General features: G+C 50.6%; 3 protein-coding genes across 4 annotated transcripts; 1 reads left to right on the forward strand and 2 right to left on the reverse strand.

Annotated features, from left to right (window-relative positions):
* The first annotated feature begins 11,469 nt into the window (after positions 1–11,469).
* TRAM2 (translocation associated membrane protein 2) lies at positions 11,470–59,472 on the forward strand. Of its 2 annotated transcripts, XM_084622349.1 has the most exons (12): positions 17,894–17,993; positions 28,819–28,919; positions 36,622–36,685; positions 42,332–42,441; positions 42,720–42,836; positions 47,904–47,962; positions 49,523–49,607; positions 50,045–50,115; positions 50,930–51,034; positions 52,170–52,313; positions 53,109–53,272; positions 55,044–59,472. In XM_084622349.1, exons 1-12 carry the CDS (start codon positions 17,909–17,911, stop codon positions 55,115–55,117), a joined length of 1,179 nt encoding a protein of 392 aa, XP_084478475.1. In that variant the 5' UTR covers positions 17,894–17,908; the 3' UTR covers positions 55,118–59,472. The 2 variants fall into 2 exon arrangements, with proteins under 2 accessions (XP_084478476.1, XP_084478475.1); XM_084622350.1 differs by lacking the exons at positions 17,894–17,993; positions 28,819–28,919 and adding an exon at positions 11,470–11,700.
* Positions 59,473–60,744: 1,272 nt separating this feature from the next.
* Positions 60,745–79,021, reverse strand: EFHC1 (EF-hand domain containing 1). The gene is made up of 11 exons (XM_084622586.1): positions 78,875–79,021; positions 74,212–74,433; positions 72,555–72,842; positions 71,230–71,379; positions 69,669–69,861; positions 69,067–69,287; positions 66,996–67,136; positions 65,529–65,742; positions 64,459–64,606; positions 62,961–63,174; positions 60,745–61,067 (listed from the first exon to the last, which is right to left on the reverse strand). Exons 1-11 carry the CDS (start codon positions 78,935–78,937, stop codon positions 60,996–60,998), a joined length of 1,926 nt encoding a protein of 641 aa, XP_084478712.1. The 5' UTR covers positions 78,938–79,021; the 3' UTR covers positions 60,745–60,995.
* Positions 79,022–86,481: 7,460 nt separating this feature from the next.
* PAQR8 (progestin and adipoQ receptor family member 8) lies at positions 86,482–114,396 on the reverse strand. The gene is made up of 2 exons (XM_084622587.1): positions 114,318–114,396; positions 86,482–92,349 (listed from the first exon to the last, which is right to left on the reverse strand). Exon 2 carries the CDS (start codon positions 92,296–92,298, stop codon positions 91,237–91,239), a length of 1,062 nt encoding a protein of 353 aa, XP_084478713.1. The 5' UTR covers positions 92,299–92,349; positions 114,318–114,396; the 3' UTR covers positions 86,482–91,236.
* Between the last annotated feature and the right edge of the window lie 5,180 nt (positions 114,397–119,576).

The following is a 119,576-nucleotide window of genomic DNA, read 5'->3' on the forward strand; positions in this document are numbered from 1 at the left end:
GAGTCACACCTAGAATAGTCAATGAAGGGCCCCGCCTTGGTTCAGTGTGTCTTATTTCTGGTTAGAGCAGGCTGAAAAACCAGAAAACAATTTTGAGACAATCTCAGGTTTTAGATTCCATTTTATTTTTCTCTATTTTTGATATGTGCTTATTGGTTTGTTTTGTTTCGCAAAACAACGTTCTTTTGGTTGAGAAAGTCAGCCGTTCTCAAGCTGAAATTTTGCCCCAGAAAAGGAAATGCGAGCATGACCATATTGAACAGTTCAGCCAGAGTCTCTCTCAATGAGGAGAAAGGAGGTTTTGCAGGGAGCTCTCCTGCATCACAAAACTTCCCCCTGCCCAACAAGGCTAATGAAAAGGAGGGGTGATGGAAATGGGTGTGGCTGCATCTCCTGCAGCCTAGGGAAGCATGGCGAATCAGTCCCAATGGTTCGAGCACTTGCCTAGGGCTTCAGAGCTGGGTTTAATTCCCTTCTCTGCCCCAGCCTTTTTGTGTGACCTTAGGCAACTCACTTAGTCTCTCAGTGCCTGAGTTCCCCATCTGTAAATGGGGATAACCGTACAGCCCTACCTCACAGGGGTGTTGAGAAGTTAAATACCTGAGAGTTTAAAGCGCTCAGATTTAATAATTTTATTAAGATGCTGTTGAAGTAAAAAGAAAACGGTACAGAGTTTAAGCATAGAAGTTTCTGGTTGTCAGGGAATAAGGTACAGATTATCAAGGAGTGCGAAATTCGGTTTAGGAACGGGTGGCGGAAGGAATACATAATCTGCAATCTCCCCGATTGGGGGTAAAAGGTTAACGGGTCAAAGTACAGACATTGAGATATGGGGGTATGTTCATATGATGGCTATGTTCAGGTGTGGAGTATAATGAGTGGATACAATGATGAGGATGCATTTACCCTCATTTGGTGGGATTTAATGTACTACTAGAGTGATGGGGGCCAGATGAGTATCTTAAGTATAGCCAGAGGCCTGTGCTCCTCCCTGGGGGTCGGGGGGGGGGGAGCATTTTGCTCTAGTTGCAGGCAAAGCGGAGGTGGGTGCCTGCAGCCACTGTGAAGGGAGCTTGGAGGTCAGCAAGGGGTAGGAATGTGGGTGGGAACTTGGGAGAATCACTTAGCCCTTCTAGACTCCAGTTGATGTTGCTATAGTATCTACTTCACAGTGAGGATCCATAATGTGCTTAAAATCCCCCCTGCTGACATGTGCAATATAGTGAAAGTTCGACAAGACGCATGGAAGAGGTCTGCTGGATTCCAGGCACAGCTGGACCTTCAAACAAAAAGCCAACACACATATTGTGTTGCAACTTTAACCATCCTCAGCTGAACAAAAGCAAGGAGAGCTGGAGGTAAGCCAGATTCTAGCTTAGCTCCGCTGTATCTGAATAATGCAGCCGTTGATTGATTTTCTGTGCAACGACTGCTGGACACCCCCGAGGGAGTTAATGCATGTGAGCCAATTTCATCCCAGCCTGGTGACTCTGACCCAGTGTTTCTACCTTAGTTCAGAATGTCCTGGCTTTCCTAGATGAGTCGATGCAGTCTATTTCAGCTACTCATATAGTTCCCTTTACCATAATGTCTGCCTTACACTCTTAAGTATTTTTCAGGAAAGCACTGTATCCCAATTTACAGGTGGGGCACTGAGACACAGAGAGGCTAAGTGACTTGCCTAAGGTCTCACACAGTGACAGAGCAGGGACTTGAAAGCCCATGTCCCACGTACTAGACTCCTGCCCTAACTGCTGGACCAGCCGTCTTCTTCAGAGAACTGCCTTTATAATTCCCCCATGGGATTCATAGGAGGTTGGTGTCCACCTCCAGTTGGAGATCTGGCCCCCTTTACAGCATTGACATACTTTGTCATTGTTGCTTGTACAGTGTAAACAATTTTACCACGCAGGGGATTCTGCTTTATATTAGGCTGGTGTTCACTTCACCAGCGTCTTACTACTGGGGAGACTTTCAAAGGAACAGGTAGGAGCTAGGGACCCATCTCCCCCTGACTTGCAATAGGAGTTGGGCTGCTTTGACAATCACCCCCCACCCATTTATTATTTATGTATATTACAGTAACGTACTCCCCCCCCCCAGGATGTGCTGGGTGCTGTACAAACACTTATTTAAAAAACAGCCTCTGCCCCAAAGAACTTGCCATCTAGGTTACAAGCAGATGAAACCCAGGGCTGAGGGGAAGATGGGGGATGCTCATGAAGCTTCGTCTGCTTAGTATTAAAAGGGTGATGTGTGCAGAGTTAGGGGGAAGCAAAATACGCCCCCCCACCCGAGGCTGCAGCCCAATCAGTTCATAGGTTTGATCTGTGAACGCAGCCTCTGTCCCACTAGCGTGGGAGCTGTGGGGCTGCCGGATCCACTGAATATTATAGCGTGAGTACCTTGGGGCAGGGACTGGGTGGTGGTGGTGATGCTAAACAAAAAGCTGTTCCCCTGTATCCCACCAGGGCTGACATGGAGCCCACTCGAAAAGAGATCACCTGTCCAAATGCCCCATCCACTGCCTCCTTCCTGGTGGAGGCCAAAGTTGGGAGGTAAATGGCTTGTGAGGATCTTGCCTGAATCTCTCATCCCAGGGTAGACATCACCCTTAAATTGAATGAGAAATACGGATAGTGAGCTGGGAAAACAACTGGTCCAGGACCTGGCTTGTCTTCCCAGATGCACAAGGAACTCTCCCGCATGCGTGAGTGGGGACAAGTGATCTCCTATGGCTTAGTGTCTGCTGGGAGCCTGGCTGCATCACTGGGAGAGCTTTCTGTGGGATTTCATTTCTTCTCAGTGGAAATGTTTTCTGACCTTGCTCCAGCTGGCTTTGGCGTCTCGTTGAAATCCAGGCTGCAACACCAGGGCTTTTCTTTCTTTCTGCTTGGTTACTGTATATCAAAGGAAGTGTAAACACTTGGCGCTCCAGAGCCTGAGCAAAGCCATTTTACTGAGGAGTTTGGTTTTTGGACACTCGCTTTCTGGGTTGCCAGACTGAGGGATTTGCTGATGTCTCAGGGCGGCTTCATCCATGGGGGCTTGTGGCAGGGCCAGTTTTGCAAACTCGTTACTGAGCCTGTTAATGGGAAATTAATGGAAATCCTCATGATAGCATACACTAAAGCAGGGATTGGCAACCTTTGGCCCGCGGCCCGCCAGGGTAAGCCCCGTGGCGGGCCGGGACGGTTTGTTTACCTGCCGTGTCTGCAGGTTCGGCCGATCGCGGCTCCCACTGGCTGCGGTTCACTGTTCCAGGCCAATGGGGGCTGCGGGAAGCGGCAGCCAGCACATCCCACGACCTGCGCCACTTCCCGCAGCCCCCATTGACCTGGCATGGCGAACCGCAGCCAGTGGGAGCCGTGATCGGTCGAACCTGCAGACGCGGCAGGTACACAAACCGTCCCGGCCCGCCAGGGGGCTTACCCTGGCGGGCCACGGGCCAGAAGTTGCCGATCCCTGCACTAAGGGCTGATTCTGCCCCCTCTGCTCATGGTGAGTAGTGCCATACTCTGCCTAGAGCCAGCAGAATTCAGCCAGGGTGGGTTTGCACAATTACACCCTGTCAAGGTTCCTCCCCCACTCTGAACTCTAGGGTACAGATGTGGGGACCTGTATGAAAAACCTCCTAAGCTTATCTTTACCAGCTTAGGTCAAAACTTCCCCAAGGTACAAAATATTACACCCGTTATCCTTGGACTGGCCGCTACCACCACCAAACTAATACTGGTTACTGGGGAAGAGCTGTTTGGATGCGTCCTTCCCCCCAAAATACTTCCCAAAACCTTGCACCCCACTTCCTGGACAAGGTTTGGTAAAAAGCCTCACCAATTTGCCTAGGTGACTACAGACCCAGACCCTTGGATCTTAAGAACAATGAACAATCCTCCCAACACTTGCACCCCCCCTTTCCTGGGAAATGTTGGATAAAAAGCCTCACCAATTTGCATAGGTGACCACAGACCCAAACCCTTGGATTTGAGAGCAATGAAAAAGCATTCAGTGTTTTACAAGAAGACTTTTAATAAAAAATAGAAGATAGAAGTAAATAGAAATAAAGAAATCCCCCCGTAAAATCAGGATGGTAGATATCTTACAGGGTAATTAGATTCAAAAACATAGAGAACCCCTCTAGGCAAAACCTTAAGTTACAAAGAAGATACACAGACAGAAATAGTTATTTTATTCAGCACAATTCTTTTCTCAGCCATTTAAAGAAATCATAATCTAACACATACCTAGCTAGATTACTTACTAAAAGTTCTAAGACTCCATTCCTGTTCTGTCCCTGGCCAAGACGACTACAGACAGACACAGACCCTTTGTTTCTCTCCCTCCTCCCAGCTTTTGAAAGTATCTTGTCTCCTCATTGGTCATTTTGGTCAGGTGCCAGCGAGGTTACCTTTAGCTTCTTAACCCTTTACAGGTGAGAGGAGCTTTCCCCTGGCCAGGAGGGATTTCAAAGGGGTTTACCCTTCCCTTTATATTTATGACACACCCAAAGAAGGATCTCGTCATGCTTCAGCTGAGTAGTCACATGCACCTAGGGGACAGCATATCTGAAAGGGCACTGCCAGCCTTTTCGGCCCCGTCCCATTATGCAGCTTCATTAAAGGATGACATTGCGGTGATGCTACAGCCAAGGTGGGGGTAGCGACTGCATTCTACCCTGCAATCGCAGGGTGAGAGAGCAGCTGGAATAGACATGTCGCTAGACTATGGGAGTAGTGAAGCCGCGGCAACGTGAGCTGTACAAGCCTGCCAGGAATCCTGGCTAATTACTTGCAGGGCTAGCCTGTGCTGAAGCACATGCTGCCTGCCACAGCTTGGCTGCTCTGCTGCCTGCCACAGCTCGAATAAAGCTAGCTTGGGTGTGACCACTCAAACTGCAGTCGCATGGAGTGATTGTAATGTAGACATACCCTATGCACAGCTGGCTCTGGGTCAAGCTCTTGGAACCAAACTCCCCCATTTGAATTTAGAGCGATCTGGATTATATGTATTGTAGCACCTAAGAGCCCCTGTCGTGCAGCAGGACCCCATTGTGCTAGGTGTTGTACCAACACAAAGCAAAAAAGACAGGCCGTATATCTTGAGCTGATGTATATTTAGTTCATTCTAAATGCCTAGTTTTGGCTGGAAGATTTCCCAGCTGCATGTAACAAACTTGGAGGAGAGGGGGTTGGAATTACGGGTTGTGCACAAAATGTTTTGTCTGTTCCTGGCATTAATTGTTGTCAGTTGAAACCTATTAATCTAGAGGGGGTTATATCTTTGGTACATGCAGCTAGAGATCGCAATGGGCACATGTTATAAACTGGACAAATAAATAAGCTCCCTGCTGATCATCTTCCTATTTTGTCTCAGCATTGATTTTCTCCCACTGAAAATCTAAATGCAGCGTGCCTTCCAGCCTAACAAAAGGTACATTGGATCCCAAAATCACCAGGCCAGCCACTCTGACAGTTTCCACGGTATGCATCCGATGAAGTGAGCTGTAGCTCACGAAAGCTCATGCTCAAATAAATTGGTTAGTCTCTAAGGTGCCACAAGTCCTCCTTTCCTTTTTGCGAATACAGACTAACACGGCTGTTACTCTGAAACCTGTCATAAAGGGACATTGTCACACTACAAATCATGGGTCTGATTTTCATAGGTTGGCCCTACCCAACTTTAGTGGAGCTTGGAGGTGCTCATCACTTCTGAAACAGAGTTAGATATTCTCCTAAATTCCTTTTTTGTGATTGCTGCTACTGACTTTTATTATTCATAATAATGGCACCTGCCACCTTTGCATCCAATCACTTCTGTAAGGGAAGGGCCGGGAGTTCATAGCCAAGGCCTATAGCTCTTACCCTGGTGCTGATCCACACAAAAACACTTGCGCCACTGAGAGGTGATTGATTTCTCTTTGGCCATGAGAGGGCGCTGCCATTCAAAGTCACAAAGCAGATCTGTTACAAACGCAGCTCTCTAGAGAATAGCTTGGGATGCAGGAGGACGAGAGCTCGCAACATTGCTTGCACGGGTATTGATACCACCCCACTCCTGTGAACAGATGGGAGCTGAGGAAGACAGGCGGTAGCCAACACGTAACTTGTATGCAGGATGATATGCCTACCTAACACCTGCAGCCAGTGTATGTTGCACATTGTAGGGAGAATGGTCACTTTGGATAAGCTATTACCAGCAGGAGAGTGAGTTTGTGTGTGTATGTTTGGGGGGGGGGGGGAGAGAACCTGGATTTGTGCTGGAAATGGCCCACCTTGATTATCATACACATTGTAAAGAGAGGTTTCAGAGTAACAGCCGTGTTAGTCTGTATTCGCAAAAAGAAAAGGAGGACTTGTGGCACCTTAGAGACTGGCCAATTTGTTTGGGCATGGGCTTTCGTGAGCTGCAGCTCACTTCATCCGATGAGGTGAGCAGTGGCTCACGAGGGCTTGTGCTCGGGTGGATTGGTTGGTCTCTAGGGTGCCACAAGTCCTCCTTTTCCTGTAAAGAGAGTGGTCACTTTGGATGGGCTATTACCAGCAGGAGAGTGAGTTTGTGTGGGGAGCTGGCGGGGGTGAGAAAACCTGGATTTATGCTGGAAATGGCCCAACTTGACTATCATACACATTGTAAGGAGAGTGATCACTTTAGATAAGCTATTACCAGCAGGAGAGTGGGGTGGGAGGAGGTAGTGTTTCCTGGTCTCTGTGTATATAGTGTCTTCTGCAGTTTCCACAGTATGCATCCAATGAAGTGAGCTGTAGCTCATGAAAGCTTATGCTCTAATAAATTGGTTAGTCTCTAAGGTGCCACAAGTCCTCCTTTTCTTTTTGTGTGTTGTAACTTCACCTTTGGAACCCAGCACTGGTGTCATGGTTGTGATGAAGTTCTATGTACGAATTGGATTCTAGTGCTAGGATCCAACTCCTCCACGTGTGAGTGTCCCCAGGTGCCCTTAAGGAAGTGGATGTCTCCCATCTTACTGCCGTTTATTATGGATTTTTTGCCATTTTAAAAATCCTGGTGCTCCTACTGTTCGTAAATCCAAGTACTAGACTCTTGCCTAGGGATTTCGCCGTTGATGCGCATCTGTTTAGACTTATCCAATCATTGAGCGCTCTGCTGGGGCTTCCAACAAGGAGACAATACAGACCCAAAACTTACACACTGGCAAACAGTGCTATATAAATGACAAATCCTCAGCTGGTGCCAATCAGCATAACCCCAGCTGGCCTGTCGTTTTTTAAAAAAACAACTTCACTATAAGTAGCGGATTCCTAGAAACAGGATTTGCATTCCAGTTCAGTTAAACAATGCAGCACTTTCATTCTACACCAGTCTAACCAGTAAAGCAGGGGTTGGTGGGGCCCCTCACCCCAAAAAGGAAGGGGTGGGAGTGAGGAACTAGTTGATGTTTTTCTGTAGCCATGTAGCTTTGATGAAAAATGAATTTTTTCACAGAATTTTTTCAGTTTGCCAGTGAATGCTTTTACAGGTTTTGAAAAGCAGGTTTCAAAAATCAGCATGTTTTACAGGTTTGACTTTTATCAACCAAAAAATGTTCAATGTGAAAACAAAAAAGCTGCAATTTTTTTCAGTATTTCCCAGGAAAAAATAATTGGTGTTTTTCAGCTAGCTCTGTCGTTCCTGGTTTTCTGAATGCTCCCAAAGTCTGGGCAAGTTCAGAGCTGGGGTTTTGACCTGGGCCCACCTCTAGTTAGAACGGAGTGTCCCCATGTCCGAGTTCGCTCTAAGCAGCTTCCACTCCACCTCCAGGAGGTTACGTGTCCAAAGGACAGGCCTGGATTGTCTTGCATTTCTGAATATCTCTGAGTCTATGATTCATGCTCATTTGCCCCCTGCTATCCCTTCCCTGGCTCTGTAACAGAGAGCATAACTGAGCCCCCTGGTCTATCGGCGGCAGTTTCATTCCACTTTTTTTTTAAAAATGCCTAACGTTTTTGGCCGTTGGAAAGAAAACCAATTGGAACGGCTTTTCTTTTAAAAAGCAAACTCTGCCCAGTTCCATATAGGGTCTGGCTGACACGCCATAGCCCAGGAATGCTGACTCGAACACAGTGCAGCTGATTCGCCAGCTGACTCCCCTGTGAGCTCTTTCCGCCCACTCCAGTTCCCAGCTGGAGACTGAAAGCAAAACACCCCCAGCCACAGCCCCTGAATATAGACCTGATTCTGTGAAACAAGCCCAAGTGGAGGCATCTCCGCTCCAGTAAGGATCATGACCCTGGGTGTTGATCTTTCTCTCCCTTATTCATGGATTTAGATGGAGTCAATCTTGTTCTGAACTGGTGTCAGTGATTAGAAAATCAGTTCCTCCATCTAGGTGCCTCTGGCTTCCCTGTGGATCCTCTTCCACCTAACGATTAGGTGATCTGGTGGGTTTGACTGGCTGTTCTCAGATGGACAAGAGAAGAACATAAGAGCTGCATTATTGGGTCAGACTAATGGTCTATCTAGCCCAGGTCTATCTGTACCAAACAGAGCAATATTGGAAAGATCCACCTCGTCTTCCCCTCCTATCTTCTGGTAGTCAGAGGTTGAGGTTCAGCCCAAGCATGGGGTTACATCCCTGATTATCTTGGCTCATAGCCATTGATGGACCTGTCTTCCATGAACTTATCTAGTTCTTCTTTGAACCCATTTATACTTTTGGCTAGCACAACATCCCATGGCTATGAGTTCCACAGGTTAATTGTGTGTTGCGTGAAAAAGTATTCCCTCTTGTTTCCCCAGCTCCAGGTTTTGTACAGGTTTTCCTGATACTCAGTCTAAACACCCCACTTTGTTAGTTTCACCCCCATTACAATCCCTAGGTATTGACCCAGCAGTTCCTCCCCACCCTTGGTGGTGGCACCCTTCAAATTAGACTGTTCTCAAGCCCTTCCTTTAGCAGTCACTTAGACAAGCTATTTTATCTTTTAATCTTTCCTCCTACATTGGTCCCTCCAGCCCTGTGCTCATTTTTCTCGCTCTTTTCCAAGCAATGTCCAATTTCTCAGTATCTTTGGCAAAGGAACTGCATCTCCTTAGGTGTTTGGACAGCACCTAACACAGTGGGGACTGCAATCCTGAGTAGGGCTCCTGGGCACTAACACAGCACAGGCAATCCATAGTGACATGGAATAAAACAGGGGCTCAGGTGTGGCCATGTCAGAGCTGATCAGGGAGGGACCATCGTCTGCCTGCTCCAGGATGTGATGCTTGCCAGCGCATAACTGCAAATCCAGGGATCTTTTACTGTATGGCACATCTAGTTCACTGCTATTCAACTACGGTACCTATGTGGGCCTCACTACAATAGTATCTGAGCACCTCACAGTCTCTAATGTAGAACACCTCTGAGAAATAGGGAACTGCTATTTTCCCCATTTAACAGATGTGGAACTGAGGCTCACGGAGACTAAGTGACTTGCCCAGGATCACACAGGAAGTCTGTGGCAGAGAAGAGACTTGAATACAGATCACCCAAATCCTAGGCTAGTTCCCAGGACCACACCTCCTCACAATCTCCCTTTGTTTGGTCTCCCTCAACATCTGTGCTTCCCTAGTTTCTCCTTCCCACTGAGTCAAGGCTTATCACCCTTTTTTCTCCTGTCTGACCAGTGTTCCCGGAGCTCAGTCCTTTGTTACTAAGTTATATATCAGGGGTTAGCCCTTGATCCATTGACTTCAGTGGGCTTTGGATCCGACTCTTAGGATCAGGCTCTGAGCATTGTTTTAGCTATACTGCTGTGATGTAGACATGCACAGTGACAGAAGGGGTTTTTTCATCACAATCCACCCTCTCGAGAGACAGTAGCTAGGCTGACAGAAGAATTCTTCCGTCGACCTAGCTGAGTCTACACTAGGGGCTAGGTCGACCTAACAATGTTGTGTAGGACGTGAAATTTACACTGAGCAGTGTAGCTACATTGACCTAAATTTTAGGTGTAGAACCGGCCTTAGTGAAAGAAGCCTTGAGTTTCTCAGTTGCTTATTCTAAACAACATTGTGTGGGTTTTATGGAGAGAAAAGCACAGGCATTTGCACCAGTTAATCAGGACCTATCTAATAGGGATCTCTGCTTCCATAGAGCATGTAAGGCCAGGAATCTATTCCCTATGCTGTATTTGGCTGGAGGGGACACTCGGTGCTCTAAGTGTCCAGTTTGAAACAGCGCAGCCCCTTCAAACCAGCTGGAGCAGTCAGTCCTTCATGCTTCTTCTAACTCTCCCAGGACAGAATGGGCCAGATCCTTAGCTGGTGTCAATCAGCATTGTTCCACTGAAGCCAAGGGAGCTATGCTGGCTTACACCAGCTGAGGAGCTGACCCAGCGTGTTTACTGTGTAGGTCTTTGAGATGACATCTTAAAAACAAAGTGTCTGTTTCCAGTTTTTCTAAGCTACTTGCCGTCACCTCTGTCTTCTGTGGCCCTCTCCCATGCATGGCATGACCCCCAGCTCATCTGCAAAACCCTACCTGGTCCACACTTCAGTCCCTCTTAACGATCCACTTTTGCCTTGCCAGGCTATAGTGAACTGAGTTGACTTGTATGTAAATTGTCTATTGTTGATCCCTCTCCCCTTACCTTTGCTTGTCAGTCTGTCCTTAGGCTGTCAGCCCTTTAGACAGAGCCCACCCCTACTCCAGTGTTTGGAAAGTGCCTTGGACTTTGGGGTGCAGCCATCAATAAATAAGAATGGATATTAATGAGTCCAGGATACTCTGCGAAGTGTTCTGCTCTGGAGACCTTGGCCAACTTCTTCTTGTCCTCCAGATTATCCTCTTCCCGCCTGGCTGCTGCTCTCTACCCCAGAAGCAGCTGCATTCCAGTGCTGCTCTGTGTGTGTAACTTGTGAAGCACCTTGAATCCTGGAGTCTGAAAGGTGTTCAAAATGTGCTGCATTATTATTCAATAGGTGTCCCTGTGGATATTAAAAGGGGAGAAGCCTGGGATCAGATGATCGGGATGTGAACAGGAAGTCCGAGGCACCTGTGTGGGTTTAATGCCTCTGAAAATAAAGTCAGAGGGGCCCAGTCCTTACTCAGAGGCTTTAGGCAGGCTGCTCCCATGAATAATGCTCAGCGGGTAAAGGCTGTATGTTTCTAAGACTTCTGGAGTCCGAATAAAGTGGGTTTAGGAGGCAGCATCGCCTAGGGGCTAGCGCGCTGAGCGGCAACTCTGGCGACCTTGCGTCTGTTCCCAGCGCTACCCCTGGCCTGCTGGGGCGAGCCTGGGGAAGTCACCGTCCCGCTCCGTGCCTCAGTTTCCCCCTCTGACAATCGTGACACTGACCTACTAGGTCAGTGAAGGGTGGGGGGTTGGGCAGGGTGGAGGAAGGGGTGGGTTGAATGCCGGAGGGCAGGGAGCCGGGGGCGGAGCTGGGGGGCGGTGAGGAGCCGAGCCCGGCCGGCCGAGAGCCAGCCCCGCGGGCAGGGACGGGTTAAGCGGGCGGGGGCGGTCGGCGCAGGCGCGGGCCCGGCGCTGCCGAAGTTCTCCGGGCTCCGGGCCGGGCGAAGTTTGCGGCGCTGGGCGGAGGCAGCGGCGGGCGGCCGGGCTGCTCCGCTCCGCTCCGGCCATGGCCTTCCGCCGGCGGGCCAAGAGCTACCCGCTCTTCAGCCAGGAGTTCCTGATCCACAACCACGCGGACATCGGCTTCTGCCTGGTGCTCTGCGTGCTCATCGCGCTCATGTTCGAGGTGAGAGCGGGGGGCCCCCCTGCACCCCCGGGGACCCCCCTGCACCCCCGGGGACCCCCCTGATTGCTGACCCTGGGGACCCCCTGCACCTCCCCCACGGGACCCCCTGCCCACTGACCCCGGGGGCCCCCCCTGATTGCTGACCCCGGGGGCCCCCTGCACCTCTCCTGGGGGACCCTCCTGCACCACTGACCCCGAGCACTCCCCTGCGCCTCGCCCGTGCCCCCCCCGCACCCCTCTCCACTGACCCTGGGGACCCCCCCCGCACCCACCTTGAGAGACTCCTTGTGACCCTTCCCCAGGACTTTGCCCTGTGCACCCTGGGGGTGCTGCCCACTCCACTCTGGGACCCTGCTGTGCCCCTCCCTGCAGATCTGCCCCTTGCCCTCTCAGGATACTGCCTGCTGCACCCCCAAGGAACCCTACTGCACTCCTTTCTTGGGGGACCCCTCTGCAGCCCCCTACCATGGGACACTGTGGCCCTTCCTGGGGGTATTCTCTGTGCCTCTCCAAGGGACCCTGATGCAGTCCCTCCACCCAGGGCATCCTTCCTTGGGACCCCAATGCACTGCACACCCTGGGGGTGGATCCGAATGTAACTCCTTCCCAGGGGATCCTACTCCAGCAGATCCTCTCCTTGTCAGTAGAAGCAAATTCCAACCTCCCACGGTGCACCCCTGGAGAGTGCACCTTTGCAATGCACCCCTTTGACGTGTGGGGGAGAAGATGACCCCCCTGCACCCTGCCTGGGGAGGGAGCCCCAGTGAATCTGCCTTTCGGCACTACCCACATTGCGCCCATCAGGAGGAGCGCAATGCACTAAGCCCCCCAGTCCCACTAACCTCCTTTTCCCAGCCCCTTTGTGGGTTAGTTTCCCTCCCCTACACTGCACTTCCTTCCCCCTTTCGTTCGCCAGGGATCCTTCCCACTCTTCCTGTCCTTTCCCATCCCCATACGCCACCATCCACCCCCGGATAACTTCATTTCTCCTCTTCCATACCCCCAGCTGCTTCTCCACTCTGTCCACACCCACAACTTCGACCTCCCCAGCTTCCAGTCCCCCCAGTACATCCTTCCCCCTCCCCAGTGCCTCCTTCTCCTGCTCCAGTTTGCAGTCTCCCCTTCCCCCCCCCCAGCCCCTCTTAGGCCTGGACCAGTGCCCACCAGGAACAAGATTTCCCCCTGGCCTCTAGCTGCTGCCCTCCTTGAGTCTGGTTGAGTGTAGGTGGGGGTACTGGGGACACTGACTAGCTACTGCCAGGGATGGCCATGCTTGTGTGACCCCTGTCCATGGGGTCCATGAGATAGGCCGGGTAGCATCCTTCAGTCTCTGTGTTTGGGCATGGTGCAGGCGGCGTGTTGACCGTCTTGGGCCCCAACATTGTGGGGTGGAGGAAAAGGCTTTTGGGGTGAGGCTCTCCCTGTGCTAGAGCTCCGGGGATGGGGGACAGCTGGCTCTGGCCGGTGCTTTCCCCAGGGTTTGGGGATGAGCTGCCAGATGGCGTTGGTCTATGCCCCAGAAGTTGGGGGAGTTGATGAGTGAGGGGAAGTTGGGTGTGGCCTGAGTTGAAGTGGAGCAGCTTTAAGGCAGGGGATGTGTTGTGATGAGGTCACAACCTTTTGAGGTTTGGCGGGAACCCCTGCAGTGTGCTGTCATGCTGTGGTTAGCAGGAGAGGTGGCAGGGCCCACAGCCGGGCCACCAGATGCTGCCATCCTGACAGCTCTCTCGCTAAGCAGGGCAGGCTAGGTGAGGTCATTCCTTGGCTGGGAGACCTCTGAGCAGCCCGGAGGTGCTGCTGGGAGTGGGGATGGCAATTCAGTGGAAGGCTAATGCTCAGCCTGATGCAATGCCCCTGTGCTGCTGGATAGCCCCATCTTTCAGGTGCACTGTGGCCGTGGGTTTGGATTGTTGGGCTTTGTCAAAGGGGCGCTATCAGATTTTAAATCTTTTTTTTTTTTAATCCCTTGTCTAGGTTACTTACCACTGATACCTTTGATTACCAAAATCAAAAGAACTTTAAAAATCCAGCCCACTTTTCACCATTTCTGTAGCTTGCTCTGAGTTTCCCGCAGCTGTCGTTACTTCTTTGTGTTTGTTTATAACCCCTTTTTCGCGCTGGATTCTTATGTGCCAGCACCTGGTTGCAATGGTTGGGGTGCAAACTCTGCAGGGGAATATGCAAACCCAGATCAAACGGAAGATTTTTTTTTAAAGAAATGGAAACATTTCAGTAAATAGGGTTCATTTAAAGAAGAAAAATAGCTTTACCTGCGGAGGGGGAGAGGCAGTGTTGGTGGAGGACGTCTGCCCCTTCCCTTTCCCCGGGAGCAGCTGCCCCTTTCCTTTGCCCATAAGCTAGGGTTGCCATCTCTGAGCTACAAAAAACTGGGACATTCGGGATGATCCTGAGCGCGTTGCACACGACCAGCTGGCCAGTTTTTGGAGCACACTGACCGACGCCCAGGACAGCGATCTCAAACAGGGACAATCCTGGGAGAATCTGGCCAGGTGGCAACCCTACTATTGAGGTACTGGGGGTTAGGTGTCGGTGGGGGCAACTGGCCTACCATTTTCCACCACTTCCTTTTGTTCCCGCCTTCCCCAGCATTGCCCCTTCCCTGGAGGGAGTCGTGATCCTGACCTTAGAGAAATGTCCTTCTGGAGGAGTGCAGTGCCCCCTCCCAGGCCACACTGTCCCCAGTGCCCCTTTCCCCATGCTTGGGGCATCTTCCCCTCCACCAACCCCTGAGCTCGCCAGGAGCCTTGTTCTCCCTCTTTCCAGAGACATCCCACAAGCCAGAGGTGCTCTCCTGCCTCCCTTCAGCCAGCCCCCACCAGAGAGAACCCAATGAAACCTTTCCCCCTGTGGGAGGGGGAGTTATTTATCTGCCCCTCCCCAGTACATTTGATAGAAATGGAGCCCCTGGTAGGGGGAGAGGAGCAGACCCTTGGCCTCTCCCAAGCCTGGCATCAGGGCTCTTCCTCCCTGTCAGTCCATAGCCAGGAGAGCAGGCTCCTTGCAGCCCCAGTGCTTTGCACAGAAATGTCAGGAATGTGGAGCTTTCCCCCCCACCACCACCCCGCCCCTTCCCAGCTTTCTCCTCTCTTTCCTCTCCTCTTTCAGGGGAGGAGACAGGATAGGGAGGGGGCTGAGGATTCCTGCTGAACAACTCAGCCCTTCAGGCTTGCTCCATACGCGGAGTCTGGCCAGCCTGGCACCTCAGGGGCGTGCGTGCTTCTGCGGTCAGCATCTGAACCATGTATGTCTGCTAGGACCGTGTCTCTCCCAGCCCCCCAGCCGAGTGCCACGTTTCAGGGCAAAGGGAGACGAGATGGAAGAGGGGTGGGGGAGAACGCATCAGAGAAGGGGGAAACCCATTTCCTTAATTAAAAAAACAAAACAAAAAAAAAAGACAGTTTTTCCCTCCCTTTCATTGCAATGCACTGAATGAACAAGTAGTTTTCAGTACCTAGAAATCTTAATGTCTTTAAAGGAAACATCTAAATTAGAGCCAGAAAGGCCAGCTGGCTGGGGTATAAATTCCCAAACCGCATGCAAATGCCACAGAGTTGGACACACCGGCTGCAAGTTTCATAGTTGTACTTTGAAAACAAAACAAAACAAGCAGCGACTTTGAGCTGGAGGGGGTTTTGTCTCCCACTAACTCAGCAGGCCGAGGGTTTCCCCTTGGTTGTTGCTGGTGGTCACTTTACCAAACTTTCCTTCTCTAAGGCTGTGTCTACGCTGGCACTTTTGTCCGTATAACTTTGCCAGTGTGGACAGTGCTATGTCTGCGGGAGACCGTCTCCTGACGACATGGCTACTGCTGCTCGTTGGGGGTGGTTTAATTATGTCCACAGGAGAACTCTCCCCCGTCAGCATAGAGAGGCTACACAGGAGATCTTACAGCTGCATCGGTACATCTGTGTCGCTGTAAGCTGTCTAGTGTAGACGTGGCCTTAGCCTCAGGGCTGCGTGCGGAATAAGCTCGTCTGGGCTCTCTTTAGAAAAAGCTGATTGTGTTTTTGCACAGTTGGAAGATGTCGGCTTGACAGTCCTGGAGACAGGACTTGTCTGCATTGGTATTTTCATTAATCTCCCACCGTTGCAGCTGCACTAGTCAGAATCCTGGTGTAAACAGGGCATTGTTACCATCCAGACTTCAGAGGAAAATTGTTAGAAGAACCTAAATGATGCTTTTGAGAGAGAAGGGGGATGAGGTAATATCGGTCGTTGGACCAACTTCTGTTGGTGAGAGAGACAAGCTTTTGCACTACACACAGCTCTTCTCCAGGTCTGGGAAAGGCCCTCTGAGCATCGCAGCTAAATACAAGACGGAGCAGATTGTTTAGCATCAGTGGTTAGTGCACGTTCTGAGGAATCACTGTAGGTGAAGTAGCCCATTAATACATCTTCAGTCATAGGACAAAAAGCGGGGCTAGTGGGCTACAGAGTGTTATAATAAGCCCTAAATCCAGTGTCTCTGTCAGATCCATGATTTTCAGTGGCTAGCAGCGTTATGAATTTAAGCTCCCAGGCTTGTCTTTGGAAAGTGTTGTGCAGGTTTTGTTCAAGGATGCGGCCTGATAGGGCAGCTGTAGCGTGATCGCGCTGTGAAAAGTATTCACCACAGCTGCTGGCGTGTTTGTCTTTTCTCGTTTTCCTGTGTGAATTCATTCAACGTAGGTGCCTTTTGTAATTTTACTCCCTCATCTGGACCTGCACTGAGACAACACAGTAATAAAAACACCCGTGTCCTCTCTTCGGTGGAACTTCAACGGAGGAGAATGTTAGTGTAGGGACAGCCAAGGCAGAGTCAGTATTAGCCTAAATACTGTCCCTGCGAAGGGACAAAAATGTGTTTTGCTTTATTTTTTTTTTTCTTTTTGATGTACAGAGAGAATTTGAAGTGTGGTTTGTGCTGGAAATGCTGGTCTTGTGTCCCCTGCTTTCTCCCCCATCCCCTAGAAGGCTCTGTGGATGTCTGGCAAACTCGTAAGATTAGGACATGTGCCATATCGTGCAAATGAAACCTGCTTAAGTGGGAAGGGAAGAGAGGGTCACGACGCGCCTACTCTCCACCTTCGCCTGTCCCAGCGGCCTCACACCCTCCTGATCTCCTTTCACTTCTTCTCTTCAGCTTCTCCCCTCTTACTGCTGCCTTTCATAGTACAAATATACGGTGGTCCCCACGCCCTTGGGCTATGTCTATGCGTGTAGTATACAGGCACTACTTGTGTATCTACGTGTCGCAATGAAAGGCTCCAGCAACAGGGAGCTGCTGGGGCCTTTTCCCACAGCGGGAAAAGGCTCTGGCAGTGGGGCACGATCCTGAAAAGTAGCCGTGTAGACATGGGAGGCACTGCTTGGGCGTGTAGGTAGATACGCTGGAAGTTCAAACGTATAGGGCATGCTGCTTGCCTAAGCCGTGTCTCGCCCGCTACGCTGCTATTTATAGCCCTTCTAGCTGGGGGTGCAGCATCTGTACTCCACACGCCCCCGGAAGTGTAGACGTACTTTTAGAAAGTCATTTCTTGGCCCCAGCGGCCTCTTACTCTCACGTCCTCACCTTTGTAGCCTTTGCGCCTGAACCCACTGAGTGCGCCATGTACGGGCAGCACCTCGAGTTCCTGTCTTTCATTCTGGATCCCCTGGCTCGCCATGTCCCCCTGCAGCTGCTGTCACAGAGGTTTCTAACGGCCTCTTCCTGGCCAGGGGGTCCTCAGACTTGGTCCATCCTCCTAAACTGCTGCTTTTGGCTGCGTCAGTCATACTCCCCCCTCTTGATGTCTTTTCCTCCCTTGGCTTTTGTTGTGGCTCTGTCCTCTCTTGGTTCTCCTCCGACCGCTGGGTGCTTCTCCCCCCTTTCCACTCTGGTGAGATGCCTCAGGGCTCTGCCCTGGCCTCCCGCTCACTTTACAGCCTCTCCTTGTGAGATCTGATCCATGATCTTTGCTGGAATGACCTCTCTCTCCACTCCTGCCCTGCCTCCCTCACTCCTGCCCTGTGTCTCTGCCTATCTCTGACAATTCCAGCATGTTTTACCATCACTGTGCACTTAACGTGGCTAAAGCTGAGCTGCTGATCTCTTTCCAAAACGTTCTTTATCCCTCCTCTCCTCCCCCTAGTCTTGATCATCATTGCTTGGACCCACATCCCAGGTATCCCCTTTTACTCCTTGTTTCCTTCCTCACCCCGCGCAGGCATGCTGTTTCCATGTCCTGCCACTTGCTGTTCCACGACACTTCTAAGATCCGCCCTGCGTCTGCTAGAGTTGGAGACTTTGCATGGTGGGTGAATCTTCACCAGGGATGGGTGAATGCAGTCCACAGGGGCTTTGAGCAGCCCGTTAGGCCTTCCTCAGGCTGGTGTGGCCTGTGGTGGAGATCAGAGAGCATCATCTGCAGAGCCCTTCTAGAGTGTAGTGGCCAGAGCTCAGATCAAAGCGGAGAGTCTCAAGCTCTCTCCTAGGCTGCAGCTCCCTCCTAACGTGGATAGACGCGAGACGCTGCCCTCAGCTGGTGAAAGGTTTGGCACTCCCGCTGACTGGCCATACAGACGTGGAGAGACTGAAGGAAATGGCAGAACCTGTCTCACAATAGACCATTTCCTGTAGGGAAGGATTTCTCTGGGCTCACAGGCACTCTCCCGCAGGCTGTGAATGTGTGACTGTGACTTAACCATTTCCTTCCAAATCTGCAGCTGGCACACTTCTGACCTAGACAGTCGCCATCGTGTGTTTGCGAGGGCCTGTGGCGTTGTCTGCTCACAGGTGGTGAGCTACTATCCAGCCACAGTCCTTGCTGCCCTAAAGCTTGCTGTGTAGCTCTGTGCTGCTTAGGCCTTAGCTGGAGTATTGTGTCCAGTCGTGGGCACCACATTCCAGGAAAGATGTGGACAAATTGAAGAAATGCCAGAGAACAGCAGCAAAAATTATTAAAGGTCTAGAAACTATGACCTATGATGGAAGATTGAAAACATTTAGTATGTTTAGCATGGAGAAGAGAAGACTGGGGGGGGGGTTACATAACAGGTTTCAAGTATGTAAAATGTGGTTACAAGGAGGAGGGAGAAAAATTGTTCTCCTTAACCTCTGAGAATAGGACTTGAAGCAAGGGAGGTTTAGGTTGGACATTAGGGAAAAACTGCCTAACCGTCCGGGTGACTAAGCACTGGAACAAATTGCCAACGGAGGTTGTGGAATCTCCATCATTGGCAGTTTTTAAGAGCAGGTTAGACCAGTGGTTCTCAACCCATTTACCATTGTGGGCCGCATATGCAGCTCTCTGTGTTACGTGGGCCACATCCACACAATATATATATATATATATATATATATATATACTACCTGTGTGGCCCTGAGGATATCACATGGGCCACTGCTGCGTACTGATTGGGCCACAAGCGGCCCACGCCTCAGGTTGAGAACCACTGGGTTAGACAAACATCTGTCAGGAATGGCCGAGTTAAAACGTCGTCCTGCCTTGAGTGCAGGGGACTGGACTAGATGGCCTCTAGTCTCGCCTTCCAGTCCTACACTACTATGATTCTGTGAACATGGTGGCTAGTACAAGTCTGAACAGCTGTACAGCATTTCACACCCAAAGTACTGTGAGTATCAACTTCTTAGGGCCTGACCCTGCAACCCCTCTTCATACACACAGCTTCTATTGACTTCAGTGGGAAATCCCTGTGCAGAGAGCGCTTTGTAACCAAGGCCTTGCCTTGGCCAGTCAGACTTGTGCCCTTTGTAGCCTGGTATCCTGTCATGGGCAGTGGGCAGTTGCCAAATGGCGAAGAAGGACAGTGCAGCGGTTAGAGCCCTAGCCCTAGGAGTCGGGAGACCTGAGTTCAAGTCAACGAGGTTTGTGTAACTCACTTAGCCTCTCTGTGCCTCTCATCCCCATTTTAGGTGTGAACCAAAGCACTTTCCCACCTCAAAGCGGTGTCGTGAGGATAAACACATTAAAGATTGAGGCACTCTGTGACAGGAGCCTTGTAAGTCCATGACTAGGTAGATGCCTTTGAAAGTGGCCTGGACACAGTGCTATACAATGTACTGTGGGTAGAGCCTTCCCAAATTCGCAGTCCACTTTGGTAAATTTCGTGTCATAGCATTTTAAAAATCTTGAATTTCATGGTTTCAGATATTTAAATCTTAAATTTCAGTGTTGTCACAAAGCATGAATATGTATTTAAAAATATAACCGCGTCAAGCCCTTAAGTCAGCATTTCTAAAACTGGGGGTCCCGACCCAAAAGGGGGCTCCGAGGCCATTGTGGCAGGGCTGCGGTATGGCCACCTTTACTTCTGCGGTACCTTCCGAGCTGGGCGGGCAGAGAGTGGCGGCTGCTGGCCGGGTGCCCAGCTCGGAAGGCAGAGCTGACCCAGCGGTGGTATAGAAGTAAGAATGCCATGGTGTGGTATTGCCACCCTTACTTCTGCGCTGTAGCCTGCAGCGATGTGGCCTTCTGAGGGGGGCGCCTGGCTAGCAGCTGCCACTTTCTGGCCGCCCAGTTGTGAAGGCGGCGCAGAAGTATGGGTTGGCAAGTATGAGTTGCCATATGGGCGGCGCAGAAGTATGGGTTGCCTGCCCCCCCTCCCAAAATCCGTATTACGTGGGAGAGACCAGTTTCATGGTCTGTGTCATGTTTTTCATGGCTGTGAATTCAGTAGGACCCTAACTATAGGGAACAGTCTTGTGTTGGCAGTGAGATGGCGCGTGTGATCTACTATAGGCTTCTCCATCTGTAGCTTCTAGGATGAAGGCTGATGTGATGAAAATATTTTTTTTGGATTGAACCCAGTTTCAGTCCCCTCTTAATTCAAGTTGGATCTGGTTCCTCTCCAGATCGATTGTGTGAAAGGTGTAGTTGGTGTGAGAGTGAGAAAGCAGTGCTGGATTTTCTACAGCTCCTGGCCTCTTTGGCAAGCAGTCTAAATAAGTTTCTACTCCTGACCTGTCCAGGGTCAGTGCAGGAAGCTACAGGATGGACCACGCTTTGAAAAGACATGCTTGCTCATTCTAAAAGTAAATCTAAGTGATGGCAAAGAATCACTTCCACTATTTTACTGATTAAAATTACCCCATATTTAAATTAAAATAAGTTCTTTTCACCCAAGCCCCAAATTGCTTTTACTTCACTGGCATATTTTAAACCATGTTCTAGCAACAAATGAAACTTGAAAAGGATTTGTAATGCCAGCGCTATGACATGGATGATGGCACCACCAGTTGCCCTTACCTAGCTGGTCAAGCTTTGACTAGGTTAACCTTAATACAAAATGCTTACGCAGTGTTTTTCATCCCTCAATCAACAAAGCACTTTACTAAGGAGGTCAGTATCATTATCCACATTTTACAGAAGGGGAAACTGAGGCACCGGAGATGATGTGACTTGCCCAAGGTCACCCAGCAGGCCAGTGGCAGAGCTGGGAATCAAACCCCAATCTCCCAAGTCCCAGTCCAGGGCCCTCTCTTCTGGCTTGCAGAGCTGTAGACATTTATGGTAATAAAATCTTGCTGACTCGTGTTAAATTCCTATTTGTCTCAAACAGTTCAGATAAGCTTGTTGCTAAAGCACACTTGTGACATGCAGCAATGCTCCTTTGTATAACGTGAACTCACTAAACTTGGAAACTTCCCCCCCTCCCCGTGCCTTGAAAGTAGGTGGTTTTAGTTAGTCAAAACCAAAAGCACATCTGGATTCTAGAGTCACCACACAGCTTGGTGGGAGGAAAAATTAATCTATTTTAGCTGGAGCCAATGAAGCTCAAGTTGTGATGCTTTCTCCTGTATTCTTGTTCCAAACAAGGATGGGAACATTCACTGCCATCATAGTCCTGAATCATGGTCTTCCAAATATGACCCTGCCAAAGGGAGGAGGCTCACAAATGAGCTCCTGTTTCCAAACTAATACTAAATATACTCTGTCCTATTATAGCACCCTTCACGAAAAGCTCTTAAAACACAGTACGAGCAGTAACGAACGAAGCCTCACAATAGCCCTTTGTGGTAGGGTAATGTCATCTGTGTCTGATGGACAGGGAAACCGGAGAACCCAGAGGTGAAGTGACCTGGCCAAGATTGCAGAGTTTGTGGCGGAGCTGGGATTAGAACCTAGATCTCCTAGTGCGGTGGGAATAAATAAAAGGGAAATGCATGGTAGACGAACTGTTGTATGTTAAAATAGACAGGTATATTTGGACAGTGTGTTGTGAATCAGATGCTAAAAAAAAACCCTCCTTTTTATCCTTGAGCCTCAGAGTCAAATTTGGGAGTCCAATTTACGTGCAGGTCCTATTCTGATGCATCTGGAATGTACTTTGGATTAACAGGTTTTTATTTGTGTTTCAATGGGCACTCGAGCCCTCAGAGCACAACAGTAGGAAGCAACGTATATTTTTTTAATTGTTTGACAAACCTGTAATATGAACAGAAATATTTTAAGGAGGCTGTGGAATCTCTGTCATTGGAGGTGTTTAAGAATGGGTTAGACAAACACCGGTCACAGACGGTCTAGACCAGTGGTCTCCAAAGTGGGGTGCATGCACTGCAGGGGGTGCGCCAGAGGATCCCAGGGGGTGCCCTGCAGGAGGAGCACTCTGCCGGTTTTTTTTTATTCGGCGGCAGCTCGGCATGCCTGTGGCAGGTCTTCCCGTCTTCTTTCTTCTGCGGCACCGTGCAGGTTCGCGATCCAAAAACTTTGGAGACCACTGGTCTAGACAATACTTAGTCCTGTTTCAGTGCAGGGGACTGGACTAGATGACATCTGAAGGTTCCCTTACAGTCTTACATTTCAATGATTTATTTCTAATGACACTTCCCGGGCAGGGCGGGGCCAGGTTTATGCATTTAAAGGTGCTGTAAACCAAACCCAATAGCCTCCTTGTAGCTGCGGACAAGCCCTGGGCACACCTGAAAGTGAAACTAACCAGGATTTGACTAGAAACGTTTGTCAGTTTCACTTTTGATTTTGCTGCATGACCTGCAAAATGCCAACAGCTTGAACAATGAAGTAAATGGGGTCAGGATGTTAAGATGTCCATTTAAGACCTATTAGAGGGACCTGGTTTTCTGAGGGGGAGGGGATGCCCTTTAATAGGTCTGTTTGGGATGCTATCACCAGCAGGAGAGTGAATTTGTGTGGGGGGGTGGAGGGTGAGAAAACCTGGATTTGTGCTGGAAATGGCCCACCTGATGATCACTTTAGATAAGCTATTACCAGCAGGACAGTGGGGTGGGAGGAGGTATTTTTTCATATTCTCTGTGTATAAATAAAGTCTGCTGCAGTTTCCACGGCATGCATCTGATGAAGTGAGCTGTAGCTCACGAAAGCTCATGCTCAAATAAATTGGTTAGTCTCTAAGGTGCCACAAGTACTCCTCTTCTTTTTGCGAATACAGACTAACACGGCTGTTACTCTGAAACCTGTCTAAAAATCTTGACATTTTAAAATTCCAGCTTTAATAATCCAAGGTACATCAGTAACGGGGCCATGAATTATTGGTACATGGTGATGCATGTGCTCTAGGTTCTCTTCTAAAGGGGGGAAAGGGCACCCCAGCATTTATATGGGATAAGCAGCTCCCACACTAAGAATTATTTTGACTTCATTCACTCTCCAGTTATAAGTAAATAGGTGGGCTGTGGAGTGTGATTATGCGTCTTCAAATACTTCTCATAATAATTGAGTTGTGTTCCTTTGATTTTTGGTCCCCGCTATCCCATTCACTTTCCTGTGGCAAGCTGAGTGGCTCCCAATGTCATGCTACAGGGCTAAAAGTAGCAGTGTAGACGTTCCCGCTCAGGCTCTTAGATCCACCCACTCGCTAGGTTTCCATGCCTCAGCTCCAGTCTGAGCGGGAACATTATACTGCTATTTTTAGCCCCGTAGCACAAGCCCCATGAGTCTGAGTGTGTAGACCTAGGTTCTGAGGCTTACTGCTGCAGGCCTTTTTTGCAGTGTAGACATACTGAGTGGCTGTTGGATGTCAGCCTAGTGCCAGGATTGGGGTTTTAATGTCACCAGTTTAGGCTGTTATTGGATCAGGTGTCAGTATCGTATTCAGTGGAGCAGATTCCCTTCTGAGTGATGGGGAGATTAAAACCCATCTGGCTGGTAGCTGGAGTAGGGCAGAGGGCTGTAATTTGCACAGCATTCGGGAAGCTTAGTTTTGGCTAATGCCGTCCCTGACCCTTGCAAACAGTTCTGTGCAAACAGTAGCTCCTCTCCCACCCGCTTGCTCATTACTCATTCCCCTAATCTGACTGTTCTCCACGTCACCAGCTGGCATTGCACTCGATGGATTCCAAACTCCAGCTGGTGCCAGCGTGTTTACTTACGCAGGCAGCAGGAGAGCCTGGCAAACGGCCCATGGCCAAGTTGCTGCACAGCTTTGCAAAGAGAGTGCAAGGTAAAGGCATCTTGGAGATGAGACACCGGTTTATGTTCTCGCCCATAGTGCCTGTGAGGGAGGTGGGGCTGAGCTGCTGTTCCTGTACTAAAGGGAAGGTGGCTTGGCGTCTCTTTCTCAAGAAGAACGGGAGTACTTGTGGCACCTCTAAGATGCCAGAAGTACTCCTGTTCTTTTTGCGGATACAGACTAACACGGCTGCTACTCTGAAACCTATTTCTCAAGATGGTCCCAGGCTGAGGGTGGTGGTAACGGTTTAAGATCCTGGAGGCCAACCAGCTATGGTGGTCGGTGCTGCACGGACATACAGCACATGACAGACGCTGTCCTAAAGAGCTGACCACCAACGGGGGAGGTTTCCAAAGGAGTGTAAGCGACTTGGGGTACGTCCACACGGCAGCCAGGAGTGTCCTTTCCAGCTCAGGTAGATATGCTTGTGCTAGCTTTCGTCAGGCTGGTGCACTCCAAATAGTAGTGTGGCCAATGGCTCCATGGGCAGTGACACGGGGTAGCTGCCTGAGTACACGCTCTGTCGGGGAGGGGGGTGCAGCTCGCTTGTCCCATCACCCATGTAGCTGCAGCACCACTGCTATTTTTGGCTCATTTTATCTGGATCAAAGCTAGTGTGTGTACGTCTACCCAGGCCAGAAGGGACAGCCCCCCTGACTGCAGTGTCAGTGTACCCTTAGGAGCACAAGTTCCTGGGAGGGCTGTAACTTCCCCAAGTCCCTGGGGCTGAGGCTCCTAAATGACTTAGGGTGGTTTGATGAGCCCATTCCAAACCCTGTTGATATTCAGTGAGATGTACGTATCTCACTCCCTTAGTCTCTGAAAGTCTCAGTCTACAAGATGAGACATAACCGGTAAATGAGACAAGCAGGCTGAGGTGAGGGACTCTGGGTATAACACAAATCCTGGGATGTGCCTAGTTCTTGGCCAGCTGTGAGCTGTGGTTGCAACTTGCCACCTGCAGTCTGAACTTTCCCGCTCTGGTGCAGTCTTCCTCTTTGGATCCACCGGTACCTCCCAAGTGACTTACAAAGGGTTCTGGTTCTTTCTTTAATACTTCAAGAACTTAGAAAAAGTTGTCACCGGGGTCTCCAGGTTTTGCATGCCCGTCTTTGGACCAAATAGTTTTACAGTTGCTGTTTCTATTTTATAGATAGATCTTTTATTGGACACTAAATGCAGTTCATCCTAATGCTTTGCAAACACCAGTGCTTGCCATGCCCCTGTGAGTTTGGGAAGTCTTATCGCCATTTTACTGATGGGGGAAACTGGGGCACGGAGCAGTTATGTGACTTGCCCAGAGGCACAAAGCCAGGGCTAGAGCTCCTGAGTTCTTGTTTCACTGTCCTGTGTGTGAGCCAATAGATCGTGCCCCTCTGTCTGCACAATACCCTGGATTATGTTAAACAGCATATGGCCGTACGTTGGGTGTTTTAAATACTTGTTGCCAGTCCTGCTCCAAATGAAGTTATCCAGCCGCATCAGATCATACACAGTGGGTCTCCTGCTTTGAGCAGGGGGTTGGACTAGATGACCTCCTGAGGTCCCTTCCAACCCTGATATTCTATGATTCTATAAAATACTGGGATGACCTCACTGTGATGGGGAAACACTGGTATGACTGAGCAGAATTTGACACTCTAATTTACATGTGGCCAGCAAGGACATTACAGGTGTCCTGTTAAATGCCCCTCTTACCTGCCAATGGTGCATGTAGCCTGTCCACACAGCCATGTATTCATCTTGCTGGAGTCCTGATGGTCCCTCTGCTTGTTTGTTACGTGCATCTTGTTTCAGTTTAAATTGCAAGCACTTTGGGATCTGAGTGTGTTTGCACAACCCCCAAAATGATGGGGCTCTAATCTCAGGGCTTCTCTACGCTTAAGATGCTACAGTGAGGCAGCTTCTCTAGTGTTTCAGTGTAGACGCTAGCTATGCTGACAGGAGGGGTTCTTCCATCGACGCTGGTAATCCACCTCCCTGAGAGGTGGTAGCTAGGTCAATGGAGGAATCTTTCTGCCGACCTAGCGCTGTCTACCTAGGACATAGGTTGGCTTAACGCTGCTGCTCAGGGGTGTGGATTATTCACACCACTGACCAACATAGTTAAACCGAGCTAACTTTGTGGTGTAGACTAGGTCTCAGTCTTTAGATCAAGACTGGATTCTAGAGAGAAATGCCCTAGTTCAGCCACACCATTTGGGGCTCTGGGCAGGAATCAGTGGGTGAAATTATGATGGCCTGTGTTCTGCAGGATGTCAGTCAAGATCAGGGATCGGCAACCTTTGGCACGTGGCCCACCAGGGAAAGCCGCTGGCAGGCAGGGACAGTTTGTTTACCTGCAGCGTCTTCAGGTTCGGCCAATCACAGCTCCCACTGGCCATGGTTCATCGTCCCAGGCCAATGGGGGCTGCAGGAAGGGCGGCCAGCACATCCCTTGGCCTGTGCCGCTTCCCGCAGCCCCCACTGGCCTGGAACGGCGAACCGTGCCCAGTGGGAGCTGCGATTGGCCGAACCTGCAGGTGCTGCAGGTAAACAAACGGGCCCGGCCCACAAGCAGATTTCCCTGGCGGGCCATGTGCCAAAGGTTGCCAGTCCCTTGTCTAGATGATCCGAGTGGGTTCTTCTGGCCTTAAAATTTTATCTGCCCTGAGAGGGCAAAGCTAATCTTGCCAACTAGGTTAAACAGTGGTTCCAATTGTCTTATTCTAGTGACTTCATTGTTATTAATCTGGGCGCTTCCGGGTGAGTGAGAGCAGAGTTTAGTTTTCATTCGTAACCACATCTGGAATGGTTTGAAGCCTTCGTGTGAAGTTAGTGCCAGTGGTGGTATCAGAATGAAAGCCCCAGAGGCTTCGGTCCTCTGTGCGTAGAGCAAGTACAGTAAAAGCAGCAGCAACGCAAGCTTCCTCCCCACTTGGGAGCAAGAAGCAGTACTCAGGGTAGGAACTTTGACCCTGCTAGTGTCCTCGAGGCAACACACTAAAGAAAACCTGAGTAACCCGGTGAATTGCTGTAGAAACACTGTGTGCCTCGACTTGGAATCTCCAGGCAGTCCGCTTTGCTGGACTTGCATAGCGGATACAGTCACCAGTGGGTGAAACTCACTAGGCCTACGAATCTCTGATCACGTGGTGCTCCTGGGTTTCTCCTTAGAAGGACAAGGAAGACACGGGTGTTATCGGTTGTAGCTGACACGGTATGAGAATAATTTCACACTTATAGAAATTCTGATTTAGCGTGAAGGAAAATTTCACAGTCCCCCTCATATCAGCCTCTTTAAAAGCTGCCCTTGTGCTTTGGTTCCACCTCACATGCAGACAGGAATGGGGGCAGGAGGTGGGATTGGGAAGAGAATCAGCTTCCAGATGCAGAGAATGAAAATAATTTGGTCCAAGTTCCATGACTAGACCTGCCGTAGTGTTAGACAGAAGGACCAGCAACAACACTTCTGTCACAAATCTCATGAGCCCTCAGGCCTGCAAAGCTGTTGCTGTATAGCCCAGGGAGGCTGGGATTATCAGTTCCCCACTGGCCAACCACATCTGTTTCCAAACCTGGCTGGTCATGAGACTTCAGATATTTAAAACTGAATCATGCTAATGACTAATTTGCTTTTGATTCCTTTCTGCTTCAGTTCAGACATAGATTTGAGTAGTTGCTATCTTGATTTGCCAAAGCTAGTAGAAAACAGTGTTTTGTGCCATCTGAAAGCTTGGAACCCCGCTTTGAAATAGCAGATATCATTAACTTTAGCCATTCATGAGATTGTCTACTAAAATCACATTGGAATTGACCAGAGCTTTGGGAGTAGAATGCTAAGGATGTTGTGGTATTAAGGTATGAAATCTTGCAACCAGCATGCCTGGAAGTCCTTTGGTGGGCAGTACAAGTGCTTTAGGACCAGAAAACTTTACAAAGCCCTGGTCCAGCGAATGGAAAGAAATACTTTTGTTCTTTGCTGTGTGTCCCTATTATGTAGCACAAGGTCTCTGAGCTATTCACTAAGGATTTGGATCACAGGTGGGCTGGAATGCAGGAAACCTGAATTCTGTTCCCCACTCTGCCACTGACTCACTGTCTGACCATGGGCAAGTACCTCAGTTCCCCATCTGTAAAACGGAAATGGTACAGGGCTCCTCTTTATAAATCTGAGACATACAGATTATAGTTCTGTGTATGGCATAAGATTACTAGCTGTCATTGCCTAGTTATCATGTAGGGCTTTTTAGAATACAACTAAAATGCAGCTACCTCTGGGGTGGAGGGTGGTTGCTGGGTAAACAATTGTCATGCTCACTAGTTGTGTGGGACAGAAGGGAATGTTTGGCCAAGACCGTGGGCACATCCCTTTCTTGTGTTCAGTGCTCTGAGACCTTTAATATCCCCACAGAGTCTTTGTTTTTTAAGGCCTTATCTGAAAGACACTGAGACAGATAGTTGCAGTGTTTCATAGATTGTGGTCTTCTAAATGGCAGTTGCTAACCTTTACTAAATGCAGCTTCTGTCTATTTGTGTTGAAGCTCACAGTGCACTAAGTCTGTCTTTTCTAAAGATCTGCACTTCCCTGCGTGGTATGGAATCTAGACGGCTCATGGGGGTGGGTGAAGAGAAATCCTGTGTTGCCACTTGCTTGGAAACATTAACGTGCCCAATGTTGCAGGTTTTAATTCTCTGATTTCAATACAGATGATTCAGCTTGTTATTACCAAGTCAAGTGTTGGCTGCTAACACTGCACTCTGCGATGAAGGGGGTCCTTGCAAACAGTGAATTCCACCTCCCCAGCAAGGTAGGGTAAATACTCCAATTTGGTAGCTGAGGAAACTGATACACAGATTAAGTGACTTGCCCAAATTTACTTTGTCAGTAGCAAAGTTTTGACAATAGAAACCAGGAGTCCTCATTCCTCATGTCCTACTTTTACTAGTCATAATAATAGCTAATAATACCTAGCTCTTATATGGTGCTCTTCATTAATAGATCCCAACTTGACTTACAAAGCAGGTCAGTATGATTATCCCCATTTTACAGATGGGGAAACTGAGGCACGGGCATGTTACTAGGCCAAAGTCACCCAGCAAGCCAGTGGCAGAGCTCCTTGGTATCCTGAGTCCCAGTTCTTTGCTCCATCAACTAGACAATACTGCCTTTACATTAAATGGCATCAGTGCTAGCTGATATTTATCATCTGAATTCTCTCATCACCTTTGTGTGTGTGTCTGTAATAACAATATATTTTACATTGTAAAAATTACTCTAAATATTTAATTACCTTCGTTGAGAAGGTTCCTGGCCTAGTGGATAGAGGGGAAGCTGTAGATATGATATATCTTGATTACAGTAACCCCTTTGACACATGACATTCTCATAAGCAAACTAGGGAAATGTAGTCTAGATGAAATTACCATAAATTGAGTATAAGTTTGGTTGAAAAACTATTCAAAGAGTAGGTTTCAGAGTAACAGCCGTGTTAGTCTGTATTCGCAAAAAGAAAAGGAGGACTTGTGGCACCTTAGAGACTAACCAATTTATTTGAGCATGAGCTTTCGTGAGCTACAGCTCACTTCATCGGATGCATACCGTGGAAACTGCAGCAGACTTTATATATACACAGAGAATATGAAACAATACCTCCTCCCACCCCACTGTCCTGCTGGTAATAGCTTATCTAAAGTGATCATCAGGTGGGCCATTTCCAGCACAAATCCAGGTTTTCTCACCCTCCACCCCCCCACACAAAGGCCCACCTGATGATCACTTTAGATAAGCTATTACCAGCAGGACAGTGGGGTGGGAGGAGGTATTGTTTCATATTCTCTGTGTATATATAAAGTCTGCTGCAGTTTCCACGGTATGCATCCGATGAAGTGAGCTGTAGCTCACGAAAGCTCATGCTCAAATAAATTGGTTAGTCTCTAAGGTGCCACAAGTACTCCTTTTCTTTTTACTCAAAGAGTAGTTATCAATGGTTCCCTGTCAAACTGGGAGGACATATCTAGTGGGGTCCTTCCAGGATCTGTCGTGGGTCTGCTACTATTCAGTATTAATGGCTTGGCGAATAGAGTGGAGAATAAGCTCACAAAATTTATGGATGACACCAAACTCGGAGGGGTTGCAAACACTTTGGAGGACAGGGTTAGAATGCAAAACATTGGATTCTTGATTCAGTCTTGATACATTGGAGAATTGGTCTGAAATCAGCAAGATGACATTCGGTCAAGATAAGTGCAATGTACTTCCCTTACGAAGGAAAAATCAAATGCATAGCCACAAAACAGGAAATAACTGGCTAGGTGGTAGTACTACTGAAAACGACCTGGGGGTTGTAATTAGGCTTGGCAGAGAACAATTTTTATTTATTTTTAAAATAAATTTGGTGGATAATATTGATGCTTATTTTTAAGCATTTTTTCTATTATTGATTTAAATTTTCACAGTTGCAGGGAATTATTGGGGGGTGTCAGATAATCATTTAATGACAATAGACATTAAGATTCAAAAAGTAAAAACCTTATAACCACTAAAACACAAACTGTCAGCATCATGTGTCAAAATACGGAAAGTAGATATCCTTAAATCAAGCTCTAATACAGTCTCAAACAGCATTTTTCTTACTCTGCCTTTATGTAAATTTCTGTTCTCATTGAAAGAAGTATTTTCCCATCTGTTTATGTAGTAAAATCAACATTTACTGAAACTTACTGGTAAAAATCCAACCCTTCCAAGCACCGGTATAGTGGATCACAAATTGAATGAATCAACAATGTGATGCAGTTGAGAAAAAGACTGATATTAACAGGGGTTTCATATGTAAGACATGGGACGTAATTGTCCCTTTCCACTTGGTACTGTGTCAAGTTCTGGGCACCACACTTTAGGGAATATGTAGACAAATTAGAGAGAGTCTAGAGGAGATCAACAAAAATGATAAAAAGGTTTAGAAAACCTCACCTATGAGGAAAGGTTAAACAAACTGGGCATGTTTAGTCTTGAGAAAAAAAAGTCCTGGGTGGGACCTGATAACAATCTTCAAATCTGTTAAGGGCTGTTCTCAAGAGGACAGTGATCAGTTGTTCTCCATGTCCCCCAAGGGTTGGACAAGAAGTAATGGGCTTAATCTGCAACAAGAGAGATTTAGGTTAGATATTAGGGAAAACTTTCTAACTCTAAGGATACTGAAGTATGGAATAGGCTTCCAAGAGAGGTTGTGGAATCGCCATCTTTGGAGGTTTTTAAGGACAGGTTAATCTTGTCCGGGATGGTCTAGGTCAGTGGTTCTAAAACTTTTCTTTTTGTGGATCACTTGAAAATTGCTGAGGGTTTCGACACGATCTTTCCAAATGTTTGTAGCTAACAATTGTAAAGCGCTTTGGATAAAAGCACTATAAAAAAAATTAACGCTTTTTTGTCCTACAATTAAAAGCACATAACTGCTATTTTAATATCAGTAGTCTTACCTTTCTAATGTGATGGATGTGCCCTCTCTCCCCTGCCGTGGCAACCCCCAAGCTGCGACTGGGAAGGAGGGGGTCTCTCTCCTGCCACAGCAGCCATGGAGCAGAGGCTGGGAAGAAGGGCCGTCTCTCCCTGGCAGCCGCAGCCCTGGAGCTGGGGAAAGTCGCCTCTTTCTCTGGCCGCCGCAGCTCTGCGTGTCCCAAATTCCCCCCACCCTCTCTTCTCACCCCACTGCCCCTCCCACCTACCCCCATTCCTCCCAAGGCCACCACCTCACCTTACATGTGCGTCTTCTCCAGAGTTCAGGCACTTAATTAGTGGAGCGGTGCCTGGGCGGACTCCACTAATTAGGTGGGTGGCCCTTCATTCTCTCACATGTGGCTGCCCAGGTGTGCACCTTAGAGCAGGAGCAGGCAAACTTTTTGGCTTGAGGGCCACATCGGGTTTCTGAAATTGTACAGAGGGCCAGTTAGGGGAGGCTGGGCCTCCCCAAACAGCCAGGCTGCCGGGCAGGGGGAACAGCAGAGGAGGGGCCAGGGGCTAGCCTCCCAGTCCAGGAGCTCAGGGGCTGGGCAGGAGGGTCCTGCGGGCCGGATGTGGCCCGTGGACTGTAGTTTGCCCACCTCTGCCTTAGAGGGAATTATCCGCAGACCACAATTTGAGAACCTCTGGTCTAGGTATACTTTGTCCTGCCTCAGTGCAAGGGACAGGTACAGTCCAGTATGGCCTCTTCAGGTCCTTTCCAGCCCTACATTTCTATGATTCTATATATAAAGTAGCCTCCCCAGAGACCACACAAATGCTCCCACACACTTGTATTTCCCTTCTTCTAAGCAACTTTGTGCTGTCGTTTTCTCTTGTTTGTTCTTAATTTAGGAATGCCTATATTGGATCAGACCCAGTCTGTCTAGGTCTGTATTCTGTCTCAGACAGTGTCCAGTACTAGGTGATTCAAAGAAAGGTAAAATAAACTGTGATTATGAGCTAGCCTGCCTCCCAAGGAAAATTTCTTCCTGACCTCTGTTAGTCATAGCTCAAAGTGTGAGGTTTTATATCCCTTTATATCCTCTTGGAAGAAAATGTAAAATCATCACTAATAAAATTTGCAGATGCTGCAGAAATTGAGGCTGTGGTATAGGATGAGGCTAGATCACTTGGTAACCTCGGTGCAAGCAAATAATGTCCATTGTAATACAGCAAAATATACCCCTACGAGCAAAGAATGTAGGCCATGCTTACGGGATGGGGACTCTGTCCTGGGAGGCAGTGACTCTGAGAGAGACTGGAGAGTCATGGTGGATAATCGGCTGAACATGAGCTCCCAGTGCAACACAGTAGCCCAAAGGGCTAATGTGATCAGGAGATGCGTAAACAGGTGAATCTTCAGTAGGAGAGGAGAAGTTATTTTACTCTGTATTTGGCACTGGTGGAACAGCTGCTGGAATATTGTGTCCAGTTCTGGTAGCCACAAGTCAAGAAGACCGCAGAATAAGGATGTTGATAAAATGGAGAGGGTTCAGAGAAGAGCCATGAGAATGATTAAAGGTTTAGAAAACATGTCTTATAATGACAGACTCAAGGAGCTCAATCTATTTAGTTTAACAAAGAGAAGGATTAGGCGTGACTTGATCACAGTCTATAAATACCTACATGGAGAACAAATATTTGACAATGGGCTCTTCAAGCTAGCAAAGAAAGGTACAACTCAGTCCAGTGGCTGGGTGTTGAAGCTAGATAAATTGAGACTGAAAAGATGTAAATTTTTGACAGTGAAAGGAATTAACCATTGGAACATCTTACCAAGGGTCATGGTGGATTCTCCATCACTGGCGATTTTTAAAAGGTTGTAAGCTCTTTGGGGTATGGTATTTATTTATCTGTATGGTATTTATGGTCATGCAGGGACTGGACTAGATGACCTCTCAAGGTCCCTTCCAGTTCCATGATTCTGTGTCTATCTATGGTATTATAATCATGTGTGTGGTTTGCAGTAACACTTTGTTACTCTTACCCTTTTATGTGCAGTGCATCCGATGAAGTGAGCTGTAGCTCACGAAAGCTTATGCTCAAATAAATTTGTTGGGCTCTAAGGTGCCACAAGTCCTCCTTTTCTTTTTGCTGATACAGACTAACACGGCTGCTACTCTGAAACCTGTCATTCTTCTCATTAGTAGCTCAGTCACCCAAGACTGAAATTCCTGCCTTAACCGCTCAGTGCCTCAGTTTCCCTACCTCCACAGAGGTGATGTGCAGCTTGAGTCTCTGAAGTAGTTAGAAACTCTCAGATGGAAGCTGGTAAATCAAGTGTATACTTCTAATCAAATCCACCTTCGAATGAGGCCTGTTGAATTGCCATGATCGCTGCCCAGGCAGCCTGCTTCCACCCCATTGCAGGCTTTACTGTCATCCATGCAATGCATGGAAGGCACAAAGCTCTTGAAGTGCTCAGTGTTGCTGTTAATTGGCTGGCCCTGGAGTCAGGATAGAGCCTGGGGTGTCAGCTCTGTCTCTGTCTTAGGTGCTGTTATTCTAGAGCTTGGGAATCGTTTGATTTAATGCTGCCTGCTCCCAGGCATGCCCACCTTTGGGGCTCAGTTGAGCGTTGGTGGCCCACGCTTGGCTATGGGAGCGTGCACTTTAGGACCTGCTCCCTTCCAACTCGCTCAGCGTCAGGTTTCTGGTATTGTTTCTGGCTCTGTTTCCTGGGGCACGACACAGGGAGTCCTGTCTCGCTCCGCGTCGCAGCTGCACCTCCCGCTTGGTCTGTCGTCCACTTGGACCCTGCTAGCCAGGGGGCAGATGGATCCATTTTGTGACCAAACGCCAATGAAAACGCAGCCTTGGCTTTTGGTTCCAGATGGCTTGGTTGCCTTGTTCCCGACCTTTCCCCAGCCCAGCAGCTGTCCTTCTGCGTCTGCCTCAGCAGCGTGGGCTGGAGTCCCAGAGAGCATGTCAGCGATCAGATCTCCTGCTCCTGCAATGAGGAACTGGAAACTAATACTTGCCTACTTCTCCTTCCTGCCCCCTTCCCCCCCCCCCCCCCCCCGGACTTCACACTCACCTCTACTGCCATGCTAACCCCTCCCCACCTGAGCTCCCAGTGCAAACCTCCTCTCTTCTGGTTCTGGGCCCAAGGATCAGATTGAGACCCAGTAGCAGCATGAAGTTCAGACCCAGGGATGTGGCTTCCCAATCCCAGCCTTCCAAAGTTCTGGCCTTTCTCCCCGCACTGGGCAGCCTTTGCTCATCCCCAGCCTCAGCAGCCTCCTGAACCCCAGAAGGCTCTTAGAGTAGCCAGCTCGCCAAGGACTGAACACACACTGGATTTCGAGGAGTAAAGAGACCATGCACAGATGCTGGATGGACACTTGGGCTTACCATGCACAATGCAGACTCGTGATTTTGAAATTTTGAAAAATCGTAGCCCTAGTATCCTTGAGGTTTTGTGAGCAGGATAGAATTAACCCTGAGATGCTTTCCAGGCCCTCAGCCCAAACCACGGATTTTACAGGATGTATCTATAGATGTGTGCCATCTGCAACAGCTTCAATTTGATTCCCAAAGCTGCTTTTCCTCCCCACCCAAGGAGCCTTAACAAGCATCTGCCACTCTCCTCCATGGTTCTGACATGGCTAATCCCTGTGTCTGTCACCAGTGGGAGGGATTACTGTAAAGAACTACTGGCTAAATGTGTTTACAACCTACAGCGCTTTGCACCCATCACAGGGCTGAGGTTATTCTGGGGAGCCAGGGCATTCGTTTGTGAGCCAAAGCCAGTTAATGTACTATGCTGATGTCCCTGCCTGGGATGCTAGGAGCCGCTTAAAACCAAATAGTTTTCAAAGTCAAACACTATAATGCTTTAGCCCTCTGTGGTTCCTCTCCTTTTTAAGAGCAAGAGGCTGGATGAGTGAGGGCCTGTCCCTCAGCCTAATGTATTGCTCAGCCCTTTGGGGGATTTGTCACACTATGACTAGAAATCCTGGCTCTGCCTTACAAGGCTGTATGTAAAGCATCCTTAGATTGAACTGATCTTGCGTGATCACAACGTGCAAGGATGGATGGAGCATGCCTCATCCTGAGGGACTTGGGAGCACTTCACAAACAGACAGACTGGGTACATCCGGGCTCAGGGCGTCATTCCGTCCTGATCACTAGTCATCGCAACCTGTCTGTAAGTCTGTCCCCTCCCTGCGCTTTCCTATGGAGTGCTTTGTTTCTTGGTCAGGCTGTTGGCATGGCTGCTCCGTGGTTAAGTTTAAATCCAGTCTAACTTCCCTCCATGATATGACATTATGACTAGAACGTGGTCCTCTCTACCCCTTTGCTGTTTCCCTTTTAAGCTTCGTCTTTTGCAGCAAGGTGAAGGCCCCAAAGAAACAGCTGATGCTGCCTGTTTACCCCCAGAAGTGGTGCAGCGGGGCAGCGTAATCTCCTCTCCCCAGGCTGCCCTGCTGGTCTGCTTCAACCCTGATTTTAAGGGATCTGCTCTAGGCGGTGAGCTGCGATGATTAACAGGGGAGCTAATAGTGGTAACGGACTTCACCTGCAAACTGGATTGGACTGAAAGTATCAGCCTTACCCAAGACACCAGCAAATTGTAGTCTCGACCCGCCTAGTCTCATAAATCAGTTTAGACTGTTGGCTGAACAATGAGCAGAGGATCTGGACTTAACCAGCATGCACTGCAGTGCGATTGGGGATGGGACATGTGACCCAGGGGGAAAGAGGTTGTGGACAAGACTGGACTTTGTGTCCTGCACAGAGTTCCTTGTGATTGGTTGCTGAACAGTCGGCTTTGTGGAGCAAAGGCAGCTGGCTTGGAAGAGGCAGAGGGATACAAACAGACGTAGCTGGCTCTAAACAGGGAACCCTTTGCCATGAGCCATGCAGAGCTGGGATTTCAGTGGGGGACGGTTCCTGCAGGGTGGATTGTTCTGGCTGGGATATGGGTGGTGGTGGGAATCTGTACCTGGTTCATTGAAAATACTATGATTCACTTTAACCAGGTGTGTGGGTTTTTTTGTCTTTAACAGGCGACAGCCAAGACTGCCTTCCTGTTCATCTTACCTCAGTATAACATTAGCGTGCCTACAGCAGGTAAGAGCATCCACACCAAAGCAGCAGCCCTGCATACAAATCCTCCACAGGATCTCAGCAGACTGTGCCACTCACCCTCATTGCTAAGCATCCCCAGCTGGATGGGTCTCACATTCCACAGCGTACATGACACGGGGGATTTTCTCATAGTAGAAAGCTACTTTAAAAAAAACTATGCTAGCAGTCAGGGAATAGCTCAGTTACTGTTTATCTGGGCTGTTAATCCTCATGCGTCAGGGCATAAACTTCCCACTAGCTGGGGTCAGGAAGAAAATTTCCTTAATGACACATAGTTATTGTAATGCTTCTTCCATCCCTCTCCCACAAAACCACTTGGCCAAACCAATCGGAGCACTTCACAGCGTAATCCTCCCAAACTGTCTTAACGTTCAGACAAAAAATAATATGCACAGGGTGTGTTTTTTGTCTGCTAAGGAGCATTTGGTTGAGACACTGTGTTGGACTGCATGGGCTATTGGCAATTCCTCCAGCTTTAAATTCTTGATGTAGTTAGTTGTTGGGAGGAAAGAAAAAGAAAGGGAACAAGATCACTGAAAACCAGGATTGTGTAAATGAAGTCAGATGTGGGTGCCCCAGTAAAATCAATGCAGCACGCTCGACCATGCTCTGTTCAGACATACAGTAAATGCCAGTCCTTTTCGCCAAAGAGCTTGCAGTTTGTATTCATCCTAGCCGCTGGAGATGGAAAAGATCTGTTAGGCTGTCTTGCTTGTCTCTTACACAGAGCTGTCCTACAGTATCTCTTCCAGTGTTCTGTCCAGTCTCGCTTTCATTGTCCTAAGTAATGACCCATCTGCTATGTTCTCTGGGAGACTAGGTTTAAGCGTTCGCTATATGTAGCTTGGTTAAGTGATGCCTGAGGGGATGAGTGTGTGGTGCGTGGCAATCTGCAGATATTTAAAGTGTGTAAATGCCAAGGAAGGAAAGGAGTCATTGGAATTAAGGGCTGGTCTGCACTGGAATGTTACGTCTGCATAGCTATCACTCTGGGGGCGGGGAGAATTTGAAAAACTCACCCTTCTAAGAGATTAAGTTAATTTAATCTAACACCCGTGTAGACAGCACTAGATCAGAGGAAGAGTTCTTCTACCAGTCTAGCTACCACCTCTCCAGGAGGTGGATTAACTAGAGCGATGGGCAAATCCCTCCCTGTCACTGTAGTTGGTGTCTACACTGAAGTGTTACAGCTATGTTGCTGTAGCATTTGGAGTGAAGACATAGCCTAATAGTGTGGGGTACAACTAGGGCTAATGAGATGAAAGGGGAACGTTTCTGATCATAACATTAATGTTTAGGCTAGAAGGGACCACTCTGATCATCTAGTTTGACCCGTATAGCACAGGCCAGAGAATTCCACCCAGTGAATACTGCAGTGGAGTGAATTTTATGAACCTATGAAATAATCTCGCAAGGGAAGTGGTGGAAGCCCTGACATTTGGAACATGTTAAAACAGGACAAACCATTGGGTATAATAGGGAACAGCCCAGCACTGGCAACAGGGAGATGGAGTAGCTAGCCTAACAGGGACCCTTCCATTTCTGACCCAATTGTTCTGTAGTGCAGTAGAGTGCACTTGTAGGAAACTTCTGTTGCTAGCTTCAATTTTTCTTGGCTCAGCTTCACCTCCATCTCGAGGTGAATACACTGTCACACTAGCTGCTCATAAATCCAACATACCCTAATTAATTTACTCAGAGGTACCTTCTCCTGCAGTTAGCAAAAGAACAATTACAGGTAGAAAGGTCTGTGAAATACTTTAAAGAAAGGAGATGGGATGGTCCAACTATAGTGTCAAGTAATGAAACTGCTAAAAACCTCACAAACCCTGCAACATTTATTATAGGAACGTAGGAATTGCCAGACTGGTTCAGACCCAAGCTCCATGGAGCCCAGTATCCTGTCTCTGGCAGTGGCCAGCACCAGATTCCTCAGAGGAAGGTGTAAGAACCATGCAATGGGTAGATGTGGATTATTCCAGTTCACACACAGGCTTTGTCCCTGTCTCTGTAGGCTAATATCCTTTACAAAATGTTCGTTGTCTTTAATTAGAACTCTGGATATTCTTGTTATAAAGATAAATGTCAAGCACTTTGAGTCTTGCGAAGTTCTTGGCCTCAACGGTTTCCTGTGGCAATGAGTTCCACAGCTTAAGTTTTACATGAACTAGTATTTCCTGTTGTTGTTTTTGAAATTGTCACCTTTCAGTTTCATTGCATGTCCCCTGATTCTTGTGTTATGAGGCAGGGAGAGTAGATGCTCCCAATCTACCTTCTTTAGACCAGTAATTATTTTATCTTTTTTATCACCTTACAGATGAATAAGTGATCAATCCCTTCCTAGGAGAGTTTTTCAAGGCTCTTGATCATTCTCATAACTCTTCTCTCAGCCCCCTTCAGTTCTTCGGTACTTATTTTAATAACTTTAAATGAGATCAGATACCATAAGTAGCTGGGATTATACATACTCCATATTTAAAATGTGACTCACGCTGTCTGGAGTTTGAGTAACAGCCATGTTAGTCTGTATTCACAAAAAGAAAAGAAGTACTTGTGGCACCTTAGAGACTAACCAATTTATTTGAGCATAAGCTTTCGTGAGCTACAGCTCACTTCATCGGATGCATACTGTGGAAAGTGTAGAAGATCTTTTTATATACACACAAAGCATGAAAAAATACCTCCTCCCACCCCACTCTCCTGCTGGTAATAGCTTATCTAAAGTGATCACTCTCCTTACAATGTGTATGATAATCAAGGTGGGCCATTTCCAGCACAAATCCAGGGTTTAACAAGAACGTCTGAGGAGGGGGGCGGGGGTAGGAAAAAACAAGGGGAAATAGGTTACCTTGCATATTAACTTAGCCACTCCCAGTCTTTATTCAAGCCTAAGTTAATTGTATCCAATTTGCAAATGAATTCCAATTCAACAGTTGCTCGCTGGAGTCTGGATTTGAAGTTTTTTTGTTGTAATATAGCAACTTTCATGTCTGTAATCGCGTGACCAGAGAGATTGAAGTGTTCTCCGATTGGTTTATGAACGTTATAATTCTTGACATCTGATTTGTGTCCATTTATTCTTTTACGTAGAGACTGTCCAATTTGACCAATGTACATGGCAGAGGGGCATTGCTGGCACATGATGGCATATATCACATTGGTGGATGTGCAGGTGAACGAGCCTCTGATAGTGTGGCTGATGTTATTAGGCCCTGTGATGGTGTCCCCTGAACAGATATGTGGGCACAGTTGGCAACGGGCTTTGTTGCAAGGATAGGTTCCTGGGTTAGTGGTTCTGTTGTGTGGTATGTGGTTGCTGGTATTTGCTTCAGGTTGGGGGGCTGTCTGTAGGCAAGGACTGGCCTGTCTCCCAAGATTTGTGAGAGTGTTGGGTCATCCTTCAGGATAGGTTGTAGATCCTTAATAATGCGTTGGAGGGGTTTTAGTTGAGGGCTGAAGGTGACGGCTAGTGGCGTTCTGTTATTTTCTTTGTTAGGCCTGTCCTGTAGTAGGTGACTTCTGGGAACTCTTCCGGCTCTATCAATCCGTTTCTTCACTTCCGCAGGTGGGTATTATAGTTGTAAGAATGCTTGATAGAGCTCTTGTCGGTGTTTGTCTCTGTCTGAGGGGTTGGAGCAAATGCAGTTGTATCGCAGAGCTTGGCTGTAGATTGTAGAGTCTGGAGTAGCTCACAACTGTGAGTGCCAATCTGTGAGTGCCAGACAGGTCAGACTGTCAGAAAACAGGGTAGACACCCCAAACTGGTGGTATATTCTATAATTAGATTTTTACCAAGCCAGTAACAATTGTGAACTTCTGGATCACTATATTAGCCTTACCATGGCATCTCAAGCAGTTCCCTTAGGGTCTCCAGCCAATTTTGCCACTCAGACAAACTGGACTTTGTGTGATAATGGTCCCTTATACCAAATATCACTTCACATTATGTTACTCCCAACCTCAAAGGGTCAGTCACTTACCCCAGTCTGTATCTCACACCAAAGATCACTCTGGTAGCCAATTTTTCTAGTAAAGTAACTAAAGCTTTTTTTTAAGCTAAGAAAGGCAATGAGAGTTACTTAGAGGTTAAAACCCGTAAAATACATTAACAGGTGAGTCAAAGTTTGTAAGTCCAAATGATAGCGGAGATGTAGTGATCTGCGCGTTTTCCATACCTCTCTCAGGATTACCCAAAATAACTTTGGGGATCTCTGTCTTGCTTCTGGAGTGCTCCCCTGTGAGTGTCCAAACAACCCAGAGCTACAGGCTCGATCCCTAGATCCATCTTTACAGCTGCTTTCTGTGGAAAGCAATCTGGCAAGTGTTTTCATCACAGCATGGGCTCTCTCTTTGTGGACTAAATACAAACTGAGCTTGTGACTTTCCATTGTCAAACACAACGAACCCGTGCTTTGATGTTAGCAGTCTTTTACATTTCCAAGGCTTCAATCTTGTGTGATGGTTAAACCTAACGTAAACACAATGTGATAGCCAGAAACAATCCTTCATTAGTTTTCATGAAGTTTACACATCCAGTACATTCACATTTTAACTAGTGCACACTTTAATCTAGGATTACCTAATTACCAGGTATACATAGTGTAAAGTGATAGTAGACGACAGGTTATAGGTAAGTGAAGACAATAATATTAACAGTTCTTTGATATTCACCCACAAGTGAACTAGTCCATGGCTTTGATCTGAGCTGGCCTGTCAGTGTCAAAGTGACCTTGTCCACTTTTATTAGGCCTCAAACACCAAATATGGCTTATTTAAAATGAGTCCTGCCTGTTTAAAAGATTAGGCCCCACTGTTTAAAAGTACTTAAGCGTTGCAGTTCTCAGCATCACAATGCCTATCTGGTTTAGGAGCCTAAATCTTATTTTCAGAAGGGATTTAGGCACTTGAGTCTAATCACATCAACTGCTTTCAAAATACCTTTGGAAAATTTCCCCTAAATGTTCATTAAAGATACACAGATTAAAGCTGACAGTACAAACTATTTTAGAACATAAAAACCTAAGAATGCCCATAATGGGTCAGACCAATGGTCCATCTAGCCCAGTATCCTGTCTTCCGACAGTGGCCAGTGCCAGGTGCTTCAAAAGGAAAGAAAAAAACAGGACAATTATCAACTGATCCAGTCCTGTCATCCAGTCCCAGTATCTGGCAGTCAGAGGCTTAGGGACACCCAGAGCCATGGGGTTCCATCCAGTGATGGGCTGCCAAAATCTTAACAACCGGTTCACTATAAAAAGTTCTGATTTAAGGGATGTGCCCCAGTATGTATTTTTTGTACCAACAGGGTTGCCATACGTCCGGATGGCGATTTAAGAACCAAAAAGCCTGACCTGTCCGGGAAAATACGGATGTGTGTTAACCCTGCCTAAAGTTCTTTTTTACAAAGATGATCCTGAACTAGAAACGAGCTCTGTTTCACATGTGTGGGTCCTCACCACTCCCTGGGCGTGTGCCCAGGCTTGGCATCCACCTTATTTAAAAAAAAACACTTCATCTCTGGGTGCCTTTAAAACCCAACCCCGGCCCCCCGCTTCGGCGTCGGAAAACAATGCCCTTTTGGCCTAGCCCCAACAGCTGCAGTGATGATATTCGTCTCTCTCTCCCCAGACGGCGAGCTAGTTCACTACCGTTACGGGCTAAAGGACTTGATCACCATCCTCTTCTATGTCTTCATAGCAATCATCCTGCATATGGTGTTGCAGGACTACGTCCTGGATGTAAGTTCTGCTTCTGTTCTGAGGTAAAATTCCTGGAGGGCCTCTTGTTAAAGAGCCCGCAGGCCTCTATGTTGACTCTTAGTGGCCACAGCTGGCCTCTGCATGCTGGCTGGCCTTTCTGTGCTGGTTGGTTTGATCGGGCCGGGGGGTCTCTCTAGCCTGACATGGTGGCAGGTGAGCTCTCACTTCAGGGGCAGGCGGGAGTGACTGGTGTTTGGGAGTGAAGAAGGTGAATTGCCGGCATTGTGGCTTATGCCCTCTTATTATTTTTCCTCTAGAAAATCAACAGGCGGCTCCATCTCTCCAAGGTCAAACACAGCAAGTTCAACGAATCGGGGCAGCTGGTGGCTTTCCATCTCACCTCCATGATCTGGTGCTTGTATGTAGTGGTCACGGTAAGCTATGGCAGAGGGCCCAGCCGAGACTCTGCATGGTCCATTTCAGGTTTCCCTTTACAGAGATTGGGCCTAGACTGAGGGAGTCTGCAGCAGATTCCTGCTCACATGGGTCCTTTAGCATTGCCTCTGCTGGGTGTTTTCTGTGCGTGTTGGTTTGAGGCAGTTCTTGCCCATGCTCTCATCGGTAGGAATCCCTCCAAAGTTACTTACTGTGAGGGGTGAGGGAGTCTCGAGCGAGCAGACGACTGGACTCCAGAGCAGCATGTACAGTGGGGCTCCGTGTACTGCTTGGCGAGCTGGACTGAGTCTCTGTCAGAGTTAGGGGATTGCACGGCAGACAGAAAATTCGGTGTCCCTTTCACTGAGCTAAAAACAGGGGTTTGAATGAGCTCAGTTTGAGAGTGAACCATGCAGTCAGCATGGCAGCCACTGTGCTGTTCGTTTTAATATTACATTTAATTGATTTGAAGCTATCTCCAGACTTCAAGTTGTCAATGTGACACCGACTCTGTATTGACAAGGCGTAATAATGATAATAAATACCTGTCTTTTATAGAGCACTTTTTATGACTAGCTCACAAAGCGCACAATGAAGCCGCATTGTAGAAGTTGTCATAGGGAGCACGGGAGGATCTTGGCACCTTGGGGAGGGGGAGAAGACAGTTTGGAACCAGCCCATGGAATGAGCACATTAGCTGGGTGTTTCTGCAAAAACTGTCAGCAGTGAGACATCAGTGCAGCAATTTAAACGGTCATTTCAGGATTCAGACTCTCCACACAGACAGACAGACAGACACACACACAACAATTAACCCCTCTAAGCTGTTGTTTCAGGCTGCTGGCAGACTCAGGCAGACGTCACCATGTTAGTTTACACTTGGTTCGTGTTTTCAGGGTTTTCTTTGCAAGCGTGAAGGATACAAACAGAGGGTAAAATTCTGGTCCCACTAAATCTGGGGGAAGTTTTGCCGCTGACTATAATGGCACCAGGGTTTCATCTGTCCTATGTTGTGGGGAAAGATTCTGGAGCACATTTCTCTGACAAGGGGAGGATTCTTAGGCAAAACTCCTGACCATGGAATTGCATTGTATCCTAGGCTTTGCTTTACAATCCCTTGGCAGCCTGCTCTCTCCCTCTCTCTGGGAAGCCTGTTGTTCTGGCTTTCTGCTATGTGAGGCCCCTTTATTCAAGACGAGAAAGCTGGAAATGTTCAACCAATGGTGCCATCTGATCGACTGGAGTCAACACACAGTACTATATAGTCCACAAAGCTGCTGCAAGGAGGAGCTGCGGGTGGGGCTGGCTGTGTGCATTTTAGCAAGAGCAGATCTCTTAACCCAGGTTACCAAAGCCCTTGGAATGAGCAGAGAGAAGGGGATAAACTCTGCTAAACACAGTTAAGGTCTCTGAACTCCAAGTGTCTTACTGCCAATTGCTCTTCCGCTCACATTCTGATTCCAAGCTGGGGGAGCAGCGTAGCATAAAAGCCTAGAGATGCCAGGAGACTTTAATATGCATGAAAATGTAAACTGACTTTCCATTGGATTTGGGGGCAGGGGGGCTAGATAGGGCAGAGGCATTGTGCAAACATTCTGTAAAATGTGGGTTTAAAGCATGAGCCAGTGTCCCCCATTCCCCCCAAAATCCCAACCGAAACCTACGTAATTTCAGCTTTAATGTCACAGAACATAAATGCAGTAGACAAAAGTCAGGCAATGCAAAAGTTAAGGATCCTCCTGGCAAGGCTAACTCAGCCATTTGTGTGTGGAGGGGAGGTGTTTTTGGATTGCTCTTAAATACGTGGATTAATACATGTCCCATACAAAAGGCTTCATCCAAAGAACAGAAAGGGTGCTAGCAGTTACTAAAGAGTTACCACTTAACCAGCTGTATTAAGCCTCTCATATCCCCCAGTGTCAGGAATGCCCCAGTATGTGGTATCCAGCCAGTGCTGGATAGTAACTGACTATCACTGTCGCAAATTACATGTGACTCCAGTAAATAACCCTAAACTCCATCTACAGCATCTGCCCTAGCACCCATGTCCTTCCCAGCAGGCTGGCAGCTGCATGCTGCCTCAGGCCCCAACTCCTCCTCCAGCACAGCTGGCTCCACCCTAGTTTTACCCCTCCAGATGTACCTCACCTCCACAGTGGTGGGCCCCAGCCTGAGGGAGGTGGGTATCAGGAGCCTGCAGGCAGGGAGTCGGGGGGAGGGAGAGAGATTTATTTAAAAAAAAAAAAAAGGATCAAGACTGCTTGTAAGACTGGCCTCCTGCCAGTACTCAGTTCTCCTTAGCTGTGACCAAGGAACTGGCTGGTCTCCACTGTGTTAAGAATTAGCCAGGGTGTTAAGGGTTAATGTTCTTGTGGCTCACTATCTCTGGGGAGGGACGGGGACACTTTAAATTAAAAAAAAAAAAAAAAACGGGTTCACTCTCATTTTGTTTCTGGCCCAGCCTGGTGTAATGGGCTCCTGGCCAGGCCCAGGGCTCCCTGTGACTCTTTAGTTTCCAGTTAATTAAAACCACCGAGTAAATGTTCCTTTGGAAGCTTCACCTGGCCCTGCCAACCCCTCCCGACCTGCACTGCCTCGCAAGCCAGTCACGGAGCATCCCTCTTTTGCAGCCTGTATTACTTTAAAGTACGTTCATTCCCGAGACGCCCGTGGCTGGTGGATGCTCCTGTGAACGATATGGGGCGTGGCCCATTGAAACAGGTGGCAAAGCTACCGTTGGCTTCAATTGGCTTTGCACCCGCCCTGTGGTGCCTGTTCTCTCATTGCCGGCGGTGGGCACCCTGTCTCTCGTTAGTGCAGCGTTAACCCTTTGGAGGCTGCCCATCTAGATACCTATTTCTGCTCCCCCTCCCTCCCACCAGGAAAGCCTGGTGTCCGGAGGGTTAAAAAGACTTGTCCATTCTCCAACATCTCTTATGCCCTTCGTGTGGGCTGCTCGTGCCCCTTGAGAGCAAATTAGCAGCATCACTCTTGTTTGAGTACTTCACGGCTACAGTCTCTTCCCCCACCACCACCATCCTGCTTCAGATATTTCCACTAGCCAGGGGTTGCAGAACTGGTAGGCAGGGGGGCTAGAGCCCCTGCAATAGAAATATTGTGGGGGCGCTGTCCCTGCATCAGCTTGCACATGCCCAGGTGCAGGGGGCGGGGAGGTTGCAGCGGCGAGAGCTGAACCCAGAGGGGCTAGAGTGGCTGCGTCAGGGCCTGGGACCGGGCCAGGGAGCAGGACCAGCAGAGCTGAAATGGAAGCCCCTGGACTGTCCTTCCAAGCCTGGAGCTGGCTGCCCACTCCCACCCCTGGCCAAGTCTCAGTACCTCCCCTTACTCCTCCTTCTATTCCTCTGTCCCCCTCCCCCAATTGCAGGGAGCTTCCGCCCTCCTGCCTCTAACTGGGGGCCACAGCCTCCTCTGTAAACATCCCAAGTTGCTGCTGTGCCAGGGAGCCCCGAGGGCGTGCCAGCTGACTGAAAGAGGCTTCTGAGCTTTCTAACTCTGTGTGCTCTGTCCCCCAGCCTGGCTGCAGCTCGGTATCCATGGTGGTTTTTCAGAGAAGACGCTGTAAATGAGGGTGAATCGTCCAAGCTGGCCCTGGCTGCGGGTTTTGCCTCCAGATCCCAACTTCCCCCCAACTTCAATTTGACACCATGTGAAATTACGTCTGACAAAGCCAAGATCTGTTGGCCTTCAGGGTGCCTCTGTTCTCCCGTGCTTTCCTTAAGGGAGGGGGAGTTGATGGGAGGAGACTTCCCTTTGGTTTGGGAGCGTGGGCTTCTCTACATGGTGAGAAAGCCCAGAATAGTTAGTGTGCACCCCAGCCACTCCGCACTAACTCCCTGTGTGGACACTCTTACTCTGCACTAACAGAGCCTTGGTGCACATCAGCTTAATACACTTCCAGAGTGCCCAGTCAGTGTGTCCACATGAGGATCTAGCACAAGGTAGCTATTGTGCTGTAAAATCACACCGTGGCTTAGCGCGCGCTAGCTGCTCCGTGCAGACAAGCCCTGCATGTGGGCTTGCATGTGTTGAATATTGATCCGCTTGTATCTCACAATTCCAAAGCAGCCTGCGGTGTTGAAGACAAAAGTCCAGTAAACCGAAGTAAATATGTCCATGCAAAGACACTGCATTAAAAGAGCACTTACGTTTGCAGAGCAAAGCACTAAAAATAAATCTGGGAATGTCCAAGTTCAGGTTTCCTGCACAACCATTATTATTTATTTGTATCATCCTAGCACCTCGGAGCCCCAGTCCAGGACCAGGAGTCAGGACCCCATTGTGCTAGGCACCGTGCAAACATAGAATGAAAAGAGGGTCCCTGCCCCAAAGAGCTTACAGTCTAAGACAAGTGACTGCAGGTTGATACAGGCCGGCAGGGGAGCATAAGGGAACACTGAGACATAACTTGAACTTCACCCCTTTGGGCTTATGGGTTTTAATTACAGGATCGCATCCTGTTACCTCTGCTGGACCCAGGGCTCGTTCAGCGTGCTGGCTGGCTGGTACACACTGTTGTAAGCCTTTTATAGCTTGGTGGAATCAAAATGCATTTTCACTGGACCCCTAAAAGGCAAATGGGACCGTCTCCATCCTTGAACTATTAGGTTTCTGCCCTTTCCCACTGAGAGATTAGCTGGGGGAAGGCTGCAGCAGCTTTATAACAAAAAACATTCCCTGCGTTCAAAAATGGCTGAAGAAGTTTTGCCCAATTTTTATTTCAGTTCCCCTTCAGATACAGAGGAGACCTGGAGAGGTGCAGCCCTGTTACGTGAAAGTTGGACAAAATTATCATCAGCCATAAGAGGCCTATTAGAATGTCAGTGTTTTGGCAACCTTAATGCTGGCCTTACCTAACGTGCTTCAGCTTGTAATAATTGCAGCTGCTCTGAAAGGATCCAGCCTCCAGGCCCCTTTTCTCAGTTTCTCATTACTGACATGGCATTTAGTTTGCGCAGTTGGAATTGGTGCTGATGTGGGTAACCCCAGAACCGACACGTGCTGATGATTTCCTTTGCTTAGAACTTGCCTCTCCTCTTCTCTTTCAGGAAGGATACTTGTCAAATCCGAGGAGCTGGTGGGAAAACTACCCTCATGTTTTTCTCCCGTAAGCGCTCTGTTCTTCAGCTGACCGCTTCCTTCCTCTTTTTAGGTTAATGTCAGGACGTGGCATGGGAGTCAGTGCCATGTGACTAGGCAGCATTTACCTTGCTGTGTATTTTCAAAGCACTGTACAAAGGATCCCACAGCCCCTTCCCATGCTGGGTTTGCCAGTAAACCCTGATTTCTACAAAGGTCTTAAGGGACATTTGAAATCTTAATACAAATTCAGGAGGTGGCGGGGTGGCGGGAGGCATTGTGTGATCGGGCACTTCAGAGCATGTCTCCCCTTGTAGCCTGGGACTCGAGAGTCCTGAATTCGGTTCCGAGCTCCCAGTGACTTTGGGCAAGTCACTTAACCTCTCTGTGCCTCAGTTTCCCATCTGTAAAATGAGGGATGATAATTCTCCCCTCCTTGCAGGGATGCTGTAATGGTGAACTTGGGAAGGTTTGTGAGGCTGGGGGATATATAAGTACCCAGACAGAAAGAGGGAGCTCCAGTCAGTGTATAGCCAATGTTTGGGAACCATGGGTTCAGAAATTCAGGAGTGATCTGTCCCCTTATTAGGATGCTAATGGGGGCAGAGAAGTTGGGACTTGCCCAACTAATCAGCGGCAGAGCTGGGGTTAGAAGTTAGGAGGTTCCTGGCTCCCACTCCCATGCTAAATCCCCAGGAGGAGCTCAGTGGGGTTAGGCGCTGGAAGCAGGAATCCCTGGGTGGAATTTGCTGGCCTGTGTTACGCAGGAGGTCAGCCTAGGAGGTGACCACAGTTCTCCTCCTGGCCTTGAAATCTGTGACTCTAGATCATTCTGGCCCAGGAATCCTGGATCCCATGAATGATTAAACTTATATTTGGCCCCTCCTTCCCATGTGCGCACTCCCCTGAATGCTAGTGGGTAACTGGATCCTAGTGTAGGTGCAAAACAGTAGGGAGAGGAGTGCTCTGTGGTGCCCCGTGCAGCGCAAATGGAATTCTAGCACCCGCATGCCAAATCCGGAATGAGTCTGAGTCTGCCAGGCCTCCCAGCAAACACACAATGTTGCATTTTGGTTGCTGTCAAATTCTCCTTCTCTCTTTTCCCTCCCATTCCTTGGGTGCCGTATCTATTAGCTCTTGAAAAGCAGTAACCCCTTGACGACTTTGTCTAAGGCCCTAGGCCAGTACCTCTTTCCCAGTCCTCAAATAAGAGATTAAAAAACTAGCCCAAACCTGACCTTCATCCCCCAGACTGTTTGGGAATGGCTGCTCCCTGCAGGCTCTCTGGCTTTCCCGAGGCTTCCTCTTTCCAGGAAAAGTCCACAGGGGACAGACCTCCTGCTGAGTTAATGGGTGTAGTAGATCAGGCAGTCTTCCCCCCCTTGGCTGGGACTGGGGTAGCTGGTTTGATTTCCAGGGGTCAGATCAGGGCATGTGCTTTCTGCTCAGAGGAATTCTCCCCGCAACTCTCAAAGGGGTGATGCCCCATCCCAGTCCATAGTATGGGGAATATTTACACACATGGAACTTCCAGTCTGGAGCTGGGTTTGCCTGCCAATCTTTCACCTGTCCTGTCCTTGCATTTCAGGTTCCAGGTGAAGTTTTTCTACCTTTGCCAGCTGGCCTACTGGCTGCATGCCCTGCCTGAGCTATACTTCCAGAAGGTGCGCAAGGTGAGTGCTGGACAGGCCGCGCTGCAGGCTTTGCAAAGGCTGCCTCATCTGGTGGAACCACTGGCCAGTGGATTTGCAGTAGCTTTAAGAAGCAAAATGCCAGACTGCATACATGGAACTTGGGGAGAAGTGCAAGGCTGGGGAAGGCACAGCTGCTGCATGTTCCCCTTACACTGAGAGCGAGCTTGGAAGCTGCTTTCTCTCAGCTTGCATAGGTGCCCTGGCCACCATGTTGCCTTTACACTTGGCCAATTAGGTGGAATATTCATGGCCACAGGATGATGTTGCATGTACCACCAGGAGCGCTCCACAAATCTTGGCGGAGCAGGGAAAGCCCTAGACTTACCTCCGTGCTTCGCTGCTCCATTGCGTGTGCTCATTCAGATTTCCAAGTGAGGAAGGTTGAACTTACTGTTAAATCTTTGTTCCTTTGCCAGGAGGAGATTCCTCGTCACCTGCGGTACATCACCCTGTACCTGATGCATATAGCTGGAGCATACCTCTTAAAGTGAGTGCAGTGGAGTTCGCTTTATGGGGCCTGCGAAGAATGATGGGAAAATCCTGGTTTCCGGAGGGCGGGTGCTCAGTACTTGCTGAGGGGTGGGCAGCCAAAATCGCTAGTCCCTGTGAAAATCTTGGCCGACGCATTGAGACTTGAGTAAAGGGGGGGGGGTGATTTAAAAACCAACAATAAATGCAACAAATGATTAGCCTGTGGAACTCCCAGCTACAGTATGTTACTGAAGCCAACAGTTTCCAAATAGGAGAATAGCTACTTTTAGGAAAGAAGATATTGTCTAGTCACATAGCTAGGATGGATGACATGCCGGCACCTAATACTTTCAGAGCATCGTACAACGCAAACCTCTGCGAGTGCTTCTCAGTCTCAGGCTGGAAGATGTGATCCCCTTTTTGGTGTCAGGAAAATTTTCTCCCGGGGTTGTTATTGCAGTTAGAACAAATACGTTCTAAAGACTTTCATACGCCATCCGGTGAAGCACGCAGCCTATGTGAGAGGCAGCAGGGTCCAGTGACTAGTGCACTGGACTACAATACAAGAGACCTTGGCTTCTGTTCCCGGCTCTGCTCGGTGATAGTGGGCTCTGTGCCTTGGTTTCCCCTTAAACCATGTCAAGTCTATTTCGATTGTAACCTGTCTGGAGCAGGCATGTGTATGTCCAAGGCCCAGCACAACGGGGTTTTGATTTTGATTTGAAGCACATAGTCCACAGAACAAACATGAAGTAGGAGTAATAAGGTAGGTGGCTGACTGGAGCTCAGGTCTGTTCCAATATGGCAATGCCTGTGTCTTCTCTCTCTAGCCTAACCCGCCTGGGGCTTGTCCTCTTGCTGCTGCAGTACTTCGCTGAATTCCTCTTCCACATGGCCCGTCTATTCTACTTCACAGATGAGAACAACGAGAAGCTGTAAGTACACTGAGCTGAGAGGAGCGATTCACCCCTTGCCGGCCAGAACTGTCATGCAATGGAGTCTAGGGGGAAGTCTGTCTTCCTTCTCCAGAACGGATCTGCAAGAGAACTCCCACCTTGGGGGTGGGGAGAGGGGTCACGGGTGCTGCAGTTCCTGACTAGCCTGTTGGCAGTGGGCAGGAAGATCTCCACAGCACAAGTACAAAGAGGGCACTCGAGGCCGGATTAACTCCCAGGCTTGATTCAGTAAGCATAAGAACCCCTGATCAGTGCAGCCTGTGAAGGGCCTGAGACCTTGTGTAGTCATGTACGGCGGTGCAAAGTTGGAGAGGTGGTGTGGTCTAGTGGCTAGAGCACTGGCCTGGGAATCAGGAGACCTGGGTTCTATTCCTAGCTCTGCTGCTGGCCTTCAGTGAGATATTGGGCCAGTCTCATCTTCTCTCTGTGCTTCTGTTTACCCTCCCACCCTTTGTCTTGTTTGTTTAAACTCGTCAAAACTATCCCTCGCTAGGTGTATGCGCAGAGCTAGCGCAGCAGGCTGCTTTCCTAACACAAAGCCTAATGAATATAAACAGATACTGGAATGGTGGTGACGTTATATGCTCCTGTTGCAGTGGGCTGCATGACCACACACAACAAAGGGCATAAGAGAATTGGACCTGAAATCCCTTCGGGCCTGAAATTCGCTAGTGCCAACTGTGCACAAATGTGCCAGGAGACTCTCTGCGCATGCACAAAGTGGTGTGCTCTGGAGTGGAAGGTTGACAGCCCTGGAGACTTAAATCCTGTTCAGCACAGGCCCCAGCCAACCTGCCTCCCACATGACTCGGCAGGGCCATCTCACGCGTGGCCTGTTCCGGCAACGGCACCCTTGCTGAGGCTGCAGGAAGGGGGCCAGCTGTGACAGTTGCATAGCACTCCTAGGCTGAAATAACCCCTCCTCCCCCAAAGTTCAACCCTGTTAAAAGTGGGTCCCCATGAACAACATGCTGCTCCTGGGCATGTTGAGGCAGTTTCCTGGCCTGAATGTCTGCGTCTCGCGACTCCTGCTGCCCTTCCAGGTAGGCTGGCTGTGCGCCCCCACTGCGGATGGAGGCTCATCCCAGTGACGCTCCTGTTGGAATTCACACAGGTTTAATGCCTGGGCAGTGGTGTTCGTGGTCACCCGGCTCTTCACCCTCACCCTTTCCGTGCTGGTTGTTGGCTTCGGGCTGGCTCGGGTGGAGAACCAGGCGTTCGACCCAGAGAAAGGAAACTTCAACACTCTGCTTTCCAGGTAAGACGTGGCCATGTGCTGCTCCATCGGCTTCCTTCCCGTAGGCTGAAATGGTCTGCCGGATTGCTTAACGCATGCTCATGTAGTCAGGAAGGGGACTGATGAAAGCAGTAGTGATGCCCGTGTTCAGGTTCTCTACCCATCCATTCCCACTCGGCTCCCAAGGGCCGGACCTGCAAAGTCAGAGGGGTCTGAAAATCCAACTGTCTTCTGCTTGGAACTTCTCCCGTACCGAGGGCTCTAGATGCAGCATAGTGCTAGGCGCGCAAGCTGGGTGCTAGGCTGTCTTGAGGCTCAGCAAAATTGTCTGTGAACTGTAGTGTGAAGGAAAGAAAAATCCTTGTTTGCTCAGTAAAGAGACCAGATACGAAGAGAGCCTCCAAGCAGATCTGTCATGTAAGGAGGTGCACTTAGTACAATCCCTTTTCTAGCCATAACTGCAATTTAAGGGACCTGGTCAACATAAATCATACTTCTGTCTGGCTGTGTCCTCCCTCCTGTTGTCAGAGGAGCCTAGGGACGTGGCAGGCGTGATTGTACCTAAGCAAAAACTGGCAGCGGGACTCAGGGCAGGGCTGGTACCTGGAACAACTATTCCCTCCCCTCAGGTGGTCCTCACAGAACTGGTCTGTGGCTCTGGAGAGCACCAGTCTCTGTAGATCGCTGTGGTCTTTGGGTATGAAGGCCATTTACTAGCTGGCTTGGTTGGGTTTGGAAGTGGCTCCATGGCCCCTGGCTTCGGTCTCTTTGCTCCATTCTCAGCCTGCCTCTTCTCTGCCCCCTCCCACCCCCCAGGATGGGCGTGCTGTCCCTGGTGTGCCTCTCCCAGGCCTGGATGATGTGGCACTTCATCCACTTCCAGCTGCGGCGCTGGCGGGAGTACTGGAATGAGCAGAGCGCCAGGCAGAGAGCTGCCACCCTCACCAAACAGCAGTCCAAGCCCGTCAAGAGGGAGTCGGGTAAGTGCCAAGGCCGGGTGCTGAGAGCAGGGCCGTGTGTGGCTGAGCTGGGGGCAAGATGTAAGGGCCCAGGATGCTGTCGGGTCCCTTCCTCTGCTGCAGAAGGATCAGCAATGGCCAGGAGCCATCCGGGCCCCAGCTCTGTCCTAGGGTTGCCAACTTTCTGTTTGCAGAAAACCGAACACCTTTGCCCCGCCCCGTGAGGCTCCGCCCCTGCCCTGCCCCTTCTCCAAAGCCCCACCCCCATTTACTCCATCCCCCCTTCCTCTGTCACTCGCTCTCCCCCACCCTCCCTCACTCATTTTCACTGGGCTGAGGCAGAGGGTTGGGCTGCGGTGGAGCTGAGGGCTCCGGCTGGGGCTATGGACTCCGGGGTGCAGCCAGAAATGAGGGGTTTGAAGTGCAGGAGGGGGCTCAGGGCTGGGGCAGAGGTTGGGGCTCAGGAGAGGGTTTGACGTGCAGGTTCTGAGCGGCGCTTACCTCAGGTGGCTTCCGGGAAGCGGCCAGCATGCCCCTCCAGCTCCTCGGCACAGGGCAGGGTTGGCCACAGGGGCTCAGTGTGCCGCCCCCACCTGCAGGTGCCATTGGCCATGGTTCCCAGCCAATGGGAGCTGCGGAGCTGGTGCTTGGGGAGGGGGTAGCGCGTTTAGCCCCCGTGGCTGCCCTTGAGCCTAGGGGCTGCAGGAACCTGGCCGCCACTTCTGGGAGCTGTGCGGAACCAGGACAGGCACGGAATCATAGACTTTAGACTTTAAGGTCAGAAGGGACCATTATGATCGTCTAGTCTGACCTCCTGCACAACGCAGGCCACAGAATCTCACTCACCCACTCCTGTAACAAATCCCTAACCTATCTCTGAGCTAATAAAGTCCTCAAATCATGGTTTAAAGACTTCAAGGTACAGAGAATCCTCCAGTAAGTGACCTGTGTCCCACGCTGCAGAGGAAGGTGAAAAACCCCCAGGGCCTCTTCCAATCTGCCCTGAAGGAAAATTCTTTCCCGACCCCAAATATAGCAATCAGCTAAACCCTGAGCATGTGGCCAAGACTCACTTGCCAGACACCCAAGAATGAATTCTCTGTAGTAACTCAGATTCCACCGCATCTAACATCCCATCACAGGCCATAGGGCATATTTATCGCTAATAGTCAAAGATCAATTAATTGCCAGAATTAGGCTATCCCATCATACCATCCCCTCCATAAACTTATCAAGCTTAGTCTTGAAGTCAGATATGTCTTTTGCCCCCACTGCTCCCCTTGGAAGGCTGTTCCAGAACTTCACTCCTTTGATGGTTAGAAACCTTCATCTAATTTCAAGTCTAAACTTCTTGATGGCCAGTTTATATCCATTTGTTCTTGCGTCCAAGAGCCTGTCTTAGTCCCGCTGCGCTACCAACTGGACTTTTAACAGCCCGCTCAGCAGCCACCAGGGTCCCTTTTTGACCAGGCGTTCCAGTTGAAAACCGGATGCCTGGCGACCCTACTCTGTCCCCTCCAGCAGCGTAGTGCCCCGAAGGCGGTGCTGGGGCTTTGCTCAGGAGCGACAGTGTTCCATGAAGCAACCCGAGCCCGTGGATCTGGTGGGACCAGGACACAAGGGGGAAGGGCTGCAGGGTGCTGACGTCCCTCTGCAATTCTGCATGAGCCCAAGCGGAGGAAGCTGAGATGACAGTTCTTACCCTTAAGCCAGCACTAAGCCCACTCACCCCCTTGAAGCCAATGAGGCCCCAGTCGAGTGTCCCTAACTCGCTGCGCTCCCCTGTCCCCAGGTTACCATGAAAACGGAGTGGTGAAAGCCGAGAACGGAACCTCCCCACGCACCAAGAAGCTCAAGTCTCCATAGAGCTGAAGGCTCGTCTGCTGGGGAGGAGGGCGAGAGACCAGGACTAAGCACCAGCCCCTCCCTCGGCCTCCCAGGTGCTGAATGGCTTGGAAACCTCTCAATCTTCCCAAGGTCTCTCCCTCTCCCCCCCTCCCCAAACCATTTGCAATAAAACCAAAAAACCTTGCTCCGTCGCACGGCCTGCAGGAGCCAGAACCAAACCTCCCATCCTCTCCTTCCGCTCAGTTCTATAGTCAATCAGCGTGCAATTTTCTCCCCTCCCCGCCCCCTTCTTGAGTGTTTTTTCTTCCTGTTGTGTTTGTTACAAATGCACCATGGGATGGTTCCAAGCAAACCACCCCTTTTCTAAAGCAGGTTCTTCCCCTGCCCTTTTGGCATTCCCCTACATCCTGGGCTCGGAGGGGCAGGCGGGTGCTTGAAGGTGCCCTGTGACCATGCGGATAGAGGTTTGGGGAGCTGGGGAAGCCATGCCCTGTGTGCAGAGCACCTCTTGGCATCGGGGTGGCGTCCTTGCGGGGGGGTGCCACTGCTCGAGTTCTTGGGTGAACTGCAGAGCAGCCTTGCATCCAGCACGCCCAGCGGAATTGCAGAGGCGGGCCAGGTCTGGCTTGGGCCTGTTGCATTAGGGCACAGGGTGGTGACCTCAGACATGCTTTGCATCGTACTGGAGCTCCAGCATGTGGGATCCCTAGCAGTCTGCGGCAGGACATGAGCTCTTAGGCCGGTTCTGCCCACCTCCCTCCCTCTCCTGGGTGCGGTGATTCGGCTCTGCCTCTGCCCTGCAATTCCTAGTGCCTTGCTTGGGATGATGTCACCCAAGGAGTCGCTCAGGCCAAACTCAGTTGAAGATGTGTAAGCCCTGGAGGTGAGGGCTCCACCAGCCCTGGTCCCACACCTCGCTTCTCCTTACCTCACCCAAGTGCTGGCTTAATCCTGTGGCATTGTGGTCACGTAGCACTCGCTGCGTGCCAGAGAGCAGACTCCCTGCCACTCAGAGTTTATCTGTAACAGGGCCTTTCACCTCATGCCTCACCACTGCCCTTGCCATCCCAGACCAGCTATGGCCTCTCCCTTCCGGCTGCAGCTGCCAGCTTCTGTCTTTCTGCTTCACAGGCCTCGCATCCCCTGAGGGGTTTGGTTAATCTGGGATCCAGCCCATGCATCCCTTCCTGGGCTGGGTGGGAATAGCAGAGAGCAGCCTGTGGGAGTGCCTCTCGCCCGATCCATGCCACCCTCCTCCCCGGCTGGTGGATGGAATTGTCTCAAATCTACCTCAGAGGCCGCCTCTTTCATACAACCACTCTCCCTCGACCCCTCGTTGGCTGCGTATGTTGGGAGGAGATGTGGGGGAATTGTTCGAGCACTCATTGATTCTGTCCACTGCCCAGGAACAGCATCCCGTGCCCTCTTCCGGGTGGCTGGAGCTGTCCCACTTGCAGGGCTCTTCCAGTGCCATGTGCTGGTCAAGACGGCCAGGCTGCCAGGCAGCAGAGGGTATTTCTCTCTGTGGAAGGTCCCCGTAAGCCAGACTTTGCAGTGGGCATGTTGCAATGCATTGAGGTGACTTGGCGCTTCACTGGGGTGGGAGCTTCCCTCTCGGCAAAGCTGGCTCAGCTGCACTTGCTGCGGCTGCCTGGAGGGGTAGCGTTTCCCTTTGGCTGAGCAGGGAGAGGGTGTCGCTGCTCCCAAAGGGGCAGCAGGAGAGGCAGGCAGGGAGTAGCAGGGATGAAGTGTCATGGAATCACTTCTCATGCAGATCGGGATCAGGGTTCTTCCTTCCTAGCTGGGGTGAGTGACACGGGCCAGAATAAACCATACTGGATGTTCCTGGCTTGTTTCATGCTCCTCCCTGTGGCTTTCCTTACTGGAGGCGATTGTAATTCATGCTCTCCGGCCTTTTGTTTTTTGGGGTGGTGAGAGGAACTGGCTGCCCATGCTGCTTTCACAGATGTTGAGTCCTCTCCATGCCTGTTCTGGCTCCTGCACTGGAAGCCCCTGCCTGTGCTGGGGAGAGAATACCTGGGAGCCTGAATGTAGCTGGTCAGATTCCATTCCTTCCCCCCATCCCCCTAGGAGCTTTGAATGTCAAAGGAGGGCCACTAGCTGGCATCTCCCAGGGATCTTCCTCCTGCTCCCCCAATATCTTGGAGCAGAGCACCAGGGAATACCTTGTGACTGTCCCTCCTTAGCCCTGGCTGGACAGATGCATAGCAAAGCCAGCACTTGGGTGAAGGAGCAGCGGGACCAGGCGGGAAAGGCCAGTGAGAGAGCGAGAGCTGGGACACAAGCTCTTGGCCCCTGGGCCTAGCACAGTTCACCCTTCCATCCCTCTCCCCTTTCCCGTCCGCTCCCAGCCAGGAGGGGATCGCTGAGCCCTGCAGGGAGTGACTGCTCCCCAAATCTCTCTAGAGCCGGAGCTGGCCTTGCTCCTCTGACATCAGCGACTTAACTGCAGACGAGGAGCTGAGACTCCCGGTTAAAAGGTGGCTAGTTGTCAGATCCAAATAAACCAGGCTGCTGAATGATTTCCCCCCACCCCGCCCTGTTCCAGGCAGCCTTTCCTCTGGCACAAGCCTGCAAGGCCGTGAAGTAGCTCATTGTTCTCTATATACCAAGTGCCTTACATTGCGGTATAGTCTGTACTCTCTTGCCTATGCGCTGCCTCAATAACTCCGTGCCCTCAGGCTCTGTGTACCTGTATGATGCGTGTTCCATATTTAGAGTCACTGGGGAAAGGGACCGTTCCCGCTGGAAGTCGCCCCTCGTTTTCTGTGCCTTTTCGGTTTGTGGGATGGTTCCTTTCTCCATGGCTAAAATCCCCTCCCCTTTTTCTGCCTAGATCGGTCGGCCTCTGCAGTGACGCCCATGGGCTGCCATTTCGCAGGCATCGCTGGGGTCATTTGTGGCTGGAGGGGCTCCCATCCCATCCCTCCCAATGCAGACGCTCTTGCTCCTCTCTGCTCCTGTGCACATACTGTCCCTGGCTCTGCAGTCGCTGGTGCAGCTCTCCTTGCGTTTCCTAGCAAACCAAAACTTCCTCTCTATCCTGGAGAACCATCTCCTCGTAGAGATGGATTATTTTCTTTTCCAGTCTCTAGGGTTAACTCTTTCATCGACCCATCCACATACAAAGGTGCAGAGAGCATGGGGAAGGGGAGACCCGCTTCTCGAATGGGTCCCCTTCTTGGGCCCCATCCCACAAAGTGCTGCGTATCTTCTGCAACGGTTTGAGTGTCCCCATCTGCTAGAAGGCTGAGGGCACTCGGGATCATGCAGAATTGGGCCCTGGGTCCCAGATTCAGTGTTATAGCACCGCTGGTTGTGCAATAACCCGCCTGGAGCGTGGTCACTCCAGTAGTGCCTGCATCCGTCACCAAACCCTGGGAGGGGAGGGCCCCTGAGATGAGGTCAAGTTGTGATAATTGCGTGGAGCACAGAACGCCTCCTAACCTGGGCTGTGGCAAAGTCTCTTAAGAACCAGCAGTTCTTCTCCCTCTCTCCTTGTCCCAGATGGATCTTAGAGGGGTGGATGTCGGGGAGAATGTAGCATTTTGCAGATCAATATCTTTTTAAAAGTTTGTTAAATGAATCTTCCTTGCTCAACAGGGCATTAAAGTTTGTATTTTTGTAGGATGATTTTTTCCTACCTATCATGCACAGGTGTAGCAAATAAGGGAAGGGTTTCTCCCTGGTTTTTATATTAAGTGGAGGATGGTCTTTCTTCAGAACTAGACATGAAATCTGTAGAGGGGTGGTCTTCATTCCAGTGGACTGGAGTTACAGCTACATCTGACTATGGAGTCCAGTCAATGGAAGCTGACTTCTGTCTACAGTAGATAGCGTCTACAGCTGTCTGATCGTGCAGTATAGCAGTTCCTTTTTGTGACCTTTGAGTGCATAACATGTGGCTCAAGTTGGCAGTCTTTATATTGACGCTGTCATCTGGGTCACTCATCTCCTTATGTCATGTGTACTTCTTGCCAGAGGGAGGGATGGACACAAGACACAAAGTTTGGGTGGGTGCTCGTATCTGTCTTTTTAACCTGTTTAATTCTCTGGACCAAACTTCAACAAAGAAACTCAAGGAAAATTCTGTTCTTCCATATTTATGCTTTAGTGCAAACATTCTCTTCCTTTGTTATGTATTTTAATTTGTTTTGGTTTGGGGGGGTTGATTTTTTGGATAACCTCTTCAACTCCCCATCACCACCATATGTTTTTATTCTTCCCCTGACATTTAAAAAATAACCAATTTTGTACGGAATTTTTTTCATTAAATGGCTTTTGTGAACAAACTCTCAACAAAGATATTTTCTGAAATAATAAAAGGCATAGAATCATCAAGTGGTGCTTAACACTGGTGTGTGTGTTTCCTCAATTTGCGAATACCTCGTCGCTATGACTAGCTATTCTAGTGTTCCCAAAGCATGACAGGATGGACCCACCAGGTATGGCAGAGAGAGGTGCAATCTGCTCCATTTGGTGTTTGATCTATCTTTGTCATAGACAACACATCTGAAGGTGGCTGGCTCTTTCCATGGCTTGGACCTGTTCCATGGTTTGGGTGCAGGCAGCGTATAGGGGAAGTGATTCCTACCCAATGTGCTAAGAACGCAAGTGGATTCTGAAGGCAATTCTATGGCTCGATGCAGTGGCCTGTGCTAAAGGCTACTGACGTCCATGGAAAGACTCAGTGATTACGACAGGCTGGGGATCGGGCTGCAGCTCTGAACCTACTGGTGAGGAGGCCTGGAAGCAGGTTCTTGAAGCTGAGGAGCAGCAGAGTGGTGGCCTTATCGATGCTCTGAATAAGGAACGGCACGGATAGCCCCAGAAGGCGAGAGCCTAACCTAGAGGATGGGAGCTGGTGTGTGGCTGTGTGTTGAGATTCTCGAGTATCTGTGAGGAAACGGGAACCACCCCACACACACACACCCCAAAAAGGGACGGATAAAATAAGCATTTTGCTCAGAAAGTGTGCCTAATGGTGGAGACCTGCATGGTCTCTGTCCTAGTTGCTCCTGAGGTGCACCTGGGCATCCCACTGGCACAGTTGGCTGGCTGACCTAGAGCACAATGGGGGTGGGTGGGTCTGTGGCAGCTTTCTTCATGTAAGGGCGAGCGACCAGACTTTTTAAACAAGGTGAGAGTGCTATAGACTCACCCTGACCATCTGTCTCTCTTCACTGTAGGGAAACACAGCACTATCCAGGCAATAGCCAACACTTCCTCATGGGACCAGCATTTCTAGTAGGGCAACTAAATTGAGAGAATATCCAGAGTGTGTGTGTGGGGAGCAGGGGGGATATGTATCCAAATCCATTCTCCGTGACGTGGGGCACGTTATTTAATCAGCTCTAAATCTGTTCCCCCGTGTGTTAAAATGGGGATAACAATACCTCCTTTCAGATACTGTAGCACCTCGCACAATGGGGTCCTGCTCCATGGCTGGGGCCTTTAGGCCCTTCTGCAGCAAAATAATAAATTAAAAGGGTACCCAGTTGTGTTTTGCTTAGTTAGTCCTCCGCGGGCGGTCTGTATGAAAGGCCTGGAGCTCTCAGTCCATCCAGTCCACCCCGTCCCAGTCCACCCCATCAGAGCCCAGGAGGAGACAACCTGGAACGATGTGGAGTTATTTCTTTAATACAAATGAAGCTTTTTCTACAGGCTCTGCTTACAGGCCCCGCATTTGGGACATTGAGCTACGTGAGGCAGGAAGGAAAGTGGGGCAGAGATGAGGTGAGCTGGTGCCAAAGGGATGAGCAGCGCTAAATGAAGCGATGGGGGGGGGGGGGAGTCTAAAGGTACAACATTTGAATATGTGTCATTTCAGCTGGGACAATCTTGGCTGGTTTGTGTCTCACCTTCTGGGGGCAGCTCAGCAGGAGAAAGCTCTGATGAAGTCATGGTAATTGATCTTGTTCTCCCCATGCGAACACAGGCTGATCAGCTGGAAAAGAAACAGCAGCATGAGGAGAGCAGAGAAGTACAGTCACATTTCTCTAAAGGGTAACTCCAGTGAGCAGCTCCTGTGGGACAGGACAAAGGGCCCCGTTCTTCCCTATAGGGGAGCAACCCACCTACAGGAGAGGAAAACTTTCCCTTATAATAGCCCCATTCACTCAGGAGTAACCTGCCCCATGAAGTTTCAACCCAGCGTCCTCCTCATTCTAGCAGGAAGAAGCCAAATGTTCCCCGCCCTTTGCCTACAGACTTCAGGGGATCCACAAGAACTGAGAGGGACCCACATGGGTGCCCCTTGCTCTGTTGTCCAGACACACCAGGTCCCACTGACAGCTCCTACGAAACTGTTTCCCTGTGGCAGCAGCTCCCAGCCACTGCCTAAAGGCAGCAGAGGGAACTGGCGTCAGCTATATTACCATCCCTGGGAGCTTTCACGGGGGGGGAAGTAGAGTTTTTAATGGTGTCTTCTCTTCAACACCTTGGGATTATCATAATTCCTTTGAAAGATTTACTCACCCTTCATCACCTCGTTTGCACGGTCACTTGTGTGATGGATGCATATTTGGTTAATTATTTCTGTTTTGGAGGTAAGAATTAGCTGCTGCTGCTCGGTGCCTATTTTTAGCCTGTGGCTCTGGTATTTAGACTAGGGATCTAGGCACTTTATGTATTACACAGCTAGACTGGAGGGGCGGTCCTGGGGCTAAGGCCCTGGCTTGGGATTCAAAGCTGGGTTTAATTCCTGGCCTTGGCCGGGGTGACCTGGGGCATGTTAGTTAATCTGCTCTGAATCTCAGTTCCCCCATGTGTTAAAATGGGGATAACAATCCCTCCTTTCTCCCATTATATCAGGTATGGTAGGAAGAGTCTCCTGCAGAATCTAATGCAGCAGGGCCCTGATGATGAAATAACCTTGTTGCCTTTGTAATACCAAAAAAACAAGTCTTGCTCAAATGCATTGTTTTAAATCGGCTTGATCCCTTGGCTACCATCCAGTCTAATTTTCGCTAATTTTATTAAGAAAATGGGGGACATAGTCCCCAGGTTTTATACATTTCTTCAGATGGAGAAGTTTTCTGCACTTACAACTCTAACAGTTTATACTGAGGAAACCCAAGTTACCATTCGTGTTCAACTATGTTTGGTTTCTTCTCTCACACACGTCGTTCTCGGTCCTGTTTCCTACAAGGCAGACTGTGATCTCTGCTGGCTTCTGCTCATGGCCCCATAGCTGTATTGCCATTGACCCTTATTAGCTAAGCCCATAAGGTTATCCAGCCTTAGCGAAAGCCTGAGGTGGAATGGTGGAGATGCCATGCAGGCTTGGGCTTTCTGTACCTTCTCGGCAATTCAGCTGGGATGTGGTACGCAAAGGCAATTGGTGATCAGAAGCTGCCCTGCAGGAAGCATGACTGTGGTGCCCACGACAACATAACCGTGGAGGAAGGCTAGTTACTTGGCTACCAGTGCTATCTTGGGGCCTACATGGAATTGGATTCCCACCTCCATCCCCCGGCTTCTGTTTAACCCACACAGGGGTGAAGTGGTTTTCACCTCAGGGTTTGAAGGAATTTCTCCCACCTCTTGCTAGTCCCACTGCCAGACTGTATGTGTGGGTCTCCTCTGCCTCTGGGGCCCTGAGCAGGAATGCTCCAGGAGGAGGGGGGATAGCACACAGTCTAGTTCATGGCATTGCCCGGGGATGGGGCACTGCCAGCAATGGGGCTTGGCTGCCTTCTGGAAATGGACAGGGCAGCTCCTTTGGAAGAGCTGAGGCAAGCGAGAGAGGACAGTGCTGTGTGCAATATTACGTGGCTCCCAGGTCAACGTTTCAGCTAAAAGCCAAACTCCGCACATGCTAACCATGCTGCCTCCTGACCTTGTTAACTAGAGCATCGCTGACCGGCAGGTTGAATCGGTTGCAGAGGGCAAAGAACTCTGCCTTCTCGAGGAATCCGGAGCCGTCCTTGTCATGGTGAAGGAACGCCTCCCGCATGCTGCTGTTACTTAAGTAGTTATGGTACTTCAGCTGCTCTTGAACCTGCTTCACTAGCTCCTCCAGTTCCTGCCTGCCTGTCCCTGTGGCTAATTGGCTGTGGAGGAAGGAAAGGAGGAAATGACTGCATGCAGAAGTCACGCTTGACACAGCTGAGCTAAGTCCTTCTCTCATGTGTTCCATCAACTAAAATCTATAGGGGCCAGTCATGTTCCTGGGTTGGCCAGCTGTTCTTCCTGAATATATACAGGCAATCCTTGGACTTACGACACAACTGGTTCCTGAATATCTCATCTTAAGTCGAAAACATCGTAACTTGAATTTCCCATAGGAATGATGCTGGATCGAGCATTGTAAAGTCAAAACAGATGTCATAGTCGAAACACAATGACAATTTATAAACGTAAGGGCCGTTCATCGTAACTCCAATGTTGTAAAGTCAAGGACTGCCTGTAGTAGGCTTCTAAAGACACACTCCTTTGAAGAACAAGGCCATCTGCTTGGTGGACAGGACATTGGGCTGGAAGGCAGGGGCCAAAAAGCCTCTGCCCCTTCCCCCTTTGCCTCTGTTTCTCTTCACTCCTTTTGTCTGTCTGGTCTATTTTGTGTAAGCTCTTTGGAGCAGGGACTGTCTCCTTCTGTGTGGTCATACAGAACCAAGTGGCCCCATTCTCAGCTGGAGCCTCTATGTACTGCCATAAAAATCAGTAGCTGGAGCCCACAACAGCTCGGTGTGGCGATGGATGCCCTCACCCCAGGGAGAGGGGAGGGGAGGTCATATAAAATAAGGCTGAACAAAGCACTAGACAATAGGGTAGGGTCCCGTCCTTCACAGGCCAAGGAATGGCCCAAATGACCTACTAGCAATGGTAAGAGAACCGTCAGGTACGCTTCTCGTAGCCAGAGTGCGACGAGAGGCGGGTGCTGGTACTGTGAGCAGCCACTCTTACCGAGCGCCGCCATCCTCCACAGAAGAAGGATGACTTAACTGCTCCGAAGCAGGGCTGAAGAGAAATCTTTGCTCCAGGCCTCAGGGTGGCGCCAATGCTCTCTAAGGAAGATTTCAGGCTCGTGGGCTGTGGTAGTTCTTATATAAGCAGCCTTAGTGGTACCCTGCATACACTGAATTCCTTCTCTCTGTGCCCAAGGAGGGGTTCCCAGAGCGGAACAATCAGCTGATCAGTCATTAGCCAGCAGTGGCCAGAGTAAGAGGCTAGACATGGTACCATTGGTTAATGATGGTCTATGTAAGATTGCACTAGAATGCACAGCACTAGGGCAGCTACTGCAAATAAATACTAGCCAGTTGACCAGCTAAAAGCTGAATGACTTATTAAGCCCAGCTCTCGCTGCCTCTCACGTGCTCGCCATTGAAACCTACCTCTCAGCTGCCTGCGCTGCCCTTCGGCGAGGGGCAAAGTGATCCCGCAGAGACTGCAGCGTTGCTGCAGGGAAACTCTCGACGTTGCTTTCCATGTAATTCAAGACGTACTCGTCAGCATCGTTGATGATAAACCTGTGGCCAAATACTGGGCAAGCAACAGCAAACCAAGTGTTACTTCCGTGTGTGGGTGAGTCAGGTTACTGACACAGGAGAAGACAAGATTCCCGCCCTGAGGAACTTGCAATGTCAGAGCCAAATCAGAGCAGTTCACACAGTTTTTTATTGTCTTGGTGTAGGAAAAGATCTCTATGAATTCCATGGGCGTTTTGCCTATGTCAGGAGCCACTGAGTAAAGGCTTCAGGATTGGGCCCAGAGGAATTATACATTTAACACTGTCTACTTTCTAACATGCTTTAGGATCAGGGTTATTTTCCTCCATGGATGAACTGATGGCCCAGGCTCCAGGATTTCATCTGGCCCAGGGCTCCAGCATTAACCCTTAGAATGCTGGCATACCTCAGAACACCAACTGCACAAATGCTACGGAAAATATAGTGCTCTCTCTCTATGTATGGTAGAGACCAGATCACCAGCTAAATGAATGGAACTACACCATTTTCCACCACCTGCTGCATTTTACACTTGATCCAGAACTAACAGTTTGTAGGTGGAGGATGTTGTGTGCAATATCTGTGCAAAAAGGAAGAGTTTGTCTACACTTACTGGGAGATCGAAGCATGGCGATCGATGCATCAGCAGTCGATTTAGCGGGTCTAGTGAAGACCCGCTAAATCGACCGCAGATCGCTCTCCCCGTCGACTCCTGTACTCCACCTGAACGAGAAGCACAAGAGGAGTCAACAGGAGAGCGCCTCCCGTCGACATCACGTAGTGTGGACCCCGTAGAAAGCAGATCTAAGTATGTCGACTTCAGCTATGTTATTCATGTAGCTGAAGTTGTGTAACTTAGATCTATCCCCCCGTAGTGCATCAGAAAACTCATTTAAAACAATGAGCCTGCTCTAAAGAACAGATGCTCTAACGGCTCCATCGAGTTCCAGATCTACCTTCAACTGTGGCACCAATGGTGAGGTCCGCTGGCTCGTAGTAAACGGGGTTATCTGTAGTGGAGCCTGGCTTGGGGACTTTAGTCTTTCCTAAGTATTTGCCTCCAATGATGCCTGAATTGCAGACAGGCGGCTCATAGATGCCGATCATGTCAGTGGAGAGGAAATAGGAGAGAATGAACCGGCGCTTTCTCTCCTCGGGGTTTGGCGATTCCTAGAGAAGGGAAGGACCGGAGTGGGTTGTGGGGTCAGGAAACACATATTTGGACATTCAGGGTTAGCTGCTTTCCTTGGATACTCACAGATTACTCCTATACCCCCCCAAGCAGCCAAGGACTGAACCTAGAGCTTTCTTTTTTACACCTGTCTAAACACCTACAGCACTTGGTTCGAGCCCCTGCCTGAAGAAGGCAAGAGGAGTAACCAGCCTGCTGCACTGTAATAAAACCACAGACTATGTTCAACATCGGGATATCAGTGGCTCATTGGACTACTCCCAGCCCAAACTATTGCTCAGCATGCCTAACCATGGCAGAATCTGGTCCAGAACCACCAAATTCACTCATTACATCCACGTCTACAGCACTCCAGGAGCAAGGCATATCTTGTATGAAGTGATTCATCCCACAAAGAATGATTAGCTGTAGAATTAAAGTCTGTACCTCCGTGAGGTCTGGGCCCATTCCAGCTCCTAACCACAAGACGAAACCCTCTGAGTACTCCACTGGGTTTATGTGCTTAGATTAAAATTAGCTTTGATCTGAGCACTAAATTATGGCCTTCGGGAACAAATACAGCCAACGCGAGAGAACAGCCACAGCACGCCCCTTAGAATGTGGGAGGGGCAGACATCAGCTGACCCAAGGGTAGCATGGGAACAACCACTACATCGCAGAGGCCATGCACATGGCAGCCTCAAAGCTGCTGCTGTGTGAAGAACACAGCTCTCAGCTGGGCTCCCTCGCCAGCTTCCCAGCCTGCAAACCGCCCGACAGTCCTGATGTAATGAACCACAGCTGGCTTCTAAAGCTGGGATTAGCCCCGGGGAGGAGGGGCAGCGTGCACAGGTGCTGGCAGGTGTTACTGGAAGAAGATGATGTAACGGGGCATGGACATGGGGTCGAGGATGGATGACAGTCAGGTTCAAGCGGCATTGATCCAACACCCACTGAAGTTAAGGGGAGTCTTTCCACTGACTTCAATGGGGGTGTGATGCAGGACCATGTAATATTGTCTGGTCCTGCTTTTATTCTGCCTTACTATATTACTGCTTGTCTTAAAGGCCATACTGGAACATGTGACCATCCTCAAACAGAGGGCTGTTCGCTGGTGGCTGCTGAAGACCTTTCTTGTAGTGTTAGCTCCCCCCACTGCTATCTTTTGTTAACTGAGAACACACCAGTCCCCCAACCCTTCTGATTTGGAGGGTGTAACCAGGTAGCGCTTACTCATGTACCAAGCTCTCACCAGTGCAACCTGATAGCGCAGCACCTTGTGGTCATTCTCTAGCATCTTAATAAAGTTTTTCCTGGGGGGATGCGGCAGTAGAGAGAAGCAGTTCTGCAGGGAGTCTTCGAGGAAGCCGTAACCGTTGTAGGGAGGAATGATCTGCACACACGAAAGACAGGAGGCACATGTGGTTACAACTAACAAAAAGACAGTGGTCAGGAAGCGGCTCCGCGCAACCATTCTCTGCAGCGCGAATTGTGCCAGTTCTGAATACCTTCCCCGCGGGCAGTGCTGTTTTCCCCAAAGCTGAGCCATGATACCCTGGACTGTACATGTAAATCAGCAGGCCTCCCATGACTTCGGTTACAGCAGCTGACCCTGTGTCTTACATACTCTGAAAAGAGGCTCTGGAAGAACAAGTCTGAGTTTAAGGCCAGAGGGACCAGCAGGTCATCCAGTCTGACCAATCTCCACTCAACCCCCGCAGCCACCCACTCCCCAAGCCAACAACCAGCATTAGATCAAAGTATACCAGCCCACAATGGGACAGGCAGAGAGGTGCACCAATCCCCGGAAGCCCCTGCCTTGTCAGGAAAGTGAGGGCATTGCAGGGTTTCAGGTTTATTGTCTTGACTTCAAATCAAATGTGCTCCAGCCAAAATATGTTTGTTTTTCTAGTTCCAAAGCCTGCAAATTCAGCCTCAAGCTCGAGGCTAAAGCTGGGTTCTTTCCTTTCCAAATATCAGGTCCAGGAGTTTTGCAGGCCTGGGGATACCCATGCAACCCTATAATCTTCAAGGGGGTTCACAGCTGTAACTGATTGAAGCCAACTAATCCATTCTGTTGACAATACAGATCCTGTGACTTAAGCTCCTAAATCACTTAGGCCTAATGGGAGTTAGTCTCCTAACTATCTTTGAGGATCTGGGCATTAGCCATCTTGGCAAATGTTACCTATAATCACATTTCAGAGCACAACTGCTCTGTAATATGGCAGCCACCCCGAGAGCAGAGAACATGGCCAAACTGACTCACCAACTCAACTTGAACACCCCGCAGTTTGGAGGTAACCAAGCTACGCAGATGTTTCCTACATGAGCTGTGACGTTAAGCCTTTCCCCGCTCCTGGAATGGCATCCCAATGAAAGTACTAGCCTCTCTGGAACTGCCATAGTGGAACAGATCAATGGTCCATCTACTCCTATATCCTCTCCCCATGACTGGCCAGAACTGGACATTCCAGAGAAAGACATAGGCCCCTTCTGCAATAATGTACCTACTTGTGTGCAAGTCTACAGTGTACAGGGGCTGCAAATGTCTCCTTACTTCAGCTACTCACCCAACCCTCTGAAGCCAGAGGGGTGATAGCCCCTGTACTTTTTAACCGTATGTACTCTCCTTGGCCAAAAGCCTGAGCTGTTTGTTCAGTTTTCATGGAGTCTTTAGTCAAGAAGTTAGTAGGACTCCACTCCCATAGAAATGTAGGGCTGGAAGGGACCTCGAGTCCAAACCCCAGCAGCAAGGCAGGACCAAGGAAACATAGACCTCCCTGACAGGCATTTATCCAACCTGTTCCGAAAAACCTCCAGCGATGGGGACACACGAATAATTCCTGCTCTGAGTCAGGGCTGCAGAATTTGGCTCTGAGTAGGGACCTGTGGCAACTTATTCATATCAATATCTAATGAGGTTTATTGGTTTTTAAATCTCAGTACTCAAAGCAAATTCCACAAGTCCACTCATCACTGTGGAAAAGGCACCAGGCGCGTTCCAGAGCATTAGAGGATGTATTTTGCTTTCCAGCTGCCATGTCATTCAGCAGTGGAATTAACCTTAGAAGTAGAGAGTTTTCCAGTACTTCACTGCTATATAGGTTAAGACTCACAGCCCCACTGCCCTGGCTGACACACACTAGACTTTCCCTCTGGCGTCCCCTTAATCTGACTCTCTTGAGCAACACCACAACATTAGGAGAAAGTATTTCTAAAAGGCTTACAATAACGGCACTTAGGAGTCCGAAGGGTCTTTGCCTTGTACAGACTGTTGGGTTTCTCCCCCCCACCCCGCCCTGTGAATTTTCTCCCAGGACCTGTGGCACTTCCTCTGGTGGCTTCTTCTTTACATCCACTGGCTGGAAGTTAGTGATGCCAAACTTCTCGTAATAGAACTGTCTTGTGAACTCATCACAGTCGTAGATGAAGAAGCTGCGCCCCAGGAGGGTGACGGGCTTGCCAACAGCGAAATCTTTGGCAGTGTACCACTCCAGCACCTCCTGATTGGAGATCTCCAGCACGCAGCGGGGGAAGGTTTCTGGGGAAGATCAGGGGTAGAAAAGGCAGCTCAGTGAGCTAGATGTCGTCTTTATTACTGCATACAAAGCAAGAGATGAGAAAAGCCTGTCTGTATGTGAAAGGTATAAACAGCTTCAGGGGGCCGGTGGTGGAATGCCTGAGATGTCGCACTTGCTTTGGCAAAGTGGCAGCAAAAGGTTAAATGTTTTAAAACCAACAGAGATTGTTTCTGTTGGAAAGAAATTGTAAACTCAAGAAAGGTTCCTGGGATTAATTACATAGACGGTATATTTATAATATGAGACACGCATGCCCTGCGTGCATCCACCCATCTATGCTCATGCACACACACAATTCCTGCTAACAGAAAACAGGTAAAACCCCAAGCACAGACTCTTACTCATCTTGTCCACAAAGCTTTTGGGCAAGTGCTGGCGTCTGATCAGCACTGGGAAAGGGTCTCTGCCATCGTTGCGCTCATGGAGTTCCCGAACCTCCACCGTGTCGTCCGCCAGGTAGTAATGGATGATGAAAGGCCGGTTCTCGCCAAACATGTTCTCGGTGTCATCCCATATGGCGTAGAAGCGAAGGACCTGCAGGTGTTGGAGAGCAAAGCAAGGCCCATGAACCCAACATGACACTAAAACATGCCCTGTCTGGATTAGGCCAGTGCAATTTGCGGGCTGTGTATGCAGAAGGATCCTGCCCTGAGCACAGGGGTGCCAGTCTGCCTGTGTTAAGCACTGGTGAGACTGGCCTTGAAATCCTGCACTCATTTCTGGGCTCTGGTCAGCAAGTCATTGAGGGAGGCAGTTCAGAGAAGAGAAGCAGAAATGGTTCAGCAGCAGGAGGTTTTGACTAAGAGAACCAAACAGAACTAGCTAGGCCAGGCAGCAGCTGAGGGGAGAGAAGACCCAACCACAAATATCTGAAACACTACGGAGGGACAGAAATTATTCAGGTAGTTCAGAAGAAATTTCATCAAAGGAAATATTGGAGAAAATGCCCTAGCACTGAGATGTATCAGTCCCCAAGGGCAGCACTGGGACATTGATATCTAGGCTCGACAAAGTACTAGAGAATAACAAAAAATGCCCTAGCACTGAGATGTATCAGTCCCCAAGGGCAGCGCTGGGACATTGATAACTAGGCTGGACAAAGTATTAGGGAATAACAATCTAGTACTGGTACAATGAGGTGGACTAGCTGATCCAACAGGGCTCGAACTGCGACCACTTCATAACAGAACTTCCTTCCACCCCAGATCACAGGGAGACACAGGTGGCAGGCATCTTGCTCTCAACCATCAGGCTGCCTAAACGCCATAGCTACTTTCAGGTGGGGCTGTGGTTTATTTGCCCCAGAGGTCAAAATAATCACACAGCGATGGATGTTTGCAATGCTCCATCATTACCCACTGAGGTAGCAGCTAGCTGCAGAGCTGGGTTATAATGTGCCTTTCATGACAGATGTGAAATCAGGAGTCTTCAGATGCCAAACAGTAACTGCCCCTGATGCACTCAGGCAAGTGGCTGGTTACCCTACCTGGACATAAGGCTTTCTGGAGCAAGAAAGAGAGAGAGGAGGATCTAGAGTGCAACAAAGCCCATTGCCAACTGTGTCCACATATCTATTCAGGGGACACCATCATAGGGCCTAATCACATCAGCCACACTATCAGAGGCTCGTTCACCTGCACATCTACCAATGTGATATATGCCATCATGTGCCAGCAATGCCCCTCTGCCATGTACATTGGCCAAACTGGACAGTCTCTGCATAAAAGAATCAATGGACACAAATCAGACGTCAAGAATTATAACATTCAAAAACCAGTCGGAGAACGCTTCAATCTCTCTGGTCACTCGATTACAGACCTAAAAGTGGCAATTCTTCAACTAAAAAACAGACACACACAGAGAACAACCTAACCCAAGGAAAGGCACTTATGCCCCACTCACCTGCTTGTCAAAGGTCAGAAACTGTTTGAGCTGGTCGAAGTTCGATGGTGTGACGTACATGCGCATGGGCATCTTCCGGAGCTCCGTGTACGGGTCGAAAATCATTTTCTCAGGAGGGTTCAGCTCAATTCCTTGGCTCTCCAGAAATACCTGGGGAAGTGTCTGGGCCATTAATGCTGCGATGGGTTCTAAAGGTCAGGAGGCAAGGAAAGCTCTGGGCTGGGTTTGGGAGGGAATCAGCAAGAGCCTGTAAGCTCACTGTTAGCAGTTGCACCTAGAGGCCCCAATCCCATTATGCTAGGTGCTGCACAATAATCATAGACTTATCGACTTTAAGGTCAGAAGGGATCATTGTGATCATATCATCATAATTAATAAAGGTTTTTAACTGTCAGTTGCCTCTTTGTTTCCACAGACCTTTCAGACCTCTCTGCAAGCCAGATCTTGAAGTCCTGCCTCAGGTTAGACTCAGGCAAACCTCCCATTGGCTCCACTGCTGGGAGTTTTGCCGGAGTAAAGACTGAAGAAGGACTTCAGGTCTTGTCCCTTTATGTTTCTATTACAAATCAAGAGGGCATGGCTCTCTTTTTTGGTTTAATTTGTGATGCCCCTGGAAGGCGCCAGCTCTGGAAAGCAGAGCCCTATTTCTATACTCACGGCACTCATCCGAGAGAGCCACTGAAGCCAGTGGGACTGCTCGCCTGCCTATGTCACCAAGATTTGGCCCAGAAAACATGCAGCTTGGGAAGCAGCAGCACAAGCTTCCCCATCAGGGAACTGACCCCTGAGCTGGAGAGATCACCACAAGGCCTTAGAAGGAAGGGTCAGGCTGCATGGCTTAGTAGTTCTGGCCCTGAGGATGCCAATTTATGCTAAATATAGTTGCAGGTTTGAAATGGGAACTGGACGGCATCATCAACTCATTTCATATAAGCCACCAAACGACTCTAGAGTAACTTCAGGGACTGGATCTACAGCTGGGGTAAACAGGCATAACCCCACGGACTTCAATGGTCATTCAGTTCCAGTTTGCACCAGCTCTATAAAAGAGATCAGTCTACATAACGGGTTCTCAATGTGTTGGCAGAACCCTGCGGGGTGGGAGTGTCAGAAATGGGTGTCAGGGGTCATGAGTGATCACCTCACCTGCCCCATGGTCTTATGTGGAGTGGGGCCCCAGTATGGAAGAGGCTGAGAATCTCTGATCTGACTTTTGTGTGCTGGGATTAGTGGGCTGGGAACAGAGCAGGGATTCTAGTGAGCTTTGCCCATCGCTAACTCCTAGGATTCTCTTAGTCGGCTAGTTCCCTGCATCCCTGATGCACCTGTGTGAATGGGTCACAGTCGACTATGCGGAAAGTCTTGCCATAGATGGTGATGTTCATGCCCCGATTCAGGTCTTTCCAGTGGTAATGGTCCCCGCGATCATTCTTGGGAATCCGCTGGCGTTTGATGAGCTTGCCCTGAGGAATACCAGAGTTCTCCACGATGGGCTCCATGACGGACATGCTGTCGTCCTCCAAGTAGTAATAAATACCCACTTGGCGGATCCGGAAATGCTCTTCTGTGGATATGGGAACATCTTCCTGGAAATAGGCATCAAACTTTAACACCTGTAATGTGGGGAAGGACCCCGGAAGGAGAGAAGGAACTCACATTAGTGACGGCATTAATCAAAGATCTTGTTAACGTTTGCCATCTGCTTTGACAACATGGGTCACTGGGATTAGTATTTATCATGCCATCGAGGGCCCCAGAGTCTGACCACAGACTGCCTGCAAGAGCCTCAGGGGAGCTCTCATTGCTGGTGGTTTTTCTAGAGCCCAATACTTTGTAAATTTTTCCTTGTCTGAGGCACCCAGGGACCGAGTGTAAGTGGCTTGAATAAACATAGCTCCTGCCCCCACGAAGGATCTCCAAGCACTTTACAGCCAGGGGCCGCGGCTGGCACATTGCTGAGCTCTCCAGTTCCCATTGGCGTAGCTTACTGACATACACGAGCTTCTTTAATATGCTCATCCCCTCAGAGTCAGTGTGGCTGCCGAGCTCCCAATAGGGGAAGCCATTCTCTCGTTCTCTGGCTCCACTACTGATGAGGTTTCCTGTGCTCTACTGGATTTGAGAATCTGCCTCACTCTCCTGCAGTTGCATTTGCCCTGCAGGCTGACAGCAAGAGCCAGCCTGTGCGTGGGGAGGTGGTGGCGAGGGAGGGTCAGGGCACAAGGTGACTGCCCTGGCTTGAGACTCCAGGCTGCAAGGGGTGTAGAGTAGCTAGGGCCATGGACCTGTCTGCCTCTCCACACCAGCCCACAGAGCTGCCCAGGCATGCTATGGGGAGCAGATGGTGCCACCCTAAAAGCTGGCACAGCCTACACATTCCCCGTTGCGCTCTCCGAGCTCAGAGAGGGATTGTAACTTGCTGGGGCATGATCCCTCCCAAGCTGTGCAAGGGGTGGTGCTGCAAGTTCCTTAAGGACAGTCTGGCCCGAAGCAGATACGCTGACGACGACTAATGCGGGAAGTCTATATGGGGCAGTACAGGCTTTAGGACGCTGTGGTGATGAGCACGGTATAAACTCCCAGATGACAGCTCGACAAACAGGAGATGCCCCCTTTGCATGGGACCTTTAGGTGCCCGGCTCTGTTGCAGTTCCAGCATAATTTTGCAAGGAGAACATGAGAGGGTGGGACTTACCAGGGGATGGTTGTAAAGTGAAGCATCTAGAGTTCATCCGAGTTCTCTTTTAAACTACTGGATATGTCCTTGCGTAGCTCGAGGGGAATGCTTTATAATGTTTACTTACTGTAATCCTCTTCGCAAGCAAAGAAAGCCTCTTTCAATCCAGACATCAGTTGTCTATGACTAAGGACTACGGCAGCTGGAAAATACATTCTATACTGTCTGTGTCCCCACACCCTGGCGTTCTCAGCTCACAGCCCTGGGTTTGGCTAGCAATGCTCCTGAACTAAGGCTTTCTGTACCTTTTTGTCGAAAGCCACATGTGCTGGAATGAAGTCGGAAGGTGGGGCCTGCTTGGCTTGCCCGTAGGTCAGCGTGGGTCTCTTGTTGGACAGTTCATCTAATTCAGCCTGGGACAGCTGGTTCACGTAGAGTCGCTCCCTGCCTATCCCCATCGTCGGTAGCCGCGAACAGGCAAAGCCATTCCTATAGCCCAGTGTCTGGGAGCGATGGAAAGCCGATTTCTAAGGAAAGCAATTCAACCATTAAATACAATCTGGCACCAGCTAGATCTTAATATACGAAGCAAATTCTTTCACCAAAAAAACAGCTCAAGGTGTCAAATATCCTGAAAAACGGCAGTGCATTTTATTGTAATTTCTTGCAACAATTATTAATTTAACCTTTCCTGGTCCCACTTAGCCAAAGGAGGTTGCAGAGAGAACAGGTGTTTTGGGGAGCTGGCACTGGATTGGAAATCAGGAGATCAGTGTCGATAGATCCTCCTGCTCCAAAAGCTCATGCCAATCTAAAGGAGAATCTCAATTTGTTCTTAGCAGGATAGAGCCTCTGACACACTGTTGAGCCATTCTCATTCCATGCTATAGAAGGAGGTGGGAACCAGCACATTACAATGCATGGAAAGAAAATGCCTTCCACGCCCCGAATTTGCAACCAGTTCAGCCTTGAGCACGTGAACAAACAGCCCAATGGTTAAGACTCTAATCCTATTTATAATCCCAAGGCACCAATGGCATTCCAAGTACTTGCCCGTTTTTCCTTAAACCCAAATACAGCGGCCTCGGCCAGTGCTGCTCAGGACAGAGCAGCAGTGAAGCAAGCTGTTTTTTTAAGGGAAGTTAATAGCCAGTTGCACAAATATTATACTTGCCACAGAATAACGATTTCCTGGTGATAAATAAATGCCAGGGCGAAGCAGAGGTGGTTGTGGGAAAGACAGCTGAGACAAAACCAAGATGCTTATCTATGAAAGCAGGGGCCAGCAATCCTGTGACAGAGTAAACTGCAGTGTATTTGGGCCCAATCCTGCAGCCCTTAAAGGCATATAGGCAAGCGCCTAGGCGCCAACTGGAATTTTCAAAAGTGCTTATCTACGTCTTTAGACCCCTAGGTGCCTTTCCAGATTGGGCCCATAAGGACTCCCAGTGATATTAACAGGACCAATCAAGTGAGTCTGGCTTCCAGTTCAGGACTCTCCTACCAAATGACTGACGTGAATGTAAAGAGACAGCCCCAAATGTAAGCTATTGCATCTGGTCTCAGCTACGCCAGCATGTATCTGAAGGAACACCATTGACTTCAATGCAGTTCCTCTGTTTGCTGGTTCGGAGCCCATTCTCCCCCTCAATGAACACACAAACCACCTTTCGCCTTCCTCGTGCAGATTGCTGACACCAGCTCCGCATTTTTGAGCAACCCTTTAATAATAGCCCGACTAGCCAACTCCTGCTCATGGCGGATGGTTTTGCTAGAAGATACGCTCCAGTTCAAACAAATTAATTCAGCAAAGTTCTCTGGCCTGTGCTATAGAGGAGGGTAAGCTAATGACCACAATGGGCCCTTCTGGCCTTCGACTCTAGAAGTCAATGTGAATTACACCAGTTGTCCTGCTAATGTCAATAGAACTACTCACATGAGTATGGCAAGCGGGATTTCTACAGGCCAGAGGAAAGAAACATTTGGACAAGGAACTAGATTTGAGGTTCAAACTTTCAAGGGGCTATAACCAATGGTGAGAAAAAACATTTAAATGGTGACGAGCTGGGACAAAGCCCTTTTGATAGGTGTGGGGGCAAGGAGGGACAGCTCTTCACTTCTCACTGGCTTGTCTGGCTGATTGTGTGCTTCAGAATGCAACTGGCCATCAACCAGTGTTAGAGTATAATTGGAAGAGTATCTGGGGAACACGACAGCCCATTGGGGGACATTGGGTTCCCAGGAGGGTACAGACCTATCAAGCCCCATGGGGCACAGAGGTACCTAGCCTGGGGATATCAGATTCTCATGGGGGTCCCATCCCTATTAAGGAGGGTGTGAGGTCCATGGGGGGCTGATGAGACATGGGACCACTGGTTCCAAGAGTATTGGGTACCAGATCTGAGGGAGGGGATTGGGTCTCAGGGTCAGGGGTATCAGTCCACGGGTATCAGATCCTAGGGGGGATTGGGTCCAAGGGCTGGGGGATGAGGGGAGGTATCCACTCGCAGAGAATTTGTGTCCCGGAGGGGTAGGGGTGGAATTGGATCCCAGGGTTGGGGGTATCAGCCAGGGTATCAGGTCTCGGGTGGGAAGTATCGGGTCCCAGGGGCTATCGGTTTGGGAAGGGATCCAGTCCCAGGCTTAGGAGGGGGAGGGAATTGGCAGAGGGATTGGGTCCTAAGTGGTATCTGGTCGGGGGGAAGGATTGGATCCTGATGGGATGGGGCAGGGGATTGGGTCCCAGGGAATCAGTTCGGGGAGAGTATCGGGAGCCAGGAGAATCGGGTTCTGGTGGGGGCTTGGTCTGTGGAGGGGAAGGGAGATCAGAATCGGGTCCGGGGGGGGGATCGGGTCCCGGTGGGGGCTCAGGTGGGGGAGAAGGAGGATGGAGGCCCGGGGGGGGCTCTGTCCGGGGGGTGGGGGGCCGGGAATCGGGTCCCAGGCAGGCTCGGTCCGGGGGGAGGGGAATCGGGTCCCAGGTAGGGGCTCGGTCGGGGGGGAAATCAGGTCGGAGGGGGGATCAGGTCTCGGGGGTGGCTCTTTTCGGGGCGGGGGGAAATTGGGTCTGGGGGAGGATCGGGTCCCGGTGGGGGCTCAGGTGGGGGGGGAACGAGGATCAGGGCCCGGGGGACTCTGTCCGGCGGGTGGGGATGGGAATCGGGTCCCGGGGGGAATCGGGTCGGGGGGAGAATAGGGTCCGGGGGGGCTCTTTTTGGGGGGGAGGGGAATCGGGGCGGAGGGGGGATCGGGTCCCGGGGGGCTCTGCCCGGTGGGAGCGGGAGGGGGGTTCGGGTTTGGGGGAGGATCAGGTCCCGGGGGGCTCTGCCCGGTGGGGGCGGGAGGGAGGATCGGGTCCCGGGGGGCTGTGCCCGGTGGGAACGGGAGGGGGGATCGGGTCTGGGGGAGGATCGGGTCCCGGGGGGCTCTGCCCGGTGGGGGTGGGAGGGGGGATCGGGTCTGGGGGAGGATCGGGTCCCGGGGGGCTCTGCCCGGTGGGGGCGGGAGGGGGGTTCGGGTTTGGGGGAGGATCGGGTCCCGAGGGGCTCTGCCCGGTGGGGGCGGAGGGGAATCGGGTCCCGGGGGGCTCTGCCCGGTGGGGGCGGGAGGGGGGATCGGGTTTGGGGGAGGATCGGGTCCCGGGGGGCTCTGCCCGGTGGGGGCGGGAGGGGGGATCGGGTCTGGGGGAGGATCGGGTCCCGGGGGGCTCTGCCCGGTGGGGGCGGGAGGGGGGATCGGGTCTGGGGGAGGATCGGGTCCCGGGGGGCTCTGCCCGGTGGGGGCGGGAGGGGGGATCGGGTCTGGGGGAGGATCGGGTCCCGGGGGGCTCTGCCCGGTGGGGGCGGGAGGGGGGTTCGGGTTTGGGGGAGGATCGGGTCCCGAGGGGCTCTGCCCGGTGGGGGCGGGAGGGGGGATCGGGTCCCGGGGGGCTCTGCCCGGTGGGGGCGGGAGGGGGGATCGGGTCTGGGGGAGGATCGGGTCCCGGGGGGCTCTGCCCGGTGGGGGCGGGAGGGGGGATCGGGTCTGGGGGAGGATCGGGTCCCGGGGGGCTCTGCCCGGTGGGGGCGGAGGGGAATCGGGTCCCGGGGGGCTCTGCCCGGTGGGGGCGGGAGGGGGGATCGGGTCTGGGGGAGGATCGGGTCCCGGGGGGCTCTGCCCGGTGGGGGCGGGAGGGGGGATCGGGTCTGGGGGAGGATCGGGTCCCGGGGGGCTCTGCCCGGTGGGGGCGGGAGGGGGGATCGGGTCTGGGGGAGGATCGGGTCCCGGGGGGCTCTGCCCGGTGGGGGCGGGAGGGGGGATCGGGTCTGGGGGAGGATCGGGTCCCGGGGGGCTCTGCCCGGTGGGGGCGGGAGGGGGGATCGGGTCTGGGGGAGGATCGGGTCCCGGGGGGCTCTGCCCGGTGGGGGCGGGAGGGGGGATCGGGTCTGGGGGAGGATCGGGTCCCGGGGGGCTCTGCCCGGTGGGGGCGGAGGGGAATCGGGTCCCGGGGGGCTCTGCCCGGTGGGGGCGGGAGGGGGGATCGGGTCTGGGGGAGGATCGGGTCCCGGGGGGCTCTGCCCGGTGGGGGCGGGAGGGGGGATCGGGTCCCGGGGGAGGATCGGGTCCCGGGGGGCTCTGCCCGGTGGGGGCGGGAGGGAGGATCGGGTCTGGGGGAGGATCGGGTCCCGGGGGGCTCTGCCCGGTGGGGGAGGGAGGGAGGATCGGGTCTGGGGGAGGATCGGGTCCCGGGGGGCTCTGCCCGGTGGGGGCGGAGGGGAATCGGGTCCCGGGGGGCTCTGCCCGGTGGGGGCGGGAGGGGGGATCGGGTCTGGGGGAGGATCGGGTCCCGGGGGGCTCTGCCCGGTGGGGGCGGGAGGGGGGATCGGGTCTGGGGGAGGATCGGGTCCCGGGGGGCTCTGCCCGGTGGGGGCGGGAGGGGGGATCGGGTCCCGAGGGCTTTGCCGGGCTCGCGGGCCCGGCTCTCCTCACCGTGGGGTCGCTGAAGGCGCTGCCCGGCAGCAGGGGCAGCCCCTGCACGGGATGGGCGCTCATGGCCAGCGGGCGCCCGGCGCGGCGGCTCCGGTCCCAAGCCCACCCCGGCGCCAGGCAACGCCGTCACCCCTGGCAACCGTAAACATTCCAGAGAGCGCATGCTCGCCAGGAGCGCCGGCGGCGAGGGATGCGCCGCCTCTGGGCATGCGCGATGGGGGTGCAGCCGGCTCCTGCCGCGGGAGTCGGGGGCTCGTGCGAGCGTTTCCCGCGGGGGAGGGGCTTTGCCCAGAGAGCGCTGCCAAGCCCCCCCCCGGGAAGCCCCCCCCCCACCCCGCCCGCCGTGACAGGGTGCGGCGCTGCCAGCACGGGAATGGGCAGGGACTCGCCGCCCCAAGCCCCTGCCCCTGCCAGGGCCCCTTCCACCTGCTGGGCTGGGGGTCCCCTGCCCCCCTGCCAGGGCCCCTTCCACCTGCTGGGCTGGGGGTCCCTGCCCCCCTGCCAGGGCCCCTTCCACCTGCTGGACTGGGGGTCCCCTGCCCCCACGCTAGGGCCCCTTCCACCTGCTGGGCTGGGGGTCCCCTGCCAGGGCCCCTTCCACCTGCTGGACTGGGGGTCCCCTGCCCCCACGCTAGGGCCCCTTCCACCTGCTGGGCTGGGGGTCCCCTGCCAGGGCCCCTTCCACCTGCTGGGCTGGGGGTCCCTGCCCCCCTGCCAGGGCCCCTTCCACCTGCTGGGCTGGGGGTCCCTGCCCCCACGCTAGGGCCCCTTCCACCTGCTGGGCTGGGGGTCCCGTGCCCCTTCCACCTGCTGGGCTGGCGGGGGGTCACACACCCTGGGCCGGCCAGCCCTCTGCCCCACTGGGAGTGTGCACCAGGTCCCCGCCACCTGCCAAGCTGTGGGGGAGGTCATGCTACCCAGGAGTAAGCGGAGTCAGGAGCGGGGGATAGTTCCACTGTTATGAGGCACTTTCCTGGCTTATACACAACCCCGGTGAAATGGGCTAGTAAAAGGATCTGAGTCCTCGCTGCCACTTCCTTTACCCAGAGGCCTGCCTGACCTCGAGGACTCCCACTCTCCTGTGTGGTCCTCGTAACCCCGACAAGCCTGGGCCCAGGATTCTTGAGGGACTGAACCCCCAACCTTGTTGTGGTCACTTAGGGCAGGGGCTAGGGTGTCCCCACTCCTGGGTGCTCTCTCCGCTCTGGACGCTTCCCTGGCTCACTGATCATTACATATAGTTCAAGCAAATACAATTTATTAAACAGCAACCAATTTTTTGAAAAATGGGAAAGGTTAAAGGAAAACACATCGCCCCGCTCTGTGGCATGAGGATATCACACCCAGCCATCTCTGGAACATAAGGGCAGTTCATAGTTTGTTCCTCAGATGTGCCAGGCCTCCCTTCCAGGCCCTGGCTGTGCTGCAAGGATACTGTGGGGTCGGACACTTGCTCTCGGGGTGGCCACGCGCCTTCAGGCTCTAGGTGGGAGAGTCCTTCCCAGCTTTCCCCTCCCTTCCCCCCCCCCGTCGCGGTTATGATCCCCTCCAGGTTTGGCCTGCAAGGCCTCTTGGCTGGGGGTGTCTCCATCTGCGGGGCCCACTGCCCAGGGTCCTCCCTCATTTTCCCCCCACTGCTCACTGCACCTGGTGCCAGACTGGTCCAGCCCCATCACTGCTGCTGCTCCACCCCCGGTGCAGCTCCCTGGCTGCTCCTCTGGCCCCCCTAGATCTGTTTGCTGAAGCTCTGCTCCCAGCACAGCTGTCTGGGCTGCTTCTCTGGCCCCTCTGGCTCTGGCTGGTGTGGCTCTACTCCCAGCACAGATCTGCTCCCTAGGCTGCTTCTCTGGACCCTCTGGCTTTGGCTGGTGAGGCTCTGTTCCCCAGGTGAGTCCAGGTTCCTGCTCTCTCCTTAGCTCGGCACAACCCTGGCCCATGCAGGCAGCTCTAGCCCACACAGGACGGGACCCCTGGCCTCCTCACTCCCTCATTAGCCTGCCCACCCTGTCAATCAGGCTGATCTGGAGCGTTGGCCTCTCCGCATTGTCCCTGGTTTCCCATCGACCCTTCCCCTTACTTTTGGTACTGGGAGTTGTCCAACCAAACACCACCCCGCACTAAGTTTTAGTAAGGGGGCAACAGTCCCCTTACACAGGCAGCATTGCAGCCACACACTGTGGGCTGGCCAGCGCCTCTGTCCTGTTGACACCCTACCCATCCCTCCCAAACCAGGACCCAGTGCTGCCAACTCTCATGACTTTGTCTTGAGTCTCATGATAATTATTGTTTTCCTTAAAGTCCCCACTCCTAGAGTCAAGTGGACAGGTGATGATTTCAGCCTTCATTCTTAAAGAAAAGGCATATTTTTAGCCTGTGTGGCTGCAGAGACAGTTTCAAAATGTGGGCCCAGTGCACCCTAAAGGCTCAGAAAGCAAATCAAAACACCAAATCTAATATTTTTACATAATCTTATGATTTTTAGTGAGCCTGACTCATGATTAGGGCCCCACCAAATCCACAGCCATGAAAAATGCATCACGGACCGTGAAATCTGGACTCCCACACTTCGAAATCTGGTCTTTTGTGTGCTTTTACCCTGTACTATACAGATTTCATGGGGGACACCAGCGTTTCTCAAATTGGGGCTCCTGACCCAAAAGGGAGTTACAAGGTTATTTTAGGAGGGGGGTGTCACAGTACTGCCATACTTACTTCTGCACTGCTGCCTTCAGAGCTGGGTGGCCAGAGAGCGGCGGCTGCTGGCCAGGCGCCCAGCTCTGAAGGCAGCACCCTGCCAGCAGCAGCGCAGAACTAAGGGTGGCAATACCAGACCATGCTACCCTGAAAGCAGCGCCACGGCCAGCAGCTGTGCAGAAGAAAGAGTAGCAGTACCACAACACCCCACACCCCCCCACACACACACACAACTCCTTTTTGGGTCAGGATCCCTACAATTACAAAACCGTGAAATATCAGATTTAAATAGCTGAAATCATGAAATTTACAATTTTTAAAATCCTCTGACCATGAAATTGACCAAAATAGACCCTGAATTTGATGGCTGCATTGGAGGGCCCTACTCATGATTTTTGAACGTTTGGGGCTGGCCATACTGAGGGCCATTCCAGAACCTCCCCCCCATTTCACACACTCTCTTCATCCCCAAACAGCATCTATGCAGGAGTGGCCAGCTCTTAAACAGAGACAGCTGTGGCGTGGGTAGGGCCAAGGGGGTACATCCAGGAGGGGTTTGTTATCTAGGGTAACAGCCTTCCATGTCCCATACACACACAAAGTGAGGGGTCAGGCTGGCTTGGGGCCTCCTCTGGAGGGGCAGGGGTTGGTGGGGAAAGCCCCTCCAGAGGGCTGGAAAGCCCCTCCAGAGGGTGAGGGTGGGGAGGGCCAAGTGACAACATGCAACCGTTCTGCCTGGCAAGGTTCTGGGAAGTGCACAAGCCCACAGCCTGCCTGTCATCCGTGTCACCATAGCAGTCAGCTAATGGCTCCTGCAGGTGGCTAGGCTGCAAAGGGTTAGAAAACCCAGACAAAATATAACAGGGACACTAGGACAGGACTGGGACATTCCTGTTTTTCAAGGACACAAGGTCACCTTAATGGTCCGCCCGCAAAACCTGAGAAGGCCCACGCCATTGCTCTAATAGTGCAAATAACTAATAAAATGCAGAGACACTTAGAAATGCTTCTTACTGAGCTGCACTTCATGTATCTTTATCTACTGCCTAGTGTCCTTCTCGCTGTAAAACCCACCCTGGCCTGTGTTACAGCAAAAGATCAAACACTGTGACGGAAAGGAAGGATTTTCTGCTATGTATGATTTTGTACCATAAATAAAACATTCAGGGGGGAGGGGAATGGCAGGTTGACTTTTAAAAAACAATCTGGCTCCTGTATCTTTCATGCCATTGTCCCTTAATTCCTTGGAAGGTCGGTGGCCCTGAACTGTGCACCATCGTTTTTTTCACAACATCAAGGCGGCAGCAGGAGCTATCTGTCTGTCCATCTTCCTCAAATATTTCAAAGGCACCTATCACCGTGATATTTAGGCCTGGGACAATTAAAGGTAGCATTAAATGGGCACAAAAGGGCTCTGGTCTCTCCTCCTTCCACCATTACCATGTGCCCCCCACTCCTTCCCCCTCGTCCTTTATTCTCCTCCTCCAACTGCTCTTCTCTCGCCTGAGACATCTTTCTTTTCTGAGAACACTCAGATCCTCCTGCTTTCAAATCACAGGGTCTACCTGAGCCACAGGAGAATCACCATTCACCTTTAGCACTACAGACTCTATGACACATCACTGAGCAGTTCCAATTGCCATTCTACAGCAGTAATATGGATACACACTGACCACTTCATTGAGATATTCAGGAGCACATTGTCAGCCACAGGAACAATGGGTTTGCTGCATTATCTTGTACACAGCTGTTGTTTATGTTGCAAGTATACATCATAATATGCCACTGGGTAAGTGACTGCTGGACCACTGCGACTTAACATTTCCTAAACCGGGCCTGGTTCTGTTCCTATTACAGACAAAACTCTCATTGGCTTCAAAGGGAGCTGGGATCAGACTCTGGTGAATTTTAACTGTGAGCTTTACATTTTACCCTGAGGTTTGTTCCCTTCCTCTGCACATAATTTTTATCTCCTTTAAAAAGATGCAGTAACAAGGGAGTGGAGAGACCTTCAAAGAAGATGGTTGTGAAGAAAGCACTCCTCCATCCCCAAATCCTTGAAGCAACAGACAACGGAGGTGTGGATCAGTCAGCAAAGGGAATTATTTTCCTGCTGCCTTTCTTTATCAGAAAACTACAACAAAGGCCACGCTGTAGCGTGCGAGCGGGCAGTGGGACGCGGAGTTCTGCAAATGGAGATCGGGCAGGGAGAGACACAACCCTGGCCCTTGAGTGGGAGAGAGAGAAGAAACCAGCCGTGGTGAGATAAAAAAGGGGGCGGATGAGCTTGGAAAGTAAAATGATAGATTCAAGGCCAACTGGTGCTGAAAGAGAGGAGATTAAAGAGAGGCACAACCAGCCGCTGGGCCTAAGCTATCACGCTAATGTACTTATCCCCATGTGAGCACCTCACAATCTCAAATGGATTTATCCTCACCATACCCCTGGGAGGCAGGGTAATGCTATTATCCCATTGTACAGATGGGGAAGTGAGACACAAAGGCCCAGATTCTCAAGTCAAGATCTAGACTCCTACCTCCATTCATGTCAATGAAAATTAGGAGCCCAAATACCTTTGAGGAGCTGGGCGTAAATGCCTTTCCCCCGGCCATATAGGAAAGCTGCCGCAGAGCTGGAACCTGTGCTCACCTGGTGGTGAGTCAGTTAATCCCTTCTTGCCCCATGCTCCCAAAACATTCCTATCAGGTATTCTGGGAGGAGTGGGATGGTTCAGAAAAACCATTTAATGACTGCAGTAAAGCACAAAAGAGGAAAAATGGTCCTGTGGGTAAGGCACCGGCTTGGGACTCCGGACAGCTGGAGTCAGTTCCTGCCTCTACCCTTTGTGTCCTCAATCAATCTTCCTGTGCCTCAGTACTGTATCTGTAAAATGGGGATAGTAATGCCTCCTTTGTCTCTCTCGTCTATTCAGATTTTAAGCTTTTTGGAGCAGGGACTTAGAATGTGTTTGTACAGCGCCTAACACCCTGGGACACAGATCCTGATTGGAGTCGCTAGCTCGTCCAGTCACACAGCTACTGAGTAACACTACAAAGAGGTCAGACCTGGTGAACATTCAAGCCACAAAAGGAGTGAGTAGGCTTCCCACATGAGCTACTTCACTATGTTCCATTGGCTGGTGCTGCATGGGGTTAATTTAACAGCAGCCACCCTGTGATGTACCGTGACCTTGTTTCCCCTTCTGTGAGCAAATCCCTACTAGCTGATAGCCAGGTAATGGGAAGGAGTGATTTTTAGTGCTTTCTTATTTCCATCTAGGGGCATTTTCTATTAGAGTGATAGAAAGTCTGTCTTATCCAACCTCAGCCAGAACAAAGCAAAGAGCTGTGAGGTCCTGGACATTGGAGATGGCTACACTGTTTAAGACCACAAGGAAGGGCTTTGGAGTTGTAAGCTTCAGGTTTAAAACACTTATGGCCTGATTTTCAGAGGCAATGAACATCCACAACTTTCACTGAAGTCAATGGGAGCTCCAGGCAGTGATGGACATTGGTCCAGCTGGGACACAGGGAATGAAATTTTCTCCTTTAACGGGCTAGTTGGCTGTGGAAAGAATAAAATGAAGCCAGCATAATTTAAACCCATTTCCCAACCCCTGGCCTAGTTAATGCATGTTAACAAGAAGCTTCAGGAATAAGACCAGATAACACTTTTGAGTCACGGCGGATGCTCATTACTGCAGTATCTGGGTGCCCCAGGTGAAAAGTTATGCATTCAATAAAATCTTCCCCACTCCTATTAATAATGCCAGAAGATATTAAAAAAAACCCAAACTTTAAACCTCACTGTAATTTTCCCCCTTGATGTTGTTTCACTCTTTGCACTTCACTCAGTTTGGGCTGGGTTAGTCAAGTCCACTTTTTTTCTATTTACAGTCAGTTTCAGGTTTTCATGCAGCTGTTTCTAATATCACTGAGATGTATAAATAAAAACAATCTCTCCTCTCTGCATCCCAAAAATCCCTATCATCGATTTTTTTTAAATCCTTTATTCTGTTTTGTAAATTTCCCATCCCCTCAATTTTGTATTTTTCAAACATTTAAGATTTGAGCCTAAACTGCCCATTTAAAAGCTTGACTTTGTAACTTCCATGACGGATAACACTTTAAAGAAAGGAATCCCCTGCACTGGAATACATCTGTTAAATAAGAAGTATCCACACTGCACGGAGTTGATACCGACTCAAATTCAATCTTTTTTTTCCCCCTTAGATCATTTGGAAGTTGTTGTTTTTTCTGTTTAAATAGTTTCCTCTTTATTGTAGGATCTGGGGGGAGGGCAGTTATGCAGATACTGCATTCGTGGCATGAAGAAGCATGCTTTCTGCTGCTGAGGGTGAGGAAATCTTGCCATCTGGTGGAAGGAAATGCAAACACAGTGCAGTAGCCAGTGGGCGCAAACAGACTCACATGTTGTTATATATGAAGGGCCAAAAAAAATAAAAAAACTCTGTAGTAGAAGGAGGAAATATTCCCATCTCAGATTCCTGGAGACAACCTGTATAAGTCAAACTTTCCTCCCAGGGTTTACGAGCTCGCTGGAAAACAGTGTGTAGTTGTAGGTGACCAGATGGCTATAGCCAGGAGGAACAATGATCAGGAGTTCTGACCTTAACTCAGCAAAGCACTTAAGCATGTATTTAATTTTAAGCATGTGATTAGTCCCATTGACCGTCAAGAGCACTACTCTCCCGTGCTTAAATTTAAGCACACACTTAAGTGCTTTGCTGAATCAGGCCCTGCATTCATAGCTCTGCCGCTGATACATTGTCACAATCTCTCCAGCTAGTCACAGTTAACCACTTTGTGCTTCATCTGTACAAGGGAGATAATACCTACCTGTTGTGAGGTGTGAAAAGTGCTTTGAGATCTACAGATGAAAGACAAGTAAAGCACATTCATTATTATTATTTATTGTCATCAACTTTTTAAGGCCAAACTTTCTGCTGAACAACTTACAGCCATGACCATCACATTCCCCCTCCTGTTGGTGGAGTTACAGATTTTACGTTGCACCCCTTCGTCTTGCTTTTATAGATTTTATTACTGAGGCTTTTGAACAGCTGTCAATACAATACAAAGTTTTCAGTGGTCTCAACAATACAAAGTTGGGGGACAAATGAGGGAGGGTTTGTGCATAATACTTACACCTCTCCCACACTCCCAAAGAAAAAAATGCAAAACTCACTACTCCTGTTCAGTAGGAAGCGATGCTTTTAAAACCCAGCCAGCAGGAGATGTAAATACCAAGGCACATGTGTAGCCTGAAGCATGCACCCCAGTTCTGCTACATGAAGCACTCAAAGTAAATTCATGGTTAATGACCCCCTCTGCCTTCACCCTCAATACCAAGACAGCTCTCTTGGTAAAAAATCAACCAGTAAGTGTAATCATGAGGCTACAGATGGCAAAGCTGCTGCTTCTAACCTGCACATTCCCAATGAGCAAGTCCGACGAGTGAGCAGCATAATACACACTGGATCAGATCCTCAGCTGGTGTTAATCAGCACAGTTCCAATGGGAAACACTGATCCACACCTGTTAAAGACTTGGCCCTTGGTCTCCATCTGAGGGTCATGTCCCACAAGGAGGTTTGTGACCCTGTTTCCCGTAGCCAACCTACCGAGGTTGATGTACTCAACCTCTTGCGACCAGGTCATCATCAGATGCCACTGCTGGCTGAGCGTCTCGTGGGAGGCCCCAGATCTGGCGCAAAGGACTCTAGGAGCAGGAGGAAGACCAGCTGCAAATGGCCGTGCGGGAGCTGTGGAAGGAGTAACAGGCTGACAGCCGAACATGACGGCATTTACGTTCTCTTAGGACCAACCCTCAGTGAAGTCAAAGGCAAGACTCTCGATGACTTCATTGGGTTTAGAGTAGCACTGTCAGCGACCTGCAGCCAGCCCAGGAGTGCATACACAAAGGTCCACATGAGCAATCGCCAGCCAGCTGTGTAAGGCACAAGTACAAGACGACTTGGGAAGAGGGAGGGTTTGTGGTCTGGTCTGAGAACAGACAAGACTGGCTCGCTCACTGGGAGAAGGACGGCAGGGATGGCACTAACTCCAGTGCTGATGAAGCACCCTGTGTCCTTAGGACGTTATCTGAAAAGCAGCGTTGGTCAGTACTTCCCTGCAAAGTCAGCTCCATCATTCCCCGAGGAGGTCAGTTACTGGTCACATTTGCAGGGGTGAGCGGGGGTAACTGCTCAGACTGAGAGTTAACATGGGAACACCAAAAAAAACAACCCAGGAGGAAAAAATTAGTTGATTTGTGACACCAGTAGGTGGCGATATAGTGTCACAGAAAGCACCAGGCTTAGTCCTTCCATTAAGAGCGATACACATTCTTGTCCCCTGTGCTTTGCAAACACTTGCGCTGAGATGGCATGGGTTAGTGTATCCTCCTCTGTTGGGACACAGCCTAGTTCACATCCTTTGGAGGAGCTACGCTTGGTCCACACACAGATTTTGTACCAGCATAACAAAGTATTTAGGTTAGGGATGTGATTTTCCCCCCCGCTATAGTTATACTGGTACAACTTCTAGTGTAGATGCAGTTATATTGTACAAAGGTGCTTTATACCAGAATACGTTATTCCCATTCCTACACGGAAACACATTCACACCACTATAATTGCATCCACACTAGAGGGTTTGTACTGTTTTAACCCAATGCAGTTACAGTGGTTCAACTTTAGTGTGTAAATAAGGCGAAAGAAGAAAATCTGCTCTGACGGACTCTTCCCCAAAACTGAAAAGAGCAATTTTACAATTACGCAGGCCCCTGAGCAGCTCTCTCATATAAACCTCTTTTTATCGCTACCAACCTGGGCTGAATTTGAATCAGGAATGCAGAGTTCACAGCCTCTGTATCCTATTAGCAATCCCTTGAGCCAATCCCCTCCCTGCCACCTCCATAAATGTATTTAACTTGTCATTAAGGCCAGTAGTTTCAGATTAGGTTGCCCAGATGTAGGCACTTATCCACAGAGAGGCACCTAAATTAGTGGCTTGGTTTTAGTCCAGGCATCCACAGCTGCCATTGTCTACTCCTTCTCTCCACCAGCGAACCATTTCCCTCCCTGGCTCACCTTCACCCGGCAAAAGGGTTTGCTAACATCAAAGCAGAGCCCTTCTGGCAGTTGTAACACACACAAAAGAGAGGTTTCAGAGAAAATCCCCCAAACCAGACCGAACACTAAAGCTCAAGCTTATAGTGACTGAGTTTCGGTCACATCTCTCAGCCCCACCTCCAAGGCCAGTTTCAACTCACTCAAGTAATCCAGTTTCATTTGGATTTGATGGGCCAGATCCTCTGCTGGAGTAAATCAGTGTAGCTCCACTGAAGTCAATAGGGATTTACACCTGGTGACGATCAGACCGTTCGGGTGTGGAGATATTGCACAGGGCACATGGGTAGTGCAGTGGTATAGTCAACCACAAGGGAACTGGGATTTAACACTGGGAGAGGACAGAATGGACAAGACAAGAACTGCTTACAAGTTAGGCCCGTGAGGACTGTACCTAGGCAGAGCCTCCTCGACGGCTGATGTAAGTGCCACTGACTTCAGTGCAGTCACTCCAATTCACACCAGCTGGGGATCTGGCTCATAGCCTCCAGTCACCTACTTCCCACTCAGGTAGACAGAAGGGACTTATCCAATTGGCGAATTCGTTCTAAGCAACCCAAACCTTTGTAATTCATTTGGGATGGTAGAAGGGAATGACCCACAACCATCAGCATGAAATATTTAACTGTCTCCTACCCTCATTTCCATATTACAGGAGGGCTACACTACAGTGTCAGGGTTACACACTGCCCTAGATCCATATGCAAGGCTTCTGCTGACAGCTCGCTCTCGCAGCAGAAGGCAAAGGCCTATTACACCAGCCAGTCCATTCCTCTGCCAGGGTGGGATTGTTCCTTATGGTACGTCCACACCACTGGCATCAGTCAGAGTCGAACATTCAATAGAAATCTGCAGTTCAAATGGAAGAAGAATTTTGCTCTGAATACAATAGACATTGGGGGACATCAGGCAGGATCATCGAAGGGAGAATGAGGGTACAGTTTGCTTCTTCCCCCCTTCCCCCTCCACTGTTTTTTCTCCAATTATTAAGTTTTAATCTCTAATGTTATTTCGCTTTGATGAAAGGTGGCAGACTCACAACCTTGAAGACCTCTGTTTACCCTCATAAGTACAACACAGGCTACAGCAAGTTCCAGCTTCCCCAAAATGCCCATTAAAGAGCACTTCTCCTGGCCAGAAGGGGACTGTCCCTACAGTGAAGGGTCTTTGTTCTCTTTACTCCACCAGTAACTCAACTACGAGCATAAACGCGTTTGATGCAGGCCACCAATCAGTCACTGGCATCACTACCGACCCAGCCTGGATTCAACAACAGAGGAGGAGGGATAGCTCAGAGGTTTGAGCATTGGCCTGCTAAACCCAGGGTTGTGAGTTCACTCCTTGAGGGGGCCATTTAAGGATCTGGGGCAAAAATTGGGGATTGGTCCTGCTTTGAGCAGGGGGTTGGACTAGATGACCTCCTGAGGTCTGATCCAACCCTGATAGTCTATGATTCTAAAGATCTACTAGGGAAAGGCTCCATATCCCATTACCAGCCCCTGAGACAGTCCACCTCATTGTTTTAAATTTTTATGAGCAGCCCTGGTACTGGATTTCTATAAACACCCATGCTAAAATCTCTCAGTGACAGAAGAGAGAATTTCGCTCACATCACCACTGGGTCAGGTGTCTCCTAGAAGAAAACCTGGGTCAGAGTCAAATAGTGAAGCAGAGATGGGCCCGAGGCACAAAGTTCTGATCTGGTCTGGAACATCCCCAAAGTCTGGGGATTGATGAATCTAGAGTTTTGGTCCAGACCCATCTCTACAACAAAGATTTGGCAAAGTCATCCTAAGAACCTGGTACAATTTATTTCAGGAGAGCAGAGTTGAGAGAACATGAGTCACTAGAATCTAACTTGGAGATATATAAAGGGCTTGTGCAGCTGTAAGCTATATATCACTGTGCCACCCAGACCTCCACAGCTACACCCTGAAAATTTAGACTCATATGGCCCAATCCTGCTGCTGCTGAAATTTTGCTATTGACTTAAATGGGAGCAGGATCAAGCCCACATATAGCAGAGATGGAAAAGACCTAGTAGGTCATCTTGTCCATGCCCCCTGCCAGTACAGGACTGATCCACACTGCTCAGTCTCCTGTGCTTTGTAAAGTCTTAAATGACTCTAGCCATGTGCTTTCCCCTAGGAGACTGCTCTCCAGTCTAATGTCCCTTAGGAAGGTTTTCCTGATATTCAATGTAGTATTCCCTGCAGATTTACTAGCATGGAACAAACTAGAAACCTCTGCCTAATCCAAGCATCCTTGGTTAAGTGCCCCAATCTGGCTTAAAAAACACCCCTGCATTGCAAGAGGCAGCCACTCAAGTAAAAACGCTTTAGACGGAAGGGCTCTTGTACAGCGACTCCAGCCTGCGACCCATCCCTCAGTTATAAATTAGAAAAACCTGTTATGCAAACAAACCAATTTGTTATGTCTCTATAAATTATCCTCCGCTGGTTTCCACCAAATCGGCACCAGCCAGTCAGGGTCTAACTAGTCTTCGCAATGGACTCTCAGGAGTCTCTTTTAGCCAGCCCCGCTTTGATCCTGCACTGCAGGAAGTGAGCAGTGATGGAGCTACAGGCCACCAGGCCGAAGAAAGAGACGCAGGACAGGTAGATGGAGAGGGGTCCATGCCTACTCAGGAAAATCTCCTGCCTGATCTTGTAATCCAGGAAGATGGCCTCCAGCTGCGAGAGCGTGCAAAGGGCCAAGAACATGTGGAAGATCTGATGGGCGTGGCCAATTATATCACAGGAGCCCGGGAAATACTTCTCGGGGACCGGACAGGAGAAGAAATAAGCACTGATTAGAAAGAACAGTATCTGGAAGGTGTGATACCAGGCAGCCTGCTCCTCGCAGCCCCCCAGGTGGCACATGACCACACGGTGTGCAACAGGGCTGATGTCCAAGACGAACGCCAGCCCTGCTGGGATCACCTGACACATCTTCCTCATGAGGGGATAGGGTCGTCGGTACCGGTACTTGGCGTAGCAGCAGCCAGCACAAGAGAGCCAGCCGCAGAAGGCAGCCGCGGGAAGGAAGAAGAGCCAGAACTTGTCGTACCAGGCTTGGTCCGAGCTGTAGTAGAAATGGGCCAGGGCGCTGCCGTATTGGTAGACACTGACCCCGACGTAGTCCATGAAGTAGAAGGTGTAGTGAGACAGCTCCGACTTGGATTGCAGTAGGTGGGCCAAGAGGCTGCAGGTTAGGTAGGTGAGGGAGGACAGCACAAAGATGAACAAAGGCAAGGATGAGACGTCCAAGGACAGCTCCTCTGCTTCTGCAAAGGCCTTGAACCTCAGCAACACAGCCAAGGCCGCCAGCAGGTGAGTCCAGACGTTGACCACCTCGTTGTGCTTCTGGAACAGGCTGAAGAAGTAATAGCGCCACTCCTGGCCGGTAGGGCGGTACCCCGTCTGGATGTATGGCTCCCGGAAGAGCTGGGGCACATCGGATTCTTCGACGGTGCAGGGCATCTTGGGGAAGCCTTCCTCCAGGAGTTTGGGGAGGCGGCGGAGCTGCTGCCCGCTGACGGACAAGGTGCTGATACGCTCGAGGATGGCCGTCATCATGCTCCCCACGGCAGAAGGGAGTCTGCAGACGGGTAAAGCCAATCCCTCGCCCTGCAGTTAGGAGAGAAATGGGAGCAGTGAACAGCAGGATAAAGCTGGAATGGAACCAGGGAACATGAGGCAGGGTTACAGAGGCAGCCAATGAGGCGCAGCAGCCTCTAGTGGCCAGTGCTGAGAGCAGCAGCGCTCTCCCCGTCCCCAGGCCAAGCTGCTCAGGGCAGAGGGGTGCTCTGGGTGGGGTTGGATCTGGGAGGGTTTGCCCTAATTATGGGGAGAGTCACTGCACAACAGCAAGCAAGGGCCCGCACTGTGCTTTGAGCTTGCAAAGTGCTACGGATTTCCCCTGTGGGCGCTGCGATACCACGAAGCACAGCCCGAAAGGTGAACAGAGCTTGAGTTCCCAACGCCGGGAGGTCCCAATCTTAGCGGGGGGCCTCTAGCGGTGTGTCTACACAGCTCACTAAGCCTGGGGCTGTGGAAGCCTGCATTCACAGACCGTCTGACTCAGCTCTGTGGCTTGACCTGCCTCCACACTGCAAAATGACAGGGCTTGGACCCAAGTCACAGCGGGACTCGGGCTCTGAGCCGTCCCTTAGCAGGATCTGGGTTTGGAGTGCTTGCTGACAGAGTCAGACTGATTTGGGTGTGGACCGAAGGAGGGGGTGGGCTCAAAATTGAGTCAGAGCCCGGGCTTAGTGCGCAGCAGCTGCTGTAATAATAAGTTAGCAATGCAGGCTGAGCCACTTAACTTCTGAACCAAATGCACACCTCCTCCTGGATGGGGAGCACTGGGCTCCGCCGGAGGGGCCAGACCCCTCTCCACTACTGAGCAAGCTGCTGTTTCAGTTGACATTCCAGCCTTCTCCCTTCACTGGCAGCAGTTAAGCAGCTGCAGGCCAAGGGAAGCTCTGTACCAAGGAGCCGCCAAAGAGATGTTGTTTTCAAGAGAGGTGATCTGATGCAGGGAGTGCTTAGCCTTGCCAATCCCGTCTCCTCTTTCTAGGACCTGCCTTGAAACACAGCCATGTGGCTCCCATTGTTATAAGATCCAGTCAGTCAGGCTTGGGGAGACATGTACTTGGACTTGCAGAAAGCCTATGATAAGGTCCCTCATCAAAAGCCTTTAAGCTAACTAAGCAGTCAGGGATGAGAGGGAAGGTCCTCTCATGGGTCACTAACTGGATAAAAGATAGGAAATAAAGGATACGAATAAATGGTCAGTTTTCACAATGGAGAGAGATAAATAGCAGAGTTCTTCCAAGGATCTGTAAAGATAGTTAAATCCAAAGCTGACTGCAAAGAGTTACAAAGGGATCTCACAAAACTGGGTGACTAGAGAATAGGGATGTAAATATCGTTTAAAAAGTTAACCTTTTAAACTATTAAAAACTATTTTGCATAAACGGTTAACTGATTAAAGGGCTGGCAGGTTGGCGCAGCTGGGGCCGGGGCCATTTTGGCTGGGGCAGGCACAGCTGGGGCTGCTCTGGCCGGTGCAGGGACATTGGGGCCGGCTGGCACAGGGTCGGGCCCAGAGGTTAACAGTTAAGGCGCGTTAGCCGGTAAGACTGATGCTTACTGATTAACCATTTAACATTTTACATCCCTACTGGGGAACAAAATGGCAGATCAGATTCAATGTTGATAAGTGCAAGTAATTCACATTAGAAAACATAATCCCAACTGTACATATAAATTAGCTAATACCACTCAAAAAAGATCTTGGAGTCACTGTGGCTAGTTCTCTGAAAACATCCATTCAATGTGCAACAGCAGTCAAAAAAGCAAACAGAATGTTGGGAATCATTAGGAAAGGGATAGATAATAAGACAGAAAATATCATATTGCCACTATCTAAATCCATAGTACACCTACATCTTGAATACTGTGTGCAGTTTTTGCCTCCCCATCTCAAAAAGATATATTAGAATTGGAAAAAGTACAGAGAAGGGCAACAAAAATGTTTACATATGAACAACTTCCATATTAAAAAGAGTGGAACTGTTCACCTTAGAAAATAGATGAGTAAGGGGGGATATGAGAGAGGTCTGTAAAATCATGAGTGGTGTGGAAAAAGTGAACAGGGAAGTGTTATTTATTCCATCACAAAACAAAAGAACCAAAGGTCACCCAATGAAATGAATAGGCAGCAAGTTTAAAACAAACATAAGGAAGTATTTCTTCACACAACGCACAGTGAACCTGTGGAACTCCTTGCCAGGGGATGTTGTGAAGGCCAAAAGTATAACTGGTTCAAAAAAGAACTAGATAAGTTCATGGAGGATAGGTCCATCAATGGCTATTAGCCAAAAAGGTCAGGGACACAACCCCATGGTCTGGGTGTCCCTAAACCTCTGACTGCCAGAAGCTGGACAAGAGGGGATTGATCACTCGATAATTGCCCTGTTCTGTTAATTTCCTCTGAAGCATCTGGCATTCACTACTGCCACAAGATAGGCTACTGGGCTAGATGAACCATTGGTCTGACCCAGTATGGCCGTTCTTATGTTCTTACATATAACCTGACCCTCACAAGCCCCAGTGGGCTGGCCTTCCTGGCCCCTAGAAACAGCCACCGCTCCGAGGCACTGGGGTGGTGTGTGGTTGTGAGAGGGTCAGAGCTCCCCCATCATTCGCAAGGCCTGGGAACTCCAGACACATTTCTGCAGCAGATGGAAACCTGCAGCATGAAATCGTGGGGTCTGCAGCAACCCAAGCAGTACCATCCCCCACCACGGAGGGCTGCACAGGTAGCAACCTCCCAAGGGGTGGTGGAACAGGCCCACTCCTCCTGCAAGGTGGGCAGCAGCACAGAGGACTTCCCTAAAATGCAAGGCCGCCTGAGGCTCCCTGGGAGGTGATGCAGCTCCACACAATTCCCATTGCAGAGCCGCACCTAGAAGGCACAGTCTTAGCCCTCAGCCTTTTCCCTGCGGTCTGGAGGAGGAGGGCTATACGGCCTGGGAAAATCTCCCTGTGAAAACCCGCAACGCCACTTTCCTTAGAACTCCCCTTTGTGGCAATGCCTATGATGCCCTCAGCTATGGCCAGGCAGCTGACATGCTCTGACCGCTCTCTGGTATACTCAGAATGATCTTACTAAGTGCATTGCCATAAATGCTGTGCAAACCCATAACAGAGAGACGGTCCTTGCCCACAAAGAGCTTACAATCAGCTCTCCGGTAACAACGAGACGATTTTCCCATCGGTTTGTTGTGTCCACCGCTCATCCCCCATTTTATTCTTAGGCTCTAAGGGCATGTCTACATTACAACAAAGGACCTGTAGCGTGGCTGCGACCGGTCCAGATCAGATGACTCGAGCTCGCAGGGCTCAGACTGTGGGGCTAAAAACGGCAGTGCAGCCATTTGGGCTTCAGGCTCGGGCTGGAGGTTGGACTCTGACGCCCTCCTGCCTTGCGGGATCTCAGAGACCAGGCTGCAGCCCCAGCCCCGATCTCTACCCTGCAATTTTTAGCCCCAGAGCCTGAGCCCAAGTTTATTGACCCAGGCTCTGAGCCACAGGGTTTTTATTACAGTGTAGACAGCCCCTAAGCTCTCTGGGGCAGGGACCATCTCTTTGCTATAGGTCTGTACAGTGTCTAGCGCAGGGACATCCTCATTCCTAAATGGGGGCCTCAAGGAACACATGCATTGCCAGACTGGATCAGACCCATGGTTCTACTAATCCACTCTCCTGTCTCTGACAGTGGTCAGCACCAGATGCCTCAAAGGAAGGTGTAAAAACCCCACAGTAGGCAGATGTAGGGTAACCTGTCCCCATGAAGGTCTCATCTTAATCCCTTAGAACTTGGCTGAAACCCTGAAGCCTAAGGGCTAATTTCCTTTCCAAAACTCTTTTAGTTTAGCATTTATTATTAAAACTCTGGGTACCACTGTTGCCTGTAGACACTAATGTAATACAAACAATAATGACAAGCTATGGACCCAATCCTGCAAACACCTATCTATGCTTGTACTTTATGCATCTGAGTACTTCCACTGACCTCATTATAGAATTCCTGTTCCTCAGATATGTAAAGAGAAACGTGTGCATCTATGTCTGCAGGGTCAGTGCCTATCTCTTGACATGCACTGAACAACCACCGTCGTGGAGATGGTTCATATGTAAGTAAACACAGAGGAGAGTTTGGTTTGGGGGCATGAATTATTTCAGGGGTGGGCAAACTATGGCCCAGGGACTGCAACCAGCCCTTCAGACCGAGGAGCAGGGTCTGGGGTTTGCCCCACTTTGGCGCTCCAGTTGGGGAGCAGAGTTGGGGGCTTGCCCTGCTCCACGTGGCTCCTGGAAGCAGCACCATGTCCCCCTCTGGCTCCTACACGTAGAGGCAGCCAAAGGCTCCACATGCCGCCCCCATCCCAAGTGCCACCCCCGCAGCTCCCATTGGCTGGGAACCACAGCCAATGGGAGCTGCAGAGGTGGTGCCTGCGGATGGGGCAGCGTCCTGCTTCTGGGAGTTGCTTGAGGTAAGCGCCGCCTGGAGCCTGCACCCCTGACCTCCTCCCACGCCCCAACCCCCTGCCCCAGCCCTGATCCCCCTCCTGCTATCTGAACCCCTTGGTCCCAGCCCAGAGCATCCTCCTGCACCCCAAACCTTCATCCCCAGCCGCACCCCAGAGCCTGCACCCCCAGCTGAAGCCCTTGCTCTCCCCCCACCCCCGCACTCCTACCCCCTGCCCCAGCCTAGACCACCTTCCTGCACACTGAACTTCTCATTTCTGGACCCACCACAGAGCCCACACCCCCAGCTGGAGCCCTTCCACACCCCAACCCCCAATTTCATTAACATTCATGGCCCCACATACAATTTCCATACCCAGATGTGGCCCTCGGGCCAAAAAGTTTGCCCACCCCTGAACGATTTCCTCCTTCCTCTGAAGCAACAGACACTGGCTATTGCCTGAGATGGGATATAGGGCTTGGTGGACCCACTGTATGATCTGGTATGGAAAGGCATGTTAACTAATGGCTCCACAGATCCTCCCAAAGCTACGTCACTCAAATACAAAGGGAGAGAAGGCCGGGAGATGGCAACCACCACAGGAGGAGATTCACATTTGAAGCCAACGCCCCTGAACTAAGAAGTCCTAGAAGAGCCAGAAATGAAGGTTCTGAGCCTGATTTTGCAGTGACCCGGCATTCCCCACTTCCTCCAACAACCCAATCAGTCCGTAAACAGAGATTTGGGTGGAACTTCCTGCTTTCAGCAGGCACTGTTAAGATTGCAAAAGAGTTTCTGGCAGAGCACCCGGTTCTTTTGCTTTCTGAAAACAACACCTCGTGGGGCTGTCATTTCCCGTCTTTGGCAATGGGGGAACTTGTCTGGGGGAACTTGTCTGCTGAGTCTGACTCAGTCCCCATCGGTCACTTCAGGAGGGGAAATTTACAAAGTTCTTTTGGTTTTAAACAGGGCACTGGCAAAAAAACAACAACCCTGAAGTGTGAAAGCCCTTTCAGACAGTGTCCTCAGTAAGGGCTGTGGCCTTGGCACAGTACTGAAAGAATTGGTTTAGGACGGCTCAGAAGGGTTCACATGGGAGAGTCCTTCTGTAAACTGAAGCCACGACAACTGTGTTGTGCAGTGCTCCTGTCGTCACCCGCTGTTGCGCCGGTTCTCCTGTGAACATTGTGGCCCAGATCCCGGCCTGTGGCAGAGCAGCATTTGGTGCAGCTCAGGAAGGGCAGCGCAAAAGGGTTTTAAGCCACATTTGGGTCCCATTCCCCCTCCCTGTCCCCCAATCCTGGAGTTATGTGAGTGCTGGGCCATTCCCTGCCAGAAGAAGGAGCAGCTTCAGGACTGCTCCGTTTTACGCTGGCTGCCCATGCTGCTGTCCTGGCAGCCGCAGATCGTCATGGCATAAGGATGCACCAGCCACAGCCCTTTTTCTCCAGCCATGCCCCCTGTGTCAGCCGCCAGGAAGGGCCAGTTCAGTGGCTGCCACTGGAGGATCCCCCTGCAGAATGAAAACCCTCCAGTGGCTCCGTCTACCAGAAGGGCACAAAGAAGCTCTAATAGACTGGAGGATCTAGCTCTCTCTATTCAGCTCCCTTCCCTATTTAGCTTTAACCTTCCCTCCTATCCCCAAGGATGATTGACCCGAGCTCAGCTGCATCAGCGAAGGTGCAGAGATTGGAGCCAGACCTGTGCTTCTCTCCCACAGGAAGCTGCAGCACCCGGCTAGCACTGCCTGGCACGGAGCTATCATGGCTAGCAAACAGCGAGGAGAAGCAAAGCATCATGGGGAAGGAGGGGCCAGAGGCTAGCGGGGGAGTGGGTTTACAATGCTAAGCAGAACTCACTCAGAGTATTTTGTCTCCTGGTGCCTTGGATACACATAAAGGGCCTGATCCTAGAAGCTGCTGGGCACCCACAATTCCCACTGACGTTCAGCTCAGCACCTGCCAGGATCTGGTCCAGTCGCCTCACATTAGGTCCTGCAAAACTCCCACTACAGCAAGGCTGTCTCGGGCCCCGGGTTGAGGGAGAGTGCAAAGAAGCTGCCTCTCCTTGCACGGCGGTCACGAGCCTGACACTCCCTCCTGTGCAGGGGCAGCAAAAGGCCTAGGCACCACTTAAGCCTCCGAAATAGAGCTTGACGTGGGAGTTAAGGATGCCTCAGCCTCGCGCTGGCCCTCCACACGGGGGGCGGGGGGGAGTTTCACCACGGCAGTGCTGGGACTGCACAAGACTAACTATGAGGGTGGTGAAACTATGAAAACTTTCACTAGGAGGGTGGTGAAACACTGGAATGCGTTACCTAGGGAGGTGGTAGAATCTCCTTCCTTAGAGGTTTTTAAGGTCAGACTTGACAAAGCCCTGGCTGGGATGATTTAACTGGGAATTGGTCCTGCTTCGAGCAGGGGGTTGGACTAGATGACCTTCTGGGGTCCCTTCCAACCCTGAGATTCTATGATTCTAACTCCTGCAGTAGCCCTTGCCCCTCCAATGGGCAAGGGCTACCGCAGGGCCTTGCTGCCCTCATTGGGCCACCCAGCACATCAGACCACGCACTGCAGTGAGTGTGTGCTGCACCTCAAGGCCAAAGCAGCAATCACCTTCCCACTTGCCTCCTTCAAGAGTAATCCCTCCCACAGGTCACACTGGGGTGTGCAGCTCTGCGCGGACCCCAAAGCGGGGCTGTGCGGTAAGGGCACAATAAAGCCTGTAATATCACAAATGTGGCGGAGGTTTTCTGCGTGGGATTTATGGGATATCGGCTGCTCCCGGCATAGTGTGTCATTGGTTCCTTGTACTCCCCGTTTAGGGCTACTCCAATACAAATAATAATAAAAATAACGCTCTGGAAGGAAAACACGTCCACACATCTCAGAGAGCAGATGGTCTCTATTGTAATGTAGAGATCCCATTGTCTGGTGTCTCCAGCTGACAATCGAACAGTCCATGGGGTTTGCATTACGCTGACCCTGTGCTGGACTGGGCACACCAGCTGGTTATGCAGCCTGACCTTGCACTCCCCACTGGGCTCCCAGTCCCTGACCTGCTACATCCCTTTTTAATTATTATTGAGCTTTGATGCTGAAAACTCAGTTGAAGCATTTCAGCCTCCCTCAATGCCCTCCATTCCCACACGCAGGGAGCAGCCAAACACGCTCCTCCCCGCACCACCGCCTCAGGGCTCAGATGACTCTGAATTATAGCAAGGTGAGGGCCGGTCAAGCCCCAGATTGGATTTCCATCCCACTGGCACTCTCCAAGATCACAATCCAGCATCGATTGTCCCCACCAAGGTCCAGGGGCGAGGGTCACCTGCTGGGAATGTCCTGCACCAGGCCCCTGATGTTTAAACCCGGGCACTGGGTGCTCGAGCACATCAGCTGGCCTTTGTGGTCATGGGGAGAGAGGCAGTCACAGCACATAGATCACTGAGGGCCAAGCCACACGGAGAGAAAGTTGTGTAGCAACTTCCTGCGACAGCTGGAGCTTCCATGTGCAGGCACTTGGTACTCACCTTTCAGCGTATCATCTGCCTCTCTTCTGTGGAATCATTGCTTGGGGGATGCCCACTAGCCCATCCCAAGGGAGATGGTGTGTAACCAAAGCACCATGCGAACCCTTCCCCATCTCCCCTTTAAGCAAACAGCAGCCAGGAATTTCAGCCCTACCACGGAAAAACTGGGTGGTAATCGCCAGGCTGCCGGTGAGCACAGGTCATACCAGAACAGGGAGGATGGAATGGGTATCGCTGGCTTGAGTGACAAGACCTAAGGCCCTTGTTAACCCTTTGGAGCCTGCAGACCCGGCTCTACACAAAACAAACCTGTTTATCTGAAGGTCTTGGGGCCCAAACCTCCTGGGTGGCCCCGGAGTGATCACTGCAGCTGCTTTCACTGGTGTCAGAGGATGGCACTGGGGCTTTGGTTGGAGTTTAAGTTAACCAAAGCTCACCTGAACGCTGTGGCATTGACATAAGAGGATCCAGACTGTGGCTAGCACGTAGCTGATCGGTTACTACGCTGGTGGGCGCAATGTACAAATCTAGCTAGGCAGATGGATTAGACAGACACAGGTGTGATGGCCCTTCTCCTGCAAACAGGGCACTAATACACCGCCAAAGCAACATGATTGTGTGGTCCTGAAGCCTGGTTCAGCCTATGCAGGGCTCCTTGCCCATTCTGCTCAAAGGCTGGGGGAGACCGTGCAGAGGGGTTGAGAGCAGATCAGGCCGTGCTGGTACTATACAACCCTGGCTCCCTGGTCACACCTGTTAGAGCCCCTTGGCACTGCAAGTCACAGAGGACATTCAGAGAGGTCTCTGCACCTTTTGGTAGTAACCAGCCAGCCAGCGTCTGTACTAGACTAGTACTGGCTACAATTAGTACGGTGTGTGTCAAAGTGTAGGCCATCCAGAATCTACATAGGGCCTGCTTTTCAAAAGTGCTGAGCTCTCAAACTCCCATTGGCTTCAAGTGTACCTGCAAACACTTAGCTAATGATAGACAGAGACTGACACTCCAAGCAATCATGTAGCTAACGGTCTGGAAAGCGCTAATGTTTAAAGGGATAGACCCCGGCTAGACATTTTAACAATAATATCCTGATATTAAAAAAAAAAATCACAAGAAACACACTTGAAATCTGGATAAACAACCCTAAGTTAAGAATCTCCTACATGGCTTATTTTAAACAGAGCCCATGACGCTAGTGAGCAGGAACCAGTTGGCAATTTCCAGCAGTCATGTGGTGAACAAAGCAACAAGCAATTAATGTTACAGAGAAAAGAAATCCACGGTCAGCACTGCCTGTTTCCCTTTCACAGAGCTTCTATTCTCTCCCTTTCGCGGGGGTATAGCCTCAGCTGAAAGCTGCATTCATTTGTAGGGCATCTATTTCAGAATCTGTCCTCACCCCGCTCTCTGGAGGATTCAATTATTTTGGCTGTTCCCAAACAACAGCAACCAAGTGTCATTTGTTTGGGATCTGAGAAAAGGGAAAGACTGAGGGGACCACAGCCAAGTTGTGTCATTACAAGCCCAGTAAAAATGTGCAAATTCAAGGAGAATGATTCTTTTTCCTTTTATTAATGCCACAAAACAGGTTTAAAAGAGTTAGCAAACCCAAACCATTTCCAGACCTTTACGTTTGGTCTAAGTCTAGTGGAGAGGTTTGAATGAGGAAAATCTGATGCTATGTGACAATTCTCTATTTCCCCATCACTTTGGCCTCAGAACTGAGAGACAGAGATTGTACTGATCTGATATGTTTACTTGCAGTATGTTATCCAGTCAGTCACTAGATGTCTTTGTGTGATACCTGGTAAAGAAGAGTGACAAAGCTGGAACTGTAGCTGCATAGAAGTCTGTTTGTTTCTGCACTTGGGGATGTTTTCTTTAATAAATGTCTCTTGTTTAAGAAAGACCGTGATTCTCTATAACGTGACAATAGCAATGGTGAATGATCTCCTCCTAGCAATCGGCCAGGTCATTACTATTACCATTTATGCAGTGCTAAAAGCACGCTTGCCACTTATGGCAAGGTTCCAGTGCCATGGGCTACAAGGTTTCGTTGACTTGCCTGCAGGCTTTTGAGAGGACGGATGGGGTGGCCCTTCAGCAAAATCATTAGAGATTGTTGACATTTTTTGAAGTACAAAGTTTTTTTAGTTGAAAAAGGGCCATTTTTAAAAATCAAAATATTTTTGCAAAAACTATCCATGTTAGCTAAATTGTTTGCAAAAATTTTTGAAGCATTTTTCTTGGGCATCTTTATCAAACATCATTATGGAAACTTTTCATTTACAAAACAAGGTTTTTTGGCAAATGTAAAGTTTTGGTAACAATTTCAATTCACAAATATGTTGCCAAAAGTTTGTTAAAAATGCAAAGTGGGCCCATTTTGAAGCCTACACACAAAACAACTTAGGAATTTGTCATAAAAGTTTTCTCCCTGACTAGCTCCAGAATTCCTTCTCCTCAAAGAAACTCTGCCTTCCGTCTTGTCATCCCTCCTGTTCAATGTGTATGTAAAGCCACTAAGGGGGACGGCAAATCATTTTGGGGCACAGATTTATTAGCTGACATTCAGCTCTATGTCTCCTTTGAATTAAAGCTAGGTTCTGCTGGCTCATTACCTTCCCACTACCCGGCTGAGACTGGGAGCTGAGAGGAAGTGATCAAACCTGCACAAGATATGCCTAGTGCTTGGTGGCAGTGTGTAGAAGAATGGGCAGGCCAGTAGTTGAAGGGTTATGTTTACCAGTCGTCGTGATGGCTAATGGCCTCCCTCCCTGTTGGAGCCATGGCTGCCCAGATAGCAGTGGGGGCCACTGCTTCCTTTCATTTCTACTATCTGTAGCAGGCCAGAAGTTGTGACTATTCCTCTCTACTGTGGGCCACACAACAGCCACACACATGGCTGTCATTTCCAGGTTCAATAAGCATAATGTTCTTGAATTGAGATGAACCTGATAGTTCCCCTAGGACATGAGCGGATGCTGAACGCAGCTGCTTAATGGCTGAATGAGGCAGGTCACAAGGGGTATGTCGACACTGCAATGTAAACCCATGCTTGAGCCCAAGCTCAAGGCTCAACCCCCTTATGTCCACACTGCAATTGAGTTTACCTAGTCCTGAGACCCTGCAGGGCTGGAGGGTCCGAGCTCAAGTCAAGCTGGGAAACAGGGTCCGATCCCTACTGCTTTGCAGTGTAGCCACAGCCGTGCTTGACTCAGGTCCCAGGAGTCATCTGCAAGTATCCCACAATTCCATGGGACAACTTCCTTAGTCCTTTCTATCCCAACAATCTGCAATCCACTCTATTGAAAACGGAAGCCACCACCCATTGGCAAAGGTCAACGGCTCAGGTCGGAGTTAACCCATTCTCTTCTGACCACCGATCTGCAAGCACACTATCAGAGAGCCTCATGAATTTGCAAAGGAGAGCAAACTTGTAACGTGTAGGGAAGGCAGTTAAGTTTCCCCACAGTGCACCATGGTCTAGAACGGCAACACGGGAGGGAGGAACACTATGGTCTCTGGGATATGGTTACTTTGACTCAGGTCTTCCAGTGCAGACGCCAGAGCCCAAGGTTTGAGCAAAAACTTAACTAAGGGTTTAAATGCAATGTAGATGCTCAAGCCCAGGGTTCCCTAACACAGGCTAGCTGACTCCAGTCCCACTAACCCTGGGCTTACACTGCAGTGTAGACATTCCCTAGGAGCACATAGCTCTGGTGACTGAATCTCTGCTCTGGCTTCCGGTTGCAGTTCAAGGTGCTGGCTGTCTTTGGCTTCTCTGTGACAGTTATCAGAAAGAAACTGCTCCTTCTCAGCAGTGAAGACCAGTTGGGGGAGACTTGCTGTCAGTTCCTTGGGCTAGACACTCCCAGACAATGGGGGGGCTTTCTCAAGTGAGGAGCCCTCCTGCATCTCACCTGAAAGGCACCCACTAGGAACTAGACTGAGAGCACCACCTCCCATCACCTCCCACCAAAAAGCCACCAGATGATCATGTCTTTGGGTAGCTACTGAGCTGAGTTTGAAAGGATGTAGTGAGAGATGCACTCACAGTGGACTTGATCCAGAGTCCACTGAACCAGGAGTCTTTCCACTCACTGCTCTGCATTTCTGCTCAGGCCCATTGCCCATTTGCACTCCCCAGTCAAATCACCTTAGAACAAACTCACTCCTCTACAATCGTAGAAGTAACTTGGTCTAGAAGCAAATAGCAGAGGAGAAAAAAAATGGAACTTACTTTGAAATGAGCATCCTAGCACGACTGTAAATATTTCCCAGCCCCAACCCGTGTGACCACTGGGAATTACTACTGCCCTTGGCTGCGAAACTGAGAGAACATAACATACTTGTTGTTAGTAGCTCCCTGCACTCTCAGTCTTCACTTCCTTTTCCTGTGGTACGTAAACCTGCCATCTTCACATTTCCTGCCAACTGCTACAGCTTGAAGATGGCAAGCGCTGTGCATTCAGATAACTAAAGGACAGATTCTGATCTCAGCTACGCTTGTGCAATTCCAGACTTCACTTGAATAAGTCTGGATTTACACTCACGTAGCAGAGCTCAGAATCAGTTTCTGTGCTTGCACTGTCCACGTAGTAACATATAAGAGGGCAGATTCAATGAATTTACACCAGGGATGAATTTCACCCAAGGTCTAATAGGTAGCAGTAAAGGATCCAGTGATTTTTTGATCATCTAGGCTCCAGTTGTCAGACATGCTGAGCACCCACACCTCTAACAGACAGGAACTGCTGTAAAATCAGATCCCAGGCGTCTCACGCTGGGCATCCAAAAATCAAAGCACCAACATTAGAGGACACAACTGGGAATATGTTTCTTAACTGCTCCGTGTCTCGGTTTGTGAATCTATAAAATGGGGCTAATAATACCTACCGGCTTTACTGGTACATCCTTGTGTTTGCACTTTGAAATCCTTGGACAGAAGGTGCTCATCGTGCTGTTACTACATCATATATTAAATAGGTATGTTTTATTTCTACACAAAGGGGCAATCTGGGACCCACTGAAGTCAGTGGGAGTTTTGCCATTGATTTCAATGGGGCCAGGATTTCACCCAAACGCCATCTGATTTCTATCAGTCAAAGGATACATTCAAAGCACTCACCCAAGTGGGGGACTGAATGGGTCAGGACATTAGAATTGGACTGTGGAACCTTTTCCTTCTAGGTCACACCTTCAAACCCAGACTAGGCAGAAACCAAAAGCTATTCCTACCTGCTAGTTACCTAGTGCTCCATAGTGAGTTGGTGGCTCCAATCTGGTTTCCACTAGCTGGCAACTACCTCGACCGCTGGGTCTCTCAGATGAGAAGGGAAGGACGTAAATAGGCACATTTCATAAGCCCTAAAACTCACTTGGGCCAAAATGCTCTAATGTGGGGGCTGCTGGGCACCTATATTAAAGTAGTTAAGTTTCCAGAGTTTGCTGGCCCCACAAATCCTATCAAAGTCAACAAGGTGCTCAGGCTGCTTTTACTTAGGGTCCTAAATGATGGATTTAGGCACCCACGTTGGAACATTTTGGCCTGGCAGTTTCAAAAGAAAAGGTATTTTAACTAGGGGCAAAGTTCCTCAAATCTGACTTTCTAATCTCTCTGGCTAGAGCATCTGTAGCACAAACAATAAGCCTGAGGTGTGTGGAACTGGGATGGGCACTACAGAATCTTATGGCAACTCCCACGTCCTTTGCATCTGCTTAGATTTGCTGCTTAGGAGGCCTGGCTGCTGTTCTGTGTTCAGCCCCTGGGCTGTGAACTCAAAGAGTACATAGGGCACGAGGTGGAAGTGTCTAAACCCTGAAACCATAGCTCAGTGAAACAGAACAATACAGGGAGAAAATTGCAAAGGGCAGAGCTGCAGGGGAGAAGGCTCTTGCACCAACAGCGATGAGAGTGTGTGAAGTGAAGAGGTGGTGGAGGGCGCAGGAAGTGATGGAAAGAGAGAAGGTGCAAGAGAAAAGACGGGAGCAAGTCTGTGGAGGGTTACAAAAAAAGAAAATGGGTCTAATTCCACCTTCAGACATACACACGTACAGCTCCAAAGGGAGCTGAATACAGGGAGCTGAAGGCAGGATTTGTCCCCATATGTATTAATCCGAGAATTGGCATCTCGCAATTTACAGAGATTAGCCATCAAAAATGACAAGAGCTGGCATCACCATTTAAATCCTAAGAGAGTCACCGGAATGCCAGGTCTCGCTGTTTTCTGGCCTGGAGGCAGGCTCAGGTGTGCTGAGCCATAGTACTTCTCAACACTGCATGGTCTGTCAGTTGTGTTGTCTCCAGCCAGTGAGAGAGTTGTGAATCTTGTACAATGAACAGAGCACGAGGGCCTTGGATGAGGGCGAGTTATGACAAAAATATGCCAGGGCATCGCCAGACAAAACATCAATGATCCTGGAGATCCAAGACAGGGAAAGGCAGTTTGCAAAGTCCAGCCAAGATGAGATGTGCCGGAGCAGAGGGTCTCAAACTGTGGTCCGCGGTCCATCAGTGGTCTGCGAGCTCCATTCAGGTGGTCTGCGGATAGTTCCCTTAAGGTGTGTACCTGGGCAGCCGCACATGAGAGAATGAAGGGCCACCCACCTAATTAGTGGAGCCCGTGCAGGCACGGCTCCACTAATTAGGTGCTTGGACCCTGGAGAAGACCCATATGTAAGGTGAGGTGGTGGCCTTGGGAGGAATGGGGGTAGGTGGGAGGGGCAGTGGGGTGAGAAGAGAGGGTGGGGGGAATTTGGGACGTGCAGGGCTGTGGCGGCCAGAGAAAAAGGCGACTTTCCTCAGCTCCAGGGCTGCAGCTGCCAGGGAGAGACGGCCCTTCTTCCCAGCCTCTGCCTTGTGATGGGGGAGAGATCCCCCCTCCTTCCCAGCCCCACCTCGGGAGCTGCTGCAGCAGGGGAGAAGGGCACATCCACAGAATTAGAAAGGTAAGGTACTGATATTAAAATATGAGTTGTGTGTTTTTATTTGTACAACAAAAAAACTTTTAATTATTATTAAGGGTTTTTTTTATATAGCACTTTTATCCAAAGTGTGTTACAATAGTTAGCTAATGGTACAAACAACATCTGGAAAGATCATTAAGTGGTCTGCCGAGACCCTCAGCAATTTTCAAGTGGTCCGTGAAAAGAAAGGTTGAGAACCACTGTGCTGGAGAATTCTTCATGGGTTTTTTTTTGGTGCCTGGGGGACAAGAGCAGATAAGTAGATTGAACTCACTTGTAGCTGTGAGCCAGGAACTGAGGTCTAGCCCTGGCTGCTGACTCTGCCCTCTGTGCCCTGGGGAAAGTCACTATGTCACACAGTTTTAACCCTGGATACCTTAAGTTAGACATCTAAATATGTGGCCTGACTTGCAGAGGCACAGAGTTCCCAGAGCAACTCCTAACTTGCTCAGTATCTCTGAAATGCAGGCTATGGATTTAGGTGTCTCACTTTAGGCATCTCAAATTGAAAATTTTGGCCAGAATCTTTCTGTTGCAAGATGCTATCACTCATATGTACAGTAGGGGGCGCAGTCCTAACCAAATTCCAAATAAAGTCACTGTCTGCCTTCCCAAATTGCAGTTTCTTTGGATATAGGATCCTTCTTCACCTCTGTCAAGGTTCCTCCCCCACTCTGAACTCTAGGGTACAGATGTGGGGACCTGCATGAAAAACCTCCTAAGCTTATCTTTACCAGCTTAGGTCAAAACTTCCCCAAGGTACAAAATATTACACCCGTTATCCTTGGACTGGCCGCTACCACCACCAAACTAATACTGGTTACTGGGAAAGAGCTGTTTGGACACGTCCTTCCCCCCAAAATACTTCCCAAAACCTTGCACCCCACTTCCTGGACAAGGTTTGGTAAAAAGCCTCACCAATTTGCCTAGGTGACTACAGACCCAGACCCTTGGATCTTAAGAACAATGAACAATCCTCCCAACACTTGCACCCCCCCTTTCCTGGGAAATGTTGGATAAAAAGCCTCACCAATTTGCATAGGTGACCACAGACCCAAACCCTTGGATCTGAGAACAATGAAAAAGCATTCAGTTTTTTACAAGAAGACTTTTAATAAAAAATAGAAGTAAATAGAAATAAAGAAATCCCCCCTGTAAAATCAGGATGGTAGATACCTTACAGGGTAATTAGATTCAAAGCATAGAGAACCCCTCTAGGCAAAACCTTAAGTTACAAAAAAGATACACAGACAGAAATAGTTATTCTATTCAGCACAATTCTTTTCTCAGCCATTTAAAGAAATCATAATCTAACACATACCTAGCTAGATTACTTACTAAAAGTTCTAAGACTCCATTCCTGTTCTGTCCCTGGCAAGAGCAGCATACAGACAGACACAGACCCTTTGTTTCTCTCCCTCCTCCCAGCTTTTGAAAGTATCTTGTCTCCTCATTGGTCATTTTGGTCAGGTGCCAGCGAGGTTACCTTTAGCTTCTTAACCCTTTACAGGTGAGAGGAGCTTTCCCCTGGCCAGGAGGGATTTCAAAGGGGTTTACCCTTCCCTTTATATTTATGACAACCTCCTGTCCCAAATCATTGTGCAGTGTTACTACGTACTCCAGAGGTGGCTGCATTTCAGCGCCGATGCACATGTATAGCCTGCAAAGTAGTTTGTAAGAGGTCATCACCACCGCCCTTAGCCCCTGGACAATGCCATGCACCTTCAGCATCTGCCAGGGGTTGGGCTGGGCATACTGTGGAAATGAAGTAGGCCAAGGTCAGCTATGGATATACATTACACCGGGTGGGAGCAAAATTAGAGCACAGGCTCAGCATCATTAACAGTTGCTATGGTGGAGCTGAATCACGGGAATCGGTAACTACGAGCGTGAAAAGTCACAGAGATGCTTCAGAGCAACCACAGCTAGGAACTACCCTCCTGGACCTGGGAGTTAGAAGAACATTTTAGAAGGCAGTTCCCGACTCTTTGGATACCCTCCATCTGTCCATTTCCTCACTGTAGCCTGAAGGCCTGTTGAGCAGGTAACCCTTTTCCTGAATCAGTACAGGACCAATACCCACGTATGGGGTAGGGGGTGCTATGCTCCTGGGGGGGTATAGGTTTGCTATTGTAGATGCAGAATCAGGAATCAGTACAGCAAACCCTTCCTCACACAGGTAGATCAACTGACTTTGTGGAGATGACTCATGTGAGCAAGGCCCACTCACACAAGAGTTTGACAAATCAGGCCCTTAGAGAGGTCATTTGATGAGAGCTAAGAAAGTGCTCTTAGATCTGCTACCCAGACCAGTGGGGGGTTACAAGTGTCCTGCACTGCATGAACTGTGCTCCCAACAGCATGACATTTAAATTCTGAGTGGGATTTTTGTGATCAGGTGACCATCTGCAGCATGCCAAACAAACAAAATAAACCTGTGAGCCCATTGTGAAAAGCAACAGGGCAGTTGCCAAGAAGATCTCCCACAGCACGTCCTGCTGGACTGATTTAATTTTGCTATAAACATGTCGTCACCACAAATGCACAGAAAAACTTTTAAGGCTATGAATTCTGGTGCCACAGTCGTTAGAAAAAAATGTACACAAATTATTAGCCGGAATTAAAGATTAATTTTTAATTAAAGATTACGTGATGTGATGAAACCTCCAGGAATATGTCCAACCAAAATTGGCAGCCCAAGCAGTGCGAGGTTCTCAGTCCTACCCTAATTGCCTAGAGCTGTGGATCTTTTCCACATCAGGTCTCATTTACATACTAGTACCTCCATCCCCCACTCTCCTCCAATCTAGCAAGGAGCCCTTTCCCATTTAGCAATATGAAAAGGACAAAGTGATCACAACCCCTTGACACCTGTTTGCGACACCCCCCCTCCCCCAGAGTCACAGCCACAGGCGAAGAAGCCCTGGCTTAGAAACTCTTCAAGGAAACTTGTAACTCTTGGAGAATTTATTGAGCAATTATGAATACTATAATTCAAGGGCTAGTAAAGGTTGCAGGGAGAGGGTTCCTGACACAGCTATAGCTAAACCTTGTAAATTATTCAGAAGCATCAAGCTGTGCACGAACATAGCTGCTTGTGCAACCACATGATCTCACATTTTAGTCTCTAAGGTGCCACAAGTACTCCTTTTCTTTTTATGATCTCATTGTTACCCTCATCCTCCCTCATCTTCTCCCCTCTGTTATTTGTTCAGTTCACTTGCTGCACAATGTTGCAATCAGACTGTAAACTCTTTGAGACAGGGTCCATTTATCTGTGCCTGCCCAGCACCTAACGCAAAGGGGCCCTGATCCCGATCAAAGCCATTGGGCACAGTTTCAGTGGAAATATTAAATAATAATAAATGATGCACAGGGTATTTTTAGAGTCTGAACATTCTTGCAACCATATGGCAAGGGTGGGAAACACCCTTAGCAGCAAACAGGAGGAAATAAAGAATGTTTTTGTGGTTTGGCTTGATTTTTCTCTGTGTTTCTAGGAATTGTTAGACAACATCTGGATAAATTCACACTGTCCCTTAATGATAAAGCAGGCGTACAACCTGTTTATATAATCCACTGTTATGTTTCTCTCCCATATACAAAGAGGTAACCATATACTTTCAGCCTGAATGATTTTTTTTTATATTCGATTTAGGGAAACAATCAAACAAGAAGGAACTGGAGTGATGTCTCCATGGGAAGGCACAGCACGTGTGCCATGTCTGTAACATGATTCACTGAACAGCAGCTGCCCTCTAGGCAGGCAGCCTTGTTAGAAATGGAGAGGGGAGTACACAGAAAACAAGCAGTACTAGCTACAGAGCTACCAACACCACATTTACCTGGTATTGTGTTTTTTTATAATTGTACAGTACTGGTAAGCGGCCTTTTTTACAAACCCAGCAACCATGTTGTCATGACTAATGATACTTTGTGTGCCTAGAGCTCTTTTTCAGGAAAGTACTTCACAAAGGTGGGTGAGGGTTACTGCCTCCATTTACAGATGGGGAAACTAAGGCACGGAGAGGTTAAGTGAGCTGCCCAAGTTACTTTATGAGATGGTGGCAGAGACAGGAATAGAGCTTAAATCTCCTGCTGACTATCCATTAGATCAGCATTACAAATCACAGCTGTGGGCCTTTGAGAAGCGGAGAGTGCAGGAGGGTGTGTCAGAGGGCCATGTAACTCAAATACATGTTAAATCTTAATCAGTCAAGGTAGAAGACGTGCAAGCTGTGGCTCTCAAACTGTGGTTTGTTTTCACTGCAGAGTTCATTCAAGTTTTCTACCCTCAAGTTACTTCTCTTGAGTGAGCCTAACTAAAGTGGTCTCTGGAACCCTCTCTGGACAAAACATACTCAATGCCAAGTGGCAGAAGGAAGTGGTCTGCAGAATGAAATCAATGATGAACCACTCATAAAATCAGAGAAATCAGAGATGGCAGAGACCTTTTAGTTCACGTATCAGGTACACTACAGCATGTTTGTATACTACATGCAACTGAGTATATGTGTGTAAAAATTAATACACAAGGGGCTGAGATTTCACCTTCAGTCCCACTGGAGTGAGCCCCAAAGGAATCATAGATTCATAGAATATCAGGGTTGGAAGGGACCTCAGGAGGTCATCTAGTCCAACCCCCTGCTCAAAGCAGGACCAATCCCCAATTAAATCATCCCAGCCAGGGCTTTGTCAAGCCTGACCTTAAAAACTTCTAAGGAAGGAGATTCTACCACCTCCCTAGGTAACGCATTCCAGTGTTTCACCACCCTCCGAGTGAAAAAGTTTTTCCTAATATCCAACCTAAACCTCCCCCACTGCAACTTGAGACCATTACTCCTCGTCCTGTCCTCTTCTACCACTGAGAATAGTCTAGAACCATCCTCTCTGGAAACACCTCTCAGGTAGTTGAAAGCAGCTATCAAATCCCCCCTCATTCTTCTCTTCTGCAGACTAAACAATCCCAGTTCCCTCAGTCTCTCCTCATAAGTCATGTGTTCCAGACCCCTAATCATTCTTGTTGCCCTTCGCTGGACTCTCTCCAATTTATCCACATCCTTCTTGTAGTGTGGGGCCCAAAACTGGACACAGTACTCCAGATGAGGCCTCACCAATGTCGAATAGAGGGGGACGATCACGTCCCTCGATCTGCTCGCTATGCCCCTACTTATACATCCCAAAATGCCATTGGCCTTCTTGGCAACAAGGGCACACTGCTGACTCATATCCAGCTTCTCGTCCACTGTCACCCCTAGGTCCTTTTCCGCAGAACTGCTGCCTAGCCATTCGGTCCCTAGTCTGTAGCTGTGCATTGGGTTCTTCCGTCCTAAGTGCAGGACCCTGCACTTATCCTTATTGAACCTCATCAGATTTCTTTTGGCCCAATCCTCCAATTTGTCTAGGTCCCTCTGTATCCTATCCCTGCCCTCCAGCGTATCTACCACTCCTCCCAGTTTAGTATCATCCGCAAATTTGCTGAGAGTGCAATCCACACCATCCTCCAGATCATTTATGAAGATAGTTATGAAGGAGTTACTGTTCTCAGTCACACAGGAGTCAAGTGTGACCAAGAACAGAATTTGGCCATGAGATTTTAAGCAGTGCTTAAGGTAATGGGAAGGGCAGAGGACACAGGCCCAGGGGAAAAAATTGAGCCAAGTTGCTGATAGACCCCTCTACACCCACTTCCAAACCACTGTTAAGTCCTGGTTACAGAAGTTTAAATTATAAAGTATAAAGGCAGAGAAAGTGGCCAAAGGAAAAAGCAAATTTGGGCTCACTTTCCCTTAAGTGCAGGGTTCTTGTTTTTCAAATACTAGTAGAATATACAAGCAACAAAGGACCTGATCCAAAGGTCACTGGAATCAATAGTAAGACTCACATTGTTCGACTTCAGTGAGCTTTGAATCAGGCCCACAGCTAATATATACCTTGCAACTGTATGTGATGTAAAACAACACAACCCAGAAAAGACACAAACAAAACAGTGCATCCTGAGAAAAGCAGATCAGAAATATGCCCAGCTGATGTACTAATAGTGGGCCAAATCCTCAGGTCCTTACTCAGTTGTTAACCAAAAGTTTTGCTTGAGCAAGGGCCCGCTGGTTTTGGCCCAGGGATCTGAAAGCCTCCCAGGCTTATGCCCTAAAAACTGGGCGGCCATCCTTCCTTTCATACCACCAGGATCGACCCCATGTGGAACGTAGTACAGGCAGAGCTATCTCTGTGGTTGGGCAAAAGGTGCCCAGCTGCTGAGATGTCCATCTCTGGGACGCACCAAGGTACCAATCTATCCTTTGGGAGTGCAGGGGGTGTTCAATCTAGGCACTCAGCTGTGTGGGAGGGAGCACAATGCTATCTATCTATGCTGGTGTAGACCGGGTGCTCATAGCTGGGCCCTAATTGAAGGGGGGCAGACAGTGGTGTTGTCAGTGTGCCACTCTGGGTGTGCCCATCTCTGGGGGGGGACACACAATGGCTGCCCATCTATCTCTCTGCAGGCGGTGCCCACCTCAGGGGTGCAAATGGGGGGTACCATCTATTTCTGTGGGGGAGGTGCTCATTTCAGGGGGATGCATGGGGGGTGCCCATCTATTTCTGTGCAGGGGGTGCCCCTCTCAGGGGGGCAAATGGGGGGTGCCATCTATTTCTGTGGGGGAGGTGCTCATTTCAGGGGGGATGCATGGGGGCTGCCCATCTATTTCTGTACGGGGGGTGTCCATATCAGGGGGACAAATGGAGGGTGCCATCTATTTCTGTGTGGGGTTGCTCATCTCGGGGGGGGGCACACAGGGGGTGCCATCTATTTCTGTCCGGGGGTGCCCATCTCGAGGGAGGAATGCATGGGGGGTACCCATTCATTTCTGTGCAGGGGTGCTCATCGGGGGGGTGCCATCATTTTCGGGGGGTACCCATCTCTGGGGGGTCTCACGGGGGTGCCCATCTATTTCTGTGCAGGGGATGCCCGCTCAGGGGGCCCACGGAGCCCCCCGGACTGGGAGGCGCTGCTGCCCGCGCCCCGCGTCCCCAGCCCGCGGTCGGGGTCGCTGCAGACTCACCGGGCCTCCAGCAGCGGCAGCTCCCCGCGATCCTGGAGCGCTGCAGCGGCAGCCACGGCCCTGGGGTGCCCGGGATGGAGCCGCCGGCCGGGGCTGTCCGCAGGCGGGCGGGGCCGGGGCTGACGGGGAGCCCTGCCCCGCGCATGGCCCTGCCCACGGCGGCCGCCCGCCCGGCGGCTTCGCTCGGCAGCTGGTACACGCCGACCCCCAACTCCAACCTCACTGCCCGGTCCATACTGAACCCCCCCAACCCCCCAGTGACCCCCCACCGCCCGGTACACGCCGACCCCCAACTCCAACCTCACTGCCCGGTCCATACTGAACCCCCCCAACCCCCCAGTGACCCCCCACCGCCCGGTACACGCCGACCCCCAACTCCAATCTCACTGCCCGGTCCATACTGAACCCCCCCAACCCCCCAGTGACCCCCCACCGCCCGGTACACGCCGACCCCCAACTCCAATCTCACTGCCCGGTCCATACTGAACCCCCCCAACCCCCCAGTGACCCCCCACCGCCCGGTACACGCCGACCCCCAACTCCAACCTCACTGCCCGGTCCATACTGAACCCCCCAACCCCCCAGTGACCCCCCCACCGCCCAATACACGCCGACCCCCAACTCCAACCTCACTGCCCGGTCCATACTGAACCCCCCTACCCCCCCAGTGACCCCCCCACCGCCCGGTACACGCCGACCCCCAACTCCAACCTCACTGCCCGGTCCATACTGAACCCCCCAACCCCCCAGTGACCCCCCACCGCCCGGTACACGCCGACCCCCAACTCCAACCTCACTGCCCGGTCCATACTGAACCCCCCCAACCCCCCAGTGACCCCCCACCGCCCGGTACACGCCGACCCCCAACTCCAACCTCACTGCCCGGTCCATACTGAACCCCCCCAACCCCCCAGTGACCCCCCCACCGCCCGGTACACGCCGACCCCCAACTCCAACCTCACTGCCCGGTCCATACTGAACCCCCCCAACCCCCCAGTGACCCCCCACCGCCCGGTACACGCCGACCCCCAACTCCAGTCTCACTGCCCGGTCCATACTGAACCCCCCAACCCCCCAGTGACCCCCCACCGCCCGGTACACGCCGACCCCCAACTCCAACCTCACTGCCCGGTCCATACTGAACCCCCCAACCCCCCAGTGACCCCCCCACCGCCCAATACACGCCGACCCCCAACTCCAACCTCACTGCCCGGTCCATACTGAACCCCCCCAACCCCCCAGTGACCCCCCCACCGCCCGGTACACGCCGACCCCCAACTCCAACCTCACTGCCCGGTCCATACTGAACCCCCCCCAACCCCCCAGTGACCCCCCCCACCGCCCGGTACACGCCGACCCCCAACTCCAACCTCACTGCCCGGTCCATACTGAACCCCCCCAACCCCCCAGTGACCCCCCACCGCCCGGTACACGCCGACCCCCAACTCCAATCTCACTGCCCGGTCCATACTGAACCCCCCCAACCCCCCAGTGACCCCCCACCGCCCGATACACGCCGACCCCCAACTCCAACCTCACTGCCCGGTCCATACTGAACCCCCCAACCCCCCAGTGACCCCCCCACCGCCCAATACACGCCGACCCCCAACTCCAACCTCACTGCCCGGTCCATACTGAACCCCCCCAACCCCCCAGTGACCCCCCCACCGCCCGGTACACGCCGACCCCCAACTCCAACCTCACTGCCCGGTCCATACTAAACCCCCCCAACCCCCCAGTGACCCCCCCACCGCCCGGGACACGCCGACCCCCAACTCCAACCTCACTGCCCGGTCCATACTGAACCCCCCCAACCCCCCAGTGACCCCCCCCACCGCCCGGTACACGCCGACCCCCAACTCCAACCTCACTGCCCGGTCCATACTGAACCCCCCCTACCCCCCAGTGACCCCCCCACCGCCCGGTACACGCCCACCCCCATCTCCAACCTCACTGCCCGGTCCATACTGAACCCCCCAACCCCCCAGTGACCCCCCACCGCCTGGTACACTCTGACCCCCAACTCCAACCTCACTGCCCGGTCCATAGTGAACCCCCCCAACCCCCGAGTGACCCCCCACCGCCCGGTACACGCCGACCCCCAACTCCAGCCTCACTGCCCGGTCCATACTGAACCCCCCAACCCCCCAGTGACCCCCCACCGCCCGGTACACGCCGACCCCCAACTCCAACCTCACTGCCCGGTCCATACTGAACCCCCCCAACCCCCCAGTGACCCCCCACCGCCCCGTGGACGCCGACCCCCAACTCCAACCTCACTGCCTGATCCATACTGAACCCCCCCTACTCCCCAGTGACCCCCCCACCGCCTGATACATGCCAACCCCCAACTCCAACCTCACTTCCCGGTCCATACTGAACCCCCCCTACCCCCCAGTGACCCCCCCACTGCTCGGTACACGCCGACCCCCAACTCCAACCTCACTGCCCGGTCCATACTGAACCCCCCCCAACCCCCCAGTGACCCCCACACCGCCCGGTATACGCCGACCCCCAACTCCAACCTCACTGCCCGGTCCATACTGAACCCCCCTACCGCCCGGTACACGCCGACCCCCAACTCCAACCTCACTGCCCGGTCCATACTGAACCCCCCTTACCCCCCAGTGACCCCCCACTGCCCCGGTACACGCCGACCCCCAACTCCAACCTCACTGCCCGGTCCATACTGAACCCCCCTACCGCCCGGTACACGCCGACCCCCAACTCCAACCTCACTGCCCGGTCCATACTGAACCCCCCTACCCCCCAGTGACCCCCCCCACCGCCCGGTACACGCCGACCCCCAACTCCAACCTCACTGCCCGGTCCATACTGAACCCCCCTTACCCCCCAGTGACCCCCCACTGCCCCGGTACACACCGACCCCCAACTCCAACCTCACTGCCCGGTCCATACTGAACCCTCCCTACCCCCCAGTAACCCCCCCACCGCCTGATACATGCCAACCCCCAACTCCAACCTCACTGCCCGATCCATACTGAACCCCTCCTACGCCCCAGTGACCCCCCACCGCCCAGTACACGCCGACCCCCAACTCCAACCTCACTGCCCGATCCATACTGAACCCCCCCAACCTCCTAGTGACCCCACCACCACCACCACCTGGTACACGCCGACCCCCAACTCCAACCTCACTGCCCGATCCATACTGAACCTCCCCTACCCCCCCAGTGACCCCCTCCTGCCTGGTACATGCCGACCCCCAACTCCAACCTCACTGCCAGATCCATACTGAACCCCCACTACCCCCCCCACCGCCTGGTACACACCGACCCCCAACTGCAACCTCACTACCCGATCCATATTGAACCCCCGTACCCCCCAGTGACCCCCCCATTGCCCTGTACACGCCAACCCCCAACTCCAACCTCACTGCCCGATCCATACTGAACCCCCAGTGACTCCCCCACCGCCTGGTACACACCGACCACCAACTCCAACCTCACTGCCCGATCAATACTGAACCCCCACTACCCCCCCCACCGCCTGGTACACAGTGACACCCACACACACACACCGCCGGGTACACACCGACCCCCAACTCCAACCTCACTGCCTGATCAATACTGAACCCCCACATTAAGCTCCCAGTGAGTTCCTCACTGCCTGGTACATGACCCCCCCCCACACTGACTCCCCAGGGAGCCCCCTCCCGCCTGGTTCACAATGACCCCCCCCATGAGACCCCTTCCCACCACCAGATATACACTGACCCCCCTCCCCACACACACACACACACACACTGACCCTTTTAATGAGACTACCTCCCACCTGGTACACACAGACCACCCACCCACACACTGATTCCCCTTCCCCACACAGCGAGACCTCCCACTGCCTAGTACACACTGATCTCCTCCCTGTAAAACTTCCCAACTGCCTGGTACACACTGATCATACACACCCCTGAGACCTCCCTCCAATGCTTAGTACACACTGATGCCACACACGCTGACCCTTCCCCACTGCCTGGTACAGACACTGATCCACACACACACACCCTGGTACACACACTGACCCCCACACACTGCCTGGTTGCACACTGACTCCCTCCCCCCTACACCCTGGTACACACACAGTGCAATCCCCCCTCAGAGTGAGCCCTCCTCCCCCCTGGTACACACACTGACTCCTCCAACAGTGCCCCCCTACCCCTGGTCCACACACAGTGATCTCCTCACATCGCCTAGTACACACACAGCCCAATCTCCCCCCCACCCCAGTCTGGTACACACAGCCTGATTCCCCCACACAATGACCCTTTCACAACTCCTGGTACACACACAATGACTTACCCCACACTGCCTGGTACACACACAGCCCAATCCCTTCCACATAGTGACTTCTTCACGCCCACTGATACACACACATGGCCCGGTCTCTCCCTGACACAGTGACCCCTCCACACCCCTTGATACAAACACAGCCTGATCTCCCACACACAAAGTCACCCCTCCACATTCCTTGATACACAGCCCAATCTCCCAAGTACACACAGTGATCTCTCCACACACCGATACACACACAGCCCAATCTTGCCCCCCCACCTCATAGTGACCCTCCCACACTCCCTGCTATACAGGCCCATCTCCCGCATAGGCACAGTGACCCCTCCACACCCCTGATGCACACACAGCCTGACCCACCCCCACACACAGTGACCCCTCCACACTCCCTAGTACACACACAGTGACTCCTCCACGTCCCCTGACAGACATTCAACCCAATCCCCCAACATACACAGTGACCCCTCCACACCTCCTGGTACACACACAGCCTGATCCCCCCACATAGTGACCCCTCCACAAACCCTGATACATGCAGAGCCCGATCCCGCACCACACGCAGTGACCCCCTCCACACCTCTGGTATACACAGCCTTATCCCCGCAACATCGTGACCCCTTCACACCCACTGAAACACACACACAGCCCAGTCTCTGCCCCCACCCACACAGTGCCCCCTGGATACAAACAGCCTGATCTTGCACACACACAGTGTCCCTCAGCACCCCCTGATACACACCCAGCCCAATCTGAAATACATACTAATCTCCCCGCTCATATACAGAAACATATATTGACCCCCCCAACACACACTCACATAAACACACACATTTTGACCCTCCCCCCATACCTTGACACCCAGGACTCACATTCACATACACTCTTTAAAACACACACATACACAGCCCCTGATGCACAGTCACATAAACACACGCAATTTAACAGTCAC

Source organism: Lepidochelys olivacea, assembly GCF_965140295.1.
Source record: "Lepidochelys olivacea isolate rLepOli2 genome assembly, chromosome: 3".
NCBI lineage: Eukaryota > Metazoa > Chordata > Testudines > Cheloniidae > Lepidochelys > Lepidochelys olivacea.

Excerpts from the sequence above, each read along its gene's own strand:
- EFHC1 (XM_084622586.1), bottom strand. The coding sequence starts at position 78,937 with ATGAGCGCCCATCCCGTGCAGGGGCTGCCCCTGCTGCCGGGCAGCGCC. Across the intron at positions 69,288-69,668 it reads AAGCTTTGTGGACAAGATGA|AAACCTTCCCCCGCTGCGTG; the intron begins GTAAGAGTCTGT and ends GATCTTCCCCAG. Across the intron at positions 63,175-64,458 it reads GCAGCGCAGGCAGCTGAGAG|CCAATTAGCCACAGGGACAG; the intron begins GTAGGTTTCAAT and ends CTTCCTCCACAG.
- PAQR8 (XM_084622587.1), bottom strand. The coding sequence starts at position 92,298 with ATGATGACGGCCATCCTCGAGCGTATCAGCACCTTGTCCGTCAGCGGG.
- TRAM2 (XM_084622349.1), top strand. The coding sequence starts at position 17,909 with ATGCTGTTTCCATGTCCTGCCACTTGCTGTTCCACGACACTTCTAAGA. Across the intron at positions 51,035-52,169 it reads GATGAGAACAACGAGAAGCT|GTTTAATGCCTGGGCAGTGG; the intron begins GTAAGTACACTG and ends GAATTCACACAG. Across the intron at positions 53,273-55,043 it reads GCCCGTCAAGAGGGAGTCGG|GTTACCATGAAAACGGAGTG; the intron begins GTAAGTGCCAAG and ends CCCTGTCCCCAG.